The sequence below is a fragment of the Hemiscyllium ocellatum genome, chromosome 1 (assembly GCF_020745735.1).
Source record: "Hemiscyllium ocellatum isolate sHemOce1 chromosome 1, sHemOce1.pat.X.cur, whole genome shotgun sequence".
Classification (NCBI taxonomy): domain Eukaryota; kingdom Metazoa; phylum Chordata; class Chondrichthyes; order Orectolobiformes; family Hemiscylliidae; genus Hemiscyllium; species Hemiscyllium ocellatum.
Genome location: NC_083401.1, coordinates 115,996,695 through 116,140,822, shown reverse-complemented (window position 1 = coordinate 116,140,822; position 144,128 = coordinate 115,996,695). Strand labels below are relative to the sequence as shown.

At 41.1% G+C, this 144,128-nt stretch overlaps 3 protein-coding genes across 5 annotated transcripts; 1 reads left to right on the top strand and 2 right to left on the bottom strand.

Annotated features, from left to right (window-relative positions):
- Positions 1-3,662: 3,662 nt before the first annotated feature.
- On the bottom strand, positions 3,663-10,813 carry LOC132819736 (transmembrane protease serine 6-like). Of its 2 annotated transcripts, XM_060831440.1 has the most exons (7): positions 10,584-10,651; positions 10,127-10,464; positions 7,575-7,640; positions 6,953-7,121; positions 5,575-5,846; positions 4,675-4,811; positions 3,663-4,409 (listed from the first exon to the last, which is right to left on the bottom strand). In XM_060831440.1, the coding sequence occupies exons 2-7, from the start codon at positions 10,266-10,268 to the stop codon at positions 4,245-4,247; spliced, it is 951 nt and encodes a 316-aa protein (XP_060687423.1). In that variant the 5' UTR covers positions 10,269-10,464; positions 10,584-10,651; the 3' UTR covers positions 3,663-4,244. The 2 variants fall into 2 exon arrangements, with proteins under 2 accessions (XP_060687423.1, XP_060687432.1); XM_060831449.1 differs by lacking the exon at positions 10,127-10,464 and having other exon boundaries at positions 10,584-10,813.
- Positions 10,814-43,888: 33,075 nt separating this feature from the next.
- zcchc4 (zinc finger, CCHC domain containing 4) lies at positions 43,889-137,280 on the top strand. Its single transcript, XM_060825122.1, has 13 exons — positions 43,889-44,013; positions 56,362-56,480; positions 65,584-65,666; positions 78,556-78,831; positions 80,510-80,590; positions 109,963-110,035; positions 114,242-114,392; positions 121,079-121,173; positions 125,784-125,905; positions 127,957-128,032; positions 131,119-131,170; positions 132,291-132,435; positions 136,783-137,280. The coding sequence occupies exons 1-13, from the start codon at positions 43,935-43,937 to the stop codon at positions 136,946-136,948; spliced, it is 1,518 nt and encodes a 505-aa protein (XP_060681105.1). The 5' UTR covers positions 43,889-43,934; the 3' UTR covers positions 136,949-137,280.
- LOC132815837 (zinc-binding protein A33-like) lies at positions 82,074-106,247 on the bottom strand. 2 transcript variants are annotated; one of them, XM_060825143.1, is made up of 7 exons: positions 105,856-106,247; positions 93,758-93,853; positions 93,335-93,610; positions 91,769-91,791; positions 89,031-89,191; positions 86,370-86,503; positions 83,582-83,668 (listed from the first exon to the last, which is right to left on the bottom strand). In XM_060825143.1, exons 1-6 carry the CDS (start codon positions 106,093-106,095, stop codon positions 86,370-86,372), a joined length of 930 nt encoding a protein of 309 aa, XP_060681126.1. In that variant the 5' UTR covers positions 106,096-106,247; the 3' UTR covers positions 83,582-83,668. The 2 variants fall into 2 exon arrangements, with proteins under 2 accessions (XP_060681118.1, XP_060681126.1); XM_060825135.1 differs by lacking the exon at positions 89,031-89,191 and having other exon boundaries at positions 82,074-83,668; positions 105,856-106,237.
- Positions 137,281-144,128: the final 6,848 nt, after the last annotated feature.

Below are 144,128 nucleotides of genomic sequence, written 5' to 3'. Positions count from 1 at the left end.
TCAAAGAAGGCTTGATGAGTTACTGCAGTATATCTTTTACAGACTGCCAGTGTGCATCAGTGAAGATTTTAGATTTTATTGTCACATGTACTCAAGTACAATCAGAGTGTGGCAGCATCCAAGGAGCAGGAAAGTCACATCTGGGGCATTCCTGATGAAGGCTTATACCCGAAACATAGACTATCTTGCTCCTCAGATACTGTTTGACGGGCTGTGCTTTTCCAGCATCACAGTCTTCAACTGATCTCTCGCATCTACAGTCCTCACTTTCTCCTACAGGAGTACAGTAAAGTGTATAATGTCATCACGTGCCATCTTAGGTACAAAGGTACCTCAGTACAAAAAAACTTAGAGAAGAGAGTTTAAAAAGTTAAGAACTACCTTCATAGAATATGTAGAAAAATAAAAATACGGTTATAATTAACACTAAAGTCTGTCTTAATTAATTTTACTTTCTAGTTTAAATTAAAAGTTCAGTAGTCTTCAAGTCCTCCGGTTTTCTCACTCTCTGGGGAGTCTCAGCTATCTTGATGTCACCACTGTAGATATTGGAGGACCTCCCTCAATGTCCATAGAAAAGATCTTGTCTATTCACCCTATCCATGGCCCTCATGCTTTTATAAATCCCTATAATGTCATCCCTCAGCCTCAGATGCTCTAGGGTAAATAGTCCCAGTCTGTTTAGCATGTCCCTACAGTTCAAACCTTCCAACCCTGACAACATCCTGGTAAGTCTTTTCTGAAACCTTTCAAGTTTCAGAACTTCCATTCTATAAGCAGGAAGACCAAAATTTCATGTAATATTCCAAAAGTGACCTAACCAATGTCCTGTACAGCTACAACATGACACCTCAACTCCTATGCACAATGGCAAAAGTGAGGACTGCAGATGCTGGAAATGCACAGCAGGTCAGGCAGCATCTAAGGAACAGGAAAATAAACATCTTGGGCAAAAGCCTTCTTCAGGAAACCTACCTATACACAATGCAATGACCAATGAAGGCAAGCATACCAAATCTCTCCTCACAATCCTATCTACCTGCCTCTCCACTTTCAAGGAACTGTGAACCTGCACTCCAAGGTCTCTTTGTTCAGCAACACTTCCCCAGGACCTTACAAGTCCTGTCCTGATTATCCTCTTTAAAATTCAGCACCTTACATTTGTATAGATTAAACTCCCTCTGCCACTCCTTTGCCCATCTGATTGAGGTCCTGTTGTACTCGGGTAACTTTTTTGGCTGTTCACTACACCAATTTTGATGTCATCTGCAAATGTATGAACCATACCTATGTTCACATCCAAATCATTTATATAAATGACAAACCATTTTCTCAATTATGATTAATTATCTGTTTGTGTCCAGAGATACTGCCTCACCTGATCAGTTCCAGCATTTTCTATTCTTAACTGTGCAGCTAATGGCTAATGCATTAGACAGGTGTCTTTGTTTTTACTTATATATTGGTGGACATTCTCAAAGGGTAGAAATAGGTAAAAAGTATGTTAACTGGAGACAAGTTCAAAGCTTGTTGTTCTTTGAGAAAGTTAACTATGGCTTTCTTTAATTTCTACAACCAACTAAATCAAACACTGAAATTCAAATATCTACTTCTGTCTGCATCATTTGCTTCAGACTACAGTAAGTGGATATTGGTGTAGTTAGATTCTGCTGTTATTACTAAGTATGTTAAATAGCAAGTACCTCACTGACAACTAGAGACTTTAACTGGATGAATTAAGTATTATCGAGCTACAGAGTTTTAGCTCATGCAACATCCCACCATGCAAGTGAAACTTGAGCACAATGGGTTTCATTGCTGGAAGTCAATTGATGTAAATTTGAAAACTCCCATGCGTTCACCTGGATTAAAACAGGTATTCAGATATACAATTATGAACATTGATAACTCAAATTGAAATTAATTGAGGTCATCTTTTGTTAAATCTTTGTGACACATTTGACTTGGTGTTTCAGACTGGAATGGTTTTGGTCTATGGAGGTATTTAAAAGGATGAGCCAGTAAGATGATAGAAAACAGTCAATTAGAATGTAATGTATTTAAATTTAGAGTTTGGAACTGTTATCTGAAAATTGTATTGCATGAGTTTATTTAGAACCATGAGTGAATTCATCTCACTAAATTGAAGTACATTTTTTGAAAGTTCCCCCATGGCCCAGAGCATTGGAAATCATAACAGGTTTATCATTTTGAAACTATTCAGTAGCCACACACCTAAGCAGTGTTCTGTTGGGTTGACCTTAAAGTGGCAATGTCAAGTTATGGGTTAAGCAGGTTGAGAATAAATCAGAGTTTCTATCAACTGATCTTTGCTAGGGAAAGAAAAATTAAAGTTTGGGTAAGGCCACTATCAGGCTTTGACAATCATATAATGACTATTTTAAGCCTGCAATAGTCATAGTCAAACTTTAGAATGCTAAACATTAAAAGTGTAGTATCCACACTGGGGAGAATAAATACAAGTTTGGACAATCATTTTGCTGAGCACCTCCATCCAAGTACACAACAATATTTTTCACTAATCTCAGTGTCTGCGACAATCAAATTGCAAATGTGACTCAACTTCCACTTGATTTATACTTTAGTTCTTTGTCTTGCTCCAATCTGACATTGTTCTATGAAGGTTAGTGTAACCTTGAGAAACCACTTTTTTTTTTAAGTGACTTTTAAGCCACCTGGGTTCAACAGTTCTTAATCACTATTCTTGGACAGCAATTGCTGTGCTATTTACAGATTGAAAAAGTGTACAGGTAAATTGTTTCACCTGGACAAAAAAAAAGGACAATAGCAAGTTATTTGAATGGGTGAGTGATTGTAATGCAGAAGTTTGAGGTGATAACATTAGGAGTACAATTGTAAAGGGGTACAGGAGAGTACATGGGTATATCTGTGCACAGATCAGTGCAGGTGGCAGCACAGGTGGACTGTGCAGGAAATAAGAATGATATATTCAGCTTTATTAAAATGGACAGTATAGAGGAAGGACATGTTGAAATTGTACATGACACTTGTTAGACCTCAGCTGGAGTACAGCTGTGGGTGCCACAGTATAGGAAAGCTGAGAGGGTGCAGAAGTGATCTACAAGAATAGTTCCAGGAATGAGTTGAGGATAGATTGAAGTTGGGATTGTTCTGAGAGAGAAACAGCCAAGAGGAGATTTGAAAGGGGTTTGCTAAAATCACAAAAAAAGGTTGATTAGAGCATACACAAAGCTGTTCCTCTTTGTAAAAAGGAAAACAAAAAGGATATAATAGTGATGTGCAAACTAAGCAAGGGTGATGTTTAACAAAAAGAACACAGCAAGCAATTTGGATATGGAATGCATTGTCTGGAAATGTGGAGGAGATAGGTTTAGTAGAGATATTTAAGAGGGCATCACATGATTACTTGGTTAAAAGTAGTGTGCAAGGGATTGGACATATAGTAGGCTGACATGGAGTGCAGCATCATTCACAACATGTATTTTTGGATGACTTAATTTTAAACTTTCATGCTTTATGAAGTTGAGTTTTCCCTATTCAAACTTAAAGGTTTGTTTTTACTCACCCAGTGTACACAATCAGTAATTCATAGCCATATACTGTAAAAACATTGCCTTTTGTAATTGGGAAAGAGCTTTGCATTGAAAAAACAACTTGAATAAGAATTCAAAACATTTTATTGCAAAATAAAATTTCCATTACAATAACTACAGCATGCAATTTGTCTTTGCACTGAAATATTCAGTAGTATACAAAATTCCACCATTCTTGATGGACGATTCATTTGGCACCACAGAGCCATTTAATGCAAACTATTCTGATTAAATTTGCCCATTTTCAAAATCCTGAAAACTTGAGTTCCTAAGAAGTACACTTAACAAACTGTATATGTTTGTCTAAGGAATACATTGCAAATGCAAGAATAAAGTAGAAGGCACCAACTTTGAATTCTATTCAGCTATGTGCATCTCTGGCAGTGTTACAGTTACTGATGCTGCAATCTAATTAAAAACTTTTAAGATGATCTGTCTTAAATAAATTGTAATCTAATGTCAGAAGGTACAAAAAAGTTTCAAAGTATTTCATGTCTTATCACACTTCAATACAGCAGGGTGGAACTATTAAAATAATTCTTCAGTAAGCCACTTACTGCTATTATCAATTATCAGACCTGTGCATATCCATTACCAGGAGTAATAAATGAAATCTCTATCACCATAACTCAAACTGGCAGCATCACTTTATCCATTTATTATTTCTCTGATCCATTTTTGAAAGGTTGTTGTCCTTGCATAGACCCCAGGTTGATTTGGTCTTCCACAACCTACTCCAAAGGAAACAGTCCCTGCTAACAGCCATGCCTGAGAATTTTCATCTTGACACAACAATGGTCCTCCAGAATCTCCCTAAAATCAAGGCAGTAAACAAGGTTAGAGATATTTAGGATATTGAATGGTTTACCAGCCCAGTACTAAAGCACCTAAGCTCCGTATTTTGATTTTTTCATTCCTACTTTCAGAAATGTTATGTCCCTTTGATTCAGCCTTTAGTGCATTTATATAGCTCCTTCAAGTTTATATGATGGGGAAAGTTATACATGTAGCGTGACAGTTTTAGCATTTAGGGTGCTCAACAAAAAGTGATACGTGTAAGTGTAATACAATTCTGTACCTGGCATGCATCTCTGCCACCTTCTAGATACCCTGCGCAAATCATTTGTGGAGTTATTTGTGGTATAACCTTTTGGCACTGGCTCTTGTTGAAAACCATCACTTCAGTCTGCAAAAGTTCATTACTAGATGATATTCCTGGCATAGAAAAAGAGTTTGTAAGCCAACGTAGTTAGTAATTATTTAAAATCGAATAACAGGTTTGACTAGTAAATCCATTGATTTTCCCCATTACAAATTAACACTTCGTTATTTTCTTCCTGCAGAGTCTCAAACATCACAGCATTAAAGCACCAGGGAGGTGGTGTCATTGGATTAGTCATCTAGAAGCACAGGTTAATGTTCTAGTGACATACAAGTTCAAGTCCCACCATGACAGATGGTGACATTCTTACAAGTGTTGTTTCTTACAATTAATTAATTGCCACTCTTGGTGACTACATTGTCGTACCATATCTTCACATCACAATACTCAAAGTTAATTATTGAGTATACATATTACGGATTCATTTTTAAAATGTTCTCTTAGAGATGTGGGCATCATCAGCAATACCAGAATTGGTTGATCTTCCTTAAAAACTTACCTTGAATCAAATGGGGAATGAACTGCATTGGAATGTTTAAATGTTTATTGATCTCAAGAAAACTAGAATCATAAATTTAAGTCCATTTTGTGTAAACATTGTTATCTAGATTCTAAAAATAACCCTTATGAATCACGTTTCTAGTTCACTCTCCACTTTATTAATAAAGTATCTATGCTGAGTGCTTGGGCTACACAAATCAGACATATATGTTTTGTCTTAATGACCTTTTCAAAAGAAGCAGGTATGAAAATATTTGCAGCTGCAATTCAAGTTTGAAGTCAATGCCTAAACTAATTAAGGCTTTAAATACGTACCATTTTCCTCTGTTGTCCCCCATCCAATAATTATACATCTTCGGCCAGAAGTGAATGATGTTGTGGCTGTGGGTAGACAAACTGGTTGAACAAAATCGGTATATTCAACTGGATGTTCCAACTCCAACAGAGCAACATCGTAATTAAAGGAAGATGGTTTTTTCTGAGGATGAATAATTATTTTCTTAATTGCTCGATGCTGGACTTCACGTTTGTTTAATTGATTTAAGAAACGTAGACCAAAAACAGCAGTCCATTTTTCTGGATCATTCCTATAAATTTTAAAAATATAGGAGAAATGTCAAATGTTCTCAGAAAATTTAACATTATGTCAATATCTCAGATTGGGACTGATTAATTAGATGACTGTAAGTCTTTAAAAATAATGGCACAAGTACATGACATTTGATGTTTGCCAGTTTTCTTTCCATTTATGAAATAACTAGATTCTTCTTCCCACTCAGATCAGTAAAGATATACTTTTAACAAAATGAAGTAATTATGCATTTATTGCAGCAGTAAACATAGCCACAGATTTTTAATCCAATACAAACAAAATGCATAAACTCTCATGCACTCAAATCAAAACAGAGAACTTTATTCCATTTTCTATCTCGATAAATTAATATGCAATTTAAAAGCCAATGTTTTTGGTCAATTATCTAAGGACATTATTTGGTAGTCATTAGAAAAGTACTAGGGAAAGTGGAAACAGTAGAATCATTTAAGGAGCAACTGGATCAGACAGAGGTCTAAAACATTTCTGGCCAGATAAAAAAAATGACCATCAGCCTTCATCATCATTAGTATGATTGGGCAAAACAAGTCAGTGAGAATCTTTACATGTCATCCATGAAAGAGACAGAAGCAAACGTCTTAAAAAGGATACGTCTGATAAATGAGACGCGAGAGGGGCGAGAGATTTAGAAAACACCAATTATCCAAATTCAGAAGCCACCAAGCAGCTGGATCTGATTAAGTGCTAATCTTTCATTTAACATAAAAAAAATCTATATAGCACAGAGACTCACTGGGGCTTTCTTAGAGAAAAAAAATCTTCATTTTATTAGTATTCATTTCAATTTTGATATCTAATCTTTTGTTAATAATGTTTCCTTATCCCATGAATCAGGAACAACTTGCAATAAAGTTTATCTTGCTTGTGTAAGCCAAAAAAAAAACTTCTGTCTGCTTTATCTTGTATTCTTACTTATTAAAAATGTAGCTACCTGGACAACATTAAAAAGCAACTGTTCAAAGATCCTTGATGGTCATAATACTATTTTTAAGATCTTCAGCTACATGTGGGAACAAAAGGACAACTCAAAATTATATCTATAGCAGACCTGAACTTTTAGTTGGTGGATCAATCATTTACCTGTTCTCGAAGCAATGTGCAGCAGACAGAATCCATCTACAGGCTACAAGGGTTGCACCACAAATATGATTTCCACCCAGCTGCAAACTTATTTGAAAAGGCCACTCGCCATCCACTGTACCTTTTCCATTTATAATCTTGGCCATTACTGTTTTTTGACGTCCACAACCTTCCATAAAAGAATTACTAGAATGAATTTTTAAATCAGCAATTGAATATGCTACACAGTGGATATAGTTCTATTCATGACTTATTCAAAAAGCAAGAGCTAGAATTCTAGATTATTGCATTCAGACCAGAAAACACAGCTTGGAGGCAGACCATCTCACTTGTGTAACTTCTAACTGAAACCATTTTATTGTAGATTTTCAGGTCTGACTCAAACTCAACAGTAAGATACAAACTACTGAAAAAAATTCTGAGAATGAGGAATTTGTGTTCTCATCACCAATTAACTAAAGTCACTCCTCACCTTTGACCGCTTTCACTTAATCCTCAAGTGGAGCTTACTTTGATTTATAATCTCACAGTTTATATGTTTGTTAAATTTCTATTAAATATTAAACATTCCAAGAGAGTGTTCATTTCAATATAAGAAAGCAGAAGTATAGTTGCCACTTACCACAGGCTGCATAATCAGATGTTTTGCAAGCATCATTATCTACACACTTCACTTGGAAATAAAGGACTGCAAAACAAAATAAGACATTTCGCTTTAGAAACTGAACTGGTTTTAAACAATTCTGTGCAAGCTCACAAGCGAGTTGTATTAATTCCTGAGATTCCATTTAGAGAACAACTCAATAAAATCTATAGGTGGAGTTCAGGACAATGGGCAAAGGGCACAAATTATACATTTGCAATTGCATTCATCTAATCCAACCACCAATGGGAGAAACTAGTTTTATTTTCTCCTTCCTTTTTGTAAAGTATTACTGTAGCCAGAATATTACATTGAAAAAATTTTACAAATGAATCAAGGTACAGGTTAGAATATTCAGGTGAACAGCTGAAATTCTGCAAAAGCTATAAAGTTTAAATCCTTTTTAAACTAGAGGAGGAATAGTAGACTAACAGGAGCTCTGACAGGTGTACGAAAAAATTCAAAAACAAATTGCTAGAGAAACACTAAAGGTCTGGCAGAATCTGTGGAAAGGAAGTACAACCAACGTGGAGTTGAGTCACCCTCCTTCAGAACATTCTTCCACTTCTTCTGCTCTGAAGGAGGGTCACTGGTGAGGAGTCACTTTAGCTAATGGGTAATGAGGAAACAAAACAAGATTCTCAAAAAGTTTTTTTGTCTCTCATCTAGCAACCCCACCATCATGCCTCCTATAACCATGAGAAACCACAGCTGTAGCCACTGGTTACCCTATTCACAGTAATAGAGCTATCTGTCATGACAACGTGGCAGCTACAGCTTCTTAAGGCTTTAAAAGGCTCTAATTAACTGCAACCCCACCCTCCCCACCCCTCCTCAAAAGATTCTGTCATCATCTTTGATTAGATGGAGTGCACTAATCATTAATTAACCTGCCTGTCAAAAATGGTGTCAGATGTTCCTGACATGAAGTAGGGTTGTAACCTGGAAATGCACCAGACATCAATGTCCTGATACCAGTATAAAAAGAATGGAATAAAAATTTAGCATTAACTGTCACTTAATCAAATGTAAGTTAACTAATGACAGCCAGTATGGATTGATTAAGGGCAAATAGTACTGTATGGCAAGGTAACAGAGGGTGGATGAGGTTGTGGTGGTGCAATTTGATAAAGTTCTACAGAACACATTTGTCAGCAAAGTCAGAGCCCACAGAATAAAATAGATAATAGCAACATGGTACAAGATTAGCAGAGCACCAAGAAATCAGTGCTTTTCTGAACTGGAGAAGCAAACATAAGTGGGGGTTTTCTAGAGGGTCCCTATTAGGACCAGTACATCTCTACATCTTCATGACCAAGATTTGTGTATACAGGGCATGATTTCAAAGTTTGCAAAAAAAGGCATTTGGCAATATTGTGAACTGTAGGAGGGAGGGGGATCATAAAGAACTCAGACAAGCTGGAGGAGTGGGCAGATAAGTGGCAAATGCAATTTAACGCCAGGAAGCAGGTGATGTGACCAAATATATGAAGAGGGAATATATATATATAAAAAAAGTACTTGCTTTACAATTGTAAGAGCAAAAAGACATTGGAGTCTATCTGCAAAGAAAGTTTAGATCAGCATGGGATCCTAAACTTTAAGGAGAGCAGGAACTGCAAAACAAGTTAGATAAACTTGTATAAAATAATGGTTTGACTTTCACTGGAATGTTGCATCCAATTTTGGGGGCCACACTTCAGGAAGGATGTACTTTAGAACAAACAGCAAAAGCTAATGAGTAGTTCCAGGGATGACAGACTTCAGCTACAAGAATAGCTCTGAACACAAGTTCAAAGTCACAACATCCAGGCTTTTCAATATAAATTACCACTTCTCCAAGGAAGAGATTTTTGTAAGGCATTCCGGAATTATAAACCCAACAGTTATAGACTTTCAAAGAAAAAGGCTTATCACTTTCTCACAGCAATTCAAGATAAGCAAAAATGCAATTTACACATATCCCAAACAAAGAGATAATTAATACATAGTACAACTTTAGTTGTACTTAACATTTAAAAACAATCTTCCACAAATCCAGTTTGAGAACATCAAAACATAAAAGAAATTTAATTTGAAGTCACAAATATAATCCAAAAATCTCCCTTCCAGCATAACTAAAAATTGGAATTAAGCAGTTTGTAAACGCTAGTAGTAGTGCTTCTTAGTAAATTGTAGAATTACAGAAGTCAAGACGACTCCGAGAGACAAGTGAACTCAAATTTCATGTTTATATTCTTCCCCAGAACTATTCTGATGGTGGGTAATAGATCTCTCCCACTTTACAATGTAGGCTAAACCTCTACTTTCCAACATTTTGTAGTTCCTACACTATAAAACGGCTTTTAAAAAAATACTGGAGCCTAATGATATCGCTATTGTACAGGGGAATTTTAAACATTTGCAATTTACTTTTCCAGACTAGGTAAAACGTACGGTTATAAAAACTCAAGTCTTAAAAATCCTTTTTAAATATTAATCTATTATAAGATTAAACATTAGCCCACACCCAGAGAAATAAAAATACTCACTCAGTACAACAGCAATCAGCACAGCCACTACAATAACGAACATTAAGACTGAAATCACTGCAAGTATTTTTAAAGCTCGAGTAGATGGTGTCAATGTTTTGACTTCCTCAGGTCGCGGGGCTTCTATGTTCGTAATAATCATTGTGGCTTTGGGGGTAAATTCTGAGTGAAAAACCTAAATCTGCCTTCACGTGTTTCCAAAGTAACTTGCTACTCTCAATCGAGAACCATCCATGAGGAGGGTAAGTAGGTCTTATTTATAAAGCGTGGAATTGCCTCTAGCTGTAGGTCACGTTATGAAATTTCAATTTGACCGTGGTTTCCGGGTCGGAATTTACCTGTTACATGACGGTTCAAAGCATTGTATCATAAACAGGTATCATCGCGCGCAAGAAATAAAAGCACGTACAAAAAGTTACATTTTTCAAAAAAGTTAAGTATCTGTACAATAACTCACATAGCCAGCATTTTAAACGGAAGTAATCCGTGAAAACGTCATGAAACTGCATAAGCTAAGAATTAAAGCCCAGAATTTGGTTTGATACTTGATATTGTAAGCTGCATAAAACAAATCATTGTTTTGTTTTGTTATAACGTGAAATCATAGAATAATATAGATATACAACAAGGAAACAGGCGCTTTATCCAAGCCAACCAAATATCCTAAATAAGTCTAGTCCCATTTGCCAGCACCCAGCCCATATCCCTCTAAATCCTTCCGATTCTTATACTCATCCAGATGCCTTTTAAATGTTGTAATTGCGCCTGCATCCACCACTTCCTCATTCCATATACAGGCATCATCCTCTACATGAAAAAGTTGCCCCTTTAGACCTCTTTTAAATCTTTTCCCTCCATGCCCTCTAGTTTTGGAATCCCCCATCCTGGGGAAAATATTTTGTCTATTTACACTATCCATGCCCCTCATAATTTTATGAACCTCTATAAATTCATTCCTCAGCCACCAATAATTTGAAAATCAGCAGAGATAGGATTTTGTTTAGAGTGTTGATTAGTTACAGAATTGTGTGTGCAAGTTACTTTTAATATGGAAATAGAAAAAAACAAAACATGGCTGCTGGGAGTTTAAAACAAAAGCAGTGTGATTTATTTATTTGAATGAATGTATTGAATTTACTGCTCACAACCTGGTCTGATCCACACTGTGAAGACTACACTATAGATTGAATAATTGCTTCGTGGAACATATGCAGTCAACACGAATAAACCTGACCCTCCAGCTACTTGCCATTTTTCTATATCCTCTTGGTCTCACATTTCTGTTCAATGTCTGTTTTAGTTGTGTAATTAGACACTTCCCAGTATTCTGGACTCTGTATTGAGTTCAACAGTTTCAGATGATGAAATCTGTCCTCCACTTTGATATGTATCTCCTTAACGTTTGTATATTAGAGTCATAGAGATGTACAGCGTGGAAACAGACCCTTCGGTCCAACCCATTCATGCTGACCAGATATCCCAACCTAATCTAATCACACCTGCCAGCACCCAGCCCATATCCATCCAAACCCTTCCTATTCATATACCCTGTTTCCATGCTGTACATCTCAATGACTCTATGACTCTAATACACAGCACGGGGGACCTGAGTTCATTTCCAGCCTTGTGTGACTCTCTGTGTGGAGTTTGCACATTCTCCCCGAATCTGCATGGGTTTCTTCCAGGTGCTCCGGTTTCCTCCCGCAGTCCAAAGATGCGCAGGTTAGGTGTATTGGCCATACTACATTGCCCATAGTGTTCAGGGATGTGTAGGCTAGGTGCATTAGTCTGGGAAAATGTAGAGTAATAGGATAAGGGGATCGGTCTGGGTGGGATACAAGGGTTGGTATGGACTTGTTGGGACAAATAGCCCATTTCCACACAGTAGGTATTCTATGATACACTTGACAAAATTACTTACAAATCTGGGACAAATATGCCTAGACCAAGGACAGGACAGGCCATCACTAAAGCAATCACTGAAACTGCTGTACCACAACAGGAGGAACAGACCAGAACCACCAACAATGAAGCTTGCAATAAATGGCCACAAGAAATGGACACCCAGACTGACCTCGCTGCCACTGCTGCAACTGCCTTCCCCCACTACAGACAAAGAAAAGGTGAACTTTAATTCAAAAGAGAAATGAAGAAATAAAACAAAAATAAGTATTGTCCCTTATTTCAATGAAGGTAGAGTATTAACATAGGGAAGTCTTACTGAAACTGTACAAGGTGCTGGTGAGACTGCATCTGGAGCACTGAGCAGTTTTGGTCCCCTTATTTAAGGGAAAAAAATCTCATTTCATTGAAGGCAGTTCAGGGAAGGTTCTCCTCATGGGAGAGTCTAGGACCAGAAAGCATAGTCTCAGAATAAAAGGGCACCAATTTAAGACCAAGATGAGAAGGAATTTCTCTGAGGGTTGTATTGTGGCACAGTCCTTGAGTATTTTTATGGATAAGATAGGTATATTCTTGATCAGTAGAGGAATCAAGTGTTATGGGGAATACACAGAAAGTGGACTTGAAGAATGTTGGAGCAGCTATGATCCTATTGAATATTGGAGCAGTATCAAGAGACTGAATGACCTACATTTATTCCTTTTTTTATAGTCATATGGTTTATGGGTCAGGTGAGTGGGAAAGGCTGCTCAAAAATTTTAGAGATCCAGTTTTTCGATGTTATCTAGTCCCCAGCATGAAATAATTCTAAAGTGCAAATCCCATGTATTGTGCTCAAACTGGTACAATCAAAGATATATTTTAATCAAGCAGTTCAGAAATGTTATGACACATCTCTGAATCAGATGGGACTTGAACCCAGGCCTCCTGGCTTCGTGGTATGGATACTATCTTTGCATCATAAAAGCCCATCACTGGTCCAATTACAACATGACTCTAAAGCAGAATGATATAACCATGAAAATTAATAAACCTCTTTGAAAATAAAATTCCAGCATCGTTAAGTTTTTTGGAAGTAATCAAGTTAGATCCCAGAATGAGATCTAGCTTGGTAGTTATTTTTAGTTTACTTAATCAACATGGTGGTTGATCATAGACATATGAGGTTGTAGATTTTCTTTAACAACAAACAGAATTTGATTATGCAAGAAAGATGAAAATAACTATCTAAACCTAAACAATAGTAAAAAGACGATCTGAAATACACCGAAAAACAATGTTTCAATCTATATGGCAATACTGTCTATTACAGAGACTCAAGCCCAGAGAAACACCCCTTATATCTCAGCTCCTTTAGGACTCTATTTAACCGACAGTGACATTTCCTGGCCTGGATTGTGGATACAGATCTACTGACATGAACTTTTTCACAAACATGAGAGTGTAACGTTTTCTTAGTTCTAATTACTGACAGGTTTCTACCAATCATTGCAAGTTTTACAGACTAAACCTTTCTAGTGAGGTAGCTTCTTCTCTGAGCTGCTTCAAAAATTAAACACTGGTGTCTTCTGAACTGAAAAAAAAACGTATGAACTACATTTTACAACAATTCGGTCTCATCCTATATTCCTCTAAATTGAAAACAAAGCTAATGATCTTACACATTTACTCTACTATTGTAAATTCTACAGTATAAATGTCTGTCTATTAACATCACAGGAGTTTGCAAATTTCTATTCTCTGACATAAAGTGGATTAAATTACAAAATCATAGAATTGTTACAATGCAGAAGGAGGCTATTCAGCCAATTTGGATCACAGAAGGAATCAATAACATCTGTACTTATCCTGAAATAAATATTCCAGAAATTGTATTTATCAATATGGAAACTGGAAAAATTATGTAATAAGAGTCTAATGTTGACCATAGATCCAATGCAGCTTGCCAGAAAAACCCACCTGGTTCACTCATGTCTTTTAGCAAAGGAAACTGGAATCCTTACCTGGTCTGGCCTACATATGATTCCAGAAACATGGCTGACACTGAACTGCCCTCCAAGCAATTAGGGATGGGCAATAAATACTGGCATAGACTGCAAAACCCTCATTCAATGTATGACTAAATAAACTAACCTATATATGTTTCATCAGACATTCATATAAGCAGGTATACAACCCAGAGTATATAATTATAGTCTCATTAATATTTTCCAAATATAATTCTAGCCTAAAGTTATTCTCACATTTAAATATAGAAAAAACCATGTAGTATCATATACGCCCAGATCAAGTAATTATTCATCCAGACTCTCAAAGTAAAAAAGCTTCTTTAGCTATTCTTGTCAGTTTCCCAGATTCTACCCGAATACAGTTATACTATGTCAAATCTGTGCCTGGATTTTACTAAATATTGCTGCCAACTCTGTCCTCATTAACCTCCAATCATTCCCCATTTTTAAACATGCCTAATTTCAATATCATCCCTGCACAGCTTTGAACCGTTCTACCTCTGTGTCCTCCTAAAGCTATTCAGGACAATTCACTTTCGCTGTTCTTCTAATTCCAGTCTAGTAAGCATCCCCTCCATTTGGGCCTCAAGACAAGAAAAGACAATCCTGGCCTTACAGTAAATTACATTACATCAATACTCGTCAAACCGTTTTCAACAAAATGAACTATAAACTATTGTAATGAAAGAGCAGCTGATCGGAAGTCATAAATATGCTCACTCCTCCAACAGATTGTTTAAAAATATAGGCCTTCAACATAGAGACTATATTGAGCAGTCTGTTCTATAAGAAGATGCTATGATTTGATTTGATTTGACCATCAAGTGTTTACAATGACGTTTTCTAGTGACTACATTGCACAATCAGTGCCATCTGCAATCAAGCCATTTGTTATTAAGCCTTAAACAAGACAGAAGCACCTCTCATGAATTCCTCCATATTAGTATGAAAAGTTTGAACCCCAGACTATCATTATTGCTGGCTTCAGCTCAATTTAGCTTTCTTCAATTCACCAAAGTGAGATTTATAGATTGATAAATGGACACCAAATTTTTATGCTTCCAATAATCAAAAATTATCATGAGAGGAATGTCCTCTTCTAGTGGTATATTTGGAATAGTCCAGGAGCAGTTCCTGTAATGGCTATGTATGGGAGTTGGCAGAAGAAATGATTATCACCTCACAAATCAGTTGATAATTGCAGCAAACGTTGCTGAACCTGTATGATCTCCATTTCTGATTTAAATGCAATACTTTCTGTTAGGCTACTGCTAACTATTCATCAGAATAACTCACTACTACATTACCATGAGTTGGACAAGCAAGACGGTATCCACAACCAGATCTGCTGAATGACGTGCTGTCAGTATAATCATGGGTACCAGGGAGACAAAACATAAACCAGAGTCATTGAGTCGCATAGTTATAATGGCACAGAAGGAGGACATTGGATCTGTCTAGTCAATGCTGACTAACTTCAGAGTGATTCAGTCAGTCCCATATTCCCATCCTATCCCCATCGCTCTGGAAGTTTATTTTCCACAAGTGTTCATCCAATTTTATTTTATAATTATCATTTCTTCTTCAACCACTCTTGAAGCCAATTGGTTCCATGTCATTATCCTTCTCTAACAGTAAAAGAAGCATCCTCACATCCCACCGCATTTCTTACCCAAACCTTAAATTTGCATCCTCAATTCCTTCTACCTTTGAAGAAGAACAGCTTTTCTTTGTGTCCTTTATGTGAACTTGTCATCATCATGTACTCCTCTATCAAATCTCTACTCTGTCTCATGTGTTTCAAGAACAATAGTTTCATAATTTAACCTTAACGTGAGAGGGAGACAGGGAAGATAAATTGGATTCTGGAACCTTTTAAACATTTTAAGACATAAAATTGATAGGATCAAGTAATGTAAAACAAAGATGGGTAAATGGAGTTTAACAATAGATCAGCTATAATCTATGGAACAGTTGGACAAACTTGTCCTGAATCTGTCTCTAAGTTTCTATGCACAGTGGATAATTGTTTCCTTGTATTCTCAGTCAATGTCTTCATGCCCACTGACTTCCACCCCTATATCACTCCAGTTGTGATTAGAAGATAAAGTGGCAATAATTAAAAAATGTCTTTTAATTTGCACTATCTCAACAAACCACTTTAAAAATTCCAGTAGATATCTAATTGGATATATCTATCTCCTGTGGTACTGTAGCTACCACAAGACTCCCAAGTTGAAACCTTCCAATAATGTCACTCTGAAAGGACTGAATTCTGACATTCTATCATTTTTAGATGGCTTGTATTCATTCAGTGCTGTCCTCATTTATGAGGCATATGATTTGTTGCATTTTATTTATTAAAGAGGTGACAGACTATAGAGAAAATTGGAATGGACAACTTATTTTAATGTCAAGTATGAAATAGTAAAACTGGGGTTTGCGAAAATGTGGGTTGTAATGATCAGTGGAGACTTGCCCTCCTCTCTGGCAACAATGTAGAAACAAAACTGGTGCAAAAAAGAAGCAGCGTTTCTTCAGAAGGGTGGAATTGAGACCACAATTAGCTTAATCATAACCTTATTAAATGGTGGGAGCAAGTTCTTAGGCCTATTTCTGTTTCTAAGCCATATGTTCCAATATTTCTGAAGTGTATTCAGGAGATATGATGGGAGGGTTAAAAATTATGATAGGTGTGGACAGAATAGGTAGAGAGAAAAAGAATGTTGAGCAGTTGAGAATCAAAGAACATAGATTTAAGGTGATTGCCAAATGAAAGAAAATGACACAATGGAAATGTTTTTCAGCTAGTAAGTAGATAGGATCTGAATGCAGTGAGAAAGCAGTGCAGGGAGATTTAGTCAAGACTTTCAAAAGGGAATTGGATAAGAATCAGCATAATGAAGAGTTAAGGGATACAGGAAATGGCTGTAGAGTGGGATGTGATAAATTGGTCATGCAAAGAGCTGGTATGGATTCGATGGGTATAATGGTCTTTTTACTGTATTGTCATGATTCTGTGATTCTAGAGTAAATTCTTTGAAAAAAATTTAAGCCAACATAAAATATATTTAGCTTCCACATGATTCATGAGCATTAAAAACATCAATTGTTAGTCTCTTGAATGACTCAGCTTCAACACAGCTATTGTTTAAGTAGCTATTTTCCACTACATTCTTGCCATTTCTCTTCAGAAACTCACCCAACTTGCTATCCTTCAAATGAACCCAGACAGTGAATATTTCCAGATGATGTAACTATGCAGAGCTTCACGCATAAGGTACAAATTATAAAAGCACTTGAATTTGCTTTTATTTAATGTGACATATTAATTTACTGAAGTTCAATGGTCTTGTGATGAGTCATCTATTGTTTCTTTCAATCTTGATCTCTTGATTTTACTTGTTTTCAAGCAAACAGGCTGACTACTGATTGCAAGGTTTGGTAGAGTTCCAGAATAATCCTTCTTTAGGGTAGGGAAGAGTATCTAAATAATTTATAAATAACTTAGAAATGATTATTTACTGACAGTTTTTGCTCATATTGCCCCTGCTTCATTTGCACATCGTTTTAAATCTCTGCCTTCTCATCCTTGTATTTTTTACAAGCAGAAAAAACTTCACCTATATCTACTCTGTTCAGCCCACTATGATTTTGAACACCTCAATCAAACCTTCTCTCAACTTTCTCTCCCGAGGGAACAGTTCAAACTTCTTCAATCTATCTTTACAACTAACGTTTTGCATTCCCAAAAGCATTCTGGTCAACTGTTTCTACACTCTCTCCAATGCATTTGTATCTTTTCGATAATGTTGTGCCCCAGCCGAGATCTAACAAGTATCTTATACAAGTCCAACATCACCTCCTTGCTCGTGTATTCTAAACCCCTATTAATAAAGTCAAGGGGGGATCCAAGATGGCGGCGACCCAGCAAGACTGAGTCCACAGTGCTCTACCCAAAACTTGGGAAAAGTGGGCTATCCACCCCCACCACACTCACTAAACCATTTATAATAGTTGTTAACCTTAAATAGTTACCTATTAGTACATTTAAATAGTCTAATACTAGCTGGAAAATGAGTAAAGGGAAGGGAACAGGCGGCTCTAAGAAAGCAGGGACCCCTCCCCCACCCTCTCCCTCTTCATCTGCAACAAAGGTGTCTTCAGCTACTTCAGGAGATTTACCAATGAAGATGAGCTTTGAGGAGATGTTTGCCAGGTGGGAGGCGAAGATTGATGCTTTTATCGATGAGTCTCGGCAGAGCAGAGAAGCACTATCAGCCGAGCTGCAGAAGCAGGGCAGAGACATTCAGGAATTGGAGTGCCGAGTCAGAGAGGTGGAGTCGAAGGCCGCAGCCTCAGAGACTGGGATAAAATCAACAGCCGACCACATCCGTTTTCTCGAGAATCGAGTCCAGAACCTAGAAAACCACATTGATGACCTCGAAAATCGATGTCGTAGAAAAAATATTCGGTTGTTGGGCCTACCCGAGCAGGAAAAGGGAGGTCAGCTGACAGCATTCTTAGAGCATTGGCTGCCACAACTTTTAAATCTGCATAATGGATCAGGCCAGGTAAGGGTAGAATGGGCCTACCGGGTCACAGTACGTGGGCCCGGCTCAACCCAGCGCCCACGCCCGGTCCTGTTCCAGCTGCAGAGCTATAGGGAGAGGCAGATGCTCCTGGAAGCCTCAAGAAATCTGGGAAAAGATCCCCAAGCTATGACCCACAAAGGATCCAGGATCATGCTGTTCCAGGACTTCTCCCCAGCTTTGGTCCGAAAGAGGAAGGCATTCGATGAGGCGAAGAAGCGTTTAAGGGACTTAAATATCCAGTACTCCTTACGATATCCAGCGACGCTACGCCTTAGCCACGAAGGATCCATATATAACTTCGGATCACCGGAGAAGGCTAAGGAATTCTTGGACTCTCTTAAATAAACTGTAAGAGATTGTGGACGCTGGTCTGCCTTTCCCATTATTTTGGTTTACATCCCTTCATCTTTTCTTATCTTTCCCCCTATGTGTGTATATATATATATATATATATGTTGGGGCGTTTGGTTAATGTTGATGGGGAGAGGTGGTTACCTTATTCTATTTTACTTCTGTTTTTAGGAGCGGGGTTGTTTTTCTTTCCCCTGTTATTTTGTGGTATTATATTTAAGTATTACATGTTGAGATTGTAATCTTATAGTTATATATGGTATTAATATTCCCAAATATATTTAGATGTGGGTGTGGGTGGGGGTGGGGTGTTCACTGTTAACTCTAGCTTTATATTATGTTTGAATTCTCCTCATTTTATTGAGGAACACCTGGGTCAAGGGTGGGGCACTGGTTGGAAGAGGGTAAGATGGACTGTGGGAGAGGAAGTGACGCTCCCTGGGAACAAGGGAGAAAATCTCCAATTCGGAATGTTTTATATTTTTTATACTTAGAAAGAATTTTTTGTTATATTGTTTTGAGTGTATCAGAGAATCTTTACTTTTGTAAATCTTGTATGCTCCATGCTCGGGATGTTCTAGATAGGGTTTCCCCTCCCGAGGGGTCTCGGATCTGTCCAGATGATTATGGCTGAACAGTCGGTTAAGTGGTGCACCTGGAATGTTAGGGGGAGTAATTCGCCAGTTAAAAGGAAGAAAATATTATCAAATCTTAAGAAGGAGAGAGTTGATATAGCTCTCCTACAGGAGACACACCTGTCGGATAAAGAACACTTAAAATTACGACAGGGCGGATTTGATCAGGCCTTTTTTTCCTCTTTTAATTCAAAAAGCAGGGGAGTCGTTATCCTTGTCCGGAAGAACTTCCCTTTGAAAATTCTAAATCAGATAAAAGACGAATCTGGACGATATATTTTGATTAAAGCCCTCATAAATGGAGAGGAATATGGGATCTTAAATGTATACTGCCCCCCGGCACACCCCTTTAAATTCATAACGGAAGCTTTTTGAAAACTGATGGCCTTTGGTGCCCGTCATACAATTATAGGGGGAGACTTTAATTGTATTATGGATCCGGAAATAGACAGGATTCCCAAGAGTGCCGCTGGAGTATCTCCCAGATCTAGACAACTGGCGGACCTGAATAAAGAATTAGGATTGGTAGATGTATGGAGATGTCTCCATCCACAGGGTAGAGATTTTTCTTTCTACTCTAATCCACATAAATGTCACACAAGAATTGATATGTTTTTTGCCCCATCGATTTTTCTAAACTCTATAGCAACCTGTAAAATAGGTACTATAGCAATCTCTGACCATGCCGCTGTATACATGGAAACTAAGGTAAAGAACAATGGGACATCTGCTCGGCATTGGCGTATGGACCCCTTCCTGATAAAAGATAGCAAATTTTTAAAGTACTTCTCCCAAGAACTTAAAACTTTTTTAGAAATTAATACTGGTACGGCTAGCAATCCGTCAATGATGTGGGAGACCATCAAAGCTTATGCACGAGGTTTGATCATCTCCTATTCAGCGACCCAGAGGAAAATGAAGGGAGAGCAACAGCGTCTGCTCGAAGCTCGCCTAAAAGCAGCCGAAACAGCATACGCTGATAGACCTTCTATCACAAAATTGCAGAGGATTACAGCTCTTAGGACAGCTTTAAACACCGCGCTTACTCAAACGGCTAAAAGGGAAATATTATTTGCGAAACAAAGATTATATGAATATGGCGACAGACCGGGTAGATACTTAGCATTTCTTGCAAAGAAAAAGAAAGCCCCTCAAACTATTCCGACCATCAAGGAAAGTACAGGTACCCTGACTCATGATCATAAAAAGATCAATGCGACCTTTAAAGAATTTTATTCTGAACTATATAGATCGCAGGATTGTGAAGATAGGATTAGGAGGATGCAGTCATTTTTTAAAAATTTGACCTTCCCGGGCCTGACTCCGGAACAGGTGTCGGCCTTAAATACCCCTTTAACAGTCCAAGAAATACTTGAGGCAATTAGGCAACTTCAGAGCGGAAAAGCACCGGGCCCGGATGGTTTTCAAGCTGAATTCTATAAAGAATTTACAGGAATATTGGTTGACCCACTTATGGATATGTATAATTTTGCGCATAGTCAGGTCTGTCTCCCGCCCACGCTGAAAGAAGCAAATATTTCTCTTATCCTCAAAAAAGGAAAAGACACAGAAGATTGTGCATCTTACAGACCAATATCCTTACTAAATGTAGACTTTAAAATTCTCTCAAAAATGTTAGCACTAAGACTAGAAAGGGTACTGCCATATATTATAAAGGAGGACCAGACGGGATTTATTAAGGGCCGCAGATCATCCAATAATATCAGAAGGGTCTTGAATATGATCCAAGCCTGTCATCAGGGAAAGATACCAGGAGTAGTAATTTCATTGGATGCGGAAAAGGCATTTGATAGGGTTGAATGGTCATATTTATTTTACACATTGGAAAGGTTTGGCGTTGGACAGGTGTTTACCAAATGGGTTTCAACATTGTATAATGACCCCAAAGCAGCTGTTATTACTAATGGGTTAAGATCGGATGGCTTCAGTGTGGGTAGGGGCTGCCGTCAAGGATGTCCTCTCTCACCATTGTTGTTTACACTGATAATCGAACCATTAGCAGAAGCCGTCCGGACTGATCCTAATATAACGGCCCTGAGGATTGGTACAGGTAAACACAAAATTACCCTCTATGCAGATGACGTTCTCTTATTCCTCAGTAATCCTTTAATGTCAGTGCCTCGTCTAATTCAAGTTATTAATACATTTAGTGCATTCTCAGGCTATAAAATTAGTTTTTCAAAATCGGAAGCCATGCCAATGGGTGGTCTGGCTATGATACCCCACTTAATGGACGGATCCCCTTTTCCCTTCCGTTGGTCCCTGGAGGGCTTCTTATATTTAGGTATTTTTATCACGCCAGTATTTGATCAGCTGTATAGGGCTAATTTTGTACAATTAATGGAAAGGATAAGGCAGGACCTCCAGCGATGGAGAGACCTTCCGATTTCCTGGCTAGGGAGAATAGCATTAATTAAAATGAATGTTCTGCCCCGTCTCTTATATCCTATGAGAATGCTCCCGCTGATGCTGCCAAGGCTAGCCCTACGTAAATTATATGGCTGGTTGGGCTCCTTTATTTGGAACCATAGACGGCCCCTTATTAAGCTGAAGAAGCTACAGCTTCCACAGGCAAGGGGAGGACTGGACTTCCCAGACCTTAGGAAATATCAGTTAAGCTCCCTACTAAGTTACATAGCTGATTGGGTTTCATCTGATCCACAATCAATTTGGCTGGATATCGAAGCCTCCCAAGTAAAATACCCACTTATTAACCTTTTATTTTCAGATAAGAGGAAAATCATTACAGACCACTGTAAAAATCCCATAATATTAAACACAATTAAGGCCTGGAATATAATGCGGCAAAATGAGGGTAACTCACATAAAACATCCCCCCATGCACCAATAGTAGGCGCATGGGGATTCCAACCGGGGATTATAGATGCCACCTTTAAACTCTGGAGATCCAGGGGCATCTCATGCTTAGGGGACCTATTTAAAGATGGGATCCTGATGTCCTTTGAGCAGCTGCGTCTGAAATTCGGAATACCTAATGGGGATCTCTTTCGATACTTCCAAGTTCGAGATTATATACAGAGGAAGACTACATTAATAGGTAGTCTTTATAAATCAGACAGAGAACGTAATGTCTTACGACCAGCGGGGGCATCCTCCGTTAGTACTATATGCCATTTGCTACATGATGGAGTCTCAGGAGAAATGGATGACCTGCTTAAAACATGGGAGAAGGACTTGGGGCTAGAAATCTCTGAGGATATGTGGAATGACATTTGGGAAAATGCTAGAAGAATTGCTATCTGTAACAGAACTCAGGCTATCCAACTAAAGATACTTCATAGGGCCCATATAGCTCCGGCTCGACTGGCAAAATTTAAGGCAGGAGCATCTCCAATGTGTCCTAAATGCAAAATAGAGGTGGGTACTCTTGTACATTGTCTGTGGACTTGTCAGAAAATCCGCAGATACTGGACTAAAGTGGCAAATACCCTGACAGAAATTTTAGGAACAGAAATTAGGGTGGACCCTGTATCTCTCCTTTTGGGCTTTTCGAACCTCTCATCTCTGGATATGCATGGGAAGAGACTATTTTCTATTCTCTCTTTCTGTGCAAGGAAAAATATTTTGGTGAACTGGGTGGCTGAGGGCCCCCCTGGACTTTCAAATTGGCACAGATTAATTATGGAATATATCCCCCTTGACTTCCTCACAAATATGGTGAACCGAAAGACTGAATTATTTTATAAAATATGGCAGCCCTTTTTGAATTATATAAATGCAGATATTTCGGCTATCCTAACAAGGGCTTTTATTTAGTGAAGATTTCAGACCGGGCTGCTCCGGGGCCCCTTGGGAGAGGAATCCTGCGCGAATACGGGTTTTATTATATTTGATGTTTATACATTCCGAGAATGTAAGAGACTTAGGTATACACTCTGGTTAGTTATAGGTTAGATTAGTAGAAAGTTGAGTTTTTTTTTCTTTCTTTTTTCATTTTTTTTTTCTTTTTCTTTTTTTGTTTTCTTTCTTTCTCTTTTCTTTGTTAAATTATGACTATTGTATATATGATTTAATTGTACATCAATGTTTGTATTTGAGAGTTTTGTTTATTTTTGTAAATTTGCAAAAATGTTAAATTTCAATAAAAATATCTACAAAAAAAATTAATAAAGTCAAGAACACTCTATTATTTATTTGCTGCTCTCTCCAAGTGCCCTGCCACCTTTAATGATCTGTGTACATATACAATAGGTTTCCCTGCTCCTGTACTCCCTTTAGAATTGTATCCCCTTTTTATATTGACTTTCAGTGTTCTGCTGACCAAAGTTCAGCACCTCACACTTCTCTGCATTGAATCTCATCTGCCATCTATCTGCCAACTCCTCCAACTTGTCAGCATCTTTTTGGATTCTACATTATTATCTTCGCAATTTACAATTCTTCCAGTTTATTGTCATCTGCAAACTTGGACCTTGTTCCCTGCACACCAAGATCTGGATCATTTATGTACATCTGGAAAAGCAATACTAACCCCTGTGGCTCAGTGGTTAGCACTGCTGCCTCACAGTGCTAGGTACCTGGGTTCAATTCCTGCGTCAGGCGTCCGTCTGTGTGGAGTTTACACATTCTCCCTGTATCTGCGTAGGTTTCCTCCGAGTGCTCTGGTTTCCTCCCACAGCTCAAAGATGAGCAGGTTATGTGAATTGGCAATGCTAAATTGCCCATAGTTTTCAGGGATATGTAGGTTAGAAGCATTAGTCAGGGGTAAATGTGGAGTAATAGGGTATGGGGAACAGATTTGGGTGGGATACTCTTCGGAAGGTCAGTGTGGACTTGTTGGGCTGAAGGGCTTGTTTCCACACTGTAGGGATTCTATGAAACTGGGGAACTCCACTGCAGGCCTTCCTCTAACCTGGAAAGTACCAATTGATCATTGCTGTCTGCTTCCTATCACTCAATTACTTTTGTATCCACAGTGTCATAGTCCCTTTTTTAACAAGTTTCCTCACAATTCGATTATTCTGGAAATCTATGTATACCACAGCATAAGTGGTTTCCTCATCGACCCTTTTTGTGATCCCTTCAACAAACTCCAAGTTAGTTAAATATGATTTTTCCCTTTAGAAAATTGTGCTGAATCTTCCTAATCAACACACCTTTTTCCACGTGACTACTGATTCTATCCTGAATAATTGTTTTCAATGGTTTCCCCACTAACAAACCTGAACTAATTGGTCTAGAATTGCTGGGATATAATCTTTCTTGCAAAAGGCTGTCATGTTTGCATTGTCATGTTTGCAATTCTCCAGTCCTTTCTGGCAGCTGTCCAAAGTCCAGAAAAAGGCAGAAGGATTCTGGCCAGTGCCTCCATAATTCTTTATCCTCACATTCTTCAAAATCTGTGGATCCATCTCATCTGGTCCTGGGTCCTTGCTAACTTTAAGTACCAAATCTATTTGGACTTCTTCTTTATCAATTTTGAACACTTCTAGTGACAGAGTTTCCTCCTCTATCATCATTCCCTGGGCAGCATCCTCCTCTTTTTTGTTAAGCACTAAGAATTATTCAATAGCTCAGCCATGCCCCCGTCTCTTTCGGTAAATCCCCTTTTTGATCTCTAATTGGCCCAACACCACCTTTAACCACTCTCTTGCTGTTTAAACACAGACAGAAGATTTTAGGATTTCATTCGACGTATGCTATTATGCTTATATGGCATTCTGTTGCATTGTAAATATGGCAAACAAGTTGAGCATAGCAAGATGCCAAAATAACAATGTGATAATGTTACATAAAAATAAATGCTGGAAATACTTCACAGGTTAGGCAGCATTTGTGGGGACAAACAGAGTTAGTATATAATTTTGAGGCAAGCTTTATTCAGAACTAAAGAATGAAGGAAATGAAAAATTTTTTGAACACTGTTCAAAATTGATGGAGCAGTCATGGAATTGGATTATGATATTCTGAGGCCTCAAGATATTTGAAGATAAAAAACAGGCCTCATAATACCAAAAGAGCAATATTATTCTAATAGAAAGAGCAATTACAATAGAAATAGCGAAGCTTTCTGAATAAACGTAGGTGAGGGTTCGAGAAAAATTAACAATCTAACAAACATAAATCTTGCAATAAGTCTGTTTACATTAAATACTTCAAAAATAAATAATTTATAATTTCTTAATTAGCATATATGAAATTTAATCTAAATTTAATCAACAATAACAGAAGAATATTGAGACAGGTCAGCAGTCACTAAATGGACTCACTTAGTTAGCAGAGTGTTTGTCTGAGCATGACGTCTGACAGTCCAAGCCTATACTGATTGGGTTGGAGTCTGGACCAGGATGTACTCACTGAGTCAGAATCTCAGTTTAAAAGCTATCCCACTGATCAACCTTCTAAGTCTAGGTGAATTAAAGAGAAAATAAAGAGAAGGAACTGAAAACACAAGTAAACTGATCAGAAACAGGTCATTCCACTGTTATCTTAACTGTTATATTTGACTTCCTCCCATCATAACCAGCCCTTTCGCGTGCAGATGGCTTTGAAGAGCAATTTCAAGTATTAAATTTACACTTTGGAGTAACAGCACTTTCAGCAAAAGTGGAAAATTTACCTCCTTCAGAATCTTTGCTCTCACTGCAACTCTTAGTCCATCCTCTGTCCCTGTGGGGATATCAAAGGATAGGAGTCCCAAACCTTGCAGTATCCTTGAACTCATGTCAGTCCTGACTGTCAAGTCATAAGCAAGGGCAATGGGAGCAAGTGCAATAGTTTCTCAAAGGGACCCAAGCACCGCATGTCTGGTGGGATCATGTGTCGATTGCAAATTTACACTGCAACCTGAACACTCTCACATTACATTAGTCTTAATAATCTCTATAAACATCTCCTTCTCTCTCATCTTACATTTAAATCTATTTCTCCTAATAGATTTGAGGCAACTATTGACTTCATACTCTTGCCATTAGCTTTATTTAAGTTTAAGATACTGGTTTAGGAGCCACATTTCTTGCTTTCAAACTGAATGTAAAGTATATCATTATGACGATGCTGTCACTTAAATAAGGTTATTTTGTCCTTGGGCTTTTTTTAAAGAGAGGTCATAAAGGCAGAGGTGCTGAGGTGTCTAGGAAGAGCCTAGTTAAACAATGGCAAGGGAGTGGTCAGGTCATAGAGTCATAGAGATGTACAGCATGGAAACATACCCTTCAGTCCAACCCGTCCATGACGGCCAGATATCAGGTTTTTTCTGGTTTGATTTAGCTGTGCCAGTCTAAATATGTTGGTGTCTAGGAAGTTTGCAAGCTTCAGCAAATGATTCCTGCCTGACTTTCTCTCTGACGTCTCTTTGGATGTTGTTCCCTCCTGCCTATATTTGAATATGTTTGAATCTATGTTTGAATATACTTTTTTGTGCGAAGGGGTGTGTTTATGGGATGTTACTGGATTGAAACGGTTCCTTAGTTAAGTTGCTGTACTGGGTTGGTTAAGTTATTCTAAATTCTGCTTTCTTTTGCTCATGTTTCAACTGTAGTGTTTAAATAATTTCTGATTTGTTCAAAGCTGAGTGGTTTGACCAGCTGCATCCCACCTGGAATATCCACTTCACATCTACCTTTAAAATAAGAAAAAATTAGGGTCTAGGCTACCTTTGTAAAATGTTTTGAGGGGGCCTGGCCTGGTCCATAACATCATGATTATGAGGTAATTGATAAATCCTAACTTGTTACATATTAACATATCTAACTTAGTCTCCTCTGCAGACATGTATTTGGTCCCAGAATGAATGATACTAAGAAATTGTCCTGAATATATTCCATAAACGTATCTTCTAGACTTTGTTTGCCATTTTGATTTTTCCAATCCATAGGAAAATTAAAATTGTCAATATGTATTACTTAAAAGTTTCCATTATTTCTCAATTACATTTCGCAGACTGGTGCTGGGAGATAAGAGCATGGTGAAAGCTGAAATGCATGAAATACCATCAAGAGAGGAAATCCTCAGATGAAGTAAAAAGACTTATTGTAATATTGGAAGCATTAGTATGGAAAATGGCATCATTGGAAGAGATTAATTTGAGAGCGAGAAGATGGGTGAATGGAATGAAGGCTTTTTCTGTATTCATTCAGGGTATGTGGGTTTCACTGGCTAGGCCAGTAGTTATCACCCTTCCCTAGTTAACCTTGAGAAGTGTTTGTGAGCTGATCTTGAACCATTGCAGACCATATGATGTTGATACACCCATAGTACTGTTAAAGAGGGAGTTCTAAGATTTTTACTTTGTGTCAATGAAGTACAATATTTCCAAACTGAATGGTGACTGATTGGGAAGAAAACTTACAGGTGCTGGTGTTCCCATGTATCTGTTGCCCTTGGTCTTCTCAATAGTAGTTGTTGTTGGTTTGGAAGGGGCTGTCTAAGACAGGAAACAGGGTGTAAGTGTAGCTGTCAGACAAATTTGCCCAATAGGTTAGTGATCACAAAACACCACTCGAAGTGAAATTGACAGTTTATTACAAGCGATATCGCTGGAAGAGAAACAGACCAGCTGACACAGAACTGACAGTCTGTACAGGTAGATCAGATTTCTCTTCTCAGAGCTGAGGATGAGACCAGTTTTATAATAAAGCTGCACAATGACACTGATTAAGAAATGGGAAACTACAATGTATCTGGAAATGGAGTAATCTATTTGCAAGGATGCCATCTGGAAAACAAATATCTGTTGAGCGTCCTGTTCCTTCACACAATGCAACATCCCGACAGTATTGATAGTTCCATTCCTCTTCGCAGGTAGGTGATAACATCTCCTCTGAATTGGTGAGGTGCTTTCACTGTCCTGTTCCTGGAGCATGTCCTTGTCGGTGCCTTTGTGTCTGACCGGCTCTTTGTGTGGCTTTGGTATTGCTGGGTTGTGAAACTGTCCTTGGGGCTTTGAGGTGTCTGTCGTGCTCTGACATTGTTAGTGGTAGCTTAAAGTGTATTCCTTGTCTGCATGCTGTCTGATTCGGCTTGTGAGCTGCTTGGGAATTCTGGGTGTTCTGGTACAGTTTGGCCGATTTTGCTTTTGTGGGCCTATTGTGGGTTAGCAAATCTTTTCCTACAATTCCCCTTTTTATGTTTTGCTTAGGGAAGGGACAAGAAGGGGGCAATGTAGCCGGAGTCAGGGGGATTGTCAGGTGGGGGGGCTCCATATTGGACAGGTAGCTCTCAGTGTCCGAGTCTGGCCTAGCAGAGGCTATCCCAGGGGCAGGAATGTTCTTCCAGTGGATCTGTGCGAGCTGAGTGGTGAGGGGGGCAGAGGGTAGTAGGATTGCACATAGGTGTGAGCAGCACAATCAGACAGCCATGGCTAGCACTATAAGGCCAGCAAAGGTAGCAATGAGGGCTATCAGTCCTCATTGCAGTAGGGCTGTGCCTCATCCCATAGGTTCCACAGGAGTTCTGATCATGCAGGATAGAATCTGTCTACCGGATATATTGGGCCAGGTCTGCGATATTTTCGCTGGGGTCAGGAATGTAAGTGCAGCAGTCAGCACCAATGAGGGCGCATATGCCCCCTTTCACAGCGAGCAGGTAGTCCACGGCCATCCTGTTCTGCAGAGCCGCCGTACAGATGGCAACAGCCTCTGCATTCAGCTGGGCGAGTGCATCTGCTGGAGTTTGCCACCTCCTCCAGTGTGACGGCGAGTTTGTGGGCTTCTATCTGTAACTGTAGGGTTGCAGAGTGGGGTGACATAAAGTAGAGAGCTGCTTAAAGGCAGCAAGGTCTCATCTGCTGCAGGTCATGGGCTTTGGGATGGGAGGGGACTGGGAGTGATACATGAATGGTACGGTGTACCCAACATAACAGCTCCCAGTCCAGGATAATGGCAACCAGGGGTCGGCTTTGTGGCCACAGATAAAATAGGTGCCGTTGTAGGTCCGGAGATGGTGGGTCTGGGTCTCTGTTCAGATGGTGAGGAAGGCGGTGTTCTGGGTGGTCCTGTTGAGGACTTGTAGGTGTAAAACACTTCCTTCTGCGGCGGATCGGCGTGCTGCGGGAGTTAGGAGCAGGGTGTCAGTGCACCGGCTCCAGCCAGCCTCCCATCCAGATGGCTGTGTGCTTTTTAAACAGATGAATCCCCCAGGTTACCCTTGTGTGTTAGTGTCAGCAATGGTCAGGACTGGGGGCTCATGGAAGAGGTTGTAGGCTGGGTAAAACCACTCTGTAAATTTGTCCAGGCGGTACCCCGCTGACCTCCAGCGGGCTGGGCTGGTGTCCCCCTAGTTGGGCATGGCCAGTATAGTAACTTCAGGGGATCTGTCTGGGTCTAGCCACCATTCTGCCATGTCAGAGATATTTAATGGGATTGAGGCGAAGGGAATGCCCCCGTGAGAGTGGACAGGGACCATAGTGCAGAACCAACAGTAAGTCTGATTAAATCTCTGAGCATACTCTTGGGCCATTTTAAGGAAGGTGTTGGCCCATAAGTCACGGCGGGTTATGAAGTGTGCTGTCCCTTGTCCCTGTTCACCAGCAAGCCTCAGTGTGATGGTCAGAGAGATCAGGCCGAAGGTGCTGATGGCGATGGTTGTCGCGACGGCTGGATCCATCCTCGGTGGTTGGCGTGGTGTCTTCCTCTGTGTGGTCCCTGTTCATAGGTTGTGGTGCCTTCTTGCAGCGGGTGGCATGTGTCCATTCGGGCTGTCCTTCCAGTTTCACAGCAGTCAGGGTCATCATCAGGATCAGGTATGGGCCTTTCCACCTAGGGAAGAGAGAATCTTTTTCTAGTGATTTTATCATGACATAGTCCCCGGGTCAGAATGGATGAATGGGCACTGATTGGGGTGCGGGCAATGCAGTCTTGACCCAGTCGTGTGTAGCCCTAATGCTTCTGCTACGGGCCTGGACATAATCTAGCTGGGCCTCTGTGTCAGAAGAAGGGCTGGGTCCGTGGTGAGTTTCGGGGTCTGGTCGCAGTGGGCATAGATCGCTCCATAAGTACTTCTAAAGGGGTGAGCCCAGTCGTGTGGTTTGCCTGTGCACATATAGTATAGAGGGCAAGTGACAAGGCATCTGGCCAGGTCAGTCTTGTTTCTTGGGTGATTTTTATCAGTGTGACCTTCAGGGTGCCATTCATCCGCTTGACCATGCCTGACGACTGGGGTTGGTAGGGGATATGGTGTCACCATGGTATCCCAAGAGCCTCGCTAATGCCAGTCGTAAGCCTAGCCGTGAAGTGAGGTCCCCCTGTCCATCTCTATGCAACTGGGATCTCCAAATCTGGGGATGACATCCTTTAGGAGGCAGTTAACCGCTGTACGTGCATCATCCTTTCTCGTGGGAAATGCCTCTACCCATTTGGAGAACATGTCTATGATGGCAAGAATGTACTTATAACCCTATGTTTGGGGCATGTGTGTGAAGTCAATCTATAAGTGGCTAAAAGGTTCTTCAGGAACTGGCAGGTGGTCATATTTGGCAACAGGCTTTCCTGCATTGTTCTGCAGGCACTGTGGGAACAGGGCTTGGGCAGCGACAGCAAATCCTGGTGCATACCAGGACTGATTCACAGTGTGCATCATACCTCTCTTGTCACTGTGACCGATGTCGTGGGCTGCTAGGGCCAGTACATGTAGGTGGGCTCTTTGGGCAAATGATTCGGCCATCGGGGTGCACTAGCAGGTTGAGGGAAGGAGATTGTGTGGCCCCAATGTGGGCCTAACTGTCCTTTTCTTGCTGTGGAGCAGATTGTTGGGCAGCTCACACTGCCTCCATTGGGTCAGGGAATACTGGAGCCTTTGCTATTCTGGAGACCTGCAGGACGTAGGTGGTGAGGTGCATTGTGGCCCCAGGCTGCTGTGTCAGCAGAGTCATTCCCGAGGGTGACTGGGTCAGTGGCAGAGGTGTGGGCTGCGCATTTGATGATTGCTATAGCCGAAGGTAACAGGACTGCTTCCAGGAGATTAGAAATCTGCACAGCGTGTTGTAGTGGCCTCCCTGCTGACATGATGAAGCCTCTCTGTTCCCAGATTGTGCCAAGATCATGGACGACTGAAGGCATATCTGGAGTCAGTATAAATGTTTGCTATGTGTCCTTTAGCAATGATCCAAGCCCTAGTGAACGCAAACACCTCCACATCCTGTGCTGATGTGCCATCCATCAGTGCAGCTGAAAGGGGAGCAGATGGCTTACCCAGCCAGTGTAAAGTGGTCTGCAGGCCTGAAGGATGAGCCGTCTGTGTATAGTATGAGGTCAGGGTTGTCTAGACGGGTTTCAGAGAGGTCAGGGTGTGGGGTGACAACTTGCTGAACAAGGTCTAAACAGTCGTGGTCATCCGTAATGGCGGTCTGAGTGAGTGGGAGCAGGGTTGCGGGGTTCAGGGCAGGGGCAGGTTGTAGGGACAAATTGGCTTTAGATAGTAAAGTGACCTCATAGCCAGTTCTCTGGGTGGCAGTGAAATGTTGGGTTGCTGCTGAATTGAGCAGCAGGGAGACCGAATGGGGAACCAAAAAAGTGCATGGATGATCCAGCACGATGGGGGTGGCCTTTTCTACTGTTACTGCGGCCACTGCCACGGCTCTCAAACACACCAGCATCCCCCTTATAACAGGCGGTAGGTGTACAGAGTAAAAAGCAACAGGGCGCCAGAGAGCCCCATGGAGCTGTGTTAGGATGCCGGATGCAAATCCCTCAGATTCATTAACGTATAGGTAGAAGGGCTGAGTGTCGTCTGGAACCCCCAGGGCAGGAGCAGAGATTAACCGCTGTTTTAATTCAGTGAATGCTCATCTATTGTATCCAGGTCACATTTGTGGTCTTTTTTGGTGAGGCTGGTCAATGGCACAGTTGTCTGGGATCCAGTGCCTGCAAAAACTCACCATCCCCAGGAAAGTCTGTAGCTGAGTTCTTGTGGCTGGAGGGGGGTAGCTGAGTGATAGCCGCGATTCTTTCTTTGGATAGTGCCCTGAGGCCATGTGAGAGTTTGTACCTCAAATACTGTACTGTGTGCTGGCAGAGTTGCATCTTTTCGATGGAGACTCTGTGTCCGTCTGCTGCCAGACAGCAGAGCAGTGTGACAGGGTCCTGCATGCATGACTCCGCGGAGGTGGAGGCCAGTAACAAATCACCCGCGTACTGCAGGAGGGTGCTATTGCATGGCAGGTGTAAAGTAGAGAGGGTAAGGTATACTGCAGCGGCATAGACTGTGGACCTCTCCGTGTAACCCTGGGGAAGCCTGGTCCATGTAATACTGGCAGCCAACGTGCGTAAAAGTGAAAAGGTACTGACTCTCAGGAGACAATTTAATGGAGAAAAAGGCTGAGCAGAGGTCAATTACAGAAATGCAGGTGGTGGAGACTGAGATACTGGTGAGGATGGCGTTCGTGTCCGGGACCACTGGGGAGCAGGGAATTACAGTTGCATTTACAGCTCTGAGATCTTGGACAAAGCACTACTTTCCTGGTCTCCCGGTTCTTGGGATGGGTAGGATGAGTGTATTGCAGAGATTGTTTGTTGAAGCTAGGATGCCCTGCTGTAGGAGGGAATCAATCACTGGCTCGATGCCTTCTGCTGCTGCTGGGGAGAGTGGGTACTGCCAGACAGACGGCAGGATGGCTTCTTGTTTTAGTGTGACAATGTGTGGTGGGGCAAACTTCACCTCGCCTGCGTGGTTGGGGTGTTGTGTCCACTGTGAGGTGGGGAGATCTGCCAGCAATAGTGGCTTCTCCTAGGAGGGGGCAGTGTCTGGGGCTAGCCTGGATAAAGTGGCTGGGAGTGTTGCAGGAGCACAGCGCACACAGAACTCCTTCTGGGCAATCTCTACTAGAGGGGTGGGGGCTTGACTGAGGAGTGCGAAGTGGAGGGGATGCCCCTTTAGGCGTACCATCATTAGGGACCCACAGGCTCTTAACAATGAGGGGGATGTACGGAACAGCCATTGGGCCATTGAAGAACAGTGAAGCCGGTTCCTTGCCAAGCTGTATCTCTGCCACTCCCTGTGGTCCCACGAAGTACAGGCCAGTGAGTGCTACCGGGGAGGGGGGAGGGAGATGAGGGTCCGCATGTGCAGCATATGGTGATGCTGGGTCCTGCGGGCTGGAAGCTGCACAGTGAAACTGACTGACAGAGTGGCCTGTCAGTATCACCCAGCGGGAGAAAGATAAAGTGGGGGATAAAGGGACCGTTGAGAACAGGGAAAGGCGGGGGTTGTGAAGAGCATGAGTAGGGGTGGTGGGGCAGGACCAGGTGTAGTAGGACCTTGTCTGGTTAGGGGGTTCCGGGCTGCAGGTGATTGCCGCCCGCAACATGGAATAATGGGTTTCCGGGGTCTCCAGTGGGAGACTCTCCGGGGAACAGTGAATGCTGGCATTTAGTTTCTATAAGGTCTGTCGGCCTAGGAGGGCGACTGGGCAGGTAGCAGAAATGATGGCCGCGTCAGGGACAGTGGCTGGTCTGACACTAAAGTTCACGGGTTGGGAGAGTGGGTCTGTCATCAGCACTCCCAAAATCCCCTACTGTAGGGACAGTCTTGGAGCACAGCGAAAGTTCCGCAGAGGGAGGCGCAGACGAGTGGGTGGCCCCGGAATCCACCAGAAAGGAAACGAACCACCCCCCCGCTTCCACATCCATCATTGGGTTTTCCGATGGGGAGTTGGAGAGGTGTATTGAGACTGCCTGCAAAACCTTCCTCTCATAGCAGCCCCAGTTTGTTTCATGGGCATGGCGGAAGGGATCAGCCATAGGGTAGGCAGCCTGGTGAGGCTTTCCCCCAGGACATTGTTTGTCAGGTTAAGTTATATAGTTTGTATACGTGGGCATATGTAGGGAGCATACAATTGACGAGAGTCTGTACAGCCAGCTTCTCATTCTCTGTTAAGGGGATGCCTGCTGGAGAGTTAGAGATCTCCCTAAAGCGGGCAATGAAGTCTGGCAGGGGCTCGTCTGTTTTCTGCAGACACCGGGTAATAGCACCAAAGTCTGCGTGCTGTCTAGCAATAGTTTTTATCGCCTCTTTCCCAGTGCTTTCCAGCCATCTGTCCCGGTCTGCAGCAGTGTCCCAGGATTGGGTGGGGAAGTTAATGGTAGGGTGAATGGTTGCCCAGTGGGTTCCTTAGGCGAGTTGTAACAGGGTCTGCACATCTTGTGGCAGACAGTTGTGAATAGTGGAAATTTGTAGCAGCCAATTAAAAAATGCGAGTGGTCTTTTCAATGGGTCTGGGGCATCTTGCAACATGGCCCAGACCTCTGTGTGGGTCCAGGACTTATCAAGGGGAATAGATTCAATCATAATATGAGGAAGTTGGCACGACGTGCTGCGTGTGAGTCTGATGTTATTGTCTGGGTTGGGCAGCGGTAGTGAGTCAGGCTGCCCAGCGGCTGCTGTGTCCTGCTGCGAGCTTCACGCAGGCTGCGTGGTAACAAAGGCAGCCACTTCATATAGCAGCGGGTCTGGCCCTGGGGCTGGTAGGGAAAGGTTAGGGGATTGCAGGGCGTAGGGCGCCGGGGCTGTACTCAGGGTGGTAGGGGTCTCCGCAGTCGGGGTTTTATTGCTGTGTTCTTTAACTTCAAGGGGCTGGTGATGTTTGGCAATGACCTGAAATGCTGCGAGACATTGCAACATGTAGATAGTGTCCCATGAGGGATCCCCCCTGTAATGGCCTTGGTCCAGTGGGACCAGGTGTAGATGTCCCTTGTGAAGGGGATAAGGTAACGGCTGTCCCCTATATCTTTTAGCACAGTGTCTGCCGGTGACCCAGGTGTAACAAGAGCATCTCCTACCTTGTTCTTGCAGTTTACGTATTAACCATGCCTTTTCAGGGTACTCTTCTTCATTTTTGGCCCTGGGCCTTCCTCACCACATGGTTGGGGTTGCCCAGCTCCCACAGCTGGCATCTCCCAGCAGACGGTTGATGTCCGTGCCCCCATGGCGTCCTGGACGTTTTGGGATGATTAGTAAGTGCTGTATTTTAGGTTTTGAGGAAAAAAAACAGAGATAGAGAGCTAACAGAACACAGGCAGTGAGTGATTGACAGGTAAGGCAATTAAAGTTACTCAAGCATGTAATCACTGACCACAACCACTGAACAAACACAGGGCAAAAGTGAGGACTGCAGATGCTGGAGATCAGAGTCTAGAATTCCTGATGAAGGGCTTTTGCCCGAAATGTTAATGTTCCAGCTCCTCAGATGCTGCCTGACTTGCTGTGCTTTTCCAGCACCACACTGATCTAGACACTGAACAAACACAGCCAGGTGGGAGAACTGAAAATGACAAAGCAAGCTCTCAGTAAGCACAGAACTAACAGACACACCCAAAACAAACACTTAGAAACCACAGGCCAGGACAACACAGCTGGGCCCAAGTCAATGTTGCTGGAGCTGTGGATCTATCAGTCATAGAGAGAAAATTTGATCAGTGGTCTCTCCATGTATTGTGCCTAACTTTCTCTGCCCGACTGTTTTTCCCCTGGCTAGAACAGGTCCGTCACAGAAGCCCTGGCTCCAAATTGATCACGCATGGGTCAAATCAAGGTTTGTTGCAAAAATTTCAGGTAATTAATTTAGCATAGGTGACGACTTCCACAAGCCCAGTCCACTTTGTTGAGTACCTGATTATCGGCTGCCAGAGGCCCAGACATGGCAGCTTAAAATTCAGTTAACAATTTAGGAGTCAAGTACCCACCTCCATAGGCCAGAGTCACTACTCATGTTTAAAATTGCAGTAATTTGGTCATTAATTTAGCCGCTTACTAGACTAACTCCACAGGCTGGGTTCTGGCAGCAATTTAGGAGTCAAGTGCTCACCTCTACAAGCCAGAGTCACTACTCAATTTCCAAATTGCAGTAGCTGGAGCCAATTCGCTGCAGATCGAAACTGTGGCCACCCTCAGCAGTCATCCAGCCTTTCTCTGGTCTGACCCACTGGGCAGGGCTGGCCGCCAGATACCAATCAGGTTAAATTTAAAATGTGAGGTTCGCTTCCCTATTTAGAGAGAAGAAAAAGGGCCTACCAACTAACGGCAAACAGTTGGAGAAATTTGCCCAATAGGTTAGCAATCACAAAACACCTCTCGAAGTGAAATTGACAGTTTATTACGAGCGATATCACTAGAAGAGAAACAGACCAGCTGACACAGAACTGACAGTCTGTACAGGTAGATCAGATTTCTCTTCCCAGAGCTGAGGATGAGACCAGTTTTATAATAATGCTGCACAATGACACTGATTAAGAAATGGGAAACTACAATGTTATGGAAGTGGAGTAATTTAGTTGCAAGGATGCTAATTGGAAAACAAATAACGGATGAATGTCCTATTCCTTCACACAATCCAACATCCTGACCGAACAACTGTTCCATTCCCCTTCACAGGTAGGTGTTAATGTCTCCTCTGAAGTGGTGAGGTGTTTCCATTGTCCTATTCCTGGAGCATGTCCTTGTTGGTGCCTCTGTGTCTGACCAGCTCTTTGTGCGGCTTTGGTATTGCTGGGTTGTGGAACTGCCCTTGGGGCTTTGAAATATCTGTGGTGCTCTGTCATTGTTAGTGGTAGCTTAAAGTGCATTCCCTTGTCTGCATGCTGTCTGATTCAGCTTGTGAGCTGCTTGGGAATTCTGGGTGTTTTGGTACAGTTTGGCCAATTTTGCTTTTGTGGGCCTATTGTGGGTTTGTAAATCTTTTTCCACAGTAGTTATGGGCGTTAATGGGCTTAAAGTTGACATTGGTCAATAGACTATTCCCAGAAACTGAGAAGGGGAAGACAAAAAAAGGAAAAGAAAAAAAGGACAAGGTTTGCGTAAAGATTTGTAGTTCAGGTGCCAGTTGCTATAGTTTTAGGTATGTTTGCCAAGCTGGGAAGTGAGTTGCAGACATTTCATGCCCTGTCTAGGTGACATCTTCAATGCTTTGGAATTTCCTGTAAAGTGCTGCTGCACTGTGTCTTCTGCAATTTAGTTCTAATCCTGCTGTTTCCAGTTGCTAGTTGCAGTTGTTCTTGTAGTGGTCGGTATATTGGGTCTAGGTCTTGTGTTTGTTGATGGAGTCTGTGGATGAGTGCCACCCTTCTATAAATTCTCTGGCTTTCCTCTGTTTAGCTTGTCCTATAGTCGTTATGTTGTCCTAGTCAAATTTGTGGTCCTTGTCATCTGTGCGTATGACTACTCGGGACAGTTGGTTGTGACGTTTAGTGGCTAGTTGGTGTTTGTGGATGCAGATTGCTAGTTGTCTGCCTGTTTGTCCTATATAGTCTTTCATGCAGTCTTTGCATGGAATCTTGTAAATTATGTTAGTCTTGCACATGATAGGTATAAGGCCTTTTGTCCTGGTGAATTGTTGTTTGAGCATAGCTGTCGGTTTATGGGCTGTCATGAACCCGAGTATTCGGAGAAGTCTGGCTGTTAGTTCCGAAATGTTTTTTATGTAAGGTAGTATGGCCAGTGATTTAGGCCATGGCATGTCCTAGACGCGTTGTTTATCTGCTAGGCATCTGTGGATGAAGTTGCAGGGAATCCGTTCTTAGCGAAGGCTTTGTAAAGGTGTTCTTCTTCTCTTCACAGATCAGGAGTGCTGCAGTGCATTGTAATCAGGATTCATGACAGCCTATAAACCGACAGCCACGCTCAGACAACAACTCACGAGGACAAAAGACCTTATTCCTATCATGTGCAAAACTAACATAATTTACAAGATTCCACGCAACGCCTGCATGAAACATTATAGCAGAAACAGACAGACAACTAGCAATCCACGTCCACGAACACCAATTAGCCACTAAGCACCGCAATCAGCTGTCCCTAGTAGCCATACAGAGGCAAGGGACCACAAATTTGACTGGGACAACACAATGATCATAGGACATGCTAAACAGAGGACAGCCAGAGAATTTCTAGAAGCATTGTACTCATCCATGGATTCAATCAACAAACACATAGATCTGGACCTAATATACCAGCCACTACAAAGAACAACTAGAACTGGCAACTGGAAACAGCAGGAACGGAACCAAATAAATTCCAGAAGACGCAGTACACTACGCTTCACAGGAGACTCCAAAGCACTGAAGTTGTCACTTCGACACTTATGGATGAAACGTCTACAAATCAACTTCCCAGTTCAGTGAACACAAACTCTAAAAAGGACCTTGTGAAGTTGGTGGATTGGTTGAAATTGGAAGCAAGATCAACAAAAAATTTCAGTGCAGGCTAGAAACAACACTCACATAGAAATAAGTCATTATATTCATACCACCCTTCCATCATCACCCCATTTTAAAATGGTTGAAACTTACATAAACTATTAAGAAACATGTAAACTTGCAAATACTGTCATAAACTTTTAAGTATATTTCAATGCTTTTAAATACTTAAGCAAGCTTTGACTGCCCAGTGACTGCTTTGGGAATATCTTGAACAAGCTGTTTTGATCTCTAGTAGCAGCTGTGACCCCATAGTGAACCTGAGAATTTATATTACTTCAAATTGTCAGAGAAATGAGTGAATAAATTCAGACTCAATCTTACATGAGGAGCAATTGACTTCCTTCCCACTCACCCAGTCTGGGTCTCAACCAGTCTGGAACTGCACTTAAACTGTTCAGAATGAACCTAAAATGTTTCTACTGCCTTGTGTAAAGGTGAAGAGAAAGGATATGTATTATCCTTAATACTCTACTATTAAAGTACTTTCAGTAAAAAGTACACCATTTGTTGTCCTTTGATTTGTAATTTGTTTGAGACTTCATAGACCAACTTGGATGTTTTTCTCCCTTGGAAAAGTAGATCATATGATCATTCCAATTAAGATTCTTACATTATGTATAATTATTTGTATAGGTGAGCAAAGAATTTCCACAATAATATCTCCAGTACAACATTTAACCAATAATTCATTTCTGAATACTGAGAAAACAACTGTCCTGCCTTAGAATAATATCAATGATATGCTTGCTATGATTGCTTGAAAACTTGAACCCAAAGAGTTGGGGTTTTAAAGCACCTGCCTCCTTTAAAGTGCACAATTCTTTCAAAGTGATTCTATTTTTAATCTACTTAGACGTGACAAGCACAAAGAATGTCAATGTTTATTAAGTTGACAGTAATGATCAGGATTCAGCCTTTAAATCAACATGTAAATGTCAAGTTTACTATGTACCTTTTGTTCTGAATGGACATATAAGAATACACATTTTCTCCACCTAGTTTGATTAAACAATCTCCACAATAATATTTCATCCATGTTCTGTACATTTAATAATATATCTTTTGATTGATGGTGAATATATTGTTATTTAGTTACAATTTGTTGCAATTGAGGATAATCATTGCCTGGAAACTGAATTTGACCAGTCATATAAACGCTGCAAATACAAGAGCAGATCAGAGGCTAGGAATCCTGCAGCAAATAATTCATCCCCACATTCCTGAAAAACTATTCATCAACTACAAAGCACAAAGAGGAGTGTACTTTTCCAACAACATGTAAGAAGCTTGACATATCCAGGACAAATAGCCTGCATGATTGGCACTGCATCCACAAAAAGTATTCAGTTCCTCAAACACTAAAGCACTAGTGCAGGAGCGTATACTGAGAAAGTCTACAGCCTTAAAACTTGTCTTTAAATATTTAGACTAAAATGTATTGCTGATTTATAGAACACATTTGCTGCACTAGAAAATAGACAAGCAGGAAGGCACAGAAAAGGTGGGGGGCGGGGGGGGGGGGGAATCTCAAGGAATGCAGAAGATAGGGACGTCTATGCTCACCAAGTGATAATAGGATGCTCTAAGGCAATTAAAAACATTTACCTTAGCATCGCTGAATCTGCATGAACAGGACACCAAGTGATAACATTCACAGCTGTTCCCTTGTGAAATTAATGACAGTGTTTGATTCTAACCTCAAAACAAAACGTGGTACTATCAAAAGCCTTGGAATTGATTGTCAGATCTTGTCAATTATAATGGATTCTTATTATCTCTTGCAAGCCGGGCAGACACAGAGAGAAAAGCATCTTTGCTGTTACAAGACCCCGACTTGAGAGTTCAAAAGGACACCAGAGAGAGAGAGAGAGAGAGAGAGACCCTTTAGTGCTGAGGCTATTGAAGCCAGTAGAAAATTATCTCTTAGTACTTATCTGCTATGGATTGAATGTAATTGCATTTCGGGACTTTATGATGATATTGAGTAGCCATTACTGGTTATGAAATACAAACCTTGTAAAAGGTAATATTCATGAAGCTTTAACTTACTTGCTATTCTTGCAGACCACTCTACAGACCTTGCAGACTACCCCACCGTCAATTCTAACTAACCAGATCTTATGTCTTATTTGAATTTGAATCATAACCCTGAAAAGAAAGCATATTTAATTGGAAGACTAATGAATCAGTTTAAATGCAACTTTATGGTAACATCTCAGCCTCAGGTACAGAATGATTCAGTGCTTAAAAAGCACGAGTCTGCTCCTAGCTTAGAAATTTTTCTATGTCTAATATTGAAGAGATTCTGGCACAATGTGTCAGGAAGCCATTTTATGGTCAAAAGTTTGCCCTCCTTGCTAAGAAGCCATTTTGTAAAATAATTGTATCTGACATATGAGCTGTGCAAGGTTATTGTATAAACTCTCCAATTGACTCAGACTGGTTCCTCTTTATGATAGGAGTTTATCTCGATAGCAGGCACCTAACTCAGCTGGGCATGTTTTTCCCACCTGGTGAATGGCATAGGGCCGTAGGAGCAATTAGTCAAGCGTACACAAACCTGTCAATTGACTTTTCATCCTTACAAATTATTGTCTTTCACTGTTATTTGTCTAATTAAGAACATGCAATGTTTTTGTAAACTTTTATATAAAGAAAGCCACTTTGTATCAGTACATTGGAGTAGCCTGCTGGGGCACTCGACGAGCTAGTACCCTACTCTCCTAGGTATTAGAAACTAGTTAGTTTAGCTTATAGGTATCAGCGTTATGTTGTAGCAGTGATGCTATTGGTAAATAAAAGGGATGACTAAAATTAAACTAATCTGCCTGTAAGAGGTCTTTTAATCCAGACTTCCAAACTTCCAGACTTCCCAATCTCCGAGACAAACCAAGAGAGAAGCTTACATGTCTGACTCCATAAGGGATTCCCTGGGCCGTCTCAAATTTGTACTTTAATAATGCCATCCACAAGATGAACTACTGGAGTTCATCAAGGCCTCTTAGACAGCACCTTTCAAACTCCATGGCCAATACTGTTTGGAGGGACAAGGGCAGCAGATACATGGGAATATCACTATCTAAATGTTCCTCTCCAAGCCACTTGCCACCCTGACTTGGAAACATGCATAGCTGTTCCTTCAGTGTCACTGGGTCAAAATCCTCGAAATCCATCCCTTCCCTGCATTGTGGGGGTATCTACACAAAATGGACAGTGGTTCAAGAAGGCAACTCACAACCACCTTCTCATAAGACCATAAGATCTTAAGAACAACTAATATTGGGCAATAAATGCCCAGTGAACCTATAAATTAATAAGAAAAGTTTCTCAAAGAGTGAGACACCATGGTTTTTCATTAAAATTACATAGATGGTTAGTGCATTGCTTCAACGGTGAGTGGAATTTATATGAAAACATGACAAAATCAAAGAAAGCTGATGATTGTGTGAGTGACTAGTTTTGTGTAGTATAAACTAAAAGTCATATTGCAACCATCTGCCTTTTGATTTGATTCATTGTATGTCCTAATATTGGATACATCAACATTATGCCTTCAGGTAATACTATTATTTGTAGTCTAGTTCATTGGTTGAGGTTTCCACCATCTTGAAAATATTAGTATTAACCTTTTATTTACATTCTGTGACATTATGGACATTGCAAGTTTCAACTTCTTCTCCATGATGGCCAGATGCCTTTCAACTTTGTTTCCCAGACCTGATGCTTCTGCTGTGGAATGCTGACACCAGAAATGCAACAAGAGATTTCACCACAAGCTTGGCCCAAAGATTATGAAGCAGAGATTCTTTATTTCACTGGCACAGATCATTACAAACAGGAAGGAGAAATAAGAATAAATAGGGAAGTGTTTACAGTGTGTTAATTACAGCTGTGGATTACATTGGGCTGAGAGGTCTTCTGAGCATCTGCTTTCTCTTTCCAATAAATATACTTTTTTTCCACTAAGAGTCTTTTGGCTGTTCCAGTTGTCTTTTATCACTGTCGCTACCTGTTATTGGAGGTCCTGTACTTTTTTAATTTCAATATCCTTTGTCAAAGACTTATTACAGGCATGCTTGCATTTGAAGATGGATGGATAGGATGCAGGAGTTATGAGAAGGTGACAGTTTTTGTGAAGTGGACTTTTTTTCCCTATTTCCCCTTTGCAATTGCGACCCTCCAGTATAGATGAAAGGGATTTTCTTTTTGCTTTTTTAAAAATAAGATTGTGTGTGTTGCCTTTTTGATCCAGTATAATTGTGTCTGCTGTTGTTTTTGCAAATTAGCCCATAGCCATTATAATTGGTTCAAAATAAATTTATTAATATCAAACATTAATGCACTATGGAGCAGATGGTGGAGAAGTTGAAAAGTAGAAAAATAGTTAACCAATGAGGATTTTCTTCTCTGAATGTAGCAAATCTATGAAATTATTTACTACAAAGAACTGTTGAGGCTGGGTCATTGAATATATTCAAGGCTGAGAGAGACAGATTTTTAATCAATGAGGGAAATAAAGATTATAGGAAAAAGGCAGGAAAGTAGAGTTGAGGGTTATCAGATCTGCCATGATCTCATTGAATGGCTCGGCTAATTCATTGGGCTGAGTGGCCTCCTTCTGCTCCTGGATCCTATAGTCTTGAGAACTATAAAGTACCTGTACTGCCTTACCAGATATTGGAAAAATGATTGCAGCTCCGAGACACTTGTTCTATTGGGGCCAATGCTGCTGATAGACCTGATACAATGTTCAGTTTGACCTGGCTGGTTGCTGCTTGTGAGCGAGGTCGTGGTTGTAACCTTGGTTTCTTGTTATTGGTAAACACGGATGCAAGTAAGATATGAGTCAGTTTAAAACAAATGGTTTGAACGATTCAGTCGTCCTCTTTGTTTGAAAAACGGTTTCTTATGAGATAATCTTACAATGTGATATGCATGATTTTAAAAGATCAGGTTGTGTTCTTGAGTTACTTGAGACATCCCAGCAGTCACCCAGCCTGAGTGGAACATCTCCATCCCCAGGGTCAGGGCATGACAATGGGGGGCGGGGTTTGGTGGAATGCTGTCGCGCGGGGATGAGGTCGGCGCAGGGTCACGTGCCCTTTGTTGTGGAGCGTGGCGGACACTGACGTTCTCCCGCTCCATGAATGGGAATGTGTGAGGTTCCGGGAATTGAGCTGATCCTCAACCAGGAGGTGGAGGGCAGAGCACCCCACTGTCCGCACGGTAAGGAGGGACAGCGGGAGCAGTGAAGTCCAATCGGTGGATTGACGTTTACTCCATGCATGCTGCAGGCCGGGGAACCGCCATGACAAATGACGAGTGAAACGCGACATACTTTTAAAGGAAAAGTAACAGTTACATTGGCATATTGCTCATTAGGTCATTTGCAGAATTAACGACTCTAATCTTCGGTCAGAGTGGCAGCTGCTACATTTATAATTTGCACTCTGCACAAATGCTGTCTAATCTAGTGAATGGCATTTTATCTTCGGTTAGAAATAGCCTCAGTTTATAAAAGTGTAACTTTCAATGTGCGACTAACACCATGTGCTTTAAGACGGGCCTGTCAATACCTGGCTTTTATGTGAAGCCTGAATAGTGGTTGAGTCAACTCGAGTTCAGTTGATAAGTTAGTTCAAGTCAAATGGTTTTGGGTTCAATTCTTGACCAAAGTTGGAGGTGCTTACTTGGGGGTCATAAGCCAGGCCCTACTTCTCCCTCCAGTGGGTATAAAAGATCTCATGTAATTAGTTTGAAGAAAGGCAGAACAGTAACCCTTCCTGTCTTGGCTACTATTGACCTCTCAATTAGCATTGCACAAATAGATGATCTTATTGCTTTTAGTGGGTCTTTTCTGTATTGACTGTTTGGGTTTTGTATAGTACAGCAGTGACTATACTTCTAATGTACTTCAGTGGTTGGAAAGTATTTTGAGACAATTGCAAAATATAACTTTATTAAAAAACAGTTTTTTTCCCCTTTTTTTTTAATCAAAGTTAAGGGCAGCTCATTGCAAGCGACAGATGTTAAGAGAATGGAAAAATTCTCTGTTGACATGAACTTTGTGCTTTATCCATGAATGTCAGACCAACTCTAAGCTCTTAAATTCATGAATTAATTTTTCGTTGGTGATACTGTAGGTTTTCGAAATTCATTTGTGGGCTATGGACATTGGCCAGGCCAACACTTATAGTCTATTCCGAGGTGTCCTTGAGAAGTTAGTGATTTGCCTACTCGAATCGATTCAGTGTATGTGGGCCCATATGTTGTTAGGGAGTGAGTTCCAGGATTTTGACTCAATAACATTGAAAGAACAGCGATTATATTTAAAGTCAGGATTATTGGCGGCTTGGAGGGGAACTTGCAGGTGGTGGCATTCCCATGTAGCTGCTGCCCTTGTCATTCTCAACAGAAGTGATGTGAGTTTGGAAGGTGCTGTCTAAGGACCTTTGGTGAATTTCTGCTGTGTTTATTGTATGTGGTGTGCACTGCTGCTATTAAACACTGGGATGGAGGCCGTGGATGTGGTGGCTGCTTTGTCCTGGATGATTGTCTTCAGTGTTGTCGAAGCTGCACCCATCAGGGCAAGAGAGGAGTATTACTTCACACATCTCACTTGTGCCTTGTCTTTGGAGGACAAGCATTGGGAAATCAGGAGGTGAGTTATTCACTGCAGGATTCCTGGCTCTTGCTCTTGTAGCTGCAATGTTTATATGGCTAATCGAGTACAGTTATGGTCATTGATAACCCCAAGATGTTGATTATGGGGGATTCGGTAATGGTAACACCACTGAATGTCAAGGGATGATGGTTGGATGCTCTTTTGTTGGAAATGGTCATTGTATGGTACTTGTGTGGCATGAATGTTACTTGCTGCATGTCAACCCAAGCCTGGATATTTGTCAGATCTTGCTCCATTCCATTTATGTATCGTCTTCTTGAGTATCTGCGCAATTGCGAATGATGCAATCATTGTGCAATCATTAGCTGAGTCCAGTGGGAAGGCTGTCAGCCTGAGAGGGATGACTATCCCAGGCAGCGGAGGACTGCAGGTCAGGGCCTCCCTGATGTCACTATTTTCTGCTCCGCTCCGCTGTCACTGCATAGACTCATGAGCATCAGCGACCAGGTGGAACTAGCCTTGGGAGGCAAGAGAGACGCCATGTTTTTTGGGAACTGTGCCGACTGATTCTTTCTCCTGTTCTCTATCAGGGCAGATTATCTGAAAGTGCTGGGAATATGGTTTGAATAGGAGGAGGCATGCGCAGAAAACGTAGGAGGAGCATTCTGCCAAGGTGAGGCAGTAACTGGGTTTTTGGAGAGCACCGTTCCCTCTCCATTGTGGGTAGAAACCCATCATCAGGTGTGAGATATTCTCGGTTTTGCTGTATGTGGTGCGGATCTGACCCATTTCCTTGAACCTGCCTCACTGCAGTCACCCAAGTCAACTTCCACTTCGTTTGGAGGTCAGAGGTGGACCGTGTCCACGGGGACACAATATACAAAGCTCTGGATATGGGGAAAAAGATATACCCAATGCTAGCCATATCCTGATGGTCACCTTTTGTGTGCAGTCACATCAAGCCTTACGAAAACCCTGAAGTGTCACTATGTACTTAGGTTCTACCTGTCCCTGGTGATGTGAAGGATGGAACTAGCCTCGGCACCATAGAACCCTTTGTTGGACCGTTCCGTTTTTCCTGTCCTTCGTGGAAAAATTTGTCAAGGCATGCATATCTATGGGCAAAGTACTGGAAAAGAGCATGAGAACAGTTAGTGGTTGTTTTGACCAGTATAGACTCTTATGGACTGGAAGGTCTTTTTCTGTGCTGTGGACCCTTATGACTCTGGGTCTGGCAGCATTTGTGGAACTATAAGCTAAGTTAGTGTATTGGGTCGGTGATCCTCTGTCAGACTTGGCCTGCCATGTGACACAGCCAATGTTGTTTACCTCATACGCTGTAGACAAGGATGTCTTGGTATGGTATATTGGCGAGACCATGCAAACAGTATGACCATGCATGAATGGACACTGCACAACAATCTCCAGACAGGAGTGAATCCTTCCAATCGGGAACATGTAACAGTCAAAGATATTCAGCCCCTGATCTTTGGGTAAGCATCTTCCAAAGAAGCCTTGGAGATACACAACAAAGCAGAATCGCCGTACAGAAACTGAGAACCAATTTCCGTTCCCATGAAGATGGCCTCAACTGTGATCTTGGGTTCATGTTGTGCTTCATGTAACCCCACCATACTGTTCTCTATCTGTAAAATCTTCCTTACTCTCCTGTTTGATACCATTACCTTGACAACTTATGATCTCTCTACTGTAATTAGTTTGTACAGTTTTGGATTATTTATTACTTTGCTTAAATCCTTGGCATGCGACCTTTATACCTATTATAAAAACTAAAAGACCAGTTCTGAGGAAGGCTTGCTGGTCCTGAAGCATTAACTTCGATTTCTCTTCACAGATGCTGCCAAACCTGCTCAGCTTTTCCAGCAACCTCTGTTTTTGTTTTATATACATTATTCCAGCCATTTGGTTTTTCTCCAGCAACACCTTATTTCAATTTTTTTGTGTAATTATCTCTCTGCCTCAATTAACAGGATTATAAGTCATCCCTTCACTTGCTGTTCAGCTGTTGACACTTTACTCACATCGTTTGACACTTCTGATCACCTGTAGAGACTTATTATTCAATTTGTCGACACTCCAATCACAGCATTCGTGTGATCTTTTGATCTCCCTGCTATAAATTCTGTGCCTGTGTGCCTCTCTATTCTCCACCTGGTGAAGGGGCTCCAAAGGCTTGTGAGTTCAAATAAACCTGTTGGACTATAACCTGGTGTCGTGTGACTTCTGACCTGGTCCACTCCAGTACAACACAGGCACCTCATATCATAGCCACCATGTCATTGTTTTTCAATGAGCATTTGCATAAACAGACTTTTTTTGATTGTATCTTGGGTACATGACAGCAATAAAGGGTGGCACAGTGGTCCAGTGGTTAGCACTGCTGCCTCACAGCACCAGGGTCCTGGGTTCGATTCCCGCCTGTTTATGTGGAGTTTGCACGTTCTCCCAGTGTCTGCGTGGGTTTCCTCTCACAATCCAAAGATGTGCAGGTCAGGTGAATAGGCCATGTTAAATTGCCCACAGTGTTAGGTGCGTTAGTCAGGGGTAAAATCTCTTCAGAGGGGCGATGTGGACTTGTTGGGCAGAAGGGTCTGTTTCCACACTGTAGTGAATCTAAACTAATATAATCTAAAATTAGTGAAAAGTGTTGTTTTGCGTGCTTATACGGGCAGATTGTACCATACAAAATGCATCAAGATAGCAGAACAGAGTGCAGAATACAGTGTTAGAGCTGCAGAGAGAGAGATCAGAATTAACATTTGAGCGGTCTGTTCAGAAGTCTGGTAACAACAGGGAAGAAGCAGTTTTTGAATCTCTTCATATGCGTATTCAAATTTTGTATCTTCTGCCTGAGGAAGGAGAGTGGAAGAGAGCATAACTGCGATGTGAGGGGTCTTTGATTGCTTTCCTGAGACAGTGGGAAATACAGTTGGAGTCAGCGGGTGGAAGGCTAGTTTGTGTGGTGGACTGGGCTATGCTTACAACTCCTAATTTTTTGCAGTCTTGGGAAGAGCTAGACATGGGGAGGATAAGATGGCATGGTGGGTCAGTGATTAATATGGCTCCCTCACAGCACAATGGATCCTGTGTTCAATTCCAGTCTCTGGTGACTGTCTGTCTGTTTGGAGTTTGCACATTCTCCCTCTGCCTATGTGGGTTTCTCTAGGTGCTGTGGTATTCTCCCACAGTCCAAAGATTTGGAGGTTAGGTGAATTGGCCATGTTAAATTGCCCATGGTGTTCAGGGATGTGTCGGCTGTGTGCATTAATTAAGGGAAATGTAGAGTAATAAGGTAGGGGAATGCGTCTGGGTCAGTTACTCTTCAGAGGGTATGGTGTGGACTTTTCAATTAGATTAGATTATCTACAACGTGGAAACATGCCCTTCAGCCCAACTAGCCCTGTACATCTTTGGACAGAGGGAGGATACCACAGCATCCGGAGGAAACCCACGCAGACACAGGGAGAATGGTCTTGTTGGGCCAAATGGCTCATTTCCATTCTTTAAGGAGTCTATGGTGATGATTTGCCATAACAAGCTGTGATGCATTCGGATAGGATGCTTTTTGTGGCACATCTATAAAAATTGATGGTAACCATGATGTGGAGGTGCCAGTGTTGGACTGGAGTGAACAAAGTTAAAAAAACACAAACACAAGTTGTAGTCCAACAGGTTTATTTGGAAGTACTAGCTTTTGGAGTGCTAGTCTTTCATTAGGTAGCTGTGGAGCAGGATCATAAGACACAAAATTTTGTGGCGAAACGTGTATTGCATCTGATTGGATATAATGAACAACCTAGATTGCTGTTAAGTCTTTCGTCTTTTAAAATGGGTTGCAGGTTTAGGTTCATTAATATGTAAATCCCAATCTTGAGTCAGACTGTTCCATTTCCAAAGTAGGAACTGCAGGCAGACTCTGACCTCACACTTTTAAGGCATTGTCTGAGCTGAGATGTCATTTTTTTAATATAAAATCATAAGTTATCTTGTGAATGTGGCTTGAAAGACGTTCTGGGATTTACAAATTAATGAACCAAAACCTGCAACCCATGAAAGACTTAACAGCAATCTAGGTTTGTTCAATATATCATATCAGTTGCACGATACTGATCTTTTGCTCTAAGTTCTGTGTCTTATGATCCTGCTGCACAGCTACTTGATGAAGGAGCAGCGCTCCATAAACCAGTACTTCCAAATAAACATGTTGGACTACAATCTGGTGTTGTGTGATTTTTTTTAACTATAAAAATTGGTAAGAGTCCTTGTGGACATGCCAAATTTCCTTAGTCTCCTGAGGAAGTAGAGACACTGTTGTGCTTTTTTGACCATTGTGTCAACATGATCTGAAATCTACGTTCTTGTGGACTGGGTGTCCAAAGATTTAACAGTTAATCCTAACTGTGAAATAATGCTTACTGGAGAAGGTAGATAATTCAGTATTAGACAGATATTACTTTGTAAGAAGAAAGTAGTCTGATTTAGTCTATATACAAAAAAAATTGCAGAACACATTGTGTGTCATTACTTTGGATAAATCTGGTTAGCTCAGTTGGTTGGATTGTTGGTTTACAGAGCAGTGTGATGCCAACAGTTGGGTTCAATTCCCATTACCAGTTTGAGGTTATCACGAAGGACTTTCCTTCTCAACTTCTTTCCTTGCCTGAGGTCTGATGGCCCTCGGGTTAAATTACCACCAGTCACTTCTCTCTAATGAGAGAGCAGCCCCGTGGTCTGGTAAGACTATGGTGACAACAACAATAACAACATTACTTTGGATAAGCAAATGCGTGGCCACATTAAAAGAGATTGTTACAACTGGTAGATATAGGTCATTGTGGGAAACTGCATTCAACCAAATTGGACTAAAAGATGATAATTTCTAAATGGTGAGAATTGTGAACCATAGTAAAGCAAAATTAAAGGATCCATGTACAGGACTCAGCAAACTGGTAATGGTAACATACAAAAGAATTTAAAATTTAGTGAAATGCTTGCTTTCATCTCAAAGAAACTGGGATACTAAGGGGTATCGGAGCTGAAAATGTATTGCTGGAAAAGCGCAGCAGGTCAGGCAGCATCCAAGGAGCCGGAGAGTCGACGTTTTGGGCATGAGCCCTTCTTCAGGAAATGAGCCCTTCTTCAGGGCTCATGCCCGAAACGTCGACTCTCCTGCTCCTTCGATGCTGCCTGACCTGCTGCACTTTTCCAGCAACACATTTTCAGCTCTGATCTCCAGCATCTGCTGTCCTCACTTTCTCCATACTAAGGGATATCGTAGAGAACGTGTTTTCATTGGATTAAACTCTACTTCGACTGCAACCTGAGTTCTGTATCCAGTTCTGGGCACCAGACCCATGAGAAGGATGTAATAGCCCTAAAGAGGATGAAGCAGTGATTCACAGATTGATGCCATGTTGAATTTAAAAGACACCCTAGGTGGGTCAATGGAGTTGAACGGCAGACCTGGTTCAAGAGGCTGAATAGCCAACTGCAGTGACTGGTGAATCAGTTGGGTTTTCCGAATAGCAAAACAGCTTCACAGTCACTTTTACTGTTTGCAACATTGTACTTCCAGATTTAAAAAGAAAAGCAGATTCTCAAATTTTCAAAATCCTTTACACTTATAACTAATGTGGTATAGGTGTCACTTCTAAAGCTGTAATTTACTGTTGATTTCAGATTCCCTTTAAGTGGTGTGCTAGCCCATTTTAGGAACCTTTCGTTTCTTTCCTGACAATAATTTCTTTTAGGGTCACTCCGGATTATGTGACTCTCTGTTATGCTTGTCTGCAGTCCCTAATATTAACAATTCAACAGACTGGGAGGAAATTGAATATTTTTCACTTTGTTAACAAAAAAACTCTTTTATGAATAATGAAACAAAATAAGAATCAGTGATAAGCATTTTGAATGATGGGAAATGTGCCAAAACCTGAATTTTTTGAACAGTATTCATTCTCCAAAATGAAATACTAGGGATGCTGACAATCTGGGATAAAACAGAAAACAGCATGTGAGGAGTGAGAAACAAAGTTAAAATTTCAGCTTGATGACTTTCCATTAGAAATAATCATTTTTCCCTCCAGATTAGCTTGCACGTATTGTTACAAGCGATTAACATATTTGGATTCAAAATACTTTACTTAAAGCCACCATATGAATATTGAAATTGCACCAAACCTGTGATGATATCACTGGACTGGATTCAGGTGGCTTTTGTTTTACTTGTTCTCAGTTCTTTATTGGGTGGAATCTGGACAGAATACTTGCTAAATTTGACATGCGTTGGGGAAACCTGGGAAGTCTTTGACATTTCTCAGATGCTGTTGGACTTGTTGGCGATGCACAGCATTTTCCAGCATTAGATGTGTACGTGGATTTCCAGTATTCACAGTTTGTTTTCTTAGCCTTGTTTTATTGCCTAACACTGAATATTTGCTGCTTTGTAGCACCTATCCCATTGGCTAGACAAAGCTATGCTCAACTGGTTTTTGAAATACAATATTGAGCTGTCAAACTGCTATAATTTCCAGGGTGTGTTTAATTGTTACTCCCTATTATTCATTCATATTCCTGTCAATGTACTTTCCTAAACCGATAGGTAAACAAAACCAATTCAATAAATGACACTGAAAGTATTCAAATATTCAATTGTTCGCCCTTGCCTATCCATTTACTAACTTGGCAAATTGTTTCATGTCTTTAAGGAAGCTGCTTCTAATTTTATTTCCAGCATTACAAAATAAATCAAATGTGTATTTACATCTCAATTGCTGAATTTCTGAAACATCTCAAAGTACCTCACATATGATAAATTGTGAAGTACAGGGGCATTTAATGTTAATGGTGAACCAGGGAAACTCCCGATTTTTGAAATCCGTTTTCATTCCACAGTTCTCAGAATTACTCATTGCCTCCTATTTTTAGTATCACATCCAAACCTGGACAACTGCCCTATGTCTAAATAATTGAAACACACATTGAGGAAAAGCAGCTCAGGAGGAGAACCTTTTTTAACCCACTGCCCACTTGAATTCATGTTGAGAAACTGTTGTTAACTCCTGGTAACCCACCTGTAGTCCATACCCTTTGAAACCCTGCCTAAAATAATTCTAGCAATCTCAGGCTTGAAAATTTCACTTTGACTGTATATCTGCAGATGACCTTCTGAGGAAGAGTGTACCGGATTTCACTACTTTGAAAGTCATTTTGGCTGCTTATTATTTTATTTTCATCTCGTTGCAACTAAATGAGGAGCGATGAGGTAGCATTCTTTTTTTTTCTCTCTCTTCATTTAAACGTGTGTTTTAAAATTTGAAAGCCAGTCTACTGTATGTGCTTAAATATTTGTGTCGGCTGTATACAATTAGGTGGACTGTTCTTTTTAAGTTCTTAGCAAAGTAAGATTCAGTAATTCATTGAGTAATTAAGCTCACTGTTCTGACTGGAACAAAACCATTTGTGTTTAATAGCCGTTCCGAAATGAAATATTGGAGTTTGAAATCTGAGCATACAATTGCAGATTAAAAGTAGAGGAAGATGGTAGAATTTTCAGGCTTTTACTTCCCCTTAGAAATGATGTGCAAAAATGTGGCTAAGTTTGCAGGTCCCTTTTCTCCAGCTAACCCTGTAGAAATCCCGAGGCTTTTTCTGTTGAATTCTTTACCTGCTTGCAGGGAGGTACGCACAATTCACAACTTAGCAAGGAAAAGGGGAGAAAGAAAAAGGTAGGGTGGGAAAGGGAGAGCAAGAGTGAAACTTCATGAAAATTTATATATATTTGATGACCTAAGTTGTATCAAGATCAGTTGCAATTTAATTGGAAAAAGCCATAGTTTAGTTTTGCTTTCCTAAACTGACTTGCTTTCTCATAGACTCATCAACATTTACAGCACAGAAGAGTCATTCAGCCAATCCTATCCAAGCTGCTCTGACTACACTAAATGTTTTCAAGTTGTTCACCCATATATAGGAACCCAAGCGAACATCTAAATTCTGCTTAAATGTTATGAGAGTTTCTAATTTAACCAGCCTTTCAGTCAGAGGTTCAGATGCCCATCTCCTCCGAGTGAAAAAAAATCTCAACTGCCCTCTTTGTCTCTTCTACCTCTTACTCTTAATCTACACTCCCTGCCTTCTGACCCCTTTACTAATTCAAAAAAAAACCTTCATCTGCAACTTCTGTATGTGAGAAAGGACACAAAGGGAAATCACAGAATTAAAAAAAAACAAAGAATGTTAGAAATAAAGGAAAAGGTATCAAGTAAGATAGCTTTGCTGGGAAAAGCCGGAAGTCCAGCTCTGTACAAGAATAAGTTTAGGCAGCTACAAACCTTAAATATTAATCATTAAGGAGGAACAAAAGCCTTTGACAGATCACTTCAAACTTAAAGTACCTACGAGGAAAGATAATAGGGGTTTGAATAAAGAGTTTACTGACCAAACATGTGAGTTGGAAAACAATGAGGAATGGGTTTAAGACATTTAAAAAACACAGTCAGTAATCAGATTTAAACAATGACAGGAGATGATGAGTATGTGAACAAACTTTAGTGGATATCAACACTTAATGTCATCACCCGAGTCAGTACTAGGGCAGTTTCGTTATTGCTATTCTAGTAATGTGATCGGTCAACAAAAGACGAACAAGTTAATCACAAGCACAGCAGGAATGTGGTGAGGACATCATGTTCATCAGCAGGAGTTTGACTGACATGTTTAGTGGGCACAAACTGTATAAATACTAAAGATAGTGAGTGCCGTTTTCGGAGTATCTGAGAGAGCCCGAGGTTGGTAAGTGCTGGCACCGCTAATCTACTGAGGTTTTACAACCTCCACTTAGACTAGGGCTTGGTGTCTTGTTACTCTGTAACTGTGATATTGTTTAAATAAATGTGCTAAACCTTTCATGGACTGCTCATAAGAATTTTATTCCAGGCAATTGAACGATCTCAGGGAAAGAACCAGGGAAGGATGAGTAGACTGAAGTAGGGAGTCCTCCCTTACCCACTGAAGCTCTCGGGGAGGCTTCAACAAATAGTAGGAAATTTTATGCCCCTCAATCTCATGCATCTCTAACCTTTCTATGCAGTCTACTAGCTTTCCTAATTTCCTCTTTAAGTTGCCCCATCCCAGGCCCTGCACTTTTTATATACCTTTTAAGAACTCTACTGTATTGAGCTCTTGATATCTGCTAGAAGCTTCTCTTGTTTTGCTAATCATTACCTTTTATGTCCCATGATATCCAGGGGTCTCCAGTCTTGGTCCCATCCTAGGTCATTTTTATTTGCCTGTACACTCTCTCTTTTTTCCTAGACCACTTCCCAATGCCCTGAAAGTGTTATCTGCAAGTAGCTGCTTTCAGTCCACTTTGACAAATTGTACTTTGTCTTTAGTGAAATTGGTCATTTTCCAATTTAGAATTTTTATTCCCATCCCATTTTTATTCTTTTCCATAATTAACCTAAATCAAACTGAGTAGTGGTCATTGTCTCCAGAGTGTTTCCCTACTGGTATGCTTTCCAATTGCCTAGGCTCATTTGCGAATATTAGATCCAGAACCGCCCCCATCCTTTGTTTGGGCTTTCTGTGTACTGCAAAAAATGTTGTTATCCTGGATGAAATTTAAGAATTTTGTTCCCTCCCACCTTGCAGACTAAATTATCCAGCAAAGATTTGGGTAGTTAAAATGTCCTGATGAAGAGCTTTTGCCCGAAACGTCGATTTCGCTGCACTTTGGATGCTGCCTGAACTGCTGTGCTCTTCCAGCACCACTGATCCAGAATCTGGTTTCCAGCATCTGCAGTCATTGTTTTTACCTAGTTAAAATGTCCCACTATTACACCCTTATTCCTGCAATTTTCAGAAATGTAATTACGTTTGATCCTCTCTCTGGTCCTGACTATTCGGGAGGCCTATATGTGTTTTTCTTTACTTTGAGCCAGATGGTCCCTCGTGATTATCCTTTCAAGATGGCATCTATCCTTGCTGCTGTAATTGATTCCTTGATCAATGTTGCAACCTTCTTCTGCTCATTCTATCCTTTCCAACAATCAGAACTCAAATAACCCTATCAAGTGAAAGAATTTAAAGTTCTAAAATGTTAATTATCTGTGTAATTAAGCTGCAGTTGCAGTTCTACCTTAAATCAATGTTCAGTCACCAAATACAATAATTTGTTTTCCACTTGGTATGACTAAATTAACTTGTAACTTTATCCTTGCCTGTCTCAGTGATTAAGTGCGAAGTCTCACTTCTGTTTCACACCATGAGCGGCATACTGGTTCAGTGGTTAACACTGCCTTGCAGTGCCTCACAGCGCCAGCGACCCGGGTTCGATTCTGGCCTCAGGCGACCTTCTGTGTGGAGCTTGCACATTCTCCCTGTGTCTGCGTGGATTTCCTCTGGATGCTCCGGCTTCCTCCCACAGTCCAAAGATGCGCAGGTCAGGTGAATTGGCCATGCTAAATTGCCCATAGTAGGAGAAAGTGAGGACTGCAGATGCTGGAGTACCAGAGTTGAAAAATGTGGTGCTGGAAAAACGCAGCAGGCCAGGCAGTATCCGAGGAGCAAGAGAATCGCGTTTCGGGCATAAGCCCTTCTTCAGGAATCCCATAGTGTTAATCAGAGGGAATGGGTCTGGGTGGGTTACTCTTCAGAGGATCAGGTGGACTTATTGGGCCAAAGGACCTGTTTCCACACTGTAGAGAATCTAATCTAAAGTATTTTGAACTGGTTTCTTGAACTGTTTGGATGAGGCTGTCAGTCTATTACATGGCGCGCTATTTGACTAATACAAGCCATCAAACTGTCAGGGATTCACTTTTCTTATTTTTACATTTCGTTGTGGGAGAACTGAGTGTCAAGCTTACTCTTACAAAGTACGTATCTACTGTTAATTTAAGTGTTTCTTCTTTGGTTTGTTCCAGGTCCAACCTTGTTGTTTGTGAAGGTAACTCGCAAGAAGCAAGAAGCCAGGAGGTTTTATGCCTGTGCAGCTTGTCGAGATCGCAAGGACTGTAACTTCTTCCAGTGGGAAGATGAGAAGGTATAAAAATCCGTTAATACACTGTGAAACAATAACATTGTCCAAGTTATTTTTGGAAATAGTTCCTATAAAATGGAATGTTTTGTCCACTTCCTTACCAAAAGTCCCTCAACATGAGAACACAAAATTGAATGATCTGGTATGCAATAAGATGGGAGGTTAACGTGTAGACCAGGTATTTCCCATGAGAAAAAGACAAATTGGAGGGAGTTGTGGTTATGTACCACCAACCTGCTAGCTGCTGAAGACATGTAGTCTTAAATCAGAGATATCAGATTCATTTATAAGTAATATATTATTCAGTGATTCTGAGTTTTCCTAGCTCATAGGTAGCTCAGTGTTCTGTTGTTGACAGGTTTGAAAATATTCTCTCTGCTAAGCATCCTTCCTCTCCCCTTCCTGCCCTGTTCTCCCAACCCGCAAGAGCTATTCTTTCTAATCTGTTTACAAGACTGGCTTAATTTGATTGATCATTCCTCCTGAATTAGTTTTCCTGGGTAATTTTGGGATTTAAGGGTATATTTGTCTGCTTCCCTGTGGTTTTTTTGAGTTGCTGAACTATACTGAGTTCCATCTTCTTTCTTACACCAGCTTCATGATCCAAATTTGTTGTTTAAAATCCCAGCCTCAAATCTCTAATGGTCTTTGTCAACTCTGCACCCTCCTTTTATCTCCTCCTGTATGATTCAGTACTCCTTTTGATGTCTGATGTATCTTCTGCCTCTTCATTTCCTGATTGAAGGCAGAACCTCCAGGTGCTTCAGCTCTTCTCTGCAATTCCCTTCTTTGGAGTGTCAGCTTGGAGTATTCACGTGCTCATCTCCTTGCTTCTGAGTCAGAAAGTTGTGGCTCCCTTTCCATGGGTTTGGAGATAAAGCATAGGCGGACACTTCAGTGCAGGACTGAAGGATCTCTGTATTGTATGGATGTTAAGGTGAAGGCCCATCTGTCCTCTTAAATGGAAGTAAAAATCCCATTGTGTTAACTTAAAGAAAGTAGACACATTCACTCTGTTTCTCACTTTAAGAAAGTGTTATTAATCAATGGACACGTAACTGTTTGTGGGAACTTGCTGTATACGAATTGTCTGCCATGTTTTCTGCACCTCAAGTGACAGCACTTTAGAATTTCCTCATCATTGCTGTAAAGAGTGCTGTGTAGGTGTAAGCCTTTATTCCTTTAAACCCATGCTTTCATTTTTCTCCCCTTGGTTTAGATTGCTCATTTGGATAGTTATTAATATGTGCTACTGCCCATCATGATAAAAGACTGTGCACAGAGTAGGGTGAATTCTGCAAATGCAGTGGCTTGCTAAACACACTAACAATTGGAATTGAGTGAGAATAGAATTTATTGCAGAGAAGGAAGGAAGTGCTTTCGTAGCACCAGTATCATACACAGAAATTCCAAGTGACTCAGCATTGCTCTGCACAAATAAAGTCTAACCTCCCTACTTTTGTATTCAATTTCCCTTCATAATAAACAATAATGTTTTAGCTGTACACCAATACTAATCTCTTGCAATGTCACGAAGCTGGTCCTTTTTCTCAGAGTTACTGTGTCGCTGATTTTTATCAGACAGGTCGGAAAACCGTCTCGGCTCCAAAATGGCTGAGTTGGTGCAGAGATGAATGGTTTATTGGGGCCCTTTTTGTTTGCCTCTAATAAACAGATGATACCTCAGGCCAAAGGCTTTCATGTTTTAGAAATAACTTGTGTAATGAAAGGAAGTCTAGATTAGAGTGGTGCTGGAAAAGCACAGCAGATCAGGCAGCATCCAAGGTGCAGGAAAATCGATGTTTCGCACAAAAGTCCTTCATCAGGAATGAAGGCAGGGAGCCTTCAGGGTGGAGAGATAAATGGGAGGCGGGTGGGGCTAGGCAGAAGGTAGCAAAAGTACAATAGGTGGATGGGGGTGGGGATGGAGGTGATAGGTCAGAGAGGAGTGTGGAGCGGATAGATGGGAACGAAGATTGGCAGGTAGGATAGGGCATGAGGATGGTGCTGAGCTGGCAGGTTGGAACTGGGGTAAGGTGGGGGGGAAGGGAAATGAGGAAACTGGTGAAGTCCATTTTGATGCCCTGGGGTTGAAGTGTTCCGAGGCCGAAGATGAAGCGTTCTTCCTCCAGACGTCAAGTGATAAGGGAGTGGCAGTGGTAGAGGAGGCCCAGGACTTGCATGTCCTCAGCAGAGTGGGAGGGGGAGTTGAAATGTTGGGCTACGGGGCGGTGGGGTTGATTGGTGCGGGTGTCCCGGAGATGTTCCCTAAAGCGCTCTGTGAGAAGGTGTCCAGTCTCACCAATGTAGAGAGACCGCATTGGAAGCAACGGATACAATAAATGATGTTGGTGGTTGTGCAGATGAAACTTTGATGAATGTGGAAGGCTCCTTTGGGGCTTTGGATGGAGGTGTGGGCGCTGGCTTTGCAGTTCCTGCGGTGGCAGGGGAGGGTGGGTTGTTGGGGGCATGGACCTGACCAGGTAGTCACGGATGGAATGGTCTTTGCGGAAAGGGGTGGGGAGGGAAATATATCCCTGGTGGTGGGGTCTTTTTGGAGGTGACGGAAATGGCGGATGATGCGGTTTATGTGAAGGTTGATAGGGTGGAAGGTGAGGCGCTTTAGGGAACATCTCCGAGATACCCGCACCAATCAACCTACTGCCCCGTGGCCCAACATTTCAACTTCCCCTCCCACTCTGCTGAGGACATGCAGGTCCTGGGCCTCTTCTACTGCCATTCCCTCACCACCCGATGCCTGGAGGAAAAAAGCCTCTTCTTCTGCCTCGGAAAACTTCAACTCCAGGGCATCAATCTGGACTTCACTAGTTTCGTCTTTCCCCATCCCCACTCCCCCAACCTTACCCCAGTTCCAACCTTCCAGCTCAGCACCATCCCCCTACCTGCCAATCACCCTTCCCACCTACCTGCTCCACCCTCCCCTCTGACCTATCACCTCCATTCCCAATCCCATTCACCCATTGTACTCTTCGCTACCTGCTCCCAGCCCCCCCCCCCCCCCCCCCCAAAACTACCATTTGTCTCTCCACCCTGGAGGTTACCTGCCTTCATTCCTGATGAAGGGCTTTTGCCCGAAATGTCAATTTTTCCTGATCCTCGGATGCTGCCTGACCTGCTGTGCTTTTCCAGCATCACTCTAATCTAGACTGTGATTTCCAACATCTGCAGTCCTCACTTTTGCCTAATGAAGGGGCCAGTCCTGGCAGCTGTTGCGTCTTTGGTTCAGTTACGGCAGGCGATGTGTGAAACAAGCTGCCAGACTTCTCTCTTCTGGAAAACTGTAAGCCTTTGCAGCATTTTACCTTTTGTGACAAGGGATGAGTGTATTGGGACTGTTGCACATATTTTCAGAACAGCATCATTACGTCGGGTTTGGATTGGATAAATTATTGGATATTCCATTTTTGTTCTTTGTGTTTCATTCCGTAATTTTGTAAATAAAGTTTATTTAAAACCTGGCAGTTGACCCAGCAAAATTACACTGGGAATATCCACTATACTCCTAGCTAAACAAATAGCCAAGTTACGGTCTGGGCTACCTGCTTAAAGAGATTTGAGGGATCTGGCCTAGTCCATAACAACTATTCATGCATGAGGACATCGAGGTCTCTCTACATCTCAGAGCTCTGGAACTCTCACCATTGAGAGAGTTTTTTTTATTCTTTCTGTTAGTGTGGACAAGAAATTATATTTGTAAAGAATAAAGGCACAGCCACCAACTTGTTGAAGTGATGATGAATGTACAAGGTCAGGATTAAAGGAGAAGAGAGATTGCATGCATGTCGGGTGGTTTGTGTATGACTAGAGGACATTGCTTGTTTAAATCCTTAATCTATATCTCTGCAATGAAAGGTGTAAGAGAGTGTGTTTAAGAGTCTCTGAACAGCAGCACTCCGGTAATGTAGAGATGGGCAATGATAAGTAGATTACTGCAGTCTTCAGCATTGAAGTGACAGGAAGAAAAGTTGTTGCTGGAAATTCTGGTGATCTGTTGTTATGCATTTTTTTGCGTTGGCCAAAATCAAATTCAATTCTATCCAGCAGCGTAAGAGTTTTTTTATTATGAAGCTGTCACCTCACAACATTTTGCTTCCCATTAACTGTACTCTATCACATGTACAGAACATGGAACACATTCTAAATAGTTTCCAAGCAAACCTAAGCATGCACTTTCTGAACATACTTTTTAAATTGCTTAACGTCAGCAAGAAGTTGGGCAGTCCTGGTGGTTGTTGGCTAACCTTAAGTTAATTAACGTTTGAATGCCAGTGACAAAGTTAAATATTGCTGTGTATGTGGAGAACCAAAACTGGTGGTCTAATGGACAGTGAAGAAGGCTATTTAAAGGTTGTTTAAGATTGTAAAGAGATCTTGATCAGTTCGGTCAGTGGGCTGAGGAGTGGCAGATGGAAAATAAATTTGGATAAATGCAAGATATTGCATTTTGGCAAAACAAACAAGTGCAGGACTTATACAAATTGGCAATTAGTGGTAGGGCCCTGGGGGGTCATACAGTATGGAAACAGACCCTTCAGTCCAACCAGTCCATGCTGAACATAATCCCAAACTAAACTATTCGAGTAAAAAGTGAGGTCTGCAGATGCTGGAGATCAGAGCTGAAAATGTGTTGCTGGTTAAAGCGCAGCAGGTCAGGCAGCATCCAAGGAACAGGAAATTCGACGTTTCGAGCAAAAGCCCTTCATCAGGAATGAGGAAAATGTGTCCAGCAGGCTAAGATAAAAGGTAGGGAGGAGGGACTTGGGGGGGTGGGGGGAGCGATGGAGATGTGATAGGTGGAAGGAGGTCAAGGTGAGGGTGATAGGCCGGAGTGGGGTGGGGGTGGAGAGGTCAGGAAGAAAATTGCAGGTTAGGAGGGCGGTGCTGAGTTCGAGGGAATCGACTGAGACAAGGTGGGGGGAGGGGAAATGAGGAAACTGGAGAAATCTGAGTTCATCCCTTGTGGTTGGAGGGTTCCCAGGCGGAAGATGAGGCGCTCTTCCTCCAATCGTCGTGTTGTTATGTTCTGGCGATGGAGGAGTCCAAGGACCTGCATGTCCTTGGTGGAGTGGGAGGGAGAGTTAAAGTGTTGAGCCACGGGGTGGTTGGGTTGGTTGGTCTGGGCGTCCCAGAGGTGTTCCCTGAAGCGTTCCGCAAGTAGGCGGCCCGTCTCCCCAATATAGAGGAGGCCACATCGGGTGCAGCGGATGCAATAGATGATGCCTGTGGAGGTGCAGGTGAATTTGTGGTGGATATGGAAGGATCCCTTGGGGCCTTGGAGAGAGGTAAGGGAGGAGGTGTGGGCGCAAGTTTTGCATTTCCTGCGGTTTCAGGGGAAGGTGCCGGGAGTGGAGGTTGGGTTGGTGGGGGGTGTGGACCTGACAAGGGAGTCACGAAGGGAGTGGTCTTTGCGGAACGCTGATAGGGGAGGGGAGGGAAATATATGCCTGGTGGTGGGGTCCGTTTGGAGGTGGCGGAAATGACGGCGGATGATATGCTGTATACGGTGGTTGGTGGGGTGGTAGGTGAGAACCAGTGGGGTTCTGTCCTGGTGGCGGTTGGGGGGGATGGGGCTCAAGGGCGGAGGAGTGGGAAGTGGAGAAGATGCGGTGGAGGGCATCGTCGATCATGTCTGGGGGTAATCTGCGGTCTTTGAAGAAGGAGGCCATCTGGGTTGTTCGGTATTGGAACTGGTCCTCCTGGGAGCAGATGCGGCAGAGACGAAGGAATTGGGAATATGGGATGGCGTTTTTACAGGGGGCAGGGTGGGAGGAGGTGTAGTCCAGGTAGCTGTGGGAGTCGGTCGGTTTATAGTAGATGTCTGTGTTGATTCCGTCGGCCGAGATAGAAATGGAAAGGTCTAGGAAGGGGAGGGAGGAGTCTGAGACAGTCCAGGTGAACTTGAGGTCAGGATGGAAGGTGTTGGTAAAGTTGATGAACTGTTCAACCTCCTCGTGGGAGCACGAGGCAGCGCCGATAGTCATCGATGTAGCGGAGGAAAAGGTGGGGAATGGTGCCAGTGTAGTTGCGGAAGATGGACTGTTCCACATATCCTACGAAGAGACAGCCATAGCTGGGGCCCATGCGGGTGCCCATGGCAACTCCTTTAGTTTGGAGGAAGTGGGAGGATTGAAAAGAGAAGTTATTCAGGGTGAGGACCAGTTCAGTCAGTCGAAGGAGGGTGTCAGTGGAAGGGTACTGGTTGGTGCAGCGGGAAAGGAAGAAGCGGAGGGCTTTGAGTCCTTCGTGATGGGGGATGGAGGTGTACAGGGACTGGATGTTTCCTCATTCCTGATGAAGGACTTTTGCCCGAAACTTCTAATTTCCTGTTCCTTGGATGCTGCCTGACCTGCTACGCTTTAACCAGCAACACATTTTCAGCTCTGATCTCCAGCATCTGCAGACCTCACTTTTTACTCGAAGATTTTAACCTACTGTGAATCCTCTTGCAAGGATGCCTTCCTTGAAGAAGCTCTCTTCCTCCCTCTACAAGGATTTCAGTGAGTCTCTCTCTCACTGCACCCCCCAGGGTCATCTCCTCTGCACAGAAGCTCTTCAGCCACATTCACAAACAGACCCGCTACCACAGCCACATCTCCTTCCTCAGCACCTGCCTACAGAACCGACTGATCCCGCACGGACTCCGGACTACATTCCAACATTCCCCGGTCCCCAATGCCTTACCTTCACGAAGGACTCAAAGCCCTCCGCTTCTTCCTTTCCCGCCACACCAACCAGTACCCTTCCACTGACACCCTCCTTCGACTGACTGAACTGGTCCTCACCCTGAACAACCTCTCTTTCCAATCCTCCCACTTCCTCCAAACTAAAGGAGTTGCCATGGGCACCCGCATGGGCCCCAGCTATGCCTGTCTCTTCGTAGGATATGTGGAACAGTCCATCTTCCGCAACTACACTGGCACCATTCCCCACCTTTTCCTCCGCTACATCGATGACTATCGGCGCTGCCTCGTGCTCCCACGAGGAGGTTGAACAGTTCATCAACTTTACCAACACCTTCCATCCTGACCTCAAATTCACCTGGACTGGCTCAGACTCCTCCCTCCCCCTCCTAGACCTTTCCATTTCTATCTCGGCCGACGGAATCAACACAGACATCCTCCCTTGCCCCTCTCCAAGGCCCCAAGGGATCCTTCCATATCCGCCACAAATTCACCTGCACCTCCACACGCATCATCTATTGCAACCGCTGCACCTGATGTGGCCTCCTCTATATTGGGGAGACGGGCCGCCTACTTGCGGAACGCTTCAGGGAACACCTCTGGGACGCCCGGACCAACCAACCCAACCACCCCGTGGCTCAACACTTTAACTCTCCCTCCCACTCCACCGAGGACATGCAGGTCCTTGGACTCCTCCATCGCCAGAACATAACACGACGGTTGGAGGAAGAGCGCCTCATCTTCCGCCTGGGAACCCTCCAACCACCAGGCTTGAACTCGGATTTCTCCAGTTTCCTCATTTCCCCTCCCCCCACCTTGTCTCAATCGATTCCCTCGAACTCAGCACCGCCCTCCTAACCTGCAATCCTCTTCCTGACCTCTCCGCCCCCACCCCACTCCGGCCTATCACCCTCACCTTGACCTCCTTCCACCTATTACATCTCCATCGCGCCCCCCCCAAGTCCCTCCTCCCTACCTCTTATCTTAGCCTGCTGGACACATTTTCCTCATTCCTGATTAAAGGGCTTTTGCCCGAAACGTCGAATTTCCTGTTCCTTGGATGCTGCCTGACCTGTTGCGCTTTAACCAGCAACACATTTTCAGCCCCAAACTAAACTAGTTCCACCTGCCTACTCCTGACCCATATCCTTCCAAACCTTTCCTATTCATATAGTTATCCAAGTGTCTTATAGGCTTATGCCTGAAACGTCGATTCCCCTGCTCTGCGAATGCTGCCTGACCTGCTGTGCTTTTCCAGCACCACACTCTCGACTCTGATCTCCAGCATCTGCAGTCCTCACTTTCTCCCGTCCATCTGTCTTTGTGAAATCTGCAAACATAGTTGCAATGCCCTCAGTTCCTTTGTCCAGATTGTTGATGTATAATTTAGCAACCTTGAATTAGTTTCGTCCCTTTGTCTATGTAATTTATACAAAGTGTAAAATGTTGAGGCCATGTGGTGCATTACTCATTATATCTTGCCACCCTGAAAATAAGCCATGTATGCCTTCTCTGTGCTTCCTGTCTGCCAGCCAATCTTCTGTCCACGCTGTGGGTTACTCCTTACACCGTAACTTTTTATTTTCAGCAATAGCTTTGGATGTGGTACCTTATCAAATATTGTGGGGAAACCAAAGTACAGTATCAATCCCCACTTATCTATAGCATGTAGATTTTAATTTGATACTATCTTCAACTTGGTGAACAAACCACGGGCAGTGGGTCTGGCATTTGGAATATTTCTTTGTTGTTGGAATGTATCAGCCTATACAGCCTTAAGTATCCCCTTAAATGTTTGCTGCCCTCTAGTATTTCTATTATCTGAGGACTTGCAGATTGACCTGAGTGTGATGTAAGAACCAGTAAACATCTCAACTTTTAACTTTATGTTGGAAGGAATATTAATGCTCAAGCAGTTGAAGATGGTTAGCCTAGGACACTAGCCTGAGGAACCCCTGTAGTGATGCCTTAGGGATAGGGGATGTTTGGTCCCAATCAACCATAACCAGCCTTCTTTTTGTGCCACAGGTACAACTCTAGCCTGTGGAGAATTTTTCCATTGATTCCAATTGACTCAGTTTTGCCAGACTCCTTAATGCTACACTTTTATTTATAATGTTATGTTGCCTTCCCTCTTGACTTCAAATTATTTTGGCTGTGTTTGGATTGTGACTATAATGAGGTCAGTTGCCAAGTGGTGCTCATGAACTAAGGATCTGTTTCCAAGGTGCATATCTGTAGGACTCTGCGTATACTTGGATTGCCTGACCTGTGATTTTCCACTGTTCTAGAGAGTGATGAAATATTGACTTGTTTACCTTTAATATCAAGCTTGAATAAGAATGATTCATCTATTGCTTCACTTGCAATGTTGACCACTGCTTGTATCTCACTACCATTACTAGGTGTCCGAGGCCCGGCAATTAGTAAGAGACGAATTGAATCGAAGACGGCAGCCACCATTTACTCATCAGCAATATGTGGAGAGGTAATGAGCTGTTACTATATGCGAGTCAGTTACATGGTAGAGAAACTATAGGTTGATGTACTTACTGATCTAAAATGTTGGCAAGCTAGTGAACAAACCACTTAGTGCTGCAAGAAGAAGCATTGCGTTGAAACCGTTTGTGCAGGACAATGCACAAGAGACGCCAGCGTGAAGGGAGAACAGCATTTACAGTATATGAGAGGAAAGTGCTGATTGATTGGCAAGTGCCCTGTGATATGTAGAGATGCTTTCATGAAGAATGCACCAGTTGGATGATGGCTGACTGTTAAATACCAAGCTCTGTTAAAAATTTGAGTAATAGGTGAAAGTAGCTGTTGCATGTGGTTACTATGCTGTGGCAACACGAATGCTGTTTGCCACCAAAAGGATGATGTGGTCAAGCCAAAAAGACACGATGAATCAGGCAAATGAGTAATGTGGTTTTGAGCTTCACTGCTGGCATGACACAGTTTGTGCAGACTGTATGCTCAAGGACTAGCGAATGTGACAAATCATATATCCCTTCAGCTATTTGTAACAAACAAGGCGCTGACTGTGTCCAATCAGCCCAAGGTAAAAATAAGTACATTTCCATGATTGGACAATCTTTGCTAAATAATCCCGAGTGTGTTAATAGTTACGCTGACCATAATTTAGGGTTGTCAGTGTGCACACTGTGTGACACTCTTATCCCTAATAAAAGCTGCAGAGAACAGGGCTTGTGCAGACAGAAATAACATGTATATAAGTAACATCATATGCAACTCAATAAAATAGGTGACAGTCATTCTTTTGGTTCATTTCTCACAGCAGTGCTTTGAAGGATCAGAGCTGAAAATGTGTTGCTGGAACAGTGCACAGGTCAGGCAGCATCCAAGGAGCAGGAGAATCGACGTTTCGGGCATGAGCCCTTCTTTAGGAATGATTCCTGAAGAAGGGCTCATGCCCAAAACGTCGATTCACCTGCTCCTTGGATGCTGCCTGACCTCCTGCGCTTTTCCAGCAACACATTTTCAGCTCTGATCTCCAGCATCTGCAGTCCTCACTTTCTTCTTTGAAGGACCAGAGTCAACTTGCTTCGTTCAGAATTTAAACAATTAGCAGTTAACTGTCAGTCATTTAACTAATGCATTCTCCATGGCATTGCTTCTATCAGTCCACTTACCAACCAATCATCACTCTTCATTTCATATATAGAAGAACCGCAATCATCTGAAGGATACGGGTGGGGAGTATTTCATTTGGTTATTTGAATTCCGGATAATCGAATGCCGGATAACATAGTTTAGCCAGGCATCGGGACCTTGCAATTTTGCTGGATAGTCCAATATTAGGATAATTGAATGCTTGATAATTGAGGTTCCTCTGTTGTCTAAATGTTGTTTTTCCATTATGTTGGTGTTTCTTGTGAAGTGTTGTAATGAGAGCAAGCCAAAAAATTCAACAAAATATCTATTTCTTTCTAGCAATATTTGGAGTTGTGTGCTACCCACCACTATTTAACTACTGTTAGATAGGTCTGTCCTTCACTGTTAAAATCACAATGATATTTCACCCTGCAAGTTTAAAGGAAAGACTGGTAGGTATAGGGAATGCTGGCTGACTAGAGAAATTGAGGGTTTGGTTAAGAAAAAGAAGGGCGCATATGTTGGGTATAGACTGGATAGATCAAGTGAATCCTGAGAAGAGTATAAAGGCAGTAGGAGTATACTTAAGAGGGAAATCAGGAGGGCAAGTAGGGTTAAGGAAAATCCAAAGGGTTTTTTCAAATACATTAAGGACAAAAGGGTAACTAGGGAGAGAATAGTGCCCCTCAAAGGGGATGGGGGACTAAATGAGTATTTTGCATCAGTGTTTACTGTGGAGAAGGACATGGAAGATATTGAATGTAGGGAAATAGATGGTGACATCTTGGAAATGTCCATATTACAGAGGAGGGAGTGCTGGATGTCTTGAAACACAGGTGAATAAATCCCCAAGACCTGATCAGGTGTACCCTAGAACTCTGTGGGAAGCTAGAGAGGTGATTGCTGGGCCGCTTGCTGAGATATTTGTACCATCGATAGTCACAGGTGAGGTGCCAGATGACTGGAAGTTGGCGAACATGGTGTCACTATTTAAGAAAGGGGGTAAGGAAAAGCCAGGGAACTATAGACTGGTGAGCCTGACATCCGTGGTGTGCAGGTTTGTGAAGGGAATCCTGAGGGAGAGGACTTACATATATTTGGAAAGGCAAGGACTGATCAGGGTTAGTCAGCATGGCTTTCTGCGTGGGAAATTGTGTCTCATGAACCTGATTAAGTTTTTTTGAAGAAGTAACAAAGTGAATTGATGAGGGCAGAGTGGTGGACGTGACCTATCCGGACTTCAGTATGGCATTCGACAAGGTTCCCCATGGAGACGGGTTAGCAAGGTGAAATCTCATGAAATACAGAGAGAACTAGCCATTTGGATACAGAACTGGCTCAAAGGTTGAAGTCAGAGGGTGGAGGCTTATTTTTCAGACTGGAGGCCTGTGACCAGTGGAGTGCCACAAGGATCAGTGCTGGGTCCTTTATTTTTATCATTTTATATAAATGATTTGGATGTGATCACAAGAAGTATAGTTAGTAAGTTTGCAGGTGACACCAAAATTGGAGGTGTAGTGGACAACTAAGAATGTTATCACAGATTGCAACAGGATCTTGATCAGATAGCTCAATGGGCTGAGAAGTGGCAGATGGAGTATAATTTAGATAAATATGAGGTGTTGCATTTTGGGAAAGCAAATCTTAGCAGGATTTGTACATTTAATGGAAAGGTCCTGGGGAGTGTTGCTGAACAAAGAGACCTTGGAGTGCAGGTTCATAGCTCCTTGAAGTAGAGTCGTAGGTAGATAGGATAGTGAAGAAGGCATTTGGTATGTGTTCCTTTATTGGTCAGAGTATTGAGTACAGGAGTTGAGAGGTCATGTTGCGGCTGTACAGGACCCTAGTTAGGCCACTGTTGGAATATTGCGTGCAGTTCTGGTCTCCTTCCTATCAGAAGGATGTTGTGAAAGTGTTCAGAAAAGATTTACATGGATGTTGCCAGGGTTGGAGGATTTGAGCTATAGGGAGAGGCTGAATAGGCTGGGGCTGTTTTCCCTGGAGCGTTGGAGCTGAGGGGTGACCTTATAGAGGTTTATAAAATCATGAGGGGCATGGATAGGGCAAATAGACAAGGTCTTTTCCCTGGGGTGGGGGGGTCCAGAACTAGAGGGCATAGGTTTAGGGTGAGAGGTGAAAGATATAAAAGAGACCCAAGGGGCAACGTTTTCTTGTAGAGGGTAGTAAATTTATGGAAGGAGCTGCCAAAGGAAGTGGTGGAGGGCGATATAATTGCAACATTTAAAAGGCATCTGAATGGGTATATGAATAGGAAGGGTTTGGAGGAATATGGGCCGGGTGCTGGCAAGTGGGACTAGATTAGATTGGGATATCTGGTCGGCATGTTGAACCAAAAGGTCTGTTTCCATGCTGTACATAGAGTATAGAATGTTACAGCGCAGTACAGGCCCTTTGGTCCTCGATGTTGCGCCGAGCTGTGAAAGTAATCTGATGCCCATCTAACCTACATATGGATAATAATGGTCCATTATTATCCATATGTATGTCCAATGCCCATTTAAATGCTCTTAACGTTGGCGAGTCTACTACTGTTGCAGGCAGGCCATTCCATGCCCCTACTACTCTGAGTGAAGAAATTACCCCTAATATCTATCCTAAATCTATCACCCCTCAATGTAAAGCTATGTCCCCTTTTGTTAACCTTCACCATCCAAGGAAAAAGGCTCTCACTGTCTATCCTATCTAACCCTCTGATTATCTTATATGTCTCGATTGAGTCACCTCTCAACCTTCTTCTCTCCATCTAAAGCAGCCTCAGTTTCTTCCTAAGACCTTCCTTTCCATACCAGGCAACATCCTGGTAAATCTCCTCCGAACCCTTTCCAAAGCTTCCTCATCCTTCCTATAATGCAGTGACCTGAACTGCACACAATACTCCAGTGCGGCCTTACCTAGTGTCTTGTACAACTGAAGCATGACCTCCTGGCTCCGAATCTCAATTGCTCTACGAATAAATGCCAACACACCATATGCCTTCTTAACAACCTTATTAACCTGGGTGGCAACTTTCAGGGATTTATGCATCTGGACATCGAGATCTCTTTGTTCATCTACAGTGCCAAGAATATTACCATTAGCCCAGTACTCTGCATTCCTGTTATTTCTTCCAAAGTGAACTACCTCACACTTTTCCGCATTAAACTCCATTTGCCACTTCTCAGCCCAGCTCTGCATCTTATCTATGTCCCTCTGTAACCCACAACATCCTGTGGCACTATCCACAACTTTGCCAACCTTTGTGTTATCCACAAGTTTACTAACCCATCCTTCTACGCCCACATCCAGATCATTATAAAAATAAACAGCAGTGGCCCCAAAACTGATCCTTGCAGCACACCACTGGTAACTGAGCCTCAGGATGAACATTTCCCATCAGCCACCACCAAGACTTCTTTCAGCTAGACAATTTTGGATCCAAACCACTAAATCATCTTCAATCCCGAAAGTCCATATTTTATGCAACAGCCTACCATGTGGAACCTTATCAAATGCCTTACTGAGTCCATATACACCACATCAACCACTTTACCTTCATCCACTTGTTTTGTCACCTTCTCAAAGAACTCAGTAAGGTTAGTGAGGCATGACCTACCCTTCACAAAACCGTGTTAACTACCCCAATCAAATTATTCCTTTCAAGTCGATTATAAATCCTATCTCATTTAACCTTTTCCAACACCTTACCCACAACCGAAATAAGGCTCACTGGCTTATAATTACCAGGATTGACCCAAGTCCCTTTTATCTCTCCACCCTTCAGGCTCTCTGCCTGTATTCCTGATGAAGGGCTTTTACCCGCAACGTCAATTTTACTGTTCCTCGGATGCTGCCTGACCTGCTTTGCTTTTCCAGCACCATTCTAATCTAGACTCTGGTTTCCAGCATCTGCAGTCATTGTTTTTACCAAGTCCCCTTCTCAAACAAGGGAACAACATTTGTTATCCTCCAGTCTGCTGGCACTACTCCTGTCGACAATGATGACAAAAAGATCAAAGCCAAAGGCTCTGCAATCTCCTGTCTGGCCACCCAGAGAATCCAAGGGCCATCTGGCCCAGGAGTCTTGTCTATTTTCAGATCTTCCAAAACTGCTAAAACCTTCTCTTTGGCAACTTCTAAAACCTTCTCTTTGGCAACTTCGATCCCATCTAACCCTATAGCCTGTATGTCTGTATTCTCGCTAACATTGCCCTTTTCCAAAGTGAACACTGACGAAAAGTATTCATTAAGCACTTTCCCTATGTCCTCACATTCCCCACACAACTTTCCACTACTGTTTTTGCTTGGCCCTAATCTTACTCTAGTCATTCTTTTATTCCTGATATACCAATAGAAGACCTTGATCCAATCCGCCAGCAACTTCTCATGTCCACTCCCAGCTCTTCTTAGCCCTCTCTTTACATCTTTTCTGGCTAACCTATAACACTCAAGCCCCCTACCTGAGCCTTCACACCTCATCCTCACAAAAGCCTTCCTCTTCCTCCTGACAAGAGCTTCAACTTCTTTTGTAAACCATGGCTCCTTCTCTCGACAACCACCTCCCTGCCTGATAGGTATATACTTATCAAGGACCCACAGTAGCTGTTATTTGAATGAGCTCCACATTTCAAGTGTGTCCATCCCCTGCAGTTTCCATCCCCATCCTATGCATCCTAAATCTTGCCTAATCACATCATGATTGCCTTTTCCCCAGTTATACCTCTATCCTTATGGTATGTACCTATCCCTGCCTATTGCTATTGTAAATGTAACCGAATTATGGTCGCTATCTCCAAAGTGCTCATCTACCTCCAAATTTAACACCTGGTCGGGTTTATTCCCCAGTACCAAATCCAATATGGCATTGCCCCTTGTTGGCCTATCTACATACTATGTCAGAAAATCTTCTTGCATACATTGAACAAAAACTGACCCATCTAAAGTGCTTGAACAATTGTATTCCCAATCGATATTGGAGAAGTTAAAGTTCCCCATAACAACTACCCTGTTACTTTCGCTCCTATCGAGAATCATCTTTGCTATCCTTTCCTCTGCATCCCTGGAACAATTCAGAGGCCTATAGAAAACTCACAACAGGGTGACCTCTCATTTCCTGTTTCTAACCTCAGCCCAAACTACCTCAGTGGATGAGTCCTCAAACGTTCTCTCAGCTGCTGTAATAATACCCTTAATTAACAATACCACACCAGCTCCCCTCCCCCAACAGGCAACCATTCCTGTGCGTTCTCTAGCCATGCCTCTGAAATGGCCACAACATTGAAATCCCAGGAACAAACTCATGCTGCATGTTCACCCATCTTATTCCGGATGCTCCTGGCATTGACGTACACACATTTCAAGCCAACATCCTAGTTGCTGATGTCCTCTCGTGACCTTGTGAACCTATCCCTGACCTCACTACCTTCAACCTCCTGTGCACTGGAACGACAATTCAGGTTCCCATCCCCCTGCTGCATTAGCTTAACCCCCCCGCCCCCACAAAAGCATTAGCAAATTCCCCAGGGTATTGATACCCCTCTGGTTCAGGTGAAGATCACCCTGTTTGTAGAGGTCCCACCTTCCCCAGAAAGAGCTCCAATTATCCAAGAATCCAAAACCCTCCCCCCTGCACCATCCCTGCAGCCATGTGTTCAGCTCCGCGCTCTCCCTGTTCCTCATTGCGTGTGGCACGGGCAACGATCCAGAGGTTACAACTCTCTTTGTTCTAAGCTTCCAACTTAGCTCCCTGAATTTCTGTCTTAGATCCCCACCTTTCTTCCTGCCTATGTCGTTAGTGCCTATGTGGACTACGACTTGGGGTTGCTCCCCCTCCCCCTCAAGGATCCTGAAAACACAATCAGAGACATCACAGAACCCTGGCACCCGGGAGGCAACAAACCAATCGTGAGTCTCTCTCTCTCATTCCCACAAAACCTCCTATCTGTCCCACTAATAATGGAGGGGGGAACTATGAAATGCATTCTAAAGATGCAGTTGCCTTGTGTTGTTCTTGAAAATCATGCTAGACTTAGCATGGTTGTTGTATTTAACAGAAGAAGATATACACTGTTAATTTGATCTTGTAAATTAATCTGTATCTAATCGGTTGCAAGTAAGTATGCTGGTGTTTTATTTTGCTCGTGGTAAGTGTTTATCACAATATTAAACACCATGTCTGTTGTAATGTGTAAGACTGTGGTTCCACTCAAGTTGAAACATCCTGTGTACCATTTCAGAGGGTGGTTAAAAGCCGGATTGCTCCATCCAAAATATATGGCACCAGCTTTATCCTTAGGAAAAAAAAAGACCAGGCAGTATTTTTGCTTGTTTGAAAAAGCTGTTAGTAGATTTTTCTCACAATACTAGTTTTAGAAAAAGTGTGACAGGCAAACACACACACGGTATAGAAAAGACACCTGTCAAACAAACAAATTACACTGAAGGCTAGTTCATATGCTGGTACCATTTTAGATTGAAACAAACCACATTTTTATAAAAAGGTACTTGAGTGACTGTAGAAACAACTGATTTTGCAGTTTCACTGACTAACTGGTTTTGGAGTGAGACTGCGGCCATAGCATAAAATGGGTGATACTGAATCAGCATCCTCTTTTACACTGAATCTGATATTCTTTATCATTTATTTTAATAGAAACTAAAAAAGACCAAACTATATAATTGCACATTTGTTTGCTTTTGCCCATTCTGTGATGCTGCTGAGACCAATTTGAACTTCAATGTATTATTTTGGAAAGGTCATCCCATGCAAGTGATTTGTATTGCAGAGCAAGCTAAATGTGAAATAAGATATCTAGTTGATTATTAGTTTGATTATAAAGCAACAAGAATGTTTATAAATATTGATAGTTAATCTAAAATGTTTGTTCTATTGCTAAAATGAGAATTAACAATTGTATTGCAAGAAGTGTTTTTAGTGTAAATTTGAAATTTTCCATGTGTAAGACCAGAGGGCATAGTCTTAGAATTAAAGGGCACCTGTTTAAGACTGAGATGAGGGAGAATTTCTTCTCTCAGGCTGTTGTGAGTCTTTGGAATTCCTTTCCACAGAGAGCCATGGGGGCAGAGTCCTTGTTTGAGATAGATAGATTTTTGATCAGTCAGGGAAAGAAGAGTTATGGGAAAAGGGCAGGAAAGTGGATGTGAGGAATGTCAGATCATCCATGGTCCTATTGCAGAGAACAGCAGACTCGAAGGGCCAAATGGCCTACTCCTGCTCCCATTTCTTAAGGTGTTATGGTTAAATCTGCCAAGCTGAATGTTGGGCTCAGACATTTCTGACTGCTTATTTAAACTAAGTAGCAGTAGAATGAAGTCTCATTCTTGGAAACATGAATCTCCATCAAAGATGGACACCTCAGCACCACATTCGACTGCAAACCCGCAGACAACCTCACAATGCTACACTTCTCCAGCTTCCACCTGAAACATATTAAAACAGCCATCCCCTATGGACAAGCCCTACACGTACACCGGATCTGCTCAGATGAGGAGGAACGTGACGGGCACCTAGAAATACTCAAGGATGCCCTCACAAGAACGGGGTATGATGCTCAACTTATTGACCACCAGTTCCGACGTGCCACAGCAAGGAACAGTAATGACCTGCTCAGGAGACAGAACATACTGCAACCCACAGGGTACCCTTCGTTGTTCAGTATTTCCCAGGAGCTGAAAAACTACGCCATGTTCTTCGTGCAACCTGCAACACATTATCAAGGAGGATGAGCACCTCGCCAAGACATTCCCCGCACCTCCACTTCTCGCCTTTAACCAACCACCAAACCTCAAACAGATCATTGTTCGTAGCAAACTGTCGGCTCTCAGGACAACTCCATACAATCCTATCACTGTAGGCATTGCAAGACGTGTCAGTGTGTGGACATGAATACCACCATTGCATGTGGGGACACCTCCCACCTTGTACATGGCAGGTACTCATGTGACTGAGCCAATGTTGTCAGTCTTGTACATTGTAGGCAAGGATGCTCAGAGGCGTGGTACATTGGGGAAACTGAGCAAAGGCTACGGCAATGGATGAATGGGCACCGCACAACAATCAACAGACAGGAGGGTTCCCTCCCAGTTGGAAAACACTTCAGCGGTCCAGGACATCCGACCTTAGTTCTTGGGGTGACCATCCTCTAAGGCGGACTTCGGGACAGGCAGCAGCGAAAAGTGGCCGAGCAGAGGCTGATAGCTAAGTTTGGTACCCATAGGGAGGGCCTCAACAGGGACCTTGGGTTCATGTCACATTACAGGTGACCACCATTGTACTATACACACGCACACGCACAGACACGCACACTCTTACAGACACACACACACATGCATCCTCTCAGAGACTTAGACCACTCTACACTCATGCACGCACATATACACTCTCTCTCACAGACACTCACAACCCCCACCCCAGACACACACACACTCCCACACTCTCACATGCACCCCCTCACAGACGTAAGGCACTCTACACTCACATACGCACACGTATACACTCTCTCTTACATTCACAACCCCCCAACCCAGACGCACACACACACACACACACACATATTTTGTGGGGTGAATTTGTAATTGCAAAGTTACATTGTACTTTGCTCAAAAACTGCATGAAATCATGTAAAACTCTGTTATCTCACTTTTTAGATTAGAATCAATCTAAACATCATAGTATAGACAGAGAACTCAGCGGGCTAACACCAATTGTTACAGTTAACCTGAGAATGCAACTTTTAAAAAAACGTTTCTGATTTACACATGAAAGAAGTGAAACTATCATGGTATTCGAACAGATGAAAGACTCGACAGACAATCAATGTATTTTTCAATATATAATTTCAGTTACATCACACTGTAAACTTGTGCTATAAATTCTGTGCTTTACAATTGTGTACTCCACAATCACCTGAGGAAGGAGCAGTGCTCCGAAAGCTAGTGTACTTCCAGTTAAACCTGTTGGGACCATAACCTGGTGTTGTGATTTTTAACTTTGTACACTTCAGTCCAACACCAGCATTTCCAAATCATAGAATGAAGTAGTTCATTATTTGCTTAAGGGCCATAATTTAGCCAGAGGCAGGCAGCCCACCTGATGCTCCACAAACCTCACACCAACCTCACTTCTCTCCCAACAGGGGGCCTGACAAAAAATGGAAATTTCATGAATTTGCACCATTTATGTTCAGCCATAACTTTATTCTGAAAATTTTCAGCAAAGCATCTCACTAAATTTGGTGGTATTTTTGTGTACATTTCATTATTAAAATATCAACTTGATTTCAGTGATTTTATAGGATTGGAATCTGTTACGTTAAAATGCGAAGGTGTTCTCACAATTTCATTTTCTCAAGCATGCATAATGTGCAATAGTTTGGATTAAAACTTAATCTTCACAATATTAGGAAGAAGAAATTTGTCTGGAAATAAAGTTGCATGATGGGTGTTTCATTCAGGCCCTGACTGCTCCTGCTGATTGCCAATCTATATTCTCAGCTACTGGAATTAAGAAGGGGGAAGGAGTGCAGCGCCATCTACAGGTATCTAGGACTTGAGTGTACAGGCAAAGCAAGTTTAAATGTGCTCGGATTGTGAAGGGAGTTAGATCGATGAAAGTTGTCCTTTTCATTAATCCTCATTCAAACCTGATCTTCGTCAAGTTGAGAGAATAAGAAGGAATCATGAGGGAGAGCAGGAGTGACAAGTGGAGGGTAAAGCAATTCAAAGTTTGAATTCCAGACGTGGAAGGAAAGGCAGAGGGACATTTGGAGTCTAGACTCCTCATCAGAGCTCTAGACACGAAACATTAGCTTCCTTTCTCTCCATGATGCTGCTTGACCTGCTGAGATCTCCAGCATGTTTTGTTTTGAGTACAGATTCCAGCATCTGCAGTAATTTGCTCCAACAGAGGGACTTTGTTTTTGGAAAGAACCGGTTAAGAGGCAAGGCCTTTTTAGTTCCTCCTCAGCTTAGTTTGAACTATTTTTGGATCAGCTCCATTAACACAAGTGGTAATGACCCTGTTGTGGCTGTCTCTGTCCAACTAATATGACTGGGGTTGGGGTAGACTTATCTAAAGGTTGCATTTGTTAGAGAGTACATGGGTTATTGTTTATGCAGGTAAGAAGCATTATGCACTTACATGAAGTATGATGGAAACAGAAAGAAACCAAGCAGAAAGCCTCAGGTTTGTTGGGTATTCTCTGTTCTATGTTCTATAAAGGAAGCTTTGAAACTTGGTAATTGTACATTTGGAATCAGTGACTGAAACTCAGCAGGGACAGAATGAGTGGAAACTGCTTTGTGTATCCAGTTTCAAAACCTAGGTTATGTTCAGTGAAGAATCTTTAACAGTAAGTTGCAGATGAGCAACCTCATTGAGGAGAAGCAGAATCTCACTTGCAGTGAATGGGGGAGATCAAGAGCTGGATTACTGTCAGCCACCTTATTCCTATCTCCAGGCTTCGCCTGACTTGCAGTTTGGAGAGACAGACTTCCTGATGCAATGGAGACCCTTTTCTATATCATCACTCAATCTTTGCTGCCAGAGTGGATTTGCAATTTGGTGCTTTTGCCTTTTGTAATTGATGTTTTTTATATGCCTCTCAGTCACTGTACAGTCCTGTGCCCTGTGGGACTTTGGAAGGAATAAGGATAGACTATACAACCTCTCAAGCCTGCCTCCCCCATCCCTGTAGGCCTTCTACAATGGAGGCAATACAGGATTCTTCCAGCAGCAAAGATTCCCCTCCCAGGCATTAAACTCTGCCATCTGTGTGAGAAAAAAATGCTACTTGCTATTACCCTAAACAGTCGAACTTTCATCGTCAGACTACAACTTATTTTTTAGTTTGGTATTATACTACAGAATATGGTATCCTACTATCCACAATATCATATTCATTAATCATCTTAAACACCTCAATTACACTTTTAAAAATTCATTCGCAGGATGTTGGCATTGCCGGCTAGGTTAACAGTTATTGTCTATCACAAATTGCTCAGAGGGCAGTGAAGGTCAAGTGCATACAAGAGTTGTCTATGACCTCAATCCTAATAATGTAGCAGATGGAATTGCATGTCAAGCCAACAAGTTTATGCTTACTGTTAATTCCAGGTTTATTAATTGAATTGAATTTAATTAATTGAAAATTCCCCCACCTGATTTAACATAATGCCTGTAGGTTATTGATCCAGACCTCTGGATTACCAGACTAGTAATGTTCTGCTGCTATCCCTGTAGTTTCAAAGTAGAATCAATCAATCCTTTTCAAAAGGAATTTTCTGGAAAAGAAGAATGTATTACGAAGGGATAGCAGGAAGAGCTGCAATGTCTTTAGAGATAAACCACTGGAAAGGGTGTAACAGCCGAGCGAACTTTTCCTTTGCAACAGAATTCCAGTAATTTTATTCATGGCATGTGGCATCAAATGCAAAAGCAGCAAATGAAATACTTTGTATGGTTTGACAGGGTTTTTAAATTACTACAGTAAAGGTTACCAGTTTGAATATAGGATGGCTTCAGCAAAATTCCGAGTAGGTGCTGTTTCCACTAGGCCTGTACATTTGATTTCAGATTTTAAATGATGCTAACTTTAAGGTGGAGTTCAAGCACTTAACAGGAATTGTAGAGTATGTCTATGTGAATAATCTCTGCATACATTTTGACTTTGTTTCTAACTGCTTTCTTTCGGTTCTTTTGTTGAAGACAATTAAACTGCATAGATTATTTGCATGTTTTCCTGCAGATATCAGCAGTTTGTGGCTTTACCCATGGAAAATAGAACGTTCTGTTCGGACTGTCAGATTTTGCTGCTTCCTGATGAGTTGGACCAACATTCGTCACACCATCGACTGGGACATGTGTCTCTCTGTCAGCTGAAAAGACCCAGCCTCTTGCTGCTTCCAATAGAAAACAAGAAGACAAATGCTCAGTACCTGTTTGCTGATCGCACTTGCCAATTCTTGTTGAATTTAATTGTTTCATTGGACTTTAGAAGGGTGCTGTGTGTTGGAACACCACGGTAAGATTTTTAAAAATCTCCCTTTATTGCAACAAGCTGAACCCAATCAAGAAGCTTGCAATTTCCCAGCCAGCTGTCTGACTTTGTTTGTGATTTTGTGAGCTGACACAAAGCCACTGAACCTTCATTAAACCTGTACAGCATTTTCAAGACAAAATGAAGCAAAAATCTATTTAACTTTGGTGGAGATTTTAGCATAATAATTTTCAAGTGTGTAACCCTAATTTGCTGGATTTGCCAAGACTCTTCACCATGAAGACTCAGGTTTAAGACACATTGGAGCAGGTTACAAGCACTAGTTACTGCCAGTGTCGGTGACTGACACATGAGCAACTTCAATGATTGCACAGTTGTTCCTGACTTGTGTAACTGACTTTACTGTAAAGTGTTGTGTAGAGGATAGGTACATATTCACACATACAAGTTAGTCAATCAGAAGGATAGATGATCCTGGTCTGATTATACAGCCACTTGGTGATCCATCTGGACTTTATTGTAGAAACCCAAAATCAGACTGTTTCAAGTGTGGAATAGGTGAGGAGGAAAGCAGTAAGTTATTTTCCCACTGTCTTCTTCATTATAGCGATGACTGTATAGGGATGCATTTACCCTGGCATTGGCTGCTTTTTGGCTCACACATCAGCTCATTCTCAAAGTGTAACTGAGAGGCAGCAAGCCATTGGACTACACTGCATTTTTCCAAAATAGCTAACATCCATGCACTATGGTGACACAAGTGAGAAGTAGAATTGAAATATTTACTCCGAGGAAGTGAACAGTTCTGAACTTAGAACTTGCCATCAACTTCTATAAAGCTTTTTGTAATAATTTGCATTTAAATTGTTTTCATTTGTCCCAGATGGAATTGTCCTGTGAACTTTCTTTTAAGTTCAGGTTTTGTCAGCATGAGTATCTGATAGCAGTGTTGCCTTGGTGCACTGAGATCTGAATCTTGTTGACCACAAACAATTCGGTTGAATACACACTCCTGAGTTGAACAGAGGTTAGATAAAGACATGGTTTGACAATTTAAATATTTTAATGAGGCCAACAGCCTCTTATTTTATGTTTTCAGGGTTGCCAGATGTTGCAAAGCCCAAATGGAGGCAAGCATAATTTTGAGGGGAAGATAAAAGCCTTTACAGCCCACTAGCACTGGATATAAATTTGAGGCAGCAGGGATGCTTCTGTCCTCCCTTTCCTCGCTCCCATCCAATCATTGTCTCTCTTCCCATCCTTGCCAATGTCTTGTTCCCCATCCACAAATCTGCGCTCCCAAAACCTCTGCCTTTGGAATTCCTTGGGAGTAGGGATCAGGCATTCCTCAAGCACTTTGAACATGGATCGGATCCACTTAGTCCTGAAGTCGCACTACCTAAATGGAAATCAAGCTTGCCAATTAGACTGAACATGTCAAATACATAAAGTGTGTGTGATAAAGTCAAAACAGTATTGTATTGGGGAAACTTGTTCTTTTCTGAAACTTATCTTCCCACCCTTCAGCAAATGTTATGCACCCCTGTTAAATATCTGCATCTGAAATGACTTTTTTTAAGCAGGACTAATATGACTGACGAATGTAATACAAAATTGGATATTACATTGAATTCATTTGTTAATGTATAAACATACATCTTGCTTTATATGTTTAATGAGAACCCTTTGGATTTATTTTCAGTCTACATGAGCTAATAAAGGTGCGCCAGTCCGAAAATAAGGAACCGTTTATAAAGACTCAACTTCTGGACATTGATTTCAGGTAAGTTTTATTCAGTTTCTGTTTTTTAATGTTTAGAATTTATTTTTGCGGTTTCTAAATTGAAGTATATCCATACTGGGAAATTCTGCACTTCTTTCTGCTGTAACCCATATGAGCATTGAGCACTCCCAGTCAGCACTAGCAATTGTTTTGGTGGAGAAGGAGGCCATCTGGTGCATCATTTGTATGCCAGCTCGCTGAGTAAGCAGTATTAATTATTTTGGTGAAACCAGTGTACTTTAACTGAAGCCTCGGTACCTTATCTGAATTGGAGAGCCGTTTTTCCCCACTAGATAATTTTAGGACTTCTCTAAATGCAATTAATATTTTTGAGTTGTTTGAGCAAATACATCCACCGGGTATTGAGAATGTTCAATCTTAACTGTTGCAAGAAATTTAAATGATCAGCTCAGAAAGGAGAATTATGACATTTATCTTGAGCTTAGGCTGGATCTGACTGGGTTATAACTCATGCATTTCTTCTGTGTCACCTGCTGAAGTTTGTATATATAGTGTTTTTCTTTAGGTGGGCTTTGCTGGCAAGGCCAGCATTCAGTGCCCGCCTGAGCAGTTAAAAGTCAACCACATTGCTATGGACAGCAGTTTCCTTCCCTAAAGAACATTAGTTAAGCACTAATGTTTCGTCTGACAATTATCAATGATTCACAATCATTAATGGACTCTTAATTCCAGATTTTAATTGAATTCAAATCCAAATATCTAACCCGAATCCTCAGATTATTATATAGAGCATAGAACATTACAGTGCAGTACAGGCTCATTGGCCTTTGATGTTGCGCTGACCTGTGGAACCAATCTGAAGCCCATCTAACCTACACTATTCCATTCTCATCCATATGCCTGTAATGACCTTTAAAATGCCCTTAAAGTTGGTGAGTCTAGTACTGTTGCAGGCAGTGCATTCCACGCCCCTACTACTCTGAGTAAAGAAACTAGCTCTGTCTTCTGTCCTATATCTACCAGCCCTCAATTTAAAGCTGTGTCCCCTCATGCTAGCCATTGCCATCCGAGGAAAAACGCTCTCACTGTCCGCCCTAGCTAACCCTCTGATTATCTTATATATCCCAATAAAGTCACCTCTCAACCTTCTTCTCCCTAACAAAAACAGCCTCCGGTCCCTCAGCCTTTCCTCGTAAGACCTTTCCTCCATACCAGGCAACATCCTCGTAAATCTCCTCTTCACCCTTTCCAAAGCTTCCATAATTTGAAAAATCTGTCAAATTGTGAATAGCGAACTTGAGATTTTTTGTCCTATGGTGCAACAATTAGATGCAAGGACAACATTTATACTGCTGTGACAATATCAAATTCTAAATTTTTCATTCCTGTTTCATTGTACAAAACGAAATAATTCAGTTGTTTGCTTTGTTATCTTTACTATGTAAAACTGCAAAGAAATAAGTTGTACTACATAGCTTAGGTACTGTTCTTTTGTATTATCTAAATACAAAGTTGATCAAAATTTATCAATACATCATACTGAGTTTATTAGAGACACAAAATCGTGCAGCAGAATTTAACAAACACATTTTAACTAGGGCAGCAATTGTTTTTACATAATGTCTGTTAACAGCTCTGGATTATATCAAGTGTATTTGTTTAGGTTTGCAAGTTGCATTAGTGTTTCTCGATGAGAGAACTCATTCGGCTTTATTTTTCTTGTTTAATAAATATTGGCAAATGAAAGAAATTGAGCAAAATTCAGAGAACATTAAAATTAAAGCCAAGCTAAGTAAGGCACTGAATTCCAAAGTAAGACTATGAAGTTAACCTGAAGCTAGAAGTCACAAAGTTACTAAACTCCGTCCATGTCTAGGTGGACATGAAAAAAAGGAGTGCCTCGGGTGAAGCCAAGGGATCTTTAGAACCATCAAACATGAGGAGAGGCTAAAACAAGAAAAACACATGTTTTAAACTCTGGCCGTTTAAACATCAAATTTATTTATGCTTTGAACAAGCTTTAAAACAAAATATTTGTTTTTGATATGTATTTGAGATCTTTTCAAGCATTAATCGTAAAGAATTGATGCAATATTAAAATAAATAAGCCCCAATTTCATGTGACCTTAAAACCTATACAATAAGATGCTTGCAGCAAATAAGTCAAAGGATTGCAATTTACAGAAATTTCACTGAATATTTATTAAATTATAGCTATCAAAAAGCAAAATAATGATGTAACGGGAACTGACTTTTTTCAAAAAGTGTTCATTCAACAAAGGGAAGGTATTGATTGATCACTTGTTTTTACGGGTATATGAAAAGAGTCTATGGAACACTGGTTAAATTGGTAAGTAGGAGGCAGAAATCTGTATTGCTGCATTCTGTGAATAAATTTGCAGCTAAAACATTCGGTATAGTTTCATACTTAATCAGACTTGGCTCCATTTAGCAGGGGTTACTACAAACATTACAGTATTGTACACTTTGTTGGAGCAGTAATATACCTGGCCATACCTGCTTTTTAAATTTCTAGTTTGCATATCTCCAACTTATCAGAGCAGGTAGGACCAGCAACAAATGGAAAAAGATGAAAAGCAGGATAGATTGGCTCAGTAAAATGATGGTGCATTCTGTCAAAAAGACTTGATGTGATGTTGGAGAATTCTTGAATCAACTTCATGCTGTTCGCATTGTAAAATGCAGCAAGTCCTTTCTCATAGTCAATGTACACTCCCACCTTTTCCAACTTATAGGGCTTCATATTACAGTTGACATTTCTATCATTATGCCAAGCTAAAAGTTGGTTAGCCTTTAGTTCAATGCACCACGACTGTCGGTTTCTTCCCAACTTTGTGGACTTGTGCTTCCCTTTCCGATCGATGGATCCATACGCAATTCCAACACACCATTGTGCAGAAGACTTGACGTCCACCTCCCAGTAATGTTTTCCTCTCATCAGACCTTTGGCAGCTAAGATATTACAGACTTTATCAAATCGCAGAGGGCTCTCAGGAACATTTAGTGACTCTGTAGTTACAGACATGCAGGTTAGGTCCTTTGAAACTAGCACATTTTTATGCGCTGATGCAGTGTCAAGGAATACTGGTGAGTATTCTAGGGATGCAGAAAAGAAGTTACAGTCAGCATTTCCAGCAAGAGCAGCTACCTGGTAAATTGATTAAAAATCAGTCAAATAACAAGTACAATGTGACCATTCTGAAAAAATAAGTACATTGGTGGTCATTGTTCTTTCACTCCATGTTTCAGTGTCAGTTAATGTGAATTGTTTGTAGATTTAAAGTTGAAGTAAATAATATTCTCCACCTTACAATCTGCTTTGACAAAAACTAATTCCATTTTTTGCATGCACAATCAAACTAATGTTTGACAGTTGTGTTAAAATGAATCTTTAATACTTTGGTTCTAGAAAAGGGAGTTTTGATGTCAGCACAACTGCAAAGTGTGAGAGACAGGTCAGTTCCATGCCCTGAATGGAAAGTAGACTCCCCATCAAAGTTGTATTTGAAATGGTTTGGCCGTGCCCTATTAATGTTTTATTTTAAGTTATCTTTCCTTTATAAATGACAATTTGTAACAGCATAAAAAGTTATAATTGTGAAATAGTTTTTTTGACCTGAAATATGTTATTGCTTAAAGATCAGCTATCGCATTATCTGTTATTTTTGCTGTACCTAGGTAAATGTGACAATAATAAATCAGAAAAACACAGAATTGTGTAATTATCCTTTTGAACTTTTTTTTATTCACTTTTGGAATGTAGGCATGACTGGCATTTATTGTCTGTCCCTCATTGCTCTTGGGAGGATGGTTGTGAACTGCTGTTATTCATGTGATATGATATATATGGTTCAGTGGTCTTTAAAGGGTCACTTATTCCACAGATTGCTAATTGATTAAGTAATTTTCCACCTCACGTACTCTTTTCATTATTTTGAAACTGTACCCTTGCTGCTGAATCCTGCATTCCAAAGAATGATTTACCGTGACCAATTTCATCAAATCCTCTTCCTAATCTTAAAACTTTGGCCAGTCTACTTAGAAAAAGGTAAAGGATGGTTCACTGACAGAGTCATAGAAATATACAAGCACAGAAACAGACTCCTCACTCCAATCTGTCAATGCCAACCAGATATCCTAAATAAATCTAGTTCCATTTGCCAATACTTGGTCCATATCCCTCCAAACTCTTCCTATTCATACACCCACCCAGATGCCGGTTAAACGCTGTAATTGTACCAGTGTCCACCACCTCCTGTGGCAGCACATTCCATATAAGCACCACCTTCTGCGTGGAAAAAGTTGTCCCTTAGATCCCTTTCAAATCTTTTCCATCTCACCTTAAACTTATGCCCTCTAGTTTTAGACTCCCCCACCCTACATTGTCTATTTACCTTATCAATGCCCCTCATGATTTCGTAAGCCTGTATAAGGTTACCCCTCAGCCTCCAACGTTCCAACTAAAAAAGCCATAGTCTATTCAGCCTCACCCTATAGCTCAAGCCCTCCAAACCTGGCGACATCCTTGTAAATCTTTTCTGAACCTTTCAAGATTCACAATATCCTTTCTAGAGCAGGGAGACCAGATTTGCCTGCAGTATTCCAAAAGTGACTGAACTAATGTCCTGTGTAACACAACATGTCCTCCCAACTCCTATACTCAATGCACTGACCGATAATGGCAAGCATTTCAAATGCATTCTTCATGATCCTATCTTCCTGTCTCTCCACTTTCAAGAAACTATGAACCTGCACTCCAAGGTCTCTTTATTCAGTAATACTCCCAGGACTTTACCATTACCTCAGGATTCCCTACACAAACTTGCCCACCACCGATGTCAGGCTCACTGGTCTATATTTCCCTGACTTTTCCTTACCACCTATTTTAAATTGTGGCACCACATTAGCCAATCTCCAAAATTCTGGCACCTTGCCTGTAGCCGTCGATGATACAAGTACCTCAGCAAGGGGCCCAGGAATCACTTTGCCAGCTTCCCACAGAGTTCTACGGTACACCTGATCAGGTCCTGGAGATTTATCCACCTTTATGCATTTCAAGACATCCGGCACCACCACCTCTACAATAAGGACATTTTACAAGATGTCGCTGTGTATTTCGCTACATTCTCTGACTTCCAAATCCTTTTCCACAGTAAATACTAATGCAAAATACTCATTTAGTATCTCCCCAATCTCCTGCAGTTCCACACATAGGTGGTCTTGCTGATCTTTAAAGGGCCCTATTCTCTCCCTAGTTACCCTTTTATCCATAAGGTATTTGTAGAATCCCTTTGGATTCTCCTTTTAACCTATTTGTGAAAGCTATCTCATGTCCCCTTTTTCCCCTCCTGATTTCCTTAAGTACTCCTACTGCCTTTATAATCTTCTAAGGATTCAGTCGATCTCTGCTGTCTATATCTGACACACGCTTCCTTCTTATCCATTAAGAATACAGTGGCCCTACATGTTAATACATTAGTGTTACCATTTCTACATGTTAATTTTTCATTAATGAATAGACAAACCACATAATATCGTGAAACAGCAATTTTCTTTACATTTATTACAGAGTGCTGGAAATGCGACGGATATTCATTACTGGATTTGGCTGAATTGGCCTCAATAAAAAAAAGTTCTCCGATAAGATTTCTGGAGAATTACTTTACTTTTTCCCTGGTTTCCTTTTACTGATCAGGCTAACAAAATGTTTGAACTGAACCTTATCTACAATTTATAGGAATATAGAATAAACAAGTTGAAAAGAATGTATGAATAGTTAAGATGTGGCACACTATACCTAATAAAAATGTCTTCCTTTGCAGTTGCGAATGTACGTTGGTTGAAATGTTCCGTATGAGCTTTGATAATTTTTGAAATCTAATTTCATCAATTTTAATGGCTTGGAATTCATTCTCCGTTTTCTTTGTATAACTTGGAATAAAAAGAACATAATAGATTACAGTTGGTGATCTATCAAGCATCAAATGAAAACCATAATTATTATTAGTTTCTATTTAAACGTGTTTCATAGAACATAGAAAAGTACAGCATAGAACTAGCTCTTTGGCCCACAATGTTGTGCCGAGGTTTAATCCTCATGTAAAATATAGTAACTTAGCCTACGCACCCCTCAATTCACTGCTATCCATGTGCGTATCCAGCAGTCGCTTAAATGTCCCCAATGACTCTGCTTCCACCACTACAGCTGGTAACGTGTTCCATGCATTCACAACTCCCTGCATAAAGAACCTACCTCTGACGTCTCCTTTATGCCTTCCTCCTAATATCTTCAAACTGTGACTCCTCGTAGCAGTCAATCCTGCCCTGGGGAAAAGTTTCTGGCTATTGACTCTATCTATTCCTCTCATTATTTTGTACACTTTGATGAGGTCTCCTCTCTTCCTCCTTCTCTCCAGAAAGAAATGTCCGAATTTATTCAACCTTTCTTCATAAGACAAGCCCTCCACTCCAGGCAGCATCCTGGTAAACCTTCTTTGCACCCTCTGCAAAGCCTCTGTATCTTTCCTATAGTAGGGCAACCAGAACTGGACACAATATTCCAAGTGTGGTCTCACCAGGAACTTGTAGAGCAGCAGCAAAACCTCGCTGCTCTTAAACTCGATCCCCCTGTTAATGAAAGCCAAACCACTATATGCTTTCTTAACAACCCTATCCACTTAGGGTGGCCACATTTGCGGGATCTAATACTTGCACACCCAGATCCCTCTGTTCCTCCACGCTGCCAAGCATCCTATATTCAGCACTCGAGTTCGACATGCATCACTTCGCGTTTATCCAGGTTCAACTCCATCTGCCATTTCTCAGCCCAGCTCTGCATCCTATCCATGTCGTGCTGCAGCCTGTAGTAGCCCTTTGTACTATTGACGACACCTCCAACCTTTGTGTCCTGCAAATTTACTAACCCATCCCTCAATCTTCTCGTCCAAGTCATTTATAAAAAGTACGAAGACCAGAGGCCCAAAAACAGAGCCCTGCTGGACCCCATTCAACACAGACCTCCAGGCAGAATACTTTCCATCCACAATCCTTGTATCCCATCCTTCCTGACTTTATTACCATGGGGATCTTATTAAATGCCTTGCTGAAATCCATATACACCACATCCACTGCTCGACTGTCATTGAACTGTCTTGACACCACCTTGAAGAACTCAATAAGATTTGTGAGGCATGACCTGCCCCTCACAAAGCCATGCTGACTGCCTTTAATCACACTATGCTTTGCCAAATAGTCATAAATCCTATCCCTCAGAATTCTTTCCAAAACTTTGCTGACCACAGATGTAAGACTGACTGGTCTGTAATTGCCAGGGATTTCCCTATTACCCTTCTTGAAAAGAGGAATAACATTCGTCTCCTTCCAATCCTCCGGTACGACTCCTGTGGAGAGTGTGGAGGCAAATATCCTCGCCAGCAGCTTCGCAACCTCCTTTCTCGCTTCCCAGAGCAGCCTAGGATAAATTTGGTCTGACCTTGGGGACTTACCAATCTTAATGTTTTCCAAAATTTCTAGCACACCATCATCATCAATCTTGATCTGGTCAAGTCTGTATCCCAGCTCCTCTAAGTTTTCATTTACAACAAGTTCCCTTTCTTTGGTGAAAACCGAAGCAAAAAACTCAGTTAGGGCTTCCCCTATCTGCTCAGACTCCACACACAAGTTCCCTCCACTATCCCTGATTGGCCTTACCTTCTCCCTGATCATTCTTTAAGAATAGTTTCATTGCTTTCAGAAGCAGAGCAAAACTCCTGCCACAGTTGGCTTGTTTATTTGTTGAGCAGAAAGTATTTCCCCCGGAAGCTAGTGGGGGCTCACTACTTGAAAATGTGATGGAGGATGAGTCCCCTATCTGTCATCAAAGAAAGAAAGCTTGGGGTGTCATGACCTGAAAGGCTATAAACAAAGATTGGAAATGGAATGAGACGAGATATCTCTCTTTTTGGTCAGAGTGGACGTGATGGTCCGGTGGCAGCCTGTGTGACATAAGTTTGCTGTTTCTACCAGAATTTACAATATTAAGTGTCAAAGTGTCCACTTGTGTTTCTTAGGTTTTTCGACTTCTGTCCCAGTTTTGCTACATGTGAGTGTAAGAGAAATAAGTACTTTTAAATGGGAAATGTATTTATTTTACAAGGCATTCCAATTCTTGTTTTGTTGTTACTATGCAGAGGTTGAACCCCTCTGCTAATTAAAACCAACACACCAGAAACGTTCACCTTGCCTTGTAATCTGCTAAAAGTGCGAGTGAGGGCACTGTTTAAAGAAAAATAACAATTTATTTTCCTAACTTTAACAGTGAACATGAAACAAAAACTATTAACAAATCCAAGCTTCTTTTTCTTAACTAATCACTATCTGACCCCAACTCTACTAAAATTGCTGCTCCAATAACACAATTATTAAACATTAAATTAACTTAATCTCTCAAAGTCCGTACAGTTTCTAATGCCGTCTTTCTTCTGGTCTTCCAAACTTGCTGTTTCCTTCTGTCCTTCCAATTCTGCTGTTTCCTTCTTTTCTTCCGATTCTGCCGTCTTCTTCCTGAGTTGTCGTCTTTCTTTATTCAGTGAGTGGTTTTTGTATACAATTACTTGATACCTTGAATAGATGATGCCTTCTGAGAGATTTATTTTGTAAGCTTTGAGAACCCTTTTCAGATGAGAGGTGCTTTCATGTTCACTGGGCAGTTAGCTCTGCCTCATTTTCAAAATGCCCTTTTTTTTTATAAACCCAAGTCTCCTGTCCTCTCTTTGGTCTGATGTTGTCAATACAATAAAATTCAAATTCAATTGATTTTTGGTGTCCTGGGGATAATTTAAATTAATCGGTTAAATGCAAATCCAATTGCCTTAACATCAAAACTCAACCCCAAGCTGAATGTTACATATTATCCATTCTGAGAACCCTCTGCACCTGTCAGCCAATCACAGACACATATGTTGCCACAATCTCTCAGCTCAGAAAAGACACCTCTCTTTAAAGTGACCATGCACTCTTTCGACTTTGTAACATTTACCTTTACCACTAATGTCCACCTTTTGCTGCTAACAATAGCCAGCTTTGCTCCTGATTTTTGATATCTCTCATCTTTTAAGAAAAAAATCTGCTTAACTTTTCATCCATTTAAAATTAATTTTGAATTGACATCATGTCCTAAACTAATAAACTGTATAGATGAAATGGTTTTACCCACTTTGACCTTAAGCTCTTTCTTTTACTTCAGTGCATCCTCTGTGCATTTGGCCCTTTTTACCTATCTAGTTAGCCTGATCTATTTCTGTTTTTGACTCTTTATCATTTCCAATTATATCATACTGTGACCCTCCCAGCAGAGCACGTCTTCAATTGGTTAAGCAGCTTGATAACTGTTATGAGCCGAAAAATGTGTTGCTGGAAAAGCTCAGCAGGTCAGGCAGCATCAAAGGAGCAGGAGAATCGGTGTTTCGGGCATAAGCCCTTCTTCAGGAATCAACTGTTATAATACAACTGATGTGACATATATCTGTATAAAGCTTATAAGTAGATGCAATGCATGGCAGATGCTAGAACTCATTTTTGTAGTTAGGGACAATGCTTTCATCTTCCAAGACACTCAGAATTTACTGGATAATCTCCACTCTGTCAAATATTACTGCTGCAAGAAATTTCTGTGTTGCAGTCATCTTTAGATCTCCCAGCACTTGTTGTCACAACTACTGTCAAATTAACAGCAGATTCAAGAGTCTGCATTGAGATGGTTAAAAGCAGTTAAATTCAGATGTTACTGTCAGTACATTTACACTTATTCATGGGGACCACTGTTGAAATCTCTCCAGAGTACAATAAAATGTTGTTTGGTAGTTCAGAATTTGAGTGATGTGGGAATTTGAATTTGCACCTGGGTTTGATTCCAGCCTTGAGTGACTGTGTCTGTGTGGAGCTTGCATGTCTATATGGGTATCTGCTGGGTGCTCAGTTTCCTCCCACAGTCAAAGATGTGCAGATGAGGTGAATTGGCCATGCTAAATTGACTGTGGTGTCTAGGGATGTGTAGGCTAAGTGGATTAGTCATGATAAAAATGTGGGATTACAGGGCTGAGGTAGGGGCCTGGGTCTGGATGGATTACTCTTTAGTGGATCGGTGCAAACTTGAAGGCCGAATGGCTTCTTTTAGCATTGTAGGAATTCTTTGATTGGGACAATTTGCAATAAGTTAATGGGAAAGCAACATTTATACCCTCATAAAGGGAAAAAAAAACAAAAATTTTACTGTAAATTATTGTGTGTCCTTGCAAATTGTCCTGATGTGAGCAAGACATAAAGCTTTGACAAAATGTTCTGTTTCTTTCAGCAATATTAAAATTAAAAATCACTGCACTGAGGGGAGCGTTTTCATTTAGACCATTAGCTATGCTCTGAAGAGTTACACAGTTATGTCTGATGTAAATGGGTTTTAAATTACATACTAAACAATCTCATTGCCCCTGTAAACCTGATTTTATATTTAGAGAATATCAAATTTCTGCCCCATGAAAAAAATCATTTTGATTTTAATTTAAAAAGTTTGCTTATGGTATTTTAACTTCTAACTTAACTTGATGTGTAGGTACCTATTATTTATTTCATTCGGTACACTTTTAATTAAAAGTGAAAAATCCAATTTTTTTTTACTCCTGGTGTGAAAATACTACCTTGTTTGATGACATCGCTGCTACTGGCTGTCTAGAAATTCCTGTGATTGGGTGTCAGATTCAAACTGGTGGGAATATCCGGAACAGAGATTGCTGGATCTTTCTGGGCAGGGTTTCCTTGTGGTCAGTGGTGAGTGGTGCTGCTTGGGTGCTACTTTGCTGCTGGCAGTGAGATCAAGACCATTGATTATTGCAGAAATACTACAAGTGGAATGCAATGCTGTGTTTAAAAATATAATGAGAAAGTGAGGTCTGCAGATGCTGGAGATCAGAATATAATGTTAATCAGCACAGGTTGAAATGTGTCATGAGATTTGCAAACAGACTGACTAAAAATAATTAATAACTGTTACAGCATCAATTACAGGCCTAGCAGATACTGCTCACAATTCTGTGATCGATATTGATAACTTATGTTCCCAGATGATGCTGAACTAGAAATTGCAAAATTAACAGATAATTCAATCAGTTACATTAGAAAACCAGGCTACATGTGGCTTCTTACCTATAGTCACTAAGTTTGATATCCTGCAAAGAAAGGACAAAAATATGTTAGTAGAAATGTTGAAATACACTTTTACAACAAGCAATCTTTCACATGCTTTATTTTTACCTCTGGGTGATTATATAGACCAGGCCTTGTCAAAACATATTAAGGAGCTAGGGTCTAGGCTAACTTTTATCTTATTTAAAGGCAAGTGTGAGGCGCTGTATTCCAGATGTAATTTAATTGGTCAAACTACTAGGTCTTAAGCAACACACACTTTGTATTCTTACATCACAGTTAAAACAAACATAAGAAAAATTGGCATAACTTCAACTCTGTTGAAATACTGAACAAAATAGCACTTTACTTAACTACTATTCATCAACTGTTCCAATATTGCAGCATCCCTTGGCAAAGGCACAGTTAGCAAAATAGCTTTCCCTCACTTGCTGTCTCCTCCAGTCCGGGAGAAAGGAACACCGACACATTGAACCTAGCAGTAGAGAGAGGGCTCGAGCTTTTGCAGTAGGAGAGAGGGAGGTGTATCTAGCAGCTTCAACTCCAAAAACCTCATCTTCAACAACTGTCAGCAAAAATTAAAACACTGGGTCTGTGTCAGTCTGACTGCACCCACTCATGCTTCTTTTGTATATTTGTAAAAAAAATCCCAAAACTATTTGCTCTGCTTTCTGTGGAGCAGCCATCTTAACCACAGGTTTACAACATTCCTCTTCAAGAGAAACAGGACAAAACAACTCCTCCTTAAAGGCACGTATCGTCACAGCGAAAACATTGATTGGAGAGAATGACCAGAATGAGTTTAGGGAAGAACAGCTCTGTTCAGTAGCCTTCTATTATGAAGGGATGAAATTTGTCAATGTTGAAAGGTATGATGATGGCCCAGATCCCGTCCCAAATGTCTTGATTTTCTGTCCCATCTTCGGTTGTGAAAGTGAGCATTCAGCACAGAGTGGGAAATGCTTCTATAGTAATCTGTTGGGAATGTAGAAAGGTGTTTAAGGTGTAGTGGAAGGGTTGTGTGAACTGGCTAATACTGAAATCTACCAGAAATCATCTTCTGGAGTTCAAGGAACAGGGGACTGGGAACCCATTTACTTGGTTAGCTTGGTTAATTGTCAATACTGAAGTTATGAGGATGGTGTGGGTAATAGACACAAGTGTTTGATTAGTCATGATTGAGCCTGCCCTGCCATTTAATACAATGTGCTGAATGGTTTACTTCTGTTCCTATGTTTAGTAAAAATGAGAATAACATATTGTCACATAGGAATAGTTTGTATTCAATTTGTTTTATTGTGTTCAACTTCTATAGTCAACACCAAGAATTGCTTATGTGTGTTTTTTTAATTACCTGGGTAAGTGTATAATTTACTTTGACTGAAAGATTGCATGTCTTTGTTCGATGTGAAAATTAGCTGTCACTGGTATTTGTGCTGTTTGACCTTCAGTTTAACGTAGTTTCTTATTTAGTCATTGCAATAACTGATAAAATATTAAATTGCTAACACAATTCAGTAAATGGATTGAGGAATGCACAACAAAAACAGTAAAAATGGGACCTACTGTAGCTTGACTTGATTGCAATTTGCTTTCTTCTTGAGGTTGATTTGAATGAACTTTGCTTTCTTCTTGGTTCAGGACTTTCTGCGTTGCTTTGATGGATTTGTTTATTTGATCTAAGTTGTTAGTCCACTCTTTGATGATCTTTTGGAGTTTTCCCAAAGCAACCCTTTTTTCAATGTCAATGAGTTCCAGCGAAACTTTCTCATCACTGTTCAAGATTTTTCTTATCGTTTCATATTGTTTGGAAATCTGTTGTTTGAGGTTTTCTGCTGAGTTCTGCACAATTACAAGCATGAGAGAAGCAGAAAACCGAGTCATTAATATAATAGAATCAGACTTGGGAGGGTGCAATTACATGTTGTTAAAATTCTGAGATTGGCAGATTTTTTGTTTCATAAGTATGTATAATATCAGAGCTCTTACTGTAAGAACAGTATTCCTGTTCTTCAAAGATTGTATGTGCGCTTCTATTTTATCTCTTTTAGTGCAGAGATTTTGAAGAATCTGCTTTGGTGTTATCTGCAAAATAGGTAAAAAGAAAAATGATCATCAGACTGTTCAGTGTTACCTTCTTTGTGCCTGAATGTTTTGAAACAGTGGTTAATTTTACATTAATTGAGTTTAAATTGAAAGGGAGTTGTAGTAAAACTCATCAGAGGCGTCAAACGTACCAAGGCTCAAGTAAAATCAAAATACTGCAGATGCTGGAAATCTGAAATTAAAAACAGAGTGTGCTGGAGAAACTCAGCAGATCCGGTAGCATTGTTGAAGAGAGAGAAAGTCCGATAGGACTCCAACATTTTGAGACTACTTATGTGAGTAGCTCAATTTATTCAATTTCAAGTTCAAATTTACATTAACTTTACTTCTCGTTCTATTTTCATGATTTCATGAATCTTTCCATCTCATGCAGATTCACATTTAATGTTGGGTTCACCAAGGTCAGCCCATTATGATGATGCCATGCTGTATTTTACCTGCATTCTCACAGTTGTGCAGGAATGCTCAATCATTCCGCTTTGGAGATTTGAACCCATGCCATATGCATATTTTTAAAGCTCAGTGGATTTAAATGAAACACTGTGTCAAACACGGTCATGTTTTTCTAGTGATCACTGACTTAATTTTTTTGGATAAACATTCTCTCGCTCTTTCATGCTGCCAGTTTTGTATGCTGGAATTCAACTTTATGATTACTTTTAACAGCAGCTATTTGTAGAACAACATGTTTAGTCGGATTGTAGGACATAGGGGCAGAAGTAGGCCATTCAGCCCATCGTGTCTGCTCTGCCATTCATTGAGATCATGGCTGATCTGATAATCCTGAATTCGTCTTTCCTGTCTTTCCCCCGTAACTTTTGATTTTCCATTCTGGTAAAAAAAATCTTGGGAAACAAATGGTCTTGTGGTCTAGCCAATGAATCATTCACTATACCTGCCCTGCAACAGAAATGATAGACAAAATAAGTAACGTTGTCTCTACTCTAAAACAGTGGCTGCAGGGGAAACAACAAAAGGCATAACATCGGTCACATCTATGTGTTGATCGGTGTGGAGAAAACTGAAAAATCTGTGGATGCAAACAGAAATTGCTGGAAAATCTCAGTAAGTCTGGCAGCATTGGTGGAGAGAAATCAGAGCTGACGTTTGGGGTCCAGTGACCCTTCTTCAGAACTGATTGCATAACTCTGATTTCTCTTCACCGATGCTGCCAGACCTGCTGACATTTTCCAGAATTTCTATATTGATTGAAGTATAGTCGGTTCTGATATAACGTGATGGCTTCATTCTCGTGCAATCTCGTGTCATAAGAAAATCACGAACAGCTATGCCATTTAAACTAATGGGGCTGAAATCACGTAATAGACAATACAGGTAGGAAAGATTTGTGTTCTACAAAAAGTAGTCAAAATTCTTCAGTTGTATTAAAGGCAATTCATGTTGAAGAAACATGCATTATAGAAAACAGACTGTGTATTTTGGTTGATGTTGATAACTCTCAGAAGAAATGTAAGCAGGCTAAATTTCAAGTTTTCTGTGTATGTTTAAACTGTTGGACAAGAATACTGAGCTTTATTGTGTTGGCAATAATCCTTATTCATATATTCTACTTGCACTATCTAAATGTCATCCCCTGCTGACACAGCGAATTAGCAAGTTTTGAGAAGATTTGTAACTTAGGTTGAGGATCTGGATGTAGGTTTGCTCGTTGAGCTGGAAGATTCGTTTCCAGACGTTTCGTCACCCTACTAGGTAACATCTTCCTTGGGCCTTCAGATGAAGCACTGTTGATAATTCCTACTTTCTATTTATATGTTTGGGTTTCTTTGGGTTGGTGATGCGATTTCCTGTGGTGATGTCATTTCCTGTTTTTCTCAGGGGGTGGTAGATGGGGGTCTAACTCGATGTGTTTGTTGATAGAATTCCATTGGAATGCCATCCTTCTAGGAATTCTTGTGCATGTCTCTGTTTGGCTTGTCTTAGAATTAATCTCTCACCCATTTACTCTTCTCATCGTGACTGGATCTCTTAACTGTGCTCTTTTACCACCTACTTGTGTGGTCTACTGTTCCAAATTACTCTCTATGTAATGTCAACCTTGGCTTCCTAGTAGCTTCCTTGCCTCTGAAACCAGAGTCTGAGAATTCAAATTCTGCTTCACATATTCATTGCTGACACTTCAGTGTCTTCAATTAAATTAAATAAGTAATTAAATGTAGTCTTCTTTTACCCTCTCAGCTGCATATAAAGATCCAGTGATACTATTCAGAGAAGAACATGGATCCACATTCAGGTGGATCTTTGCATCTAGCTGAGGGGGTAAATGATGACTCAGTTTAATTACTTATTTAATTTCCTGGTCACTGTTTATATGGTAACCAACACCATTAAATTCCACAGATTTTCCCTAATATTTTAGAAGAGTCATTTAAGTGTTTCATACTTCTAAATCGTGAGCAACTTGAAGCTGATGTTTTCAGTAATCGTCATGTGATTTGAAAATGCTGTCGTGTTTTTATCATTTGAGTTGCTATTCACAGTGCTGCTACACAAGCACAGACTCTTTACTTGTTCAGTAGGATTTGTGATTTGCAGTGTAATAATAAAAGACCTTTCTTGTAATGTGTTTTTCATTGAATGAATGATTTCTTGAATTACAGTCATTGTTGTTCAGTCAGTAAACATGGCCCTCAATTTACGTGAAACGAGTAAAGATGATAAATAACTAGATAATTTATTTTCACTGGTATTGTTCGATAGGATAGCAAGATATATTGATCATTCCTTTTCATATAATGCCTTGGGTTTTTGCATACATCTGAAACATATTTTTGTCTCATTGGAAAATCACTACTTGCAATAATGCAACAGTTCCTCAGTCTGTAAGTGCTCAAATCCAAAAATCCAAGCCTTGAACTTGCACCCTGTGAATTCTGAAATGTAAGTATTAAGAGCTATTTAGGTGATGCCAACCTCTGGTTAGTCAGAAAAAAATTGCAAACTGTGCCAGTAACTGATGACGTATGTTTAACTGACTTTTAAGAAGACTGAACGTTTTCCAAAGTTGTCTGTATTTATAATTTGGCTTCAAAGCTGCAGTAAAACTAACAAGATTGGGTTGGCATCTTCAAAAGAAGAGCAGATTCACAGCTAAACGCAAGCATCTAAAGGTTGTGGTCCAAGTTCTGTGGCTCTGACATAGCTTGATGAAAATGATGAATTAACCTCTTCAGCATTAGCAATAAAAATTCCAACATTCAATTTTTTTCAGAGTGTTATTGATGTTAAAAAGGTTAGATGTCAAAATTAAAGTTGGGGCGGCATGGTGGCTCAGTAGTTAGCACTGCTGCCTCACAGCACCAGGGTCCCAGGTTCAATCTCAGCTTCGGGCGACTGTGTGGAGTTTGCACCTTCTCCCTGTGTCTACGTGTGTTTCCTCCGGGTGCTCTGGTTTCCTCTCTCAGTCCAAAGATATGCAAGTCAGGTGAATTGGCCATGCTAAATTGCCCATAGAGTTGGGTGCATTAGTCAGGGGTTAATATGGGGAATGGGCCTGGGTGGGTTACTCTCCAGAGAGTCGGTGTGGACTTGTTGCGTCAAAGGGCCTGTTTCCACACTGTAAGGAATGTAATCTAATCTAAAAAGTTATTTATTTTTCTATCCACACACCCACTTCATTGCGCTCGCTCGCTCTCTTTCTCTCTCTCCCTCTCTTTTTCTTTCTCGCTCTCTCTCTCTCTCTCTCTCTCTCCAATTGATTTTTGTTGAATTAACCCATTCTAATTTAAACCTTCTCCTTAGCCCTATGCTGATTGGTTAAGGAAATGCAAGGTCACTTAACTTGTTCACACAGGTAGTTACCTAGATTTCCCTCACTGCTAGTAGATAAGATGGTTCTTCCAGCAACTTGCCATGGAAAGAAATGTAAAAAGGTAACTATCCAAGGGCAAGTTTCACTAACAATGGGTAATGGGGCAGCAGTGGTTAGCACTGTGGCCTCTCAGCGCTAGGGACCCGGGTTCAATTTCCGCTTCGGGCAACTGTGTGGAGTTTACACATTCTCCCCGTGTCTGCATGGGTTTCCTCCGGGTGCTCCGGTTTCCTCCCATAGTCCAAAGATGTGCAGGTTAGGTGAATTGGCCATTCTAAATTGCCCATAATGTTAAGTGCAGGGGTAAATATAGGGGAATGGGTATGGGTGGGTTGCTCTTTGGAGGGTCAGTGTGGACTTGTTGGGTTGAAGGGTCTGTTTCCAACTGTAATAATCTAATCTAAAATGTTAAGTTCTTTGCTCTGGCAGTTTTGGCTTACTCTTATTCCAGGGTATGACAGTGTGATTATTAGAGATCATGTCTTCGTTCCAACCATCAGTTCCTTCATCTAGACCTTACCTACATCATTAGGTTAGAATTCACTGCTCATTTCACTTGCGACTCCTTGCGTTATGAAGCAGTCTGTGCTTGCAGGCAGCAAGATGTGGATGACTGATTTGGCAAAATTTGGCTGGTAACAGATAGATACCAGACCATAGCCATCTTTGACGAGAGAATCTGGATAATTCCCCTTGACATTGAATTATGCTACTATGGTTGATACCCTGAGATCAACAATTTTCAGAGTCTGGCGTCACCATTGATCAGAAAATAAACTAGACTTTCTATATAAATGCTACAGCCACTATAGGAAGGATGTTATTACAATGGAGTGGGTTCAGAAAAAAATTACCAGGATATTGCCAGAAGTGTATGGTTTGAGTTGTAAGGAGAGGCTGGATATGCTGGGGTGTGTAGGATGTTTCTTCTACTGGAGTGTAGGATGTTGAAGAACGACCTTGTAGAGGTTTATAAAATCATGATAGGCATAGGTAAGGTGAAAAGCAAAGTCCTTTTCCCTAGAGTGAGAGATTTCAAAATTAGCGGACATATTTTTAAGGTGGGAGGAGAAAATTTAAAAGGCAGTAGAGGGTGGTTCATATGTGGAATGAATTGTCTGAGAATGTGGTACAATTACAGTATTCAAAAGACATTCGGAAAGGTGTAGGAATAGGAACGGTTTAGAGGAATGTGGGCCGAATGCTGGAAAGTGGGATTAGAGCAGTTTAGGATGGACGAGTTGTACCGAAAGCTCTGTTTGCATGCTGTGTGAGCCTGACTCTATAATAGATCACAGAGTAATTTACAGTTAATGATTCATCCTCCCCCATGCTTTTTGTGGCAAGCACATAGCTGGACAATTTTCCATATTGCTGTGTAATGTCAGTATTGTAGCGACACTTTAACAACTTGGCTGGGGCATGGCTGGTTCTGAAAGACAAGTCTTCAGTGTTGTTGCTGAATATTGTCATGGCCGATAGTCTTTGGAGTTTCCAGTGGTATTTCTTGATCTCATGGAATGAATTGAATTAACTGGGAGGAGGCTAGAATGGATCATCCACTTTGTACTTCTGGTCGAGGACTGTTACAAATTGTTCAGTCTTGCCTATTACATTGATATGCTGATCTCTTACCATCGAGGATGTGGATGTTTGTGGAGTCTCCTGGTAAAGTGAGTTTTTAATTGTCCACCACCATTCACGTCTGGATGTAGCAGGACTGCAGAGTTTTGATCTAATCTGTTGGTTATGGAATTGCATAGCCCTGCCTGTCACTTGTTGCTTCTGCTGTTTGGTATGCCAGTAGCTCTGTTTTGATGCTTCACCAGGTTGACAACTCATTTATCAGTATGCCTGGTGCTGTTCCTGGCATGCCCTCTTCTTTGTTGAACCAGGGTTGACCTCCTGGCTTGATGGTAATAGTAAAATGGGAGATATGTCAGGCCATGAGGTTGCAGATTATGTTGGAGTACAGTTCTGCTGTTGGCCTACAGTGCCTCCTCGATGCCCAATTTTGACTTACTAGATCTGTTTGAAAATGTTTAGCACAGTGATAGGTATCCTAGAAATGAAGACAAAACTTTGTCTCAACGAGGACTGTGCGGTAGTCGCTTTTAGCAGTACTGTGATGGGTAGACATATCTGCATTAGGCAGATTGGTGAGGTGTTAATTTCCCTCCTGTTAGTCTATGGCAGGAGATGACGGAACTGAGTCTAGCAATGGTGTACTCTAGCATTAGGCCAATCCAGTCAGCAGTAGTGCTGCTGATGTGCTCTTGTTGGTGGACATTGAAGTCTCTCACCAAAAGTAGATTCTGTGCTCTTGGCACCCTCTGTGTTTCTTCAAAGTGGTATTCAACAATGAAGAGCACTGATTCGTCAGCTGGAGGTGGAGTATGGGTGGTAATCAATTGGAGATTTCCTTGCTCGTATTCAACCTGTGCTATGAAATTTCATAAGATTTGGAGTCAATGTTGAACACTCCCAGGACAATTCTTTATCAACTGTATACTACTGTGCTGCCACCTTTGGTGCATCTGTCCAGTGTCAGTGTTAAGGCTTATCCAGGGATTGTGATGGTTGTGCCTGGGACTTTGGCGGTGGGGTAAGATTCTGAGAGTATGCCTCTGTTGGGGCTGTTGATTGACTAGTCTTTGTGACAACTCTTTCAATTTCGACACAAGCCTTGAGATGTTAGTAAGGAGTACTTTGCAGAATTGTCATTTCTGGTGCTTAGGTTGATATTAGCTGATCCATTTGTTTTTTTTTTGATTTTGTAGCAGTTTGATCTTGTAACAGAAAAGGAGAAGCTTACAAGATCAGGGCATTCAAGAGTCAATTATTTTGGTGAGGCAGTATTGTGGTAATTTCCCTCCTGTTGGTTCTGTCATCTCCTGCCATAGACTGAGTCTAGCAATGGTGTACTCTAGCATTAGGCCAATCCAGTCAGCAGTGGTGCTGCTGTAGTCTTGTATAGACCAGGCTAGCTAAAGATGGTAAGATTTTTACTAAAGACCATGAGTGAACTAGATGGCCAGTTAATAATAGTTCTGTGGTTATTGTTACTGAGACTAGTGTGATGATACTATGACTTGAACTTGAACATACTATGAACAAATCTATTATTTTGTTAAGTATTTTGATAGAGTTATAGTTAAGCCAATTTGTTTAATTTTATTTTGTCTGCATTTTGTCCTGTTTGTTTTTATAATAGTTTGACACAGAGGTGCTGATGCGCAACCTGTTCAAAGCCAATAAAAATATACAGCTTGTGAGGCCTTGGATTTTTTTTAAACATTGGAATTATAGAAATGACCTGAATGGGTAGGTCAAGCTCCCCCAGAACCAGGGTTTTAGTTTTAGCTTTCAGCAACAGCAGGGATCTTAATGCTGGATGTGGAAGCTCTTATTCCTCTCTCTGTTAACTGCTAAAAACTTGGGTTCTATTCCTACTGCTAGAAATGCATGTGAGAGAATCTATTTTACTGAATTTGTCTTTGTCAAGGGTGTATTTATGGGATGTTGCTATATTGGAGCAGTTAATTAGTAGAAATGAACAAATCTATTATTTTGTTAAGCATTTTGATTGAGTTATAGTTAAGCCAATTTGTTTAATTTTATTTTGTCTGTATTTTAACAGTAGTGTAAAAATCATGTGTTCTCCTTTATGTCGAGTAGTTTGACCAATCGAATTGCTTCTGGAATGCAACACAACACCTTACATTTACCTTTCAGATAAGAAAATGTTAAGGTCGAAACTAAATATATTTTGACCAACTGGCGGTTGGTTATGACACTAGCTTTTAATTCCAGATTTATTAATTTAATTTTAATTCTGCCAGCGGCTTTGGGGGAGATTTGAACAATATCCAACATGAGCCACTGGATTATTAGTCCACTAATTTTACCAATGCCCTCAATCCCACCCCACCCTCTATGGGTGAGCTGTAACAATACTTGGCCAGGACAAAGTAGTCTTGTTGATTTACATACCATCTTCACCTGTTTAGACATCAGCTCACTGTGTTACTAATGTACAATGGCTACAATGACAGCTGCTGGCTGAGTGCTTTGCAACACGTCCTCAAGGTTTCTCACTGCTACCTTTCAAACCTGGCTCCTGCAATGATCAGGGCAACAGCAAATGTGGACAATATATCAAAGGCAACTTAAGGTAAACAGAATATAACCTAACCTTTACAGCAATATCTATGTTCCCCGAATAAACTATTTTGGTATTGATATCATCATTTGAAATGAAATTTTATGTTTGCAGAATATTAATGGCAGTGCACGAAATTCTTTGGTTTACGTTTTCTTTCCTGTACCTTCCAGTGTGGCGCTGGAAAAGCACAGCAGGTCAAGCAGCATCTGTGGAGCAGGAGAATTGACGTTTTGGACATAATCACTTCCTCAGGAATGAGGCGAGTGGGCTGGGATGCTGAGAGATAAATGGGAGGGGTGTGGGGATGGGGGGACTGTAGCTGAGAACGCGATTGGTTGATAAAGGTGTTGGAGAAGGTGTTAGGTCCATGAGGGGAGTGGAGCGGAGAGATGGTAAAGGTGATGGACAGGTCAGGAGATGGATGCCAACTTGGAGGCTTGGGACTGGGATAATGTGGGGGGAGGGAAAATGAGGAAACTATTGAAATTCACATTTATCCGGTATGGTTGCAGGGTCCCAAGGTGGAATATGAGGCGTTCTTCCTCCAGGCGTCGGGTGTAACGGTTTGGCGATGGAGGTGATGGACTTGACGGACTGAGAGGGGGAGTTGAAGTATTCAGCCACGGGGTGGTGGGTTTGGCTGGTGCGGGTGTCCCAGAGATGTTCACTCAAACAATCCTGATATAGAGGAGACCACATCAGGTGCAACTGATACAGTAGATGACATTGATGGAGGTACAGGTAAATGTCTGTTAGATGTGGAAGGATCCTTTGGGGCCTTGGATGGAGGTGAGGGGAGTGGTGTGGGTGCAGGTTTTGCACTTTCTGCAGTGGCAAGGGAAGGTGCCAGGAGTGGGGTGTGGGCTGGTGGGGGGAGCATGGACCTGAGGAGGGAGTCGCGGATGGAATGGTCTCTCTGGAATGCTGATAGGGGTGGGAAGGGAAATACATCTCTAGTGGTCAGGACCATTTGTAGGTGGCGGAGGATAATGCGATATATGCGGAGGTTGGTGGGGTGGAAGGTGGAGGGACATAGTAGTAGTTTGGAGCACTGACCTCTACACCACTGAAGCCAGGCACCAACTCGGAGACATCTTCTCCTACCGCTCACTTGACCACAACCTCCCCTCCCATCACCAAACCATTGTCTCGCAGACCATCCACAACTGCATCACCTCTGGGGATCTCTCACCCCCAGCCTCCAACCTCATTGTCCATGAACCCCGCACTGCCCGGTTCTACCTCCTACCGAAGATTCACAAACATGACTGCCACGGTCGAACCATTGTCTCAGCCTGCGCCTGTCCCACTGAACTCATCTCTTTCTACCTCGACACCGTCCTGTTCACCCTTAGTCCAGGAACTCCCCATCTACGTTCGGGACACCATCCATGCTCTTCACCAATCCAAGATTTTCATTTCCCCGGCCCCCAATTTCACCATGGAAATACAGTCTCTCAACACATCCATCCGCCATGACAAAGGCTTCCAAGCCCTCCGTTCCTTCCTCTCACACTGTCCCAACCAGTACCTTTCCATCGACACCCTCATCCGCCTGGCTGAACTGGTCCTCACCCTCAACAGTTTCTCCTTTCAATCCTGCCACTTCCTCCAAACCAAAGGGGTAGCCATGGGCACCTGCATGGGACACCAACCTCACCTGTTCCTTTGTTTTATCAATGACTCTATTGGCGCCACCTCGTGCTCCAATGAGGAGGTTGAACAGTTAATCAAATTCACCAACACCTTTCACCCCTGCTTCAAATTCACATGCACCATCTCAGACACTTCCCTCCCCACTTCCCTCCCCTTTCTGGACCTCTCCATCTCCATCTCCGGCAACCAACAAACCACAGATATCTACTACAAGCCCACCGACTCCCACAGCTACCTAGACTACACCTCCTCCCATCCTACCTCCGATAAAAACGCCATCCCTTATTCCCAATTCTGAATTCTGCCTCTGTTCACAGGATGACTAATTTCATCTCAGAAAATCCCGGATGGCCTCCTCCTTCCAAGATCACAATTTCCCTTCCCACATGGTTAATGATGCCTTCCAGCACATCTCCTCCACTTCCCGCTCCACTGCCCTAGAACCCCATTGCAGCAAGGACAGAGCCCACCTCCCCACCCCCCCGGTCCTCGCCTTCCACCCCACACCAACCTCCACATATATCGCATCACCCTCCGCCACACCGCCACCTACAAACGGACCCCACCAGCAGAGATATATTTCACTCTCTACCCCTATCAGAGACCATTCCCTCCGCGACTCCCTTGTTGGGTCCATTCCCCCACTCTTGGCACCTTCCCCTGCCACTGCAGGAAGTGCAAAACCAACACCCAAGGTCCCAAAGGATTCTTCTACATCCGACAGAAATTTACCTGTATCTCTACCAATGTCATCTACTGTATCAGTTGCACTTGATGTGGTCTCCTCTACATCGGGGAGACAGGACGCCTCCTCGCAGATTGTTTGAGAGAACATCTCTGGGACACCTGTACCAACCAACCCCACCGCCCTGGGGCTGAACAATTTAACTCCCCTTCTCACTCTGTCAAGGACATGCAGGTCCTGGGCCGCCTCCATTGCCAAACTGTTACCACCTGACACCTGGAGGAAGAACGCCTCACATTCTGCCTTGGGATCTGCATCTACACGGATAAATGTGGATTTCAACAGTTTCCTTGTTTCCACTCCCCCCACATTATCCCAGTCTCAAACCTCCAAGTTGGCACCACCCTCCTGACCTGTCCATCACCTTTCCCATCTCTCCGCTCCACCTCCTCTGACCTATCACCTTCTCCCTCACCTTCATCTACCTATCGTATTCTCAGCTACCTTTCACCCCAAACCCACCCCCCTCCCATTTATCTCTTAGCCCCCTGGCCCCCAAGCCTCATTCCTGAAGAAGGGCTTATGCCTGAAGTGTTGATTCTCCTGCTCCTCGGATGCTGCCTGCGCTGTGCTTTTCCAGCACCACATACTTGACTCTGATCTGCAGCCCTCACTTTCTCCCTGTACCTTTACAAGTATGACATGTGTAAACTTGTTATGCTGTGCGCTTGACAGTACTGTTCTGATTAGCATTTGTCTGAGTCTGGACATGCTTTTGGAAGACGTGTTTTATCTAAAAAACGGCGTATTGATCTCCTGTGGCATTGTACAGGGAATGTCAATCAGATGTAACGTTGATGTGAAGTTATAGTGATCAGGACATACATTGTATTTCAATTCTCATTTTAAGATCACAGTTCTGCTTGAAACAACACTGATAAGTAAATGTATTACTGCAGTGCTTTAAAGAAGCAGTATCATTTGTTGTAGTAGCTGTGTTGAAATGTTTTATTGTGCTGATCCCAATAGAGTTGATTACTGAGTTGTCTCCAGTGCGCTTTGCTGAAAGTGCAGGGTTCAAATGTCTCTTTCCTCCACTGTATGTTAGGTGGTTCGTGCAATTTCACCTACACGTTTGTCAGCCAACACCTTAAAGCGAGGTTCTTGTCCAAAGCAAATATTTGGTTATTTCACATTTATGCAAATTAAGGAAAATATGTAATACTAACTTTAGAAAATACAGTGTTTATACGTAGGTTTCAAGTGTAACACTGCTTTTGTATTTTAACACAGCATGTGTTTTGCATGGTGTTGTTATCAGAATTTTGTTCCTGCAATAATTTAAAAGGACACTTGCTCCCTTTTGAATTGCAAGCCTTTGGTTGACCATGTGACACAGTGAAATAAACCTCCCTAACATGTCAACACATCACTTTCACATGTAACATGATATAAGTTATGCATTTTTAAAAACATTTTCCAAAATATATTTTTTAAATGGAGATGACTCCTCTTTAGGTTTACTCTCATGGGCTTGCCTCACCTAAAGGACAGCAAAAATAGGCATTATTGACAAGCTAAAATTGAGATGCTGCTGGCTTCTTTATTGCCAAGAAAAGGGATTTTTTCGAAGGAAACCGTACCTGTAGTAATAGCTGGTCTTCACTCCTTTCAGTTGCAATCTGGGTTAGTGTTGAGGTTGTACATTCTTGCAGTTTTCTGTCATCTGAATCTTGGTGCCTGATTTGCTCTGAATGGACTAGAGACGTACTCCTGTCCTTTGGTGCAAGCGTGTTAGTATCCAGTACTGTAGTAACATTTGAACAGATAGCATGTTGCTCTTGTCCAGAGTGAGAAGGAAAAGACTGTGTGCTTTCTGCCATTGGTACAGGCTGAATGCAAGGGAATCAATAATAACCTGCAGAGTTTGAACAAAAGGTAAACAGAGCTAGCTGCTGTTGGATTCGTTCATGACGGAGGTGTGTAAGAGCAAGTCCGGACAAAACCTAGTTCTTTTTAGTGTTATCTTTCTTCAGGAGTTGTTTCTTTAATTTATCATTAGATGTTTACAGATTAAATTTGACCAGAATATCAATTGATTAACTTCATACGTGTGTATCACCTCCCTTTACCCCTTCATAAAAGTGGATTAATCCAAGTTGAACCCTTACGGTGATTGGCAGCAAGTTTGTTGGGACAAAATTCTGTGCTCTTGAAAATATGTTCAAGCATTATTACTGCAACGTCAGAGCCAAGGATGGGACAAGTTATGTTTATCTGACACACGTTAATCAACCACATTCCCCAAACATTTTCACTGTAATTATTTAACTTTTCACCGGATTATGCAGTTTAGAGGTTGTTAATCTCGTTCTGAAATAATTACATGCTTCTTAAGAATATTTACAAAATGAACATTTTAGAATATTAAACCAGATTTGAGTTGGCAATGTTTTTAAAGATTATTGCCACGTGAACAAAAGTCATTTGATAAGTCATTTGATTTTACTTTGAAAGGAGCTGGATAAATTGGTGTTTTTTCCTGAAGATCAATTTCTCCTTATTTCTTTGCCAAGTTATAAATTTAAAGGGTTTAGGAAATATGTAACTGTAATTTATTTGGCATCTCATCTCTCTCCATTTAGCCAATCATTCTCCTTATATTCTAGGTTCAAAATATATCGTTGGGACTTCTGTTTGCAGCACTAGCCAGTTGCTTTTCTTTTGTTACTAATAGTTAGTCAAGCCCATCCAAATACAAACAGGAGAAGTCTTTGAATTTAGACTCAATGTCAAGGAGCTTCTTCGAAGGAGTATAGTTGGCTAATTTTCTTTTCTGATGTTTGATTAAAAAGGCAGTAGTGGATTAATGTTATTGTTCTTTTGTGTTGTAAATTTAGATTAAATCATGGAAATTTATAGTACCCCTGTACCAAAGGGAGGACATTCAACCGTTTTACTGATCACAATAATGAAAGAATTGTTTACTTTTCTCTTTCCCTTGCTGTTTTCTCATACTTCAAATATTTCATTTCTAATATTGTATCCATTTCCCTGTTAAAATATGTTACAGTTTTGAGACAGCAGAACATTCCTCTTCCTAATGACAGTCTGTATAAGATAAAATCTCCTAACTTCTACCTTAACTATTTTGGTGATTGCTTAATATGATGCCTTCTATTTGTTATATTGCCAAACAATAGAGGTAATTTAATATATTTTACTTTATCAAGTCTTCTCATAACTATAAGTCATACAGTCATAGAGATGTACACCACGGAAACAGATCCTTTGATCCAATCCGTCCATGCTGATCAGACATACCAACCTAATCTTGTCCCTTTTGCCAGCACTTGGCCAATATCCCTTGAACCCCTTCCTATTCATAAACCCATCCAGATGCCTTTTAAATGTTGTAATTGTACCAGCCTCCACCACTTCCTCTGGCAGCTCATTCCATACATGCACCAGCCTATGCATGAAAAGTTGCCCTTTTGTTCCTTTTAAATTTTTCCCCCCTCACTTTAAACCTATGCCCTCTAGTTTTGGTTTTGAAACATTTATTTAACCTTTTTCTCATTCTAGGTTATAGGTTAATATTTCACCTTGGTATCATATTGAATCTCTTCTGTGTTAAGTCCTGACCTTTAAATCCTGCTAAAGTATGCATTTAAAACTGAACACCTCTTTTTTAATTTGTAAATGTTTTGTATTACCTTTTTGCTTTTCATGCTGCAACATGTTTTTCGCATGAATACCACGTTTTACATTCCTTTCATTGAGAAATGTCTATTGGCCATTCCTGTGTTTTCTTCTTTGACTAACTCACTGCTGCCATACTGCCTGGATTACTGTGTGCCATAATTTTATCAATTATTTCTCTGTGTGCATCAAAAACCTTCTTGAAAACCGCTATGAGCAACATCCATTTCCTTTTACTCAGCAAGTCTGTGCTGCTAGTCCTTAAATAAGCTAATTTCTCTATGTTTTAGTTTACAAGTAATTAGATCTCTTTTATGGCTTAAACTTCTCTCAGTAGGATGACTAATCTATAATTATCTGGTTTATTCTTTTATCAAAGTTGTCATATTGCCACCCTTCCAAGCTTCTAACAAACGTTCATTTTGATGATGTTTGAAAGATTGTGACCATAGCTTATAACTTTGACTTATATTGGCATTCTGCTTTTGTACAGCTACAACAGTATGGAATTTTTCAGTGAAAAAATATGGCAAAGTACTCATTTGATATCTCTGCCATTATTTTGTTTTGTAAAATTCACCTTCTCATTACTTATTTATCCAGCCTTTTTTTTGAATTTTACTTTTTATATAATTAAAACCATTTACCAATTTGCTTTATTTTACCCACTAATCTTCTCTTATCCCTTTTATTAGCCTGTTTAATTCCCTTTCTGTCAGTTAAAGACGTGGAAAAGTCATTTGATACATATTTAACAAACCAATAGCATTAAATAATATTCTTACCCTTTGGGAAGGTTGTAGATGGGCAGTACTGTTCTGTTGACAGCACGTTATGGTTGAATAAGAACGTTTGATGATGGTCGGATGTTTTGAAGTTTGATTCATTAGCCTCCGGATTTATGAATTTTTATACCCACCTAGGACATCGTGTATATTTTTCAAAAATCCACTCCATCTTTCGAGAATGACATGAAGCCATGGACACAAAGTTGCAGTATAGAATCAAAAAATAATACTGAAGGAGGTCATTTGGTCACAGTTTAGCATTTACATTTGTAAGCCACCACATCCCAACCCAAAAAGGATTAAAAGCTTGACCAAATCCTCTGCAATTTCCACTTTTACTTTTCTCAGCAACCAAGGCTCACTGGGCCCAGTATCTCTTTATCTACTTTCATCTTATCCATTTCCTTTACTGCTTCTTATTCCTTTACTGTGACATTTAGCGTTGTTTTTCTTTAGTGAAGACTGATGTAAAAATACCATCACTATTTCAATCATGTCTTTGCCTATCCTTTTATTTATAAAATACTCCTGATTTCCTTTTCATGCCTCCCACCAATCTTTTGCCATATGTTCATATTGCCCTCAATTTCTTTATCTGCTGTCCGTGTACTTTCGGTATTCGCCTTGGTTCTCTCGAGTCATAGAGATGTGCAGCATGGAAACGGATCCTTTGGTCCAACTCGTCCATGCCGACCAGATGTGTCAACGCAATCTAGTCCCACCTGCCAGCACCTGGCCTCAAACTTATTATTCTAATTTCTGAGAAAATGGGTTCACCTCTAGCCATGACAGCTGATGGAATGTGAACTCGGGTATATTATAAAATCTGATATTGAAAGCTAGTCCCAGTAAAGATAACCTTTAGAGCTATCATCAGTTCTTGTAAAAATCCATTCAGTTTAAGAAGATAAATCTGCCATCCTTACCTAGCCTGGCCTACATAGTAAAGACATTGTCTTAACTGTCCTTTGGATTAGCAGCCACTCATTTCAAATGCATCAGACAAATGGGAGCCTCTTTATTGTTTCATCACCGGATTATTTACTCAAATCCTAAGGGATAGATTGATGCAGGCAGTGGTGAGAAGTATTACATTCTGTGTTAAGACATTTCTTCCTCAGTTTGATGCATTCAAAAATCACCTTTTATGTTCTTTATATTCATTCTCAACTGTTCATAATCTAACTTTTGTGTCTCATAGCCCAGTGCACAACTCGTAAGAATACCTGTAATAATAAATATAATTTATTTTCATTTTAGGTATTCCCAGTTTTATTCAGAGGAGGAGTTTTGCCACTACAACATGTTTAATCATTATTTCTTTGGGGGAAAGGTAAGTACCAATACATATATGATGTGGTGTTCGATTATATTGGTATAATAGCAATGTAGTTCCTTTGTTCCAGATGGGAGCAAGACAGGAAGCAGGAACAAGCAGGCCAGTTAGCCTCGCATCTGTTGTATGGAAAATGCTAGAATCTGTTATTAAGCAGGGCACTTAGAAAATCTTCATGCAATCATACTGAGCCAGTATGGTGTTGTGGAAGGACAATTATGTTCGACTAGTGTATTAGAGTTATTTGAGTAGTAATAGGTCAGCTGGTCAAAGGGAAACATGTAGCTGTGATGTACTTAGATTTCCAAAAGGCATTTGATAAAGTGTCACCTTAAAGATTATTTATTAGCTTGAAGAGGAAAGTTGGTTAGTTAGCAGGAAGCAGAGCGTAGGGACACATGGGATCATTGGGGTTGACAAGCTGTAACTAGTGGTGTGCTGCAGGAAGCCTTGCTGGAGTACAGCAGTGTGTGCCATCTGTAAGGTGTCCACAGTAATTCTACGAGGCGCCTTCCAAACCCATGACCTCTATTCAGTTGAAAGACAAGAACAGCAGAAGCATGGGAACGCCAGTTGCAAGTTCTCCTCCAAGCCTCACACCATCTTCACACCATAACCCTCAGTCTATTTGCAATATGTTTGAATGATTTGGATGAAGGGACCAAATATATGGTTGCTAAATTTGTTGAAGAGACAAAGATGGGTAGTAAAATAAATTGTGAAGAGACTGTAAGACGTCTGAAAAGGGATTTATTTGGGTTAAACATGTGGGCAAAAGTTTTGTAAATGGAGTATAAGTAGGTATAATTATGTTTCTGTGTTTCCAAGTTGTTGGTTGTAGAATCATAGAATCCCTACAGTGTGGAAACAAGCCATTTGGCTCATCAAGCCCACACCGACCCTCAGAAGAGTATCCCACCAGACCCATTTCCCTACCTTATCATTTTATATTTCCCCTATGACTAATGCATCTAACCTACACATCCCTGAACATTATAGGCAATTTAGCTTGGCCAATTCACCTAACCTGCACATCTTTGGATTGTGAGAGGAAACCGGAGCACCTGGAGGGAACCCACGCAGACACGGGAAGGATGTGCAAACTCCACACAGACAGTAGCCTGAGGCTGGAACAAACCCAGGTCCCTGGCACTGAGAGGCAGCGTGAACCACTGAGCCATCGATGCTGGTTCTTGGTCACTGCACAAGAAGCTCGCTGTTTAGGGAACTTATGTAGCTGTGATCTATTCTATTCCTAAGGTTCAACATAGTGCAGGAACTGGTGACAGAGGTAACAAAATATATTTGAACTAATAAAATATTTATTAAATTAAGTAGTAAATTAAGAAAATACATTTGCTGCATATATAAATCCAGTGTAGAACAAGCTCTTAGGACAACACTAAAATGTATTATATACAGCATTTCAATGGGTAATTGGGGAAGGTTGTAAAGCAAAAGTGGGTTTACCTGTTATGAAGCTTTCATTTATGTCCTTCTACTTAAATTAGTAAATCAATAGCTAATTATATTTGGTACCTTCTGTTGTATTTCAAACCTGTAAGATTTGTTCAGTATGTAAATCTGCGTTCTGGTTCTATAATCGGAGTCTAAATTAAATAGTTTGTTTCCAACTTAATTCCCACTCAGAGTGTTATTGACCCGAATCACTCTGCCCCACCGGTGAAAATTAACTCCTATGATTCTTTTTAACACTTTCAGACTGGTACTGTTTTATTTGATTTCTGAGGATATTACCAAAATTTTCACTGATAGTTACCTTTCTAATTCTGGACGCAGACTTGAAGATCCTGATTTTATGTGATTCTCCTGCAGGCTCTCCTTCAAACCACTTATTCTGTTTAGCACTTGATTAGATTAGATTAGATTAGATTACTTACAGTGTGGAAACAGGCCCTTCGGCCCAACAAGTCCACACCGACCCGCCGAGGCGCATCCCACCCATACCCCTACACTTCCCCCTTACCTAACACTACGGGCAATTTAGCATGGTCAATTCACCTGACCCGCACATCTTTGGACTGTGGGAGGAAACCGGAGCACCCGTAGGAAACCCACGCAGACACGGGGAGAATGTGCAAACTCCACACAGTCAGTCGCCTGACTCGGGAAGTGAACCCGGGTCTCAGGCGCTGTGAGGAAGCAGTGCTAACCACTGTGCCACCGTGCCGCCCACTTCTCTATAGTTGTTTCTTCAATCCTTGAATATGTTGTTTGAATTAAAGCCTTTTTATTTGGTAGTTTGTTTCAAATACATTGCACACAAATGTTTAATTTTTTGTGATGTTCTTCCTCTTATACGCGATTGTTACATGTAATCTTTGAATATTATCCCTTACTTTGTGAAGCTTCATCCTGTGATAATTGATTTTGATTTTCTCTCCATCACTCTTTTACAATCCCCTTGTTTTATCTTGCTCTCACTTTCTTCTATTTCGATAAAAGCAATAATTATCAGTTCATGCAAATACATAATTTATTTAAGTTTGTTATATGCTTTGAGTACGATTCATCCTGTTATGTAGTTTATCCTGTCTGTTTAGCCTCGTATTATACTTCCTTGCTGTTTGCTGGGTAAACCAAATAAATTGTTGATTAACTAGATGTTCGATACTGCTCAAGTTCCATGCTATCTGTTCAGTTCTTGATTTAATTAGAAACAAAATTAAGCAGTACGGAAGGAATTGAGTATTGATTTTTGTTTGTGTACCTCCATCACTTTTATACCGGCAGTAAGTGACCAGTTTTCACAATTTAATTGATGCTGTTATAGCTGAATACATAAATTAACTATATTCTGTGTGGCATCCAGTTTAAAAGTTGTCTTACCTCGGTTCCTTTGCTGCTATCTGATTTTCAGAGACTTAGATCTCCTTTCTGTTGGTCTTGCGAAGAGTTGATCATAAAACTATTCCGTTCAAATTCTTAAACCGTAAAGCAGACCGTACAAAGGTTGTGCTTTGTTATCCAGCATCTTGTGTGATTTCTATTCTGTTATTCCTGTTTTGCTCCTCCTCTGATTCCCCGGATCAAAAGGACATGTTGAAATTGAACCAATGCATGTTTGTTCGGTTAAGCAGTGAAGACGTTTAGAAGTTAAATTTTTCCTGTTCATTATAGTTCAACGGAATCCATATGTTAAGCAGCATTAAGATTTTGAAATTATACAAGGAGGCTTTAAAATTGAACCATAGACTAAAGAAAGAAGCTGTATAGCCCACTGTGTCTGCCTTCTGCTGAACAAAGTAGCCATCCATTCTTAACCCCTTCCTAGCACCTGGACCATAGCCTTGCAGTACTCCAGGCACAGATAAGTGGAGAGGTTCCACCTTAACCACTGAACTGGACAGTGAAGTCCAGCCACCTAATTCCCTCCAGTGTAGCCTTTGTTATCCACAATATTGCAGTCCATTGCTGTAGGTAAAGCCATAATATTTTTATTTGGAGTTCTAGGATTTTGACCTAGTGACACTGAAAGAGTGATGCATTCCCAAGTCATGGTGACTTGTAGATGGTGGTGTTCCCATGTACCTGCTGTACTTGTCCTTCTAAATAGTGGTGGTTATGGGTTTGAGAGGTGTTGTTTGAGGAGCCCTGGTGAATTTCTGCAGTAAATCTTGTGGATGGCATATATTTAAAGCTCCTCTTAACCATCTCTGCTCTAAAGAGAATGATTTATTGTTTTTCTGGGACACTCCACATAATTAAAGTCATGTTCTATTTCTGACTTCTCAAGACTGCATTGATCCCTTCATTGCTTTCCTCTGCTTTCACATTAGTTGTGACTGCATGTCCAGTTGTGAGGCCTGAATAGATTGCACAAAAGCAATGTGTTCTGTATCACATCACTATTTTGCATTAGAAGATCAAGCAGGCTACAAGCAATTCAAAGCAGCACAATTCAACTTGAATTAAATTAAATTGGATGCATGTGTGTATTTTTATTGTTAATTTTTTTCATAGTACTCCCTTTTATTTACCTCAGGGGGAAATTTAAAAATATCTCCTTGTAAGTAAGAGCAAAGATTCAGGTCATAAAATTATCATAATTGTTAGCCAAAACATTTTAAATACATATTTCATGTATCTTATTTATAAAAGGTAATTGTCAGTACAGCTGTACAACCGGTTTGAAATTGCTCTTGTGTTTTGACACGGATTTACTTCATTTACTTTTCATAGCCAGCCTTTGAAGCATTCCGAACATTCTTATGTCAGAACAAGGGAAAGTCTGTTGTTATGGTGACTGACCCGCCATTTGGCGGCCTAGTGGAGGCTCTAGCCCACAGTTTCAAAAAGATTGTTGGTGAATGGAAGACTTCACGGAATACAAGTATGGAATCTCAGTATTATATGTATTCAAATGAATGGAATAGGAATATTTTGTACTTAGGAATATAGAAACATGAGGAACACATCTAAGCCAGAGAGTTCAACAGTATTTGATTTGTACAGCGAAAGAGGGTGTGTTAGTTAGTCTTGATCCTCATCTCAATTCCAATTATGTGCCTTTACTCCATAGCCATGTCCCTTGATCGGCCTAACCTCATACCTATCAATCAAGTTTTGGGAACTCCCAATTGTTGTCATATTGACCCCTTTTGGGGCAGTATGTTCCAAGAATTTGGCTACTTTTGCATGAGAAAGTACTTTGCTCCTGGATGCTTTAGCCCTAATTTTAACATTTTGTTTCTTTTGTTCTTTGTTTCTACGCCAAAATGAATAGGTGCTCTGGATTTATCTAAACAAATGCTTCTATGATTTTGATCACATCTCTCCTCAATTTACTAATGTTGAGCAAAAAGAAGCCACATTTATGGAATCTCTCTCAAATACTCATAGTTACTTGGAGCATAGAAGGAGTCCATTCAACCTATTGTGTTCAAGCAGGTCAACAAGATTTGACTCTGCTAATTCCATTCTTGCATTCTTGGCCCATAGCCCTGGAGCCTACAAGTGAATATTCTAGATACTACTAAAATGTTACTAGAGTTTCTGATTCAGCAACTCTTTTAGGTAGGCTTCCAGATTTCCAACATCCTCCCGAGGTGAAAAAAAAGCAAATTACGTCTTAGCCTTCTACCAATTACCTTAAATCTATGCCCTCTGATATTGACCAGTCTACTAATAGAAATACCTTCCTAACCACCCTATCTATGCTCCTCATAAGCTTATGTGCCTCAATCAAGTGCCCTCTCAACCTCCACTACTTTAAGGAAATTAACCTCAACCTATCCAATCTTTCCCACAGACCCTTGACCCACACAGCAGCCAGGTAAATCTCCTTTGTGCCCTCTCTCAGTGTAATCACATCCTTCCCATAAAAAACTGCACGCAGTACTCCAGTTGTGGCCTAACCTAAGTTTGTTTATACAGCTCCAGCATAGCTTCTTTGCTTTTGGGTTCTGTGCCTCAGCTAATAAAGGCATGTATCCCATATGCCTTCTTAACCAACTTATCTACCTGTCCTACAGTCAGAGGTGGTGAATCTGTAGAACTCCTTACCACAGAAGGCTTTGGAGGCCAAGTTTTCAAGTGTGTTGAAGACAAATGTGGGTAGGTTCTTGATTAGCAAGGGGGTCAAGGATTACAAGGAGAAGCCGGGAGTATGGGGTTGAGAAGTATCAAATTAGATTGAATGGCCAGGAAGACTTGATGAGCCAGTGGCCCAATTCTGCCCCTGTATCATACGGTCTTGTGATATTATGGCCTTCTGGAAATCCAAGTACATTACATCAGTGGACTTTCCTTTATCCACATTGCAAAGAATTTCAAAAATTGGTTTGATTTAATTTGAATTATGTCTGTAGATATTGAAGAGGTAATATTTGTCCCACTTTATTGTTCTTCCTCCATAGCCCTGCAGATGTGTCCTTTTCAAGTATTTATAAGTTACCTTTTTGAAAGTTTCTATTGAATCTGCTTCTTTCATTCTTGCAGGCAATGAATTACAGACTTACTAACTTGCTGAATTAAAAAAAAACTCATCTTCTGCCTGGCTTGTTTCCCTTTGAAAGAATTCTTAACATTTCAGCCTGCATCAAATCACCCTTCTCTCTGCTTTATGTAAAGAGTGCCAAATGTCTCCATAGTTTAATCTTCTAAGCCCAATCACACAGAACCTAAGACTGTTACATCTAAATATCACATTCTGGGCACATTTACTGAAAGAATATGTGGTAATTTCTACAGACAATAGACAATAGGTGCGGGAGTAGGCCATTCTGCCCATCAAGCCTGCACCACCATTCAATATGATCGTGGCTGATCATCCTTAATCAGTATCCTGTTCCTGCCCTATCTCCATAACCCTTGATTCCACTATCCTTGAGAGCTCTATCCAACTCTTTCTTAAATGAGTCCAGAGACTGAACCTCCACTGCCCTCTGGGGCAGAGCATTCCACACAGCCACCACTCTCTGGGTGAAGAAGTTTCTCCTCATCTCTGTCCTAAATGGTCTACCCCGTATTTTTAAGCTGTAGCCTCTGGTTCGGCACTCACCCATCAGCGGAAACATGTTTTCTGCCTCCAGAGTGTCCAATCCTTTAATAATCTTATATGTCTCAATCAGATCCCCTCTCAGTCTTCTAAACTGAAGGGTATACAAGCCCAGTCGCTCCAGTCTTTCAGTGTAAGGTAATCCCTCCATTCAGGAATTGACCTCGTGAACCTATGCTGCACTCCCTCAATAGCCAGAATGTCTTTCCTCAAATTTGGAGACCAGAACTGCACACAGTACTCCAGGTGTGAAAGATGCTGAAGTCACCAGGGCCCTGTACAGCTGCAGAAGAACCTCTTTGCATCTATGCTCAATCCCTCTTGTTGTGAAGGCCAGCATGCTATTAGCCTTCTTCACTACCTGCTGTACCTGCATGCTTACCTTCATTGCCTGGTGTACAAGAACACCCAGATCTCTCTGTACTGCCCCTTTACCTAAATTGATTCCATTTAGGTAGTAATCTGCCTTCCTGTTCTTGCCACCAAAGTGGATAACCATATGTTTATCCACATTAAACTGCATCTGCCATACATCTGACCACTCACCTAACTTGTCCAGGTCACCCTGTAATCTCCTAACATCCTCCTCATATTTCACCCTGCCACCCAGCTTAGTATCATCAGCAAATTTGCTAATGTTATTGCTGATACCATCTTCTATATCATTAACATATATTGTAAAAAGCTGCAGTCCCAGCACTGATCCCTGCAGTATCCCTCTGGTCACTGCCTGCCATTCTGAAATGGGGCCGTTTATCACTACTCTTTGTTTCCTATCAGCCAACCAACTTTCAATCCAAGTTAGTACTTTTCCCCCAATACCATGCGCCCTAATTTTGCTCACTAACCTCCTATGTGGGACTTTATCAAAAGCTTTCTGAAAGTCCAGGTACACTACATCTACTGGATCTCCCTTATCCATCTTCAGAGTTACATCCTCAAAAAATTCCAGAAGATTAGTCAAGCATGATTTCCCCTTCCTAAATCCATGCTGACTCTGACCTATCCTGTTACTGCTATCCAGATGTGTCGTAATTTCATCCTTTATAATAGACACCAGCATCTTTCCCACCACTGAGGTCAGACAAACTGGTCTATAATTTCCTGCTTTCTCTCTCCTACCTTTCTTAAAAAGTGGTATAACTTTAGCCACCCTCCAATCCGCAGGAAATGATCCCAAATCTATCGAACTCTGGAAAATAATCACCAACGCATCCACGATTTCTCGAGCCACCTCCTTTCGAACCCTGGGATGTAGACCATCAGGCCTTGGGGACTTATCAACCTTCAGACCTAACAGTCCCTCCAACACCAATTCCTGGCAAATATAAATTCCCTTAAGTGCAGGTCCTTCAGCCACTGTTACCTCAGGGAGATTGCTTGTGTCTTCCCCAGTGAACACAGATCTGAAGTACCAATTCAATTCTTCTGCCATTTCTTTGTTCACCGCAATATATTCCCCTGCTTCTGTCTTCAAGGGTTCAATTTTAGTCTTAACCATTTTTTTGCCTTTCACATACCTAAAAAAACTTTTACTATCCTCCTTTATATTATTGGCCAGTTTGCCTTTGTACCTCATTTTTTCTCTGCGTATTTCCTTCTTAGTAATCCTCTGTTCTTCAAAAGCTTCCCAGTCCTCTGTTTTCCCACTCACCTTTGCTATGTTATACTTTTTCTCTTTTAACTTTATATGTTTCTTAACTTCCCTCGTCAGCCACAGCTACCCATGCCTCCTCCTGGGATCTTTCTTCCTTTTTGGAATGAACTGATCCTGCATCTTCTGCATTATACACAGAAATATCCGCCATTGTTCCTCCACTGTCATCTCTGCTAAGGTATTGCACCATTGAACTTTGGGCAGCTCCTCCCTCATAGCTCCATAGTTCCCTTTATTCAACTGAAAAATTGTCACTTCCGATTGTACCCTCTCCCCTTCAAATTGCAGATTGAAGCTTATTGTATTCTGGTCACTACTGCCCAATGGCTCCTTCACTTCGAGGTCCCTGACCAATTCTGGTTCGTTGCACAATACCAGATCCAGAATTGCCTTCTGGTCAGCTCCAGCACCAGCTGTTCTAAGAATCCATCTCTAAGGCACTCCACAAAGTCTCTTTCTTGAGGTCCAATACCATCCTGATTCTCCCAGTCTACTTGCGTGTTGAAATTTCCCATAACAACTGTAGTAACATCTTTGCGACAGGCCAATTTCAGCTCCTGATTTAACTTGCATCTGACATCCAGACTACTGTTTGGGCGCCTGTAGATAACTCCCAAGAGGGTCTTTTTATCCTTAGTACTTCTCAGCTCTATTCACACTGACTCTACATCCCCTGATTCTAGGTCCCCCCACGCAAGTGACTGAATATCATCCCTTACCAACATGACCACCCCACTCCCTCTGCCTGTCAGTCTGTCCTTACGATAGCACGTGATTACGATAGCCTTGAATATTCATTTCCCAGGCCCTGTCCACTTAAAGCCACGTCTTAGTTATCCCACAATATCGTATCTGCCAATTTCCGAAAGAGCCTCAAGCTCATCCATCTTATTTCTAATGCTTTGTGCATTCATTAGATTATTTACAATGTGGAAACAGGCCCTTCGGTCCAACAAGTCCACACCGACCCGCCAAAGCGAAACCCACCCATACCCCTACATTTGCCCCTTACCTAACACTACGGGCAATTTAGCATGGCCAATTCACCTGACCCGCACATCTTTGGACTGTGGGAGGAAACCGGAGCACCCGGAGGAAACCCACGCAGACACGGGGAGAACGTGCAAACTCCACACAGTCAGTCGCCTGAGGCGGGAATTGAACCCGGGTCTCTGGCGCTGTGAGGCAGCAGTGCTAACCACTGTGCCACCCACAATACATGTATAGTATTTTTAATTTGTTACTGCCCTCCCTCACCCTTCCCATCAACTCCTATTTCACTCAACTTTACAGCATGATCCCTTTCTGAGTTTTTTGCCTCATTGATACAGTTGTCTTTCTTGACTTCTCTTGTTCTAACTTTCCCTCCAATTCCCTTAAACATCCAGTTTGTCCCCTCCCCCCTGCTATTTAGTTTAAATGTAGCTGTGTTGCAGTAGCAAACCTGCCTGCCAGAGTGCTGGTCCCTAACCTATGAAGGTGCAAACCGTCTCTCTTGTAGAATTTATGCTTACCACAAAACATACCCCAGTGTTCCAAGAATTTATACTCTTGCTTCCTGCACCAGTTCCCCAGCCACACGTTCAAGTCCATTATCTCCCTGTTTCTGGCCTCACCAGCCCAAGAAACTGGAAGCAAACTGGAGATAACCACCTTGGACGTCCTGCTTTTCAGCCTTCTTCCTAGTTCTCCGAAGTCCCGCTGTAGTATGTTCTTCCTCCACTTCCTGATATCATTTGTGCCGACATGTACCACCACCTCTGGCTCTTCACCTTTGTCCTTGAGGATTTCCTGCACTCTGTCTGTGATGTCTTTAGCCCTGGCACCAGGAAGGCAACACACCATCCTTAAGTCCCACCTGCTGCCACAAAAACCCCGGTCAGTTCCTCTCACTATGGAGTCCCCTATTTACCACGGCTCTGTGCGATGATCGACTCTTCCACTCTGTCTCCATGCCAACTTTTGATTGACAGACCTGGCTGCCTCGCGGACTGGCAGTGTCATCTGTCTCTACTGTTTCGAAAAGATTCAACTTGTTCCTGACAGGTACTTCCCCCGGCGTCTCTTGCACCTATCTCCTCTCTGCCTTCCTCATCGTCTGCTCTGTTCTGCTCTCTTCTGGTATGGTCGGTGTAATAACCTTGCTGAAGGTCTTGTCCAGAAAGATGCCATTCTCTCTGAGCCTCAGGTCCTCGAGTTCTTTCATCGGTGCTGCAATATGTTCTGTCAGTAGCTGAACGTGCACACACTTTCCACACTTATATGAGCCAGACACACCAGAGTCGTTGACCTCCCACATCAAGCACGTAGCACACTGAACCAGCTGGGCAGTCATGTCTTCACCCTCTTCAACTGTGGCGTAATCACTTCACTCAACCTCCTTGTCAAAGACTCCTGAGCTAAAGCCTCATTCTTAAATCTACAGGAACTTCCTCAGACCCTCTTTTTGGGGCAAGTCTGTGGACTTGTAACTTAGGTTAGAGGAGGAGGGAGGGAGGGTGGCCGTACTTTGCAGGACCTGGGGTCTAGAACACACCCACTCAAATAACAATCACTTACCTTCCTGACCGGCTTTGCGCTCTGCCTTCACTCCCACCCAGCTCCTGCCGCTCTCTGATGCGAAAAGCATCAATACAGTATAATTTTGTTTTGTTTGTATTGAGTTTTGTTTGATTTGAAATCTACATAATCAGCAAATATTTTGTAAATAGTAAATAAAACAGACACTGAGCTAGCAGATGTCAGCTGTAAAGAATAATGGACAGTGATGTAGCTAAGGATGTAGCTAAAGGATGATTTCTCATTTGATGTTCGTACTGAGGAACTTAACACATCAATATCTTCTAATTTTGTTTTCATTCAGTTAATGAGGAGTTGCCAATAATTTGGATTTTTCCTTACTTTTTTGAACCTCGTATTCGGCAATATTTCCCAACGTTGAGCATGTTGGATTACCAGGTGAGGGGATTCACCGTATGCTTGATATTCTCGCTGTGTGTAAACTGAGATCAGTGAAAAATTGCCACATGATTTAATCTGCAACTAGGATAGTTTTGGTGGTCTCTGGCCATGCAAAATTTATAATGTTTATAGAAGCGACCAATCCTTGGACAGTTTTGCATTTTTAAGTTAGGCTGCGTACAAAATTACACACTTAGATGCTGAGTATTTTAAGCAGCGCACAGTATTGAGTTTGTACCCTTCATTAGGAATTTCTTCCTGTCTATAGTCAGGCACAAATGAATGAATTAACTCAGTCACCATTCACCAGCCGTGCAGTTATTACCTCAGCTAGGAATTGAAAATGTTGTTGTCTTAATTGTTCAAAATAATACTACTACAGCTTCATGCTTCAGGCCTGGAGAATATCAAAGGAAAGTTTGTATTTGATGATTACTGTAAAACTGAGATATCAACTGCAAAGCTGGTGGGTTTGTACCAGACTATAGATAGGAAGGAATTCCTGAAGAAGGGTTTTTGACTGAAATGTCGACTCTCCTGCTCCTCGCATGCTGCCTGACCTGCTGTGCTTTTCTAGCACCACACTCTCGACTCTCATCCCCTCACTTTTGCCTCCTTCTGATATCAGTCTACCCTCCAGCAAACTGTAAGGTGAGTCACTTCACAAACCAGAGATAAAGTGATACCAAGTAAATGTGAACAGCACTGATATCAGAGGGATCCTGTGAATCTTTATTATTTTTGGATGTGCCTCAAGGAGCAAATATACTACTCAGGGCCCACCAGAAAAACTTGTCCCTGTCATTCTAAGCTTTTTAGTTCCCTCTCTCAAATGATACCTGTCTATGTTTTAACTCTGAGCACTTACCTTCAGACCCAGGAGTTTTCCCATGGGCCACCCGGTTGGCTTTCTGCCAAATCCTGCTCTCTACTTTGGGATTTACAGGCTGGGAAAATTTTAATCAAGTCAGGTAATGTTATAATGAGGTTAAAGTGGTTTCTCCCTCAGACTGGCAAGACTCTAGGGGTTTATCGCTTTCTGGACAAGTCTTTTATTCCCCTGTAGCCGCTTTGAACCATATTGCAGAATTATTTGATACTTCTGGGCTCGGGTGTTAATGTTTCAATTTCAATATCAGCTGTCCTTTTAGTGTTTTCAAGTAAGATTCCTTATTGTTGCTGAATTAGGAACAGTTTTGAGCTGGGGTCTCGAAGGCAGGTTAATATTGTGGAAATAGGTTTTTATACGAAGAGTCTCTTCTCTGCTGTTGCTTTTGATTATTCTTCATTCCAGCCTGAATCAAATCACCCCTCACTCTGCTGTATTTAAGGAATGCCTACCCTCATTGCTTTTGATCATTCTTCATTCCTTCATATGTGGAACTGAAGCTTACTGAAATATTCCAACCCTTATGGCTTGGGTTTGGCAATTTAACATATTTCTTTTTAGGGTGTGTGTGGAAGAACCAGAATTTCTTCTTAGCCCATATCAATTTAAGAGAGTTTTTAGTTTTTGCCCTGAGGCATACTTGGCTTGAGATTGCAAGATATGATATGGGTGCAGCTTTTAAAAGATTGCAGTGAGCTCTTAACTGGGGAAGCTGTGGTAGAAATCGAAAATGTTGACTTAATTGTTCAAAATAATAATAATAGCTGATAGAAGCACATACTACTACAACTTCATGCTTCAGGCCTGGAGACTATCAAAGGAAAGTTTGTATTTGGTGGTTACTGTAAAACTAATGTAACAACTGGTGGTGGTGACTGAGCTAATTTATTTATTTGGGCCTGACTATAGATAGGAAGAAGTTTGATGGAGATACTAGAATGTTGCCCTTCAGCATTCATTACAGGAGTCAGCTTGCTGGTTTTGAAATAAAACCTAGCCAGGAGAGTCTTTTGTTTGGCAATGTAGACTGTTTTCTCAATCCTCAGGATGTAGAAAGGAAAATCCTAAGGAAACTTTTACATATATAAGGAGCAGAAGGTGGCTAGAGAAAGCATGGATAAAAGGATGCGGCAGAAAAAAAATTACAGCTGCTTCTTCTCAGCTAGGTCAATTCATGATATTAAGAAATGGTTGAAGGCACTGCATACAGCAAAGGCCTTTACTACTTTCACAGCTTAAACTTACATCCCCTTTAGATTCCCTACACTGTGGAAACAGGCCCTTTGGCCCAACCAGTCCACACCAACCCTCCGAAGAGTAACCCACCCAGACCCATTTCCATCTGACTAATGCATCTAACGCTACGGGCAATTTAACATGGCCAATTCACCTGACCTGCACATCTTTGGACTGTGGGGGGAAACCGGAGCACCCGGAGGAAACCCACGCAGACACTGGGAGGATGTGCAAACTCCACACAGTCAGTCGCCCGAGGTTAGATAAAGAGTGGGTCCACTCAAGGACAAAGGATGGAATTTATGCACGGAACCAGAAGATAGGACATTATATTGTCTCAGTGGTTAGCACTGCTGCCTCTCAGCAACAGGGACCCAGGTTCAATTCTAGCCCCTGGCGACTGTCTGTTTGGATTTTGCACATTCTCCCCATGTCTGTGTGGGTTTCCTCCGGATGCTCCGGTTTCCTCCCACAGTTCAAAGATATGCTGATGAGGTGGATTGGCTGTGCTAAATTGCCCATGGTGTCCAGGGATGTGCAGGCTAGGTGGATTAGCCATGGGGAATGCAGGGTTACAGGGATGGGTAGAGGGGTGGATCTGAATGGGATGCTCTTTGAAGGGTTCCTGTGGACTTGATGGGCAGAATGGCCATATGCACACTGTAGGGATGTTATGACATGTAACTAAGAGGTAGATGAGGTCATTAATGAATACTTTGCATCAGTATTTGCAAAGGAGAGGGACATGGGAGATGTTGAGTTTTGGGAGGGATATGTTGATGTTCTATATCTTTTCAATATAAAAAAGGAAGTCATGTTCGGTGTTTTCTAAAGCATTAGACAAGTCCCCAGGACCAGATAGGATTTATTCCCAGAATGCTGAGGGTGTCAGGTGGGGAAGTTATTGGAACCTTGTACGAATACTTTGTATCTTCTTTAGTCACAGGAGAGGTTCCAGAGACTGGAGAATAATCAACATTGTTCCTTTGTTTAAGAGTCAGTTGTAGGGAAATTATTGAAAAGGATTCTCAGAGATAGGATTTACTCACATTGGCAAAAGTATAGAGTTATTAGCATTAGGCAGCATGACTTTGTGGAGGGAAAGTCATATCTCATAAACTGGATTGATTTTTTTTTGAGTATTTGATAAAGATGATTAATGAGGCAAGATGTTTTCTATATGTACTTTAGCAATGCCTATGACAAAGTCGTTCATGGCTAGTACAAAAAAATGAAGTCACATTGGATTTGTGGTGAGCTGGTTGGATGGATTCCGAACTGTCTTCATCATAGACAGAGCCGCAATGAAAGGCTACTCTTCAGACTGGAGATCTGAGACCAGCAGTGTACAGCAGGGATCAGTGCTTGGACCTCTCTTGTTTGTAATGTGTTTTAATGATTTGGAGGCGAATGCAGGTGGCCTGATTAGTAAGTTTGCAGACAACCCAAAGATTCAGGGAGCTGTGGACAGTGAAGAGAATTGCCAAAGGATAGAGATAGGTCAGAGACTTTTAGAGAAAAGACAGATGGAATTTAATGTGGACAAATGCAATTTGATGCATTTTTAAAGATTTACTGTAAGATGGAAGTATACAATAAATGGTAGAACTCTTCCTTGTATCAACATAAAGTGGGATAGTTGTACAAGTCCACAGTTCCCTGATCAAGCAGGCATATGGCATGCTCGCGTTCAACAGTTGGGACATAGAGTATAAAAATTGGCAAGTCATATTGCAGCTGTATAGGACTTTAGGCCACATTTAGAATATTGTGTACAGTTCTGGATGCCACACAACTAAAAGGATGTGGAAGCCTTGGAGAGGGTACAGAGACAGTTTACCAGGGTGTTGCTTGGTTTGGAGGGTACTAACTATGAGAAGAGATTGGTCAAACTTAGTTTGTTTTCACTTGAACTTCGTGGGATGAGTGGGGACCTGATAGAAGTTTACAATATTTTGAGGGGCATGGATAGAATGGATAGTTAGAGTTTTTTCTCCCCCAGAGTAGAAATGTCAGCTAGTAGGGGACGTAGATTTAAGCTCAATGGAGATAAGTTTAAAGGAGATTGAAGGCAAGTTTGTTATACAGGAGGGTGGTAAATGCCTGGAATGCACTGCCAGAGGAGGTGGTGGAGGAGGATACAATTGCAATGTTTAAGAGGTATCTTGTTGGCTATCTCTATGCAGCAAATGAGGGAGAAAGACCATGTAGAGGCAAAAGGTGTTATGTTTTGGTGCAGTCTTAATGTCCCGAATTGCTGTACTGTTCTTTGTTCTTCTTTATGTAGATTATATGCAGACCTTTTTGTGGGTACTAGAACAACAAAAAGTGGTCATATAGCCACAAAGATGATATTCATACTGTAAATGCTGTGGAACACATAACTTGACCGTATCTAAACTAGAAAGGTGGAGGAATTCAGTTCAGATAAACTAAAAGAATAGACATTACCTGAAAGCTAATAATTATGGTTTCATCTTAGGTGGATTATGATAATCATGCATTATATAAACATGGGAAAACAGGACGAAAACAGTCCCCAGTTCGCATATTTACCAACCTTCCTCCTAAAGACATTATTTTGCCGGCAGAAGAAGGGTACAGGTAAGTAGCACCCAATGAAAATGTTGGATCTAATAAACTGCTTTTAACTTGGAATCTTCTGAATCAAAGTGGCAAATGGAGGAAAATGGTTCTTATAACAAAATCTTTTAACAAAGAGTCAAAATGATTGCAATTGAAACGTTTCATCTTCTATGTAAAGTAAAAGTATGAAGACAGCAGATTCTTAACTTACCACCAAGGTTCTTATGTCCTTGTAACTCATGACATTGGCCTACTTGAACTGGCATTACGGAACAAATCAAGAAGCAAACAGGTAGACTTATTATTTTAATTTCTGATGATATGATAATATATGGATGTACGTTTGCTTGCTGAGCTGGAAGCTTCATTTTCAGATGTTCCGTCACCATGCTAGGTAACATCATCAGTGAGCCTCCGGTGAAGCACCAGTCTTATGTCTCACTGTTTATTTATGTGTTTAGGTTTCCGTGGGTTGGTGATGCCATTTCCTGTTCTTCTTTTCAGCAAGTGGTAGATGGGGTCCAAGTCGATGTGTTCATTGATCGAGTTCTGGCTGGAATGCCCTGCTTCTAGGAATTGTCATGCATGTCTCTGTTTGGCTTGTCCTAGGATAGATGTGTTGTCTCAGTCAAAGTGGTGTCTCTCCTTATCTGTATGTAAGGATACTAATGATAGTGAGTCATGTCTTTTTGTGGCTAGTTGATGTTCACGTATCCTGGTGGCTAGTTTTCTGCCTGTTTGTCCAATGTAGTGTTTGTCACAGTTCTTGCAAGGTATTTTGTAAATGACATTAGTTTACTTGTTGTCTGTATAGGGTCTTTCAATTTCATTAGCTGCTGTTTTAGTGTGTTGGTGAGTTTGTGGGCTACCATGATGCCAAAAGGTCTGAGTCGTCCTGCAGTAATTTCTAAGATGTCTTTGATGTAGGGGAGTGACTAGGGATTCTAGGCATATTTTGCCGGCTTGTTTGGGTTTGTCAGTGAGAAATTGGCGGACTGTATTCATTGGGTGCCCATTCTTCTTGAATACGCTGTATAGGTGATTTTTCTCTGCTCTGTGTAGTTCCTGTGTGGTGGCTCATTGAAATAATGTTCTAATGCAGCTTCGTTTGAGAGTGTTGGGATGATTGCTTCTGTGGTTGGTATTCGGTCCGTATGTGATGTTTTCCTATAGATGCTAGTTTGAAGTACCCCATTGACTGTTCATGCTACTGTGACATCTAGGAATGGCAGTTTGCTGTTGTTTTCCCCTTCTTTTGTGAATTTTATGCCAGTAAGGATGTTATTGATAGCCTTGAAGGTTTCCTGTAATTTGTTTCATTTAATGATGACAAAAGTGTCATCCACGTAGCGGACCCAAAGTTTGGGTTGGATGATTGACAGAGCTGTTTGTTCGAGTCTTTGCATTACTGCCTCTGCTAAGAATCCTGGTATCAGAAATCTCATGGGTGTTCCATTGATTTGTCTGTAGGTTTTGTTATTGTAAGTGAAGTGGGTGATGGGGCATAGGTCCACTAGCTTGACAATGCTGTCCTTGCTAATGAAGTTAGTAGTGCTTGGTGTTTGTGTCTTCAGTTCCTCTAATATTGTAGTGTTTTCTTGGCCAGGTTGATGTTGATGGATGTGAACAGGACTGTTATGTTAAAGGAGACTGTTATTTCATCCTCTTCTACCTTGGTGTCTTTGATGGTAGTCAGGAATTCTTGGGTGGAGTGAATGGAGTGGCATGAGTCTTCTACTAAGTGTTTTAGTCTTTGGTGTAGTTCCTTGGCTAATCTGTACGTTGGTGTTCTAGGTAGCAGGACCATGGGTCTAAGGGGTCTTCTGATAATATATACGTGCATTTTGTTGCAAGATCAAAAAAAATATAATTTACTACTGTCATATGACATTTTGGTATTTACTTCAATGACAGTTGTTTGTCTTTGTGACTTCTAAGTTGGTAACTAACTTTAATCAATAAATTCAGTCCATTTTGATCAAGGTGAAATATTTCAGCATTTAAGAATGTAAATATGTATTCTCTGGTTATAAAGTTGCATTTTTACAAATTCCAGTCTTTTCCTCTAGGTTCTGTTCATTTTGTGAGCGATATGTATCCTCAGCAAACAGACACTGTGAGATATGCCAGGCCTGCACATCAAAAGTAAGCAAGCTTTTACCTGTGTGACGCTGGGTTGGAGATAATTTTAGTTTTTTTTATTATGATTTAACATATTAAACAATTTTGGTAAGCTATCTCAGTGAACAAAGCAAAATACTAAGAGAAGAGCCCAGGATGCTGTGATATCTGTCTTAGCATCGCCAATAGATGGAAGTTATAGGACTGACTAGCACCAACCTTGGATACTTCGATGCTTCGTAAATGTTAACAACATTTTTGCTTAGTTTCTCTGGTCTTAGCCATCATGTCCTGTCAGAGTTCATCTTGGTCATGTGACTCGTGACCTGCTCTCATAGCCCTATTTTCAATAAATACTGACCACCTACATCCTCCTCTTGGCTGCTACATTAACCGATTTTGTTAACTGTTTTCTCTGTCAAGTGTTGTCGCTGAAATCTGCTGTCGTAACCATCTCCTCAAAAAATCAACCCTTGACCCAACTCCCCTTATAACTTCATGCCCCATCTCAAACCTCCAAAGTCTTTTGGAAGTGTTTGTGTTCAAATCTCTGTCAATCTTCTGTGAAGCTCTCTGTTTTACTGTACTGAAATGGCTTTTGCAGCTTGTTGTTATGACTTTGATATGACTGTTCTAAAGGTAAACTTTCCTTGCTCATCCTTCTCGATCTGTCTGCAGCCTGTGAATCAATCAATCATCCTGTCCTTCTCCAGTACCTCTCCAGCTGGGTAGTAATATAGTTGCTTGCCTTCATTCTTATTTGTCTAATGTAGCTAGAAGATAGCCTGCAATGGAGCCTGTATTGTTACCTTTGTTATATTCCCCTCCCATTTTTCATCCATATATTACACTTCTTCAACATCATCTACAAACTAGGAAAACTGAGTCAACTTTGCACCTACACTGACAACATCCAGCTTGTCCAACATCCAATACCAGATCAGAAATTTACACCAACCAACTATCGAACAAACCAAAACCATTGTCCTTCAAGCCTCCTCCAAACTCTGTTCCAGAGCCACTGACTCTATCTTAATCCGGCAACTATCTGATTTCTGATCTGTTTGAAAGCACGATTCACTGATTGGTCTTACATTTTACTTCAGAATCACTATAGTGTGGAAGCAAGCCATTTAGCCCATCAAGTACACACCGAGCCTCTGAAGAGCATCTCATCCAGATTCACCTCTCTATTGTATCCCTGTAACCCTGAATTTTACCACGGCTAATTCACCTAGCTTGCACATCCCTATGCACTATGGGTAATTTAGCGTGGCCAGTCGACCTAAGAGTGAAGCCAGGCAACTATATTACTACCCGGCTGGAGAGGTACTGGAGAAGGACGGGGTGATCAATTGATTCACAGGCTGCAGACAGATCGAGAAGGATGAGCAAGGAAAGTTTACCTTTAGAACAGTCATATCAAAGTCATAACAACAAGCTGTAAGAGCCATTTCAGTACAGTAAAACAGAGAGCTTCAGGGAAGATTGACAGGGATTTTTGGCAGGAAACCGGAGCACCCAGAGGAAACCCATGCAAACACTGGGAGTGTGTGCAAACTTCACACAGACGGTCACCCGACGGTGGAATCAAACACTGGTCCCTGGTGTTGTGAGGCAGCAGTGCTCACCACAGAGCCATTGTCCCGCCCTTTAGGTTCTCAATGTGATTTAAAACCCAAGGCACAAGTCATCAAAAAGAACACCAGTAAAATTATCTTCTCACATCTGAGCTGAATCATTATAGCAAGTGTACTCCTTTAGAATGCACTTAGTCATTTCATCTGGGTGATGGATTTGTGGAACCAAAAGCTCTGGGTGCATATGTAATGTGGGCAGTGATGTCTTGAAATGGGAATATAGTTCAATGGTAAGTGTTGGAAATATTTCCATTGACTTTTGACATTTTACATAGTACTCTGACCTGACAAACTCAGGACTGGAGCTCTGTATCTTAGAGTCAGTTGAAGGGTATATGTGCTTTTGTTGTTTGAGGCCATGATAACTGGTTCCAAAGTTGACATGTTGGTAAATTCAAGACTGAAATGCAGCAAGATTTGGTATCGACATTTTACAAACCAGTCAGCATTCCAAGATTAAAGGCTGCAGTTACATGATTCATGACAGTCAACCTTTAATCAAGCACATATTGTTTGATTTTTTTTAGTTTGGTTTGCTCTACTGTTATAAATGATCTTCATTATTTACCAAAATTGTTGCTGTATCTATGCTGGTTAAATGCTAAACAATTATAACTGATAGTGGAATTTAATTAGTTGGCATAAACGGTGTCCTTTGTAATGGTCTCGGTTTAACTAGATCTTTAAATAGTCCCCATTTAACATTTTGCATGCCATTTTACCTCACAGCTTTTTATTTATTTTGCAGATTGTCTTTAGCTTATTTTGTTCTTGACCCCACGCCCATTATTGAAAGATTATTTTCTGTGCCACTTGTGGTCCTTGCTCTCAGTTAAAACGTACCTCGTCATTGCAGACAGTACTTGACCCATGACCCAACAACCAAGTCTGGTCTTTGTGGTTTTGTATTTACAGTCTCCCATTTACTCCATTCCCTTTTCCAATACAGTTTTGGTTTGCACCAAAGGCCAGAAGAAAATAACTTGCCCGGAAAAATAAACGGAAAGTTAGGAAAGACACCGTAAGGCGGACTTGTCTTCAGAATGGCACAAGTGATGGTTTGGAATAGCTAGCAGTCACTTTGTGTGTGGACAAAGAACATCTGAGGTGTGGATGGATAAATTTGTAATAATGGAGTTATAATTATGATATTCTTGGTCTTGTGCTGCAAAAGAATATTTGCAGATACTGCTGAGATAAGGAATTACTTTACTTAAGAGACACCTTAGGGTGGCTTTGAGACAGATTGTGATTTTACATTGCTTCCTTTGCATCACACCATCAGACTGAACCCCTTGTCCTACACTAATCAGAGAAATGGTGCACTTGAAAGTGCTTTTTAGTGTTGTAACTTTCTCACTACCTAATCTTATGATTGGGAACTTAAATGATAACCTTTTGTACTCTGTTCTAAAATATATTTTTATAAAGTTTCTGGTTTAGATTAACACTGTTTCCTGTTCCTAATAGGATGGTAGGCAATGGAAACACTGTAAGACGTGCAACAAATGTGTTAAACCATGTGAGTAGAACACAGTATCCAATCACTCTGCTTACTAGATGTGCATTATCTAATGTACAAGAATATTTAATCCACAAAGTGACATGATTATCTGGCTCATGGATAGGATGAGGCCTTGATGAAAACCAGGTTAAAAAAATGAATTTGAACTGAAGTTAAATAAATCACAGAATCTCATCATATTTTACATGTATTTTAGCGTACTTTCCTTTTCATACAGTGTTTTGCAATTTCATTCAGTAGGAAAAGGATATTATGATGGGAGTAAAAAGTGGTGCCCAATGCAACGAGTGAAAAGACTCAGTGGGGATATACTTGTTTAAAGAAAAGTTTTCTGATAAATGTTGCATTTCAGTAATTTGCTATCTGGAATTCATTGTTTAAAAATGCCTACTGGAGTGTAAATCACACTTTAGTTTCCAAAGTAATATTTTTAATAAGGTTCATTTACAATTCAAATATGTTCACTTTAAATCTATTCTTATTGCAATTTCTCAGGTGGCCCTCCCATACATTTATAACCTGAATGCAAATTTACCTGGGGCAGGTCAGTCAGGGGTGATTTGTCCCAGTCTCTAGCCATTTAAGGTCCACCTTCTGCACATTCTTAGTCTTGCGGTTATCAGGAGAAGGTCCAGGGCAGGAGGGATTGCCAGCAGGTGACCCTGCTTGGGTCTGGATTGCCACCCTCAAGTATCACCCTGCTTCTCAAATAGCAACAGTCTACCATTTGAAAAATCCTGCAGCAGACGTTTTGATGTCACTGTCCCATTTGAAGTGACAAGTATTCATTGTGACTTTCACCATTGAAACAAAGCCCCATTGTGAACTTCAGGATCTTGCAAAACTGGCTTATAGATAAATTTTTAAAAATCACACAATGCCAGGTTATAGTACAACAGGTTTATTTGGAAGAGCAATGCTCTGAAAGCTTGTATTTCCAAATAAACCTGTTGGACGATAACCTGGTGTTGAGTTGTGTGGTTTTTAAACTTTGTCCACCCCAGTTTAACACCGGCTCTTCGCAATCACTTCTAGAAAAAGTACATTGTCAAAATGATGCTGTCATTTTTAAATTACAGTTTCATACCATTCCAAGCAGTCATTTTGTCTTTTCCAGCCTGGATTCACTGTGACACCTGCTGTCGGTGTGTCCTCAAGCAGCACTCTTGTGGGGAGGCTGGGGAAGGATGCTTTATTTGTGGAAGCTCTGAGCATAAACGCAGAGAATGTCCTCACACAGCATTCCTCGAAAGGACCTCTTCGTGAGTTGATGATTTTAAAATGTTAATATAATGAAATAGAAAGGTGATTTAAGTCATTTCCTCTGGTCCCAATAATCACAGTTAAACAGCTGACTAACCGTGATGAAGGAAACTGACTGCTGTAGTTTTATGGAGTTTTGTACATCACAGTAACAAAGTGAACAAATAGTTGATTATTCCCAAGATTGTTGCTGCCTGTTGGACTCCTATCTATGCCTCCATCCTCAAATGTGCTTTACATTTCCTCGTTTGCCATGCTTTGTAATTTGTTTTCAATACAAAATGTCTACGTAATTTTTCACTCTCCAATTCTAAATTATTTGGGAGTAAACCAAAATGAAACTATGCACCTCTGCTATCCATTTCCTATCAATCTGATGAACACCTTTTAGCCTTCTGTTTTGCTTGCTAATCCCTTGCCCGTCTTTCTAACCATATGCACTTCTTGAGTATGGGGACACTCATGATTCTGCAAAGGAGTTAGTTTCCATGTATCTGGTACCCTTGTCCTTCTCGAGGTCACGGTTTTGGTATATACTGTGGCCAACGTGCATTTCTGGTTAAGGGGAGTAAATATTGAAGATTGTGGCAGGCTGCTTTGTTCTGAATGATGTGAAGCTTCTTGAGAGTTGATGGAACTGCACTCATCAAAGCAAGTGGATGGTATTTCATCACAGACCTGACTTGTGCCTTGTTGGCGATGGACAAGCTCTGAGCAGTCAGGAGGTGAGTTACTCATTGCAGGTTTCCTAACCCCTGATATGCTGTTGTCATCACAGCACTTGTGTGGATGGTCTGGTTTAGTTTTTGATCATTGGCAAACCCCAGGATGTTGATTTAGGGGCTTTAGTGATGGCACTGTGACTGAAAGTCAAATACAAAGAACAAAGAAAATTACAGCACAAGTACAGGCCCTTTAGCCCTCCAAGCCTGCACTGATCCAGATCCTCTATCTAAATTTGTTACCTATTTTCTAAGGATCCGTATTCCTCTGTTCCCTGCCCATTCATGTATCTGTGTAGATATATCTTAAATGAATTGATCGTGTATGCCTCTATCATCTCCGTTGATAACGTGTTCCAGGCACCCACTGCCCTCTGCATAAAGAATGTTCCATGCATATCTCCCCTAAACATTTCCCCTCTCATCCTGAACTCGTGATCCCTAGTAATTGAGTCCCCCACTATGGGAAAAAGCTTCTTGCTATCCACCCTGTGTATATCTCATGATTTTGTACACATTAATCAGGTCCCCCCTCAACCTGTGTCTTTCTAATGAAAATATTCCTAATCTTTTCAACCTCTCTTCATAGCTAGCATCCTCCATACCAGGCAACACCCTGGTGAACCTCCTTGCACCCTCTCCAAAGCATCCACATCCTTTTGGTGATGTGGTGACCAGAACTGTACACAGCATTCCAAATGTGGCCGAACCAAAGTCCTATTCAGCTGTAACATGACCTGCCAACTCTTGTACTCAATGCACCGTCCGATGAAGGAAAGCATGCCATATGCCTTCTTGACCACTCTGTCAACTTGTGTTGCCACCTTCAGAGTACAATGGATCTAAACATCCAGATGTTTCTACACATCAGCTTTCCCCAGGGCTTTTCCATTTACCATGCAGTTCGCTGTTGAATTGGTTCTTCCAAAATGCATCACCTAGCATTTGCCCGGATTGAACTCCCACCAATCTATATTCTGCTGCATTTTCTGATAGTCCCCTTCACTATCTGCTATTCCACCAATCTTAGTGTCATCTGCAAATAGTTAAATTCTATCTTGTTGGAGGTGGTCATTGCCTTATACTTGTGTTGCATAAAATGTTACTTACTATTTATTAACCCACGTTTGGATTTTGTCTGGGTCTTGCTGCATATGGACACTGAATACTTGAGTACCTGAAGAATCGTGAATGCTGCTGAACACCAGGAATAATCCCCACTTCTACCTTACGATGAAAGTGTACCCAGTTCTCTTGCCCCTCATCTGTTGCAGCAGTTCAAGAAGGCAGTGTAAGATTTTGTGATTCACATTTTAAAAAATAAATTCACTCGTGGGATGTGAGCATCGCTGTCTAGGCCAGCATTTGTTATCCCTATCTAGTTGCCGTTGTGATGGTGGTGGTGAGCTGCCTTCTTGAATTGCTGCAGTCCATGTGCTGCAGGTAGACCCACATTGCCCTGAGGGAGGGAATTCCAGGATTTTGATTCAATGACAGCAAAAGAATGGCAATATGTTTCTAAGTAAGGATGGTGAGTGGCTTGGAGGTGAACTTGAAAGTGATGCTGCCCATTTTCTAGATGGAAGTGATTATGGGCATGGGAGATACTATTTAAGGATTTTTGATGAAGTTCTGCAGTTCATCTTGTAGATAGTACACACTGCTGCCTTGGAGCACTGGTGGAGGAGAGAGTGGCCAGCTTTGTCCTGGATGGTGTCAAGCTTCATGAGTGTTGCTGGAGTTGCTTCCAACTGGGCAACTGGGGAGTATTCCATCACACTCCTGACTTACGCCTTGGAGATTGCAGACAGGCTTTGAAGAGTCAAGAGTTGACTTACTCACTAAAGTATTCCTAAGCCTTTGACCTGGTTTTTAATGGTGCCACTTTATTTAATGGTGAGTCTAGTTGATTTCTGGTCAATGGTAACCCTTGGCATACTAATATTTAGATTTTGGTTTCACTTTCCAACATTGTCTTTCTATTCCGCTTACTGCTTTTGGTTTATGAAGTTATTTGTTATGTTTTATAGGGTGTAAGTTTCTTGCTGAACTGTAGGTTTAATATCCAGATGTTTCATTACCTGGCTCGGTAACATCATCAGTGGCGACCTCCAAGTGAATCGAAGCTGTTGTCTCCTGCTTTCTATTTATATGTTTATCCTGGATGGGGTTCCTGGGGTTTGTGGTGATGTCATTTCCTGTTCGTTTTCTGAGGGGTTGATAGATGGTATCTAGATCTAGGTAATGAAATGTCTGGTTATCAAACCTACAGCTCAGCGAGCAAACCCACATCCTAAACCTCAACCTGAGCTACAAACCTTCAAAACCTTGTTATGCTTTATGTTTACAGTAATGTTATGCTGTTTGATGTATGCTTTAACCTTCTGTTGTCTTGCTCAGTTTTGTTTAGTTAATTCCAAGTTGTTGTCCGTGATTCTTTCTGAGCTTACTACCGTGTTAGATAGCTTTGCATGTTCCCTAAACTTAATATCAACAATTGCTATGTACACATTGAGGTTTACCCTCAAAATTACATTTAAATGTTTATATGCATAGGTAATTTAATGTTTCGGGTAATCATAGAATTTAAGTTTGTTTACGTATGCATTCCCATTTGGGCCATCTGCTCTGCCATTCAGTCATTGCTGATATGTTTGTCAAGCCCAATCTTGTACCTTCTCTCCATAACCCTTGATGCTTTTGTTAATCAAAAACCTATTCATATCTGTCTTAAAGACACTTAAAGACTTCACTTCCAAAGCTTTCTGTGGCAATGAGTTCCACAGATTGACCACCCTCTGGCTGAAGAAATTCCTCCGCATTTCAGTTCTAAAGGGTTGTCCCTTCACTGAGGCCGTGCCCTCAGGTCCTAGTCTTGCATACCAGTGGGAACATTTTCACATCTGTTCTATCCAGGCCTCTTAGTGTTGTGTAAGCCTATCCCACACCCTCATTTGACAAGCCCTTCATCCCATGGATCAATCTTGTAAAGCTCCTCTAGAAACCCTCCAAGATCAGCACATCCTTCCTTAGAAAGGGGGGCAAAACTGCTCCAAGTATTCCAAATGTTGTCTAACCAGAGTTTTACATTACCTCAGCAGTATATCTCTGCTGTTTTATTCTAGCCCTCTTGAAATGCGTGCATTTGCTTTCCTAACTGCCTATTGAATCTGCTTTCTAGTTCAGGATTTTCTCAAGTCGCTTCCTGCTACAGTACCTAACCTCACACTTTCCCACACTGTATTGCCACTTTTTTGCCCACTGTCCTAACCTGGCCAAGTCCTTCTGCAGCCTCATCACTTCAACATTACCCGTCCCTCCACCCAGCTTTGTGGCATCTGCAAATTTAGCAACAGTGCCCTCAATTTTAGTGACATAGGGGCAAATGCAAAGATCTAAGTCATGCAAATATTTGGCAGAGCTAGTGCAAAGTAGTTCATCTGCCTTTACTTCCCTTCATGAGAAGTACCTGATTAATGTTTGCCCAAAGTCAGTAATTAGACGTTTGTGTACTAGCAACTGCAGATATATTCTGTGCAGGACCAGCACCAGACCATATCGTGCAGTTCAGAACTCTTATGGCTATTAGATACTTCATAATTATTTATTTTCTTTTGCATACAGTGAAGGGGCAAAACCACGTAAAAGAAAATTTTTGGAGACAGAGAAAGACACTGCTGGAAGAAAATCTAAAAATCAAGCACAAAAGATAAGTACCCAAAAGAAGAAAGCAATGAAATTGGTAATCGGGAAGTCAAAAAAGAAGCAGAAGAGAAAGAAACAGCAGTAGTTGAGAGACAGACTATGTTCTGAGCCAGGTGATGTGGCTTTCCTTGACAAACACAATCTCATTTCTGCTTTATCAAAGTGCACACAATGAACACTCTCACTGAGAATGTAGGAGCCACTGAGCTTTGTCTCTTCCCGTTGCACTTTTCCAACTTTAATGCCTTATTTGCTGCAAATGTTGGACACGTTTCATCAACATGCCAGTGAATATTTGGATAGAAATATTAAAAACCCTGTGGGCCTCATGCCACTTTTAGAATCCCATGTTTCCCAATGTATATTCTCATTTATTTGAAAATGAGAAAACTCACCAGTTTGTGTAAGTTTTGTGATTGTTCTCAACAATTTCAGCTTGTGCAATAGGTCAATAAAACTTTTGTTTTGGTTCCTAAAAGTAGAGTTTACAAAAGCTGTATATTCATGGATTAAGTTTATTCAATTAATTTGAGTTTGGTGAGATTGCATTTAATTTCAGAAGAGCACACAAGTTGCTTTCATGTTTTTCTTTGGATTAATATTGCATTCAAGTTCACAAAATAGTTCACTTGATGACTATCAAAGGAACCACATCAAAGAAAAAACTCTTCTTTAAGTAGCTCATGTGACTATAAGATAGGAAAATATTGCAATTTAATGTCTAATACACCATGCATCCTGGTGGTTTGAATAGTGCTTTGTTCTTTTGTTTTCTTTGCAAGTATAAATTATTTATATTGCAGTGAAGGAACATGTTAATTTAAAAGAATAACAACAGAACATTGTATATTCAGTAATATTCCAAATGGAGCAACTAAACTATCACACTAATTATGTTGCATGTGAAAGACCAAATTTATAATATGTTGGATGTGAATTGGGAAATATTTTAAAAAGTTAATTATTGCAAATTATTTAGTCACAATGCAAACTTGCACAACAGTTAATAGGATGTACTGTTTAATAACAGTTATAGACTCATAAGAAAATTATTTTATTTTTCCCAAAAACACTTTAATACTGTTGAGATTCTTACTCATGTACTGGTGCATACCATCCTAATATGCTTAATATTAATAGAGCGGAAAGCTTCTGAAAAACTAAGACCTAAATATTTTGATTGGAGTTGGGAACAGAGTTAGGGCAGTTATCAGCTTTCCAAATCCAATCCAGGAAAATGCAGCTTAGAACTTCAGTTTATGTTCGGGTAGTTGTATCTGGGGATGGGGCCTGTGTAAAAGCTCTCCAGCTGTCACTCCCGCACCATTTTATTTGCCATATGTCACTCCACTAGGATCCACCACATGCAGAACTCAAACCACGCTGAGATTTTTTTAAAAAATCAAATATCTATTACAAAAAACACATTGATTATCCTTAACTTTATTCCCTTAATGCTCCACTCAGGTTTATAAGTAGTTGAGACTGAATGTTTGAGAAGAATTCCAATGTGTTAAATGCCAATTCACTTGAGGGTATGATCACACTCTAAAATAAATTATTCTACTCATATGTTATGGTACCTTCAAAGTGAAACTTAGCAGTGTTATCGACAACATTTTGATAGTAAACCACACAAGAAATAAGGACAGGTGAAAAAGGCTTAAATTTACAAATGTCTCTTATCAAAGGAAAGCATTAGAGATATGGAAATGATCTGGGAAAGAATGTCAGAACCTGGGACTTTGCAGCTGAATTCAGAATTGAAGAAACATTGAGACCCATGAGGGGTGTGAAGATAGAGGGAACCTGGCCAGAGAAGGGGAGATCCCTGATCTGTGGCATTGAGCTACTCCCTGGGAAAACTTCCTGAAGCAACAGAGAAACCAGATTTTTTTTTTCCCATGTACTCCTTGTTGAATCAGGAAGCTTCAGTTTGCCAAAACTAAGTGCCACACTCTACCAGATTGAGGTAGGGGGGCAAAGCTGCATTGAAAATAATATGCACAAATAATAAAAACAGGTATATAAAAACCTATTCCTCTTTGAGAGAAAGGACACATGGAATATGTTACAAATTGGACAGGTGGATTCAAAGCAAAATTTACTGTGCGTGGAATTGAAATAAAAGAATTTGCCCAATCTTGTAGCAAAGTGGAATAGTTTTTGCAAGCTTGTGCCTGAGTTAGCTGCCTTTTAGGGTTCAGAGTGTTCTTTCAACAAATTTCCTGCTTCGTCAGAGGCTGAAAGCTGCACTGGTTTTCAACAGGTGTGTTTTTAAAGACTCCAACACTTTTTAAGCTTAAAGTATTTCAACTGTTATCCTGATCAAAGTGCAAAAGGGATATTGAAACAGTCATTGCACAAGATAGATCTTTTATAGTCAATAATTCTTTTGAAAAATATTCTTTTATATTCACATATTAACTGTGAATATAAGTGAAATGCAAAGCATAGGTGAACTATTTAAGGCTCTGGTTAGATTAGTCATTTTACCCCTGCTCCAAGTAATCCTCTGTTAGATATTTTATTTTTCAGTTTAGGTTTTAAAAAATATTGGCCCATTCTTCGGTGTTCCTGCAGTGCTAGATGGTGAAATTAAAGCCTACAGTTGTGAGTCCTTCCAGTGTCCAGTATTAACGTGAAGACATAGAGAAGAAACATGGAAGGTGGTTTAAAGAGCCTAAACCCAGAGTCCACCTTGGGCTTCAAGGCATGGCCATCATTAACTACACCATGGTCTGTAGACAAGCCACTGGTGAAAATACCTCTGCCATGAATTCCAGTTCCTGCAAACTTTGCAGGGAAGAGTCAGCGTGTAAGGGATGCATTGGTCCACCACTGCAGGCACTATTCAACAATCCCAGGATTCAAGTCCTTTTGCAACATTTACAGGTGTACAAATCTGAAGAGTCCTCAAAATTTATGGTAACATGGTGTTTGATTTTCTTCAGAATACTTCTGTTTCTCTATCACAGGGAAAGCTAGCATTGCCAAATCACACATAAACAAACCAGATGCACAAAGTTTCCAAGATACAGTATTTACAAATAGGTTAAAACAAATCATTGTGCCCAAACCTAGTTTCTACAATTTATGAAGCATTATCCCTTGCTTTACATGTACTGCGTGACTAATGGAATGCAATGGGAAAAGCCATCTAGGTATGTAGCAATTAGCAGATAACAAAGCTTAAAAAGGCTGTGTTTCAAAACAGGTATTGACTCTGAATAACTACCTGGTAAAATATTACAATTTCTTTTCCACTTTAAAATTTACTTCATGTTGTTCCATACATTGCATGATAAATTGTTGACAAGTGCTTGTGACAGCCTGCAAATAGGAAAGATGGTATATAAATGCAGAGGATGTTAATATAAACGAAGAAACAAAAACTTTATAGGGTATGTAGGATCATTTATCTTATTTTACAGTAGTAGATCAGTGTTTCTTCCATAGTACATTGTTTGTGTTGATGCAAATTTTGAAAATATGATATTGATCTTATTTAAATAAAAGAACTGCATGTGTCTTGCTCTTCATTCTCCTGTGGAGTAGATTCCACTCTGTTGCAGCCACATTGTCTCAGTGATCCAACTGACTTCACTGGTGATAAGTATATTAGGCTGAGGAGGAGAGTGAAGAGTACAGCCGCAGCAACAATTACAATAGCAGTGATCCCTGATAAAATGCAAAAGAAAAATTACTCTAATTGAAAAAGGTTGCCATGAAAAAAACCAGAAAAATCTACAACTTAAATGTAATTATAAAAACTAGAACAGGTAATTACCTTTGCCAAGAAATGAATGAACAATACTAGTTTTGTTTGCTTGAGATGCTTTTGGTAAAAATGCAAGATTAGGCTCATTCGAGCAGTTAAAAAGAGAAAGTGGCAACTGGCTCATCCAGAGCCCTTTGAAGCTCTCAGGACTGTTACACAACATATCGAGCTGTACCTGTAACCATGAAAAACAAGTGTTCTAGGTTACAGTCTGTACAAAATCTGGAATATACTGGTGGCTTACTTTATATAGCATTTTACTAAGGGTTTGGCTGTGCATGATTATTTTCAGGAAGACAATTCTTTTATGCCTGTCACATCCTAATATTCTAAGTAACAGTGATCACCTTCTTCACAATGCAAAATAAGTTATGACAGCATACAATGTGATAGAAGATAAAGTTCAGGAGCACAACGGAATTGTACAATATGACTAGGGGGATGATAAAATTAGAAAATAAATTTAGAAAGGAGATCTAATTGATTAATTTGATGAGGGAGAAGAGAACTGACACCAAATGTAGTGATATATTTGACAGTGAACAAGGTTATCTAAATTCAAAGGGATCCTTGATCATTTGGGCCAATGGGCTTAAGGAGTGGCAGATGGACTTTAATTTGGATAAATGTGAGGTATTGCATTTTGGTAAGACTAACATACAGTTAATGGTAGGGCCCTGGGGAATGTTGGCAAACAGAGAGATTTAGGGGCTCAGATACATAGTTCTTTGAAAGTTACATCACAAGTAGACAGGGTAGTTTGGCACCCTTGCCTTAATTGCTCAGATTACGGAGTGTAGGAGTTAGTATGTCATGTTGTCGTGGTACAGGATGTTAGTGAGGCCACTTTTGGAGTACTGCATGCAGTGCTGGTCACCCTGCTATAGGAAGATATCATTAAATTGGAGAAGGTGCAGAAAGGATTTACAAGGATGTCACTGGGACTGGAGGATTTGAGTTATAAGGGGAGGCTGGATCAGCTGAAATCTTTTTCACTATAGCACAGGAGATTGAGGGGTGGCAGAGGTTTATAAAATCATAAGGGGGCCATAGATAAGGTGAGTAGCAAAGACCTTTTCCCTAGGGTGGGGAATTTCAAATCAGAGGGCATATTTTTAAGGTGAGAGGAGAAAGATTTAAAAGGGACCTCAGTGGCAACTTTTTCACAGAGAGTTGTTGATGTGTAGAATGAACTGCCAAACAAAGTGGTGGATGTAGGTGCAGTTACAACATTTAAAGACATTTAAACAGATACATGAATAGGAACGGTTTAGAAGGTAATGGGCCAAATGGGACAATTTTAGTTTGAGAAACTTGGTCAGCACGGATGAGTTGGACTGAAGGTTCTGTTTCTGTGCTGTATGACTCTTATTTGTATCACACATTACAATCTGCGTATCACTTTAGACATTAGATTTATTACATGGCTGAATATAAGTAATGCCATAAGGCCCCAGGATTATAATTTTACTGATTATGTGAGTGAAAATCAGCTATGAATTTAGGATTATCATGTGGAATCTGAAAGATTATATGAAATCAAACTCTGAGATGTAGTACAAAGTGTGTATTGCAGGAAAATGTAACTTTTTAAAGTGTATTACAGCAGGTTCAATGTTTACATTCTATTTCCAGTAAAGGTTTAATGTAGGATTTGGAGTTTCAGATTCCAAAATGAATATGGTCAGGATCACTTGGGCAGTTCAAGGAGAAGAAACATCAAACAACATAATTGTATTTGAGGTCTGAATTAATTCTTTGGAGTAAGGTCAAGTGTGGGATGTTAGATTTATTCTTGTACTTGTTAGAGATAGGAGTAAGAGCATGCAACTGATAAGGAAGAATTGACAAACCTTGGACTTCTCATTTCTTTCATGGGGCGTGGGCATCACTGCCAAGGCCATCATTTGTTTCCATCCCTAACTGCTGTCAAGCTGCTGACTGACTGCCTCAAATCACTAGACCATGTGGTGTAAATTACATCCACAATGTTGTCAGGGACTTCTAAGATTTTGACCCAGCAACAGTGAAAAAGCAGCAAAATAGTTCCAAATTACTTTGTTGTGTGGCTTGGAGGGGAACTTGGTGGACAGCCACTGGAGAATCAGAGAGTGAGTTAAATAATCGCTGCTGAATCCTCAGCCTTCAGAGAACACTTGGAGCCCCACACAAGTTATGTGGCTAGCTCAGTCCAGGTTCCAGTCAATAGTAACCCTGAGAGTGTTGATGGTGATAATTCATCAATGTCGTTGAATATGAAGGAGAAATGGTTAGATTCTATTGTTGAAGATAGTCATTAACTGGCATTTGTGCAGTTCAAATGTTACTTACCAATAGTGAGCCGAAACCTGAATATTATCTAAGTCTGGCAACACATGGACAATGACAACTTCAGTTTACTGAAGAAGGAAATCAGGATGACGAAAAGCCTTGGCTGAAAGATTAGGGAGAATCCAAAGAGGTTCTTTAAATATTTTGAAGAAAGAAGAATAACTAGAGAGAGAACAGGACCTTTCAAGGTCCGAAGTGACATGTATGTGTAGAATAGCAGGAGATGGGCGAGGTACTCGATGAATATTTCTTCTCTGTGTTTACTATGGAGAAAGACATGAAGACTTGGGAAGTTAATGATGATATATTGGGGACAGTCCATATCACAGAAGAAGTGGTGCTGGATGTATTAAAATGTATGAAGGTGGATAAATCTCCTGATCCTGACCAGATATATCTAAGAACTTTGCAAGAGGCTAGAGAAGAAATTGCAGGGGCCTGGCTGATATTTTGCATCATTGTTAGCCTCATAGGTGAGGTCCCAGAAGACTGGAAGGTTGTGCCGTTATTCAAGAAGGGCTGCAAAGAAAAACCTGGGAACTATAGATCAGTAACCCTCACGTCGTGTAGGTCAGTTACTTAAGATTCTGAGATAAGATATCCATGCTTTTGCAAAGACAGTTTAATTAGGAGTAGTCAGCATGGCTTTCTATATGGGAGATCATGCCTCACAAATCTGTCAGAGTTCTTTGATGAAGTGACCAGGAAGGTTGACAAGGGCCAGACAATAGATGTAGTCTATATAGATTTCAGTAAGGCCTCTAATAAGGTTCCATATGGTAGGCTGCTCTGGAAGGTTAGATCGCGTGGAATCCAGGGGGAACTGGCAAATTGAATACACAATTGGCTTGATGGTAGGAAACTGTTAGTGATAGGATGCTGGTCGGACTGGAGGCCTGTGACTAGTGGAATGCCTCAGGGATCGGTGCTGGGCTCATTACTGTTTGTTATCTACATCAATGATTTGGATGAGAATGTACAAGGCATGATTAGGAAGTTTACTGATGACACTGAAATAGGCAATATCGTGAACAGTGAGGAAGGTTCTCAGATATTGCAACAGGACTTTGTTCAGCTGGAGAAGTGGGCCAAGAAATGGCAAATGGAGTTTAATATGCATAAACGTGAGGTCTTACATTTGGAAAGTCAAATC

What these genes read in the sequence shown, in the direction of transcription:
- LOC132819736 (XM_060831440.1), bottom strand. Translation starts at nt 10,268, where the DNA reads ATGATTATTACGAACATAGAAGCCCCGCGACCTGAGGAAGTCAAAACA. An exon ending in ATCTGATTATGCAGCCTGTG is followed by an intron (nt 7,122 to 7,574) that starts GTAAGTGGCAAC and finishes CTTTTATGGAAG; the next exon opens with GTTGTGGACGTCAAAAAACA. An exon ending in GGGGACAACAGAGGAAAATG is followed by an intron (nt 4,812 to 5,574) that starts GTACGTATTTAA and finishes TTTCTATGCCAG; the next exon opens with GAATATCATCTAGTAATGAA.
- zcchc4 (XM_060825122.1), top strand. Translation starts at nt 43,935, where the DNA reads ATGGGAATGTGTGAGGTTCCGGGAATTGAGCTGATCCTCAACCAGGAG. An exon ending in AGCACCCCACTGTCCGCACG is followed by an intron (nt 44,014 to 56,361) that starts GTAAGGAGGGAC and finishes GGTTTGTTCCAG; the next exon opens with GTCCAACCTTGTTGTTTGTG. An exon ending in CCGGCAGAAGAAGGGTACAG is followed by an intron (nt 125,906 to 127,956) that starts GTAAGTAGCACC and finishes CTTTTCCTCTAG; the next exon opens with GTTCTGTTCATTTTGTGAGC.
- LOC132815837 (XM_060825135.1), bottom strand. Translation starts at nt 106,095, where the DNA reads ATGGCAGAAAGCACACAGTCTTTTCCTTCTCACTCTGGACAAGAGCAA. An exon ending in ACAGGAATACTGTTCTTACA is followed by an intron (nt 93,611 to 93,757) that starts GTAAGAGCTCTG and finishes GTAATTGTGCAG; the next exon opens with AACTCAGCAGAAAACCTCAA. An exon ending in AAGGAAGACATTTTTATTAG is followed by an intron (nt 83,669 to 86,369) that starts GTATAGTGTGCC and finishes CTGCATCCCTAG; the next exon opens with AATACTCACCAGTATTCCTT.